This window comes from Heteronotia binoei, chromosome 2 (genome assembly GCF_032191835.1).
Source record: "Heteronotia binoei isolate CCM8104 ecotype False Entrance Well chromosome 2, APGP_CSIRO_Hbin_v1, whole genome shotgun sequence".
In the NCBI taxonomy this organism is placed as follows: domain Eukaryota; kingdom Metazoa; phylum Chordata; class Lepidosauria; order Squamata; family Gekkonidae; genus Heteronotia; species Heteronotia binoei.
The window spans coordinates 147,034,332-147,178,510 of record NC_083224.1 but is presented as its reverse complement, the minus strand read 5'-3'; the positions used below and the strand labels follow the sequence as shown (position 1 = coordinate 147,178,510).

General features: G+C 42.7%; 2 protein-coding genes across 4 annotated transcripts; one reads left to right on the top strand and one right to left on the bottom strand.

The window, feature by feature from the left end:
• Nucleotides 1-49,351: 49,351 nt before the first annotated feature.
• Nucleotides 49,352-85,033, top strand: PALMD (palmdelphin). Its single transcript, XM_060232204.1, has 8 exons — nucleotides 49,352-49,721; nucleotides 59,174-59,254; nucleotides 72,381-72,511; nucleotides 74,088-74,202; nucleotides 77,330-77,363; nucleotides 77,451-77,564; nucleotides 79,133-80,212; nucleotides 84,689-85,033. Exons 1-8 carry the CDS (start codon nucleotides 49,677-49,679, stop codon nucleotides 84,730-84,732), a joined length of 1,644 nt encoding a protein of 547 aa, XP_060088187.1. The 5' UTR covers nucleotides 49,352-49,676; the 3' UTR covers nucleotides 84,733-85,033.
• Nucleotides 85,034-90,778: 5,745 nt separating this feature from the next.
• On the bottom strand, nucleotides 90,779-128,154 carry FRRS1 (ferric chelate reductase 1). 3 transcript variants are annotated; one of them, XM_060232203.1, is made up of 18 exons: nucleotides 127,734-128,154; nucleotides 124,088-124,131; nucleotides 122,089-122,175; nucleotides 113,255-113,450; nucleotides 111,639-111,775; nucleotides 109,907-110,001; nucleotides 107,633-107,777; nucleotides 106,205-106,384; nucleotides 105,447-105,548; nucleotides 104,108-104,255; nucleotides 102,897-103,013; nucleotides 102,279-102,394; nucleotides 101,549-101,635; nucleotides 96,459-96,556; nucleotides 94,838-94,896; nucleotides 93,748-93,891; nucleotides 92,579-92,640; nucleotides 90,779-92,190 (listed from the first exon to the last, which is right to left on the bottom strand). In XM_060232203.1, the coding sequence occupies exons 3-18, from the start codon at nucleotides 122,104-122,106 to the stop codon at nucleotides 92,098-92,100; spliced, it is 1,797 nt and encodes a 598-aa protein (XP_060088186.1). In that variant the 5' UTR covers nucleotides 122,107-122,175; nucleotides 124,088-124,131; nucleotides 127,734-128,154; the 3' UTR covers nucleotides 90,779-92,097. The 3 variants fall into 3 exon arrangements, with proteins under 3 accessions (XP_060088186.1, XP_060088184.1, XP_060088185.1); XM_060232201.1 differs by having other exon boundaries at nucleotides 127,591-127,831; XM_060232202.1 differs by lacking the exon at nucleotides 124,088-124,131 and having other exon boundaries at nucleotides 127,591-127,831.
• Between the last annotated feature and the right edge of the window lie 16,025 nt (nucleotides 128,155-144,179).

Sequence of the window (144,179 nt, the reverse complement as noted above, 5' to 3'; positions counted from 1 at the left end):
TTGCAGGATTGTTTTTCACTGCTTCCCTTTAGAATATCCTAAATTTCACTAAGAGAATATAAAGACAATGGTTTGCATGGAATTAGCCATATATCCAGTACTCAATGAGAGATATCCTTCACTGTTTTCACTAGCTCTCTACTACTATGTGCAAGACATCAGTCCTCCTTTAGGGATAGTTCTCTTCCTCTTTCTTTCTCCCTTTCCTTCTGCATGGTGACCATAGCTCTGTAATACTTTCTTTAAGCAATGGCCAGTTTTCCTCTTTAGAAATAAGGTTACCACTATATGCCTCCCCACTACAAGGCCACATTTGTCACAGTTGATCGATGGTCTACCAGATTCTCCCACCATTGTAAGAGGGACTAGTCTGTCACCAAGACACAAGCCCTGTTCTCATGTATGCACATACAATCCAGGTATACTGCACACTTGATTTTTTTAATTAGTTCAGGAATTCTCATGGTTTTGTACATCTGCTACAACAGTGATTGAATCTATGTCATTTATGCTTCCTCTGGTGAATACAGTGAATTCCAAATGTTGATTATTGTGACTACATAATTTTAAATACAAGGATGTAGCATTACAGCTAAACTTGTTAAGAGTTTGGACTCATTTTCAGTTTGAACATTAATTTAAAACTCATTGAATAGACCTGAGTACAATTCTGAGTAGACCAGCTTAGGAATGTTCTCTGTCACGTAAAGAGCTGGCAGATTGTGTACCCTTGCTTGCTGTAAGGCTGATGATCTTTGATCTGCAATAAAAGCCTTGAAAAAGTGTACTGCAGCATTTCAAATGTGTCTAGAAGAATCACTGCCACAGCAGGCATCTGACAAACCTCTTGGCCAAAGTTCTCATGAGCACAGGTAGAAGAACTCACTAGGAGATCTTGACCCACTTCTGCTGTCAGACTCTTCCCAACTCAGATTCAATCCCATAGTTTTAGGTATCCCTATTCATTAGTTTCAAACTAGTGGTGCTGCAGTTCTTGTGAATACCATGCTCAACAGCTGAACTCACCCTGCCTACAGTAATGGTCTCTCCTCAACCATTTCATATTTTCCATTTTCATGATTTAAAATGCAGTGTTTTGAGTGTATTTGCATTTAAGAAGTTCAGTGGCATTCACCACCGTGTAAGTAGTAGGCCAGTCGCCACTTCAGGTTAGCCAGGAATTTCCCTGGCCAGAGTCAGCAACCTCAGCAGGAAGTAGGCTTCCCAATCCCCAGGTCCCAGCGGGGGATCCCCCGGTTTTACAGGCTTCCCCCCTCCCCCAGCCAGATGGCTGGCGGGGGAAGCCCCTCCCCCACAGCCATTATGCACCTCCATGAACAATTCCCATAGGGAATGATGGGGAATTGATCTGCGGGTATCGGGGGCTCTGGGGGGGATTTTTTTTGAGGTAGAGGTGCCAAATTTTCAGTATAGCATCTAGTGCCTCTCCCCAAAATACCCCCCAAGTTTCAAAAGGATTGGACCAGGGGGTCCAATTCTACGAGCCCCAAAAGAAGGTGCCCCTATCCGTCATTATTTTCTATGGAAGGAAGGCATTTTAAAAGGTGTGCTGTCCCTTTAAATGTGATGGCCAGAACTCCCTTGGAGTTCAATTCTGTTTATCACACCCTTGCTCCTGGCTCCGCCTCAATGTCTCCTGGCTCCACCCCCAAAGTCTCCTGGCTCCACCCCCAAAGTCCCCAGATATTTCTTGAATTGGACTTGGCAACCCTAGCAGGAAGTCATGCAGGGGAAGAGTGCACAGAGCACTTTGTAGGGGGAACCGACACTTTTACTTAAAGATCCATGGCAGGTTATTCTCCCTTTTGCAAAAGAAAAGCTGTGGCTTGGAGAGGAGAGAACTGGTGGGGAAAGGAAACTGGTGATGAAGGAGCAGTCATCTGTATGTGCAGAACATATTTTGTGAATGTAGTACTGTTAAACACTCACAAATGCCCATAAAGCATTGCTGAGTTTTGACAGGGATGCTTGAGAAAAGCAAGCAAATTCACGATAAGCACAGCAACTTTTACCTATCATTATTTCAAATAGTTTCATCAAGTAACAAAAAAAAATCAAAACATTACACTGTAGAATGCAAACAGAAAAGCTGCTAAAATGCAAAATGTGTTTAAAAGCTGATGAAGACAAATTCTCTTTGTTCCTATGCATATATGATCTGCCTTGGGTTTTGCAAGAAAGGCAGACTACAAAAAAATGAATAAAACGCTGAAAAATGTTAAAAGGCAAAACTTAATACATGCTTCTTCTTTTTTTGCTAGAAGTACAAAAAACAAAAAGATGGCTCACAAACACTTAGAATGCTGCCATACATTCTTAGAACATCCATGGCCCAATAGCCACATGAGAGAGAGCCCCAAACAATGCTGTTTAACTTCACTTCAGGCTCCAAGGTTATATATCACAGTAACTGTGCCATCCTAAACACAGTTACACCCTTCTAAGGCCTGGTGTTAGAAGAAGGTAACCCTGTTTAGCACTAACACCAAAGCCCAGAGTCATGCTAGGATCTTCTCAGGTGCTCTTTTATGTCTTTAACTGCTGCCGCCTATCCCATTCAACAGACAGCTTTGTGTTAATTTTGGGGCAGGTGCCTCACTGCACTATATAATCACCACTTATTTGATTCTTTTAGATGCAAGCATGCAACCATGTGTATAATTACTGCTTGAATCCACCAAGGATTAAAATGAGCAGAGCTCCAAAGGCTTCAGTGAGAGTCCACCAGTTTATTCCACCAAAGGGACAGTAGTTACTCATCAGAACAGAAGCAATAAATGCAGTAATGTGTTCATGGGTATATGGGCAAAATGCTGACATATAACTTTCCTAATCTACCGTATTGTAGACCAGCTGGACTTAAGACTGAATAAGAGCAGCCCCCTGGGGCCTTATCCCTAAAGCAAATACTGCTCATGGAAGCAAAAGGAGAAGATCACTCTTTCCCAGAAATGCAGTTTTCTTATTCACATCCAAATACCCAGAATTCTCTGCTAGCTTGCAGCAGTTTCAGAGGATTACTGTGTCCTAATTTCAAGAGCAAGCTGTATGCTGACCTTTTGTTTTATTTTCTATGAAAAATGTAATTATGTGTTTTTCCCATATAACAGACGGTAGCACAAGAGCTGTCATTCAGTGGAAAGCTTTCCATTAGGGTGTGAACAGGGCATTGGGGGCCAAGGAAACAGTGAGTCAGAATATATAGCAGAAGCTATTACGTAAGACAGAGAGACTTGAAAAAAGCCAAGAGTGTGTTACTGTCAGTCTCAGAAAATGAGAGTTTTCATGTCAACTGGATATCAGGTGCAATGGCTCCTTGGTAGCTCATTCTGTGTTTGCCAATAAATATTTGCACAGTGCACCAATGGTATTCCAAGAATTTGACTTGCATGTACAGCTTGCCCAGTATATAAGCTGCCTGAGCTCATGTTTGATTGAAAAAACATGCTCAGCTAATGAGATCATACTGGAATGTAACTTAAGACCAGCAGATATAAAAATGGAAAACTACCCATTCTTCTTAGAAATAGAGCAGCCATTAGAAAAGGCTAAAAGATATATGACCCTTGTTGGGCTCCAGTGATCTATGGATGCAAACAGTATTCTTTATCAGTGTGTTCTGCTCAGGCAAGTGGCAAAATCCAATCAGACCGTTCAGGTTAGAGTATTTGAGCTATTGTGACTGATCTGAGATAAGGAATGATGTGGCCAGCACTTAGTTTATTAAACTCAGTCTTCAGTTGGGTGGGTGGGGTGAGACTGAGAAAGTATTTCAAAAACTAGTCAATGTCAAGACCCACCCCCTCCCCCCAACCAGTAGTTCAGGAAATCACACAGTCCATTCATAAAGGCAGGTTTATTTCACAGACAGATCTGGAGGCAAAACGTGGTTTTGCTAGGACTGACATCTTTTCTTAGGGGCCTCCTTATATAAGGTAACATCATATAACCATTATACTTTGAAGCAAAAGCGGGAACGTAAAGCAAGAACTTTTTGGTGGCTATAGTCCTGGGAACTTTTTGGTCCCCCCTAGTCCTGGGAATGCAGGTGCTTTCTAATCAGCACCTAGTTCAGCAACTGGCCTTGAGACTATGCTCTGGCTGGTGGAAAGTGCTTGAATAATACTTTAAACGGATAAGTGAGGCCTAGTGAGGGGAAAGAAGTGGTGGTGATAAGCAATGAAAAGATACATTACAGTATTCAGAAATTCATGGCATGGTTCTTGACACTCAACAGTTGCCGCCACCCCAGCTACGTGGACCCTGTGTGTTTGAAAGGTGCATTAACAGATCCTTGAATAACCCTTGGCTATCAAGCCACTTTTCCAGTGATCTGATAATGTCTTCATTTAATAAGTTCTCTACACTGATTCTTTACAATTAAACACTGACACCAGTGAGATCAAGAAAGAAGGGAGTTTTCTTAACATCAGCAGGGACTGGATCATTATGAGCATAAACATTCAGTTCCTTCCCGGAATTAAAGCAAAACTATCTTGTAATGATATCACCCCAGAGAAGCATGTAGAGATTGGTGTGATTTCATACATTCTTTAAATACAATAATACATTCTTGATAAAATTGCATGTGTCCAAAATAGCCTTTCTCTCTTTCTCTTTATAAAAACAATAGTACATTGATTGCTTAGCCACAAACTGGTCTGGCTTCGTTTAATTTAGGTTGTTCTGAATTACAGTGAAAAGAATAGAATGTCACATAAAAACAGCTAATCAGACTTACAGGCATTCACATGCTAAATAATAAGAGGACATACATTTTTAAAAGCCCTTTATATCAGAAGTCTTAAAACCTCCTTGTGATTACATTTACCCATGCAATTACCTCCCAGAGAAACCACCATGGAAAGGTCTGTTTCTTCTTTCCTAGAATCCTATTATAAAACAGAACCACTGATTTAGAAGATGAAGCCTATTTTGATGCAGCATCCATTTTATAGAAAGCTCTCTGTGTATGTGTACATACGTATGTATAAAGGTAAAGGTAATCCCCTGTGCAAGCACCAGTCGTTTCTGATTCTGGGGAGATGTTGCTTTCACGTTTTCACGGCAGACTTTTTACGGGGTGGTTTGCCATTGCCTTCCCTGAGCATTTACACTTTCCCCCCAGCAAGCTGGGTCCTCATTTTACCCATTGAAGAATGGAAGGCTGAGTCAACCTCAAGCCAGCTACCAGAACCCAGCTTCCACTGGGATCGAACTCAGGTCATGAGCAGAGCTTAGGACTGCAGTACTGCAGCTTTACCACTCTGTGCCATGGGGCTCTTTATACATATGTATAATATGTATAAATATTATACATACATAATATACATACATAATATACATATTATATACGTATAATATACATACGTATGTATATGTATGAACATATATAGAGACAGATTTACTTTATTTATATTCCATTTTTCTCGCCTGTGGAGATCCAAAGTGGCTTACATTATTCTCCTCTTCTCCATTTCATCCTCACAATAACCTTGTGAGATAGGTTTGAATGAGAGGGTGTGACTGGCCCAGGGTCACCCAGCAAGGTTCCATGTCATATGTGGGGATTCAAACCTGGATCTCCCAGATCTTAGTCCAATAGTTTAACCCCTACACTGTGTGTGTGTGTGCATATTCTTATAGAGTAGTAATTATCAGAAATAAAGGATAGAAATTAAATCAAAAGAGTTTTCAGCTAAACATTAGGAAGAACTTCCTGACAGAGTAGTTCCTCAGTGGAAAAACTTCCTCAGGAGGTGGTGGGCCGTCCTTCTTTTGGAGGTTTTTAAGCAGAAGCTAAATGACCATCTGACAGCAATGCTGATTCTGTGAACTTAGGCAGATCATGATAGGGAGGGCAGAAAGGGAGGAGCCAGTGCTCGGCTCTCGTGACTCTTTCTTACTTGCCCAGGGTAATGCCAATCACCACTTTGGAGTCAGGAAGGATTTCCCTCCAGGCTGGATTGGCCAGGGATCCTAGAGCTTTTTTTGCTTTCCTCTGGGTATAGAGAAGAGATCACTGGGGGGAGTAGGTAGATGTGAATTTTCTGCACTGTGCAGGGGGTTGATGACCCTTGAGTTCCCTTCCAGGTCTATGTTCCTATATTACACAAATAAGCAACTGGAGCCCAGTGCCAAATCTGACCCACTCTTTGAAAGTCCACAATCTCCACCTCCAGAGGCAAGAGATATGTGCAGCCATGGCAACAAAACCTAGGGGTAGTGCCTTGGCCTGTCAGCTCTCATCTTCCATCCACCTTCATGAAACTAGCTTCTGGTCTGGGAGAACTACATGCTAATTCTTCCAAGGAAAGCAAGGATTTGGAACAAGTGAAGCAGCCTTGCTGAAGTTCATTTAAGTAATGGCTATGAACAGTAAAAATGGGGATAGCTTTAGGATCATGCCGGTTTTAGATTAATTATACTGCCTCTAATTGTTCCTCGATTGTGAGTGCTGCACAGCCTAGTTTCTGTATTCTCCAGGGAATCTGCCCTCCCTTCTCCTTTTGCCTGACACTTAACAATTGGGAAATTCTGGCCGCTCTGCTTCTGCAATTCTGCCTTGGTGAGTTCTGCTTTTAGAAGCTCTCGCTTTGTCTCTATCTGCATTGGCAATGGTGTGTTCACAGTCAATCATCTTTTCCATTCCCTCATTGCTGCTTCAGGCAAGGGCTTAACAACAGCCGTAGCCTGTCAGTCCCTTGCTTTTATTGCACCTGATTCCATTTTCACTCCTCCTTATTGCCTGTCCTGAGAATCACTTTATTTGGCAGAGTAAGATGTTCATCTAAGCTAGCTGCCAATGTAGTCAGTTCTGCAAGTAATACTGAAAGTGCTCCCCCCTGCAGAAGTGCAACTCTAGACATCTTGTTCTTCGCCAGCATTCATTACTCTGACCCTATATAATTGGAGCCCACAATCTCCCTCTTAGCATCTCCTTCCTTTTGCAACTCCACATCCCAAGTGAACTTATCCCCCAGGACTCATCAATTACTGCTAACATCCCTCTGTCCTATTTCATAAGATGGTACCACAGATCCAGTTACAGCTGTGGGAAATTGTCCCAGCTCTCAAATATATTTTTGTATGAAGGCATGCCGTGTGTGACACAGTGTGTCAGAAATTTTTATATATACCCAACCCTGTGTGATCAATCACAGAGGCAGCCATCAAAAGGACTTTCAAAGGAGGCCACCATTTTGTGTCCTAATTATGTTATTTTCCTGTCATTGTGTGGCCTCTTAACACTGTTTTTTTCCTAAGCCAGCTATTTTCCCATCACCAGACAGTTCCCATCTGTCAGTATTATCATCTCCGCCAAATCTGTGTTGAGCAAGACAGCCCAGCTATGAGATGGCTTCACCTGCCACCTATTTACAGGCACTAAGTAAAGTGGGCTGTTTTTGAAGGGAATTCAGATGTTTCATTTTCCAAGACTACAACTACATGTTTATCCCCCTCTCCATGCTTTTGTTTCTGTTTAGCTCTATAGCATCCAGGTCTGCTCTGAGGAGGTTATGAAGTGGGAATGCCCTTCCCTCTTCCCACAAAGCATAGACACTTAAGCAGAGCCTGCTAGAACAGATACAACATCTATCTAATCCAGTATTAAAGTTTCTAGCCAGATGCTTCTGGGAAGCTTATTAGGCGGGTATGAGGGTACTACTACTACTATAATTATTAATTGAATTTATAAACCACCCTCCCCCGAAGGGCTCAGGGTGGTGTACATAGTAATAATCATAGTAACAATTAAAACAGTGAATAAAATGAGCATAATAAAGCAAAATAAAACAATATACAATAAAATATACAGTACATAGTTGATGGCATACAGATCACTTCACTCCCCCATGGGTGGATTGCCTATAGCAGGGGTGGCCAAACTTGCTTAAAATAAGAGCCACAAAGAATAAACATCACATATTTGAGAGCTGCAAGACATGAACAACAGATGTTTGAGAGCTGGAAAACAAGGAGGGAAGGAAAGAAGGAAAATAGATGTGGGAGGGAATGAGGGTGAGGTGGAAAGAACACAACTTTAACTTTAAATACATTCTCCAAGCCACTGGCTGGCTTGGCTTGGAGAAATGATTTAAAGAGAGAAATGCCTTCTCCAAGCCAGCTGATGGGGGCTTCAAGAGCCATACAGTAGGTATGAAAGAGCCACATGTGGCTCCTGAGCTGCATTTGGCCACCCCTACTCTATAGGGAGGTTGATAAGGTAGGTAGATTGAGCAAGGTCCCACAGGGTGTGGATCCTACTAAGCAGAGAGAGCCACCAAGCTGGGGCCAGAGCAAAAAAAGTTCTGGCCCTGGTTGAGGACAGCCAGACTTCTTTTGGGCCAGGAATCACCAGTAAATTTTGATCACCTGAGCATAAAGCTCTTTAGGGAGGGCATACTGGGTAAGGCAATCCAGCAGGTACCTCGGCCCCAGAAAATTAAGGGCTTTGAAGGTCAAAACCAGAACCATTACCTTTGAAAGATGAGTGGAGATTTGTGATCTTCACTACAGCTCTTTGTGTCCTAAACCAAGCCTTCTCCCAGAGAACCCCCTGATGACTTCTCCCTATCAAATGCTTCATGCACTGTCCGCCCCCCCCCCCCAATCCCTGATTCCCAGATGTCATTCTTCTCAAGCAACATTCCATCACTCCTCTGCATTTGCTTCAGAAGAAGGCAAGAGTTCCTGCAGTTTATGCTAAAAAAAGAATACAAACAATTGCTGGAAATCTGTGGGGACAACACAGCAGCCAATTTAAACAAATGTCCAGGGTCTGATTTGACTGAAAGCCATTTTAGTCTAAGTGAAATATCACTACATATTTGTAACAAAATGCTGTCTTATATCACTAGCAAATGCCTGTCATTATGGGGGTGCAGTTTCTTTGAAAGGTTTCCTCACAATGAGGATTTTGGCACCCTCTTATGGAGAGGACTTCACTAGGGCCCATAGTCATGAGTGGCAACTCATATGGGAGAGAATTAAGCATTAATCCCAAGGATGCCATAGTTGGATGGCAGTTACTAAAATTCATGTGTGCTCTAATCTGCATAGTCCCATCTGGGTTATATTTCATGGTCCCTCTAGAGCAGGTGTTGAATTCATTTGTTATGAGGGCTGAATTTGACATAAATGTCACATTTTTGGGCTGGACTGTGTGTGCCATAAAATGTAATGCCAGGCACCAGAGATACAAACTTTCTAAAGGACAGCAGTTAGTAAACTCTGAATTTGTGTGTCCTCACTGTAAGTTTCCATGGGCTGGGGGAGTACAGAGGAAAACCCACATGGGAAGACTGAAAAGCCAGTGGTACAGCTCTGGGCAGATGCTACTATGCAGCCTGGAAGGGGGAAAACTATTTCCCAGCCTGCTCCCACCACCAATGAAAGCCTGGGCCCCAGGGTAAAAACATGAAGCAGCTGGGTGTTGTGAACTCACACACACACACATCTCTGAGCCACAGTGGAAGGGGACTGGGAAAATGCTGAACTAATCCCCTCACCTGTGGGACCCAGGTCAAGGAAAGCCTGATAAACTGGAGATGTCCTTAAGGCAGCAGTCACCTCTGGCCAAGACTATCAGGTGATCCACGGTGGAGTGATGCTGAGGGTTCAAGCTAGAGATTGTTGGCAAGCCATGCCACCAATATGTGGTGGCAGCCGCCCCAGGTCAAAGGCCACCAATTGTCTGATGCGGGAACAGGCACACAAGGTGATCGTGTGGCAGAGGCCTCAGGCCACCCAGTGACCAGTACAGTTGGAGATCACTGACACCAGCCCCTATGAGGTGGCAGCCGCCTATGGCTGGAGGTCACTGGGAGAGAGAGGCCTTGCCACAGAGTTGCATGCTCAATGGCAGGATGAGGCCCCCAGTGTGTGGAAGAAACTGCTGAAGACTTCCCCCCATGGGCCAAAGCACAGCCATCACATGGGGGACACAAATATGGCAGCAGCAATGACCACCAGCAGGTCCAAGCAGAGTATCATCTGTGCCCCACCATGTGCAAACATCAATTCCCATGGTCATCTGGGTCAGCATCCCCAGAGCTGCAGGTTGAGCAGAGAGGTGTACAACCTCTCCTTAGAACCCTGAGCCCTCATGAATGTGGCTGTGGCAGCTCCAACCTTACCAGTGAGGCTGCCACTTAAGCAAAGGGGTTCTGCTTGACTGCTGCAAATGAGGTTGTTCCACCATGCTGAAGCCACAATTGGAGTGGCTCTGCCTACTCACCACCCCCTGAGCAGCTTCCTGTTTTCTCCAGTTGTTCTTAGACCAGATAAGAGTCCTAGATACATCCAGGGCTATCCCTTTTGGAATTCTTTAAATATTCCACTAACCTCCCACCTTTCACTCCAGCATTAATGCCTCCAAATTGGGAATCAGCAGGAACTTCGAAAGGAAACCACACTATCCATTTTTGAAGTGAAAAATCACTAAAACGGGGCATAAAATCCTAACCAGTGGTTTGAATAGTGTTGCCAAGTCTAATTCAGAAAATATCTGGGGACTTTGGGGGTGGAGCCAGGAGACTTTGGGTGGAGCCAGACTTTCCCATTCCCAAAATAAATACATAAAAATACAGCAGTGCAGTTCACCTGAATAGTCATCATTTCCTCATCCCTCAATAGCTGCAACTCTAGTAAATGAAAGTGTAAACTCAAAAAAGGAGGCAAAAAGCACAGAGTTTGGAGGCTTCTGGTTTGGGAATCATGCTGAGCTGACCTGTCCTCTGAATGAGGACAGTCTTAAGCCTCTGTTCAGGGTAGAAAAAGGCTTTCTTTGGCCTTCTGCCTACATTTCTCAGTTAGAGATTTGTCCAGGATACGCACAGAAACTCAGAGGAGGTTAACCTTGGCTGATAGGGAACTCCGTTGGGGGCTCTTTAGAGGCTTTGAGGGACCCCCAGAGAAGAGTGGCGTTTTTCATCATCTACAGAGGCTTATAGAGCCATTCGATTGGCATAAGCTTGACAAGATCCTAAGCTCTTTTGGGACTGATGAACATCTGATATTTGAAGAGACCGAAGCTAAGCTGGATATCAGCGGAGAGGTAACTGATTACAATCTTTTGCTCCGGGACTTTTTTAAGGCAAACTAAATAATTTTGGAAGGTGGGAAGGAGTGATCTAGAAAGAGGGGAAGACAAAGAAAAGAAAGATTGAACCTTGGACTTTGTTAAAATAAGGACAATGCTAAAAATTGGGAAAGAAGTATTTATTTGAAATACCTGTGGTCATCAACGAAAGCATCAGCGTCACAGCTCTGCATTCTCTACAATCAACACAGGAAGTACGTCAAAGATCGTGAGACTTGGATAACATTGAGGACAAGACTTGGTGCCTAACAAAGCAGGAAGTAACAAGGGAAGTGAGACTAACAAAGACTGTGAGATTTGGATACCATTGAGAATGGGATTTGCTGCCTAGCAAAGCAGAAAGTAATAAGATAAGAGAGATGAACAAGAAGGCCTACTCTAGGATTTTTTACTATAGAGAAATTGCAATCGCCATTTTGAAAAAAATAAAACTTTTAAAAATTAATATCTAAGCTCAGGAAGGTCGTAGAATGGCGAAATTAGGCTTATTTAAAAGGGCAAGTTCTAAGTTATTGAATCTGCTGTTTGGATTTTGATTTTGAGACATTAAAATTTTCGTAGGCTTTCTTTGATGTCAGAGTCAAAAACAACACGTGCAAGAGCTCTCTCTTTGGAAAAAATGCAAGACCAACTAGAAGCGATGGAAGCTAGAATAATGAAAGGAGTTGACAAGATGTTAACAGCCTGTAAAAAAGAACTTTAAAAAGATATTGGAGATTTTTTAAAAAAGTGGAAGATTTTAAAAATGATGTTGTGGTAGTCACAAAAAAAGTCCAGGATGTAGAGGAGAAAGTTAAAGTACATGATTCCACCTTGCTAAAGCTGCAAGAGAAGGTGACAATACATGACTGCAGAATGATGGAAACTCAAATTCATCTGAGAGGAGTACCTGAAGGGGAGGGAACTGACTTAAGGGGAGGGAACTGGAGAGCCAGTTTGGTGTAGTGGTTAAGTGTGTGGACTCTTATCTGGGAGAACCGGGTTTGATTCCCCACTCCTCCACTTGCACCTGCTAGCATGGCCTTGGGTCAGCCATAGCTCTGGCAGAGGTTGTCCTTGAAAGGGCAGCTGCTGTGAGAGCCCTCTCCAGCCCCACCCACCTCACAGGGTGTCTGTTGTGGGGGGGGAGGTAAAGGAGATTGTGAGCCGCTCTGAGACTCTTCTGAGTGAAGGGCGGGATATAAATCCAATATCTTCTTCTTCTTCTTCTTAAAGGTATATATGGTGAAAATAATTGCTGACTTTTTGGAGGAAGATCCTGAAGGGACTAGAAATATGTATGATAACATGTACAGAGTTAACTCATCATATGCCAAGAACAAAAATTTGCCAAGATATATAGTTATAAAATTTATGACAAAAGACATGGCAGGGAAAATTTTGAATAAAAATTTCCAAAAGACTCTTATAGTAGGAGGGAGCAGAGTCATAATAATGAAAGAGTTGCCAAGACAAGTGATAAATGATAGGAAAACGTACAAGAAACTGACAGAGAAATTGTGTGCTAATGAAATAGATGGATAATACCTGAAGGCTTGAGTTTTGAGCTACATGGAAGGAGAATTACAATCACAAACGCACATGAGTTGTCTAGTTTTTGCAAACAAAATAAAGACTTTGCACCATGATGGATTATGAAGTATTATCTTGGGATGTAAATGGACTAAATTCACCACAAAAAAAGAAAAGCAACATTTCATTGGATTAAAAAACAAAATTGTAACATAATTTGTTTACAGGAAGTTCATATACAACAAAAGGATTACAAATTTTTTATGGAATAAACAATTAGGACTGGAATTTTTTTCATTGGCTAAACAAAAGAAAAGGGGCGTGGTTTTTTATATTAATCAGCAATTAGAGCCAAAATTGGTATTTAAAGATAAAGATGGAAGATATATAGCAGTAGAGATAATGATTAATGGGAAAAACGTTGTTATTAGGACTGTATGCACCAAATGGTGCAAAAGATGCTTTTTTAAAAGACATTATCAGACAGTTGGATGAAGTGACTTATGACCAGATCTTGATGATGGGAGATTTTAATGGAACAATACAGAATAAAATAGATAGATCTGGCCAAAAGAGTAATAATAAGGAAGGAAAATTGCCAAAATCGTTTTTTGAACTGGTTAAACAAGAAAATTTGGAAGATATTTGGAGAAAATTTAACCCTGAAGTAAGAGACTATACTTTTTTTTCAGCAAGACATAATACTTCTTCCAGAATTGACATGTTATGGGGTACTAAGGATTTGGGCCTCATAACTAAAAAAGTAGAGATTCTTCCAAAGATAAGTGCAGATCATAATCCAATATTATGGGCTACAAAATTGCAAAGAAAAACAAGAAGATGGAGAATAAATGAAGATTTGTTACAAGATAAAGAAATTGTAACATTTTTAGAAAATGAAACTAAAGCTTTTTTCCAAATAAATGACAAAGATGATATAGTTTCGGATGGTATGGGATGCTTACAAAGCTGTAATGAGAGGAATATTGATTACATTAAACAATAAGGATAAAAGAGCGAAAGAAAAACAGAGATTGGACATTCAAAATGAGATAAAGAAAAAAGAAGGGGAACTGAGAAAAAGACCAGGGAAAAAGAAAATTATAAGGAAGATTACTATATTACAAACCCAAATGAGACATTTGTTGAATAAAGAAGTAGAATGGAATTTGAAAAAACTGCAGTAGAAATCTTTTGAGGGTGCGAATAAACCTGGAAAGTATTTAGCCTGGCAATTGAAGAAAAAGAGAGAAAGTAAAATTATTAATAAAATTGCGGCTGATGGAAGAGAGAGAGTAGATCAAGAAGGAATAAAAAGACAATTTTTTAAGTATTATGCTAATTATTTTAAGGGTGTGAAGATAAAAAAAGAAAAGATTGAAGCGTATTTGCAAAATATTAAAATAGCACCCTTAACTGAATATATGAAGAAAATTTTGAATGATCCAATTGAAAAAATTGAAACTGAAGCAGCAATTAATGCAATGACAATGGGAAAGGCACCTGGGCCAGATGGATATACGGCTGAATTTTTCAAAACCTTTAAAGAAGAATTAGTACCAAAACTGCAAAAATTGATGAATATGATAAGAGTAAAAGGAAAAATACCAAACACTTGGAAAGAAGCTGTAATTTCATTGATCCCCAAGGAAGATAGAGATGTTATGAACGTACAGAACTCCAGACCAATTTCATTATTAAATAATGATTATGAGATATACACAAGAATCTTGGCAGAACGACTTGATTAATTTCATAAAGGAAGATCAAGCAGGATTTTTTCCTAAAAGACAAATAATAGACAATATAAGAACAGTTGTAAATATTGTAGAATATTATGAAAAACATCCAGAAAAAGAAGTCGCATTATTTTTTGCGGATGCAGAGAAAGCCTTTGATAATTTGAACTGGGACTTTATGTTTGCAGTAATGGAAAAGACAGAACTTGGAGAACACTTCATAAGAATGATAAAAGCAATATATATGGAACAGCAAGCAAAGTTGTGTATAAATGGAGACCTCACAGAGGATATGATGATCAGTAAAAGTACAAGATAAGGTTGTCCGCTTTCACCATTGTTGTTTATAATGACTCTTGAAATTTTGCTGATGCAAATATTAGATTATAAAAAAATAGAAGGGCTGAAAATTAGAGGATCTACTTATAAATATAGAGCGTTTGCTGATGATATAATGTTTATAGCTAAAAATCCTATACAAGTAATACCTTTGCTATTAGCCAAGATACAAGAATATGGAGAGTTGGCGGGACTTTATGTTAATAAAGAAAAATCGAAATTTTTATGTAAAAACATGCAAGTAAATAAGCAAAAGGAATTGCAGAGATTGACGGGATGTGAAGTTACTTCTAAAGTAAAGTATTTGGGCTTGGAGATAACAATGAGGAATATTGATTTGTTCAAAAATAACTATGAAAAGCTATGCATAAAATGGGTGAAGATATGGTGAAATGGAATAAACTTAATATGTCATTGCTGGGCAGAATAGCTGCAATTAAGATGAATATTCTACCGAGAATAATTTATTTGTTTCAAACCATTCCGATTGTGAAAGATAGCAAACAATTTAATAAATGGCAAAGGAAGATTTCAGAATTTGTATGGGCTGGGAAGAAACTAAGGATTAAAATGAAAATTTTAACAGATGCTAGAGAGGAGGATTTCAGCTACCAGATTTAAGACTATATCATGATGCAGTTTGCTTAGTATGGATAAAAGACTGGATGACGCTGTTGAATAAAAAACTTTTAATGTTGGAAGCTCATGGAAATAAATTCGGCTGGCATGCTTATATGTACTATGGGAAGAAAAAGATGGATGGTTTTTTTCTCACCATTATATCAGAAATAATTTGTTAAATACATGGATGAAGTACAAGAAATATGGTGATGAGAGAAAGCCATTGTGGATAGTGCCAGCAGAAGTAATAAAAATAACAGCTGAAACCAGTGAAGAGAGAGGGTTGTCATACAATCAATTACTAAAAATACAAAGTGGCAAAATAGAATTGAAAACTGCTGAGAAGTTGAATAAAAATATGATTGGTTTCAAATGCAACAAATAAAAAGCCTGGTGGAGAATGATATCAAAACTGAAGGAATAAGACGTGAGCAAACAGAAATGGAAAAAGTTCTGCTTGGAGATAATGAAAAATTAATTTCAAAAATATATAAGTTTCTGTTAAAATGGTCTACGGAAGATGAGGTAGTAAAATCTCAAATGATTAAGTGGGCAATCAATGTAAATAAAGAAATACAGATGGATACACGGGAGTATCTTTGGAAGAACTCTATGAAATCATCAGCATGTCAGAGTATAAAAGAAAATTGTTTTAAGATGATGTCCTGCATCTTCTCCAGTGAAGCAGCCCTTGTACGTATTGGCTTATGGTATGATATGTAAAAATGCTGAAAAAGTTGACCTCACCAAATTAAAATCCAACTATCAGGTTTTAAAGAATGAATTTTGCTTTTTTCAATAAGCCCAAAATTGCCGTCCCTGGAGCCTCCTAAGCTCAGATATAAATTTTTAAAGTTTATAATTTTTCAAAAATGACAGTCGCTACTTTTAAGTCCCCTTTTTAAACTTTTTTCCACTTTTTTTCTGGAGGCTTCCAAAATAGTTTTTAACAATAATGTCCGATAGTATTTACCTTACAATGTTCAAATTCTCCAGCTCCACTAATTTTCAATGTCTCAAATCCTTTTAAATAACTTAAATTTTGACCTTCTTATAATGGCCGCCGATGTTTTTCTATGATTTCTCAGTCCTAGAGTAGGCTGGCTCACAATTTTCCCTTCTTCACTGATTACTTCCTGCTTTACTTGCCACCAAATCCCATTCTCGCTGGTAGAGAGATCTCGCAATATTTGTGACATACTTCCTGTGTCATCTGTTAGATCTGCAGCTCTGTGACGATGGGGCTTCTCAAACAAAACCGCAGGTATTCCAAACAATAATTTTCTTTTCTCTTTTTAACACTGTCTTTTAGTATTTTACAGTCCCAATTTCGCCCCCTTCTTTATCAATAGCTTCTATATTCAATCTTCCACTTTTTGAATTTTAATTTTTACAGTTCTTATTAGTCCCAGAATGATAGATAACGATCTGTACCTTTTGCTGTGGTTATCCAAAACGGCTCCGGTCTTGCATGAATTTAGATGTTCAGTAGTATCAAAGAAGGTTTGGATCATGATGAGCTTAAGTCACTTGAATGACTCTGGAAACCTCTGGAAACGCTGAAAAGCAACTTGTCTCCAGATACCCTTCAAAGCCTCAAAGGAGCCTTCAGAGAAGCAGTTCAGCTCACCATTCTTCAACCCCCAAAAGTAAAAAAAAAATCATTCTATACACTCCTGAACCCATGCCTGTCATTTCCCAAGCAGGTTCATTTAGCCCCATAAAATTCATAACAGCCTGGTTCATCATCATGATTTGGCATAGGGGCTTTACATAAGGATTGAGGACCATGAGGGATAGGATTGAGGACCATGTGGGACACCACAGGATAGGTCCCACACTGATGACAACCGGTCTCTGGTGGCAATTCTTTGGATCCAGTCCATGAGGAATGATTTGAACCAGTCCAACATTCAACCCCTGAGAACCTCAACAAGATGGTGCAATCCACTATAAGGGAGAACAGTTTAAACGTATGCTTAACTTCAGGACCTGTTCTATTGGCATGAAACAAAATAGCAAAACAACATTTTTGTAAACACAGGATTCTATCATAAAGCCCAGAAATAAACAAAGTGTTTGACTTTCCTTAGTAATTCTTTATAATGAATGTAGGTTTTTCCTTCAACTAATAATCCTCTGCTAATACTATTTACTCAAGCCATTACAAAGGTAATGATATCCATAGTTTTGTTGTGGCTACATGAAAAACGCTAGTCTTAATTAAATTTTGTCAAGGAGCAGCTAGCCCTTTATCACCACACACTCCCTGTGAATGTCAGGCACCAGACAGCTGTTTCCTCAAAGGAAGACAGGGGGAAATGTCTCATTAAATCCAGAAATTGACATTTAAGACTCTGGGGAGAGCTAGGAGCTGCACTATCTCCTCTCAAAAACATTGCACAAGCAAACGTGGAAATAAATCTTACAGGCAGTTGAGAAATGACAGCCTGCCATTCAAGGGTCAGGGTGCGAGGTGTTATTTATACGAACAAATGGTATATGTTTTGTCAGAATGCCCTACTTCTTCTGGCCATGGCAATTAAAGGATGCCAGGGGCTCTGGAAATCAAGGCAACTATGCAGAGGTTTTGTTCTTCCATGCAGAAATGTAGGCCATTATCCAGAAGGCCGAGATTAAGGTCATTTGGCACTGGAAGACAAAGACTTTTTTAAAAAAACAAACAAACTATATAGACATAACAATTTTGCTTTTCATATAAAATACACTGGCACCCGACATTTCCTATCTGCCTTTACAAAAGCAAGAGAGTAAAGGTATAAAAGCCAGAGAAAACAGAGAGAAATAAAACAAAGGAAAGATATATGCACAAAACTGGATAGCTGTGTGTGTTTAGATTTTTGAGGTTCAGGGATACAACACGGGTACCACAGGAAAAAAGCCACTATCTGGTTTTATAAGATGACAGGGAAAAGCCAAGGCTAAATTCCAATAGCAGTAACAACTCTTTCCTCCCAGAGCCAGTTTGGTGTAGTGGTTAAGTGTGCGGACTCTTATCTGGGAGAGCCGGGTTTGATTCCGCACTCCTCCACTTGCACCTGCTAGCATGGCCTTGGGTCAGCCATAGCTCTGGTAGCAGTTGTCCTTGAAAGGGCAGCTGCTGTGAGAGCCCTCTCCAGCCCCACCCACCTCACAGGGTGTCTTGTTGTGGGGGAAGAAGGTAAAGGAGATTGTGAGCCGCTCTGAGACTCTTCGGAGTGGAGGGCGGGATATAAATCCAATATCCTCCTCCTCTTCCTCCTCCTCTTCCTCCTCCTCTTCCTCCTCTTCCCTGTGCAATAGGAAAAAGTCACAGTTGCAAAGGGAAGTGTATGGGAAGGCTATGAATGGCATGTAACAAGGAAATGTTTACCATACACATCTATGTATGGTTTGCATGTTGTTGTGTATCGTGCTGAATGAAGCACCGCATGGCACAGGCGACCAGGGGAAGTCCCAGGTCGCTGGGCCAAGCGCGCAAAGGCTCTCCACCAATCACCATCAGTGGCGGGAAGTTTGACTGGCCAGGATTGGGCTGGCCAGTCTGGGGGGCCGTTCCGGGATGAAGCATATATTAAGCGGGTCCCGGCCCACGTCAGCCATTCTTGTGATGTACCAACTAATAAAGTACATTGCCTTCAACACGTCTAATCTCTGAGTACATTACACTGGCGAAGGTGGGATCTAGCTAGGAAGGCATCCCCGAGGGGAACCTGACCTGGCTGGAGATGAGGAAGGCACAGCACCGCAGAAACAGAGAAGCCCGCCGCCACCATGGCGAACTCTAGTGTAACGACGGGCCATCTGGCGGAATTCAACCCAGACCATCCCGAGCGGTGGGAAACGTATACCGAACGGGTCGACTGCTACCTGCGGGCTAACCTTATAACAGATGACAACAGAATGAGGGACGTCCTGTTGAGCGTCTGTGGCGAGGCAACCTTTGAGATCGCACGCGGTCTCTCTGCCCCCACAAAGCTCACCGAGAGGACCTACGGGGAGGTCGTCAGACTCCTCACAGGGCATTTCTCGCCCCAACCATCCATCGTAGCCCGCAGATTCCTGTTCCACAAGAGGGATCAGAAGCCCGGGGAAACAGCGGCAGTCTACCTGGCCGCACTCCGCCAGATCGCCGGGAACTGCGAGTTCGACAAACGGGAGGAGGCCCTGAGGGACCGATTCGTCTGGGGCCTCCGAGACGAGCGGCTGCAGCAGAAGCTCTTCGCCAAGGAAGAGCTTACCCTCCAACAAGCCTTCAACGAGGCGACGGCCTTCGAGAGGGCCATGAGAACCTACAGCCACCCCAGAGGAGAGACAGTCCACTCGGAAGAAATGGCTCCGGAAGATCGAGAGGAGGAAGAGGCTTTCCAAATTCGGCGGCCACAAGGAACGGACTCAAGACCCCCCGCAAGGCACAGAGCAATGGAGAGAGCCCCCACCGTCAAGTGCGCACGTTGCGGCGACCCCCACGAGAGAAGGGACTGCCCGTACCGCAACATGGACTGCCGAAGTTGCAGGAAGACCAGCCACATCGCTCGGGCATGCCAGGCCAAGAACAGCCGGCGGCGACAGTCAGCACATCAGGACTCCACCGAGGCTCACACGACGGCGTCTACCTGCCTGCAGGTACTGAACTTGCCCCTCTCCACCCCTGACAAGGTCAAGTTGACGGTCCTCATCGAGGGCAGCCCATGCATGATGGAAGTGGACTCGGGTTCCTCCATCTCAATAATATCGGAGGAAACCCTAAAGAAACTGTGCCCCCACCGAAGCCTCCAAACGAGGCCGGTCAATTTTGTTCTGAGGGTCTTCCAGAAAAACCCGGTGCACATCGTGGGCTGGGCCCGGGTACGGGTGGAGAGAGGGATGTTCAGGGGGTCCCTGGACGTCTTGGTGGTCAAGCGGCAGCTCACTACCTTGTTGGGACTGGCCTGGTTCCAACCCCTAGGGATCCAGCTAGTGGGGGTGGATCAAGTGCAGGCGGGTAGTTTTGAAGATGTCTGCCGGGAATTCCCAGCCATTTTCGATGGGTCCCTAGGGAGTTACAAGGGACCACCCATCACCCTGCCGCTCGACCCCACGGTCAGGCCGATCTGGCTTAAGGCGAGGCGCGTCCCATTCACCTTAAAGCCAAAGATCGAGGCGGAGCTGGACCGCCTCACAGCTCAGGGGGTCCTTGAACCGGTGTCATACGCAGCCTGGGAAACCCCCATAGTAATGCCAGTCAAACCGAATGGGGATGTGAGGATATGTGCAGATTACAAGTGCACAATCAATAAGTCCCTCCAAGACAACCCCTACCCCGTTCCGGTGGTCAGCCATGTGCTGGCGGCCCTGGCCGGGTCCAAGATTTTCGGCAAGCTGGATCTAGCACAGGCGTACCAGCAGTTGCCGGTCGACACCAAGACCGCCGAAGCCCAGACCATCGTGACCCACAGGGGGGCGTTCAGGGTGCGGAAGCTCCAGTTTGGGGTTAGCGTGGCTCCGGGGATCTTCCAGAGTATAATGGACTCTCTCCTTAAAGGGATCCTCGGAGTGCAGCCGTTCTTTGATGATGTTTTAATCGCCGCCCCGGACGCCCAGCAGTTCAGCAGCTGCCTGAGAGAAATACTCCATCGTTTCCAAGCGGCGGGGCTTAAAGTCAAAAAGGAAAAGTGCCTACTGGGCGTGCCGAGGGTAGAGTTCCTGGGTTTCGCCGTAGATGCAGCAGGGATTCATCCGACGGAAGACAAGACCAGAGCTATTGTCCAAGCCCCGGCCCCCACGTGCAAGGCAGAGCTCCAAAGTTTTTTGGGGTTACTCAATTTCTACCATTCATTCTTGCCCCACAAGGCGGCCATAGCGGAGCCACTCCACAGGTTGTTAGACAAACAGGCACCGTGGGTTTGGGGGAAGAGACAAGCAGCGGCGTTTCAGGCGGTAAAAGACCTCCTTGTCTCTAACGCAGTCCTCCACCATTTCGATGAGGCTCTACCGCTAGTCCTGGCCTGCGACGCTTCGCCATACGGGGTGGGCGCAGTCCTGGGGCACCAACTCCCGGACGGGAGGGAGGTACCGGTAGTGTATTATTCTAGAACCCTGTCACCGGCTGAGCGCAACTATGTGCAAATAGATAAGGAGGCTTTGGCTATTGTGGCGGGGGTACACAAATTCAATGATTATCTCTACGGTAGGCGCTTCACCATCGCCACTGACCACAAGCCACTCCTGGGTCTCCTTGCTCCGGACAGACAGACCCCACAAATCGTCTCACAGCGGGTCCTGAGGTGGAACCAATTTTTAAATTCATACACCTACACCTTGGTACACCGGCCCGGGAAAGCCATGGGCCACGCAGACGCGCTCAGCCGCCTACCCCTTCCCTCAACAGAACCCAACCCTGCGCCGGCCCACATGATAATGCTCCTGGAGTCCTTGCCCGAGCAGCCCCTCCACGCCGCGGAGGTAGCTCGGGCCACGAGCAGGGACTGCACACTCGCACGGGTTCTGGACTGGGTGGATAAGGGGTGGCCAGCGGGCAAGCTGGATAGCGTGTTCCGGCCCTTTGCATCTCGCAGAGATGAGCTGTCCTCGCATAAGGGGTGCCTGCTGTGGGGAAGTAGAGTGGTGATCCCTCCCCCGCTGCGCAAACAGGTCTTAGATGCATTACACGAAACCCACCCAGGGATCATAAGGATGAAAGCCCTGGCCCGCAGCTACGTGTGGTGGCCAGGCATGGACGAGGAAATAGAGGGGTGGGTGAGACGGTGCCAACCGTGCCAGGAGTCTAGACCCGATCCGCCCAGCGCACCAGTCCACCGCTGGGAATCCAACTGCCGGCCGTGGTCCTGCCTCCACCTAGATTTCGCCGGGCCGTACCAGGGGCAGATATTCTTTATCCTGGTCGATGCCTACATGAAGTGGCTGGAGGTAATTCCCGTAGCATCCACCTCCACAGCAGCCGCGGTCAGAGCCTTGAGGAGGGCTTTTTGCACCCACGGGATCCCCGACACCCTGGTCATGGACAACAGGACCGCATTCACCTCTAGGGAATTTAGGGAGTTTCTCAGCCGGTACCTTATACACCACATTAGGTCCTCCCCCTTTCATCCGGCAACCAACGACCAGGCCGAACGCATGGTGCGGACCACCAAAGAGGCATTGAGTCGCATCATACAGGGGGACTGGGACCACCAACTGGCCGCCTTCTTGTTCCTCAATAGGGTCACTCCCAACACCGTAACAGGGTCAAGCCCCGCAGAGCTCCTGATGGGACGAAAGCTAATAACCCGGTTGGATAGGCTCCATCCGGACCGGGCCACGGACATCCGCAGCTCACCTGAAATCAGGGAAGCCACGCGGGGGTTCTTTCCGGGGGACCCAGTGTTCGCAAAGAACTTCGCGAGCGGCCCTGAGTGGGTAGCGGGCAGGGTACTGAGAGTCACAGGGTCTAGGTCATACGAGGTAGCGACCGAGGGGGGGCAGATCCTGCGAAGGCACATTGATCAGATGCGCCGCCGCACCTTGCCCGAGGAACCCCCCTGCTCGGGGGAAGCGGAGACGGGCCAGAAACGGACACCCCAGCCACAGCATCACTGACCCTGCCAACATATGATGCCCCAAGACCGGCCGATCCCGATCTGCCAGCCGAACCGGCCAGTACACTGGCTGAAATGGAACTACAGGGGGAAACCCCCTCCACGGGGGCCGCCCCGACACCGCAAGCGGCCCCAAGACGATTGACGCGAGAGCGCAGAGCCCTGCCTACCTACAAGACTATGTACATTAACTAGGAGGGGAGGAGTGTTGTGTATCGTGCTGAATGAAGCACCGCGTGGCACAGGAGACCAGGGGAAGTCCCAGGTTGCCGGGCCAAGCGCGCAAAGGCTCTTCGCCAATCACCATCAGTGGCGGGAAGTTTGACTGGCCAGGATTGGGCTGGCCAGTCTGGGGGGCCGTTCCGGGATGAAGCATATATTAAGCGGGTCCCGGCCCGCATCAGCCATTCTTGTGATGTACCAACTAATAAAGTACATTGCCTTCAACACGTCTCGTCTCCGAGTACATTACACATGTGCTATAATGAGCTAGGGTTGCCAAGTCCAATTAAAGACTTTGGGGGCAGAGCTAGGAGACTTTGGGGGTGGAGCCAGGAGACATTGGGGGTGGAGCCAGGAACAAGGGTGTGACAAGCATAATTGAACTCCAAGGGAGTTCTGGCCATCACATTTAAAGGGACAGCACACCTTTTTAAATGCCTTTCTTCCATAGGAAATAATTAAGGATAGGGGCACGATCTTTTGGGGCTCATAGAATTGGACCCTCTGGTCCAATCGTTTTGAAACTTGGGGGTATTTTTGAAACTTGGGGAGAGGCACTAGATGCTATACTAAAAATTTGGTGCCTCTACCTCAAAAAATAGCCCCCCAGAGCCCCCAATACCCGCAGATCAATTCCCCATTATTCCCTATGGGAATTGTTCTCCATAGGGAATAATAGAATGCCCAGTAAACATTTCCCTCCCCCCCCCACGCTTTCTAAAGGGGGGGAAGGCCTCCAAACTAGTAAATCACCTGCCCCCTCCCTCTCACACACAAATACTTACTAGATCTTCTTCCTGCAGAACTTTACTTGCTGTGAAAACGAAAGCAAAAGAAAGGGAGGGGCTGTTCTCCATGGAAACTATTACTGACCCTTTCCAATGAAGCCCTTCCTGTTTCCTGCTCAGCTTTAAATGCACACATTTTACAAACAGATCAGTTTGCAGGTTTCTAAACCTGCAGGAGCTCTAAAACTACATGATGACTGTGGGGGTGGGGCTTCCCCCGCTGGCCAGCTGGCTGGGGGCGGGGAGAAGCCTGTAAAAACAGGGGATCCCTTGCTGGGACCTGGGGATTGGGAAGCCTATAATGAGCCATGAGTGTAACTGTAAATGTTCAAACATAATAGTAGCTGTTTTGGATCAGATCAATGGTCTGTGTCTAGTTTAGCATCCTGTTTCAGAGAAGGGCCAACCAGATTTCCCAACAGGCCCACTCACAATGTCCTCTGAATATCAGTGCTGGAGGGGCAGACAAAGCCTCTCCCCACACACATTGTTGCCCCTCAGCATTGGCATCCAGGGGTTATTACCTCTGAATATGAAAGTTCCATTTATTTATCAGGGTAAATAACTACTGATGTACAATGAGTTCGTCTGATCCCTTGTATTTTCAACTAAAGCAGAATTCCATAAGTTCTTCATCGCTCTTTGATGAAGAGCTACTTCTTTTTGCTTGTTATGAATCTACTGCTCATCAACTTCATTGGATGCCTGTCAGTTCTATTATTATGGAAAAGGGAGAAACATTTTTCTATCTACTTTTTTTCACCTTATATGTAATTGTATAGACTTCTGCCATGTTCTGAATCTCTTTTTCGCTACACTAACCCCCTCCCAACTCCTCCATTGTGAGACTGCCCATTTACTTCTACTTTACAGCAATCCCGCTGCAACAAAGCCACTTGTAAAAAATCCACTGCAAGAACTGTCCAACTCTCTGCTTCCTGTGGTTTAGCCCCTTTCTGATACATATAAGAGATCATTCTTATCCCATGACTGACATATTGATTAAGAACTCCTTGGTGAGAGACTGTCAAAAGCTTTTTGGAAGTCCAGCTATACATATTGTCTACTGTATGACCCTTGTCCATGTGTTTGTTAACCTACTTATAGACATCCAAAAGATTGATGAGAGGACACAAGTCATTTTACATGACGCATGATTATGTCCTAGAAGCAAATGTAATCAAAGCAAGCCAGCAAATGAATTAATCAGAGACTGTGTAGCCAGCTGCCATGCTAAACTGCCAGTTCCAGGTTGGGAAGTTCCTGCAGGTTTGGGGCAGAGCCTAGATGGGGACACTACCATTTTCTCTAGGGAACTATTCTTTGTAGTCTGGAGATCACTGGAGTTCCAAGAGAACTCCAGGCCCCATCTGGAGGCTGGCAACACTACTTACTCATTTTACATCAAACCACTAATTGGTACAATCATATGGAGTGCTCAGTTCAACAGAAAAGAGGTATTAGGAGCGAAACCATTATAATTTCCATTCATCCCACTTGTGAAAATTGAATCATCATTACTTGTAAAAAGTAATCATTATGCTAATGTTCCTACATGCATCAGTAGTGTATTAAACTTGCTGGGTTTTCATACCTCATAAATACAAGCACATGATCAAAGATGGCAATTTTCTGTGACTTCCAATGACAGCTTCAGCAGCTGAACTTCATGAAAATGCAGACTATCTGTAAAACAAAACACTCATTCTTTATCCTCAAATGCACATGAACATATATGAGAGGCAGGCTAGTATCTTTTCTCAGAGTTCTGTCAATCCTAAAGCCCTTAACTTTAAACATGAAAAGAAAAACTGAACAGCAGGAAGTTCACTTCCTGATCATACTGGTGGACATGAGGTGAATGTCATTTCCTTGCCATCAGTTTTCAAGTTTATTCACAATAAAGTATTTCATAAAGCACAACAGCTTGTTGGACTTAGTAGGGTTGCCAGGTCTGTTGAAAAATACCTGGAGACATTGGGGGTGGATCCAGGAGAGGGCAGGGTTTGGGGAGGGGCCTCGGCATGTTACAATGCCATAGAGTCCATCTTTCAAAGCAGCCATTTTCTCCATGGGAGCTGATCTCTACCAGCTGGATATCAGCTGTAAAAGCAGGAGATTCCCAGACCCTTCCTGGAGACTGGCAACTCTAGAACTTTCTCAGGCTGGTAAAGGTAGTCCCTTATGCAAGCACCAATCATTTCCGACTCCAGGGTGATGTTTTCACAATGTTTTCTTGGCCGACTTTTTACGGGGTAGTTTGCCATTGCCTTCCCCACTCATCTACACTTCCCCCCCAACAAGCTGGGCACTCAGGCTGAGCTCAGTACAAATGTTCCATTAACATGCAATGCAAATATAAACACAATTCAAAACAAAAACGTTCACACAATAAAAGGATAAAAATAATACTTTTTAAAAGTAAGCTAAAATATCAGTATGCCTAGTACAAGAATTAGACCAAAGTCTTCAGGACCCAGTCAATTGAGCTAGTTTCAAGATCTGGTTACAGTGTATATTAGTTTTCCATGAGACAAATTTTGTCTGTGTTTCTGTGGTCCTCTTGTTAGACTCTGACAGGAGATTTAATTGATGATAATCCTAAAAGTGGGTTCAAAGGCAGCCTTAAGTGGACCTAACATATTAGCTATTTGCTCAGCATACATCTTACAGGAAAACAGAAAATGTGCAATACACTCAACAACCTGAGCTTCACAGGGACAACCTCTGCTCACATGGAATTCCCCTACTATTGACCACTTAACTGTGCTAAAGGGAGCATGTTAAAATAAGCTTAGGAGAACAATTTACAATAAGCAGGAACCTAAGGTAGCATAAATATTTATTGTAAGAAAAGGCACAAAACCTGGATAAATAGGTGAGCAGACTCGCTTGGCATTAGCCAGGAGCAGGGCTTTTTTTTGTAGAAAAAGCCCAGCAGGAACTCATTTGCATATTAGGCCACACCACCTGCCACCAAGCCAGCTGGAACTGTGTTCCTGTGCTCTGCTGCTCAAAAAAAGCCCTGGCCAGGACCATTTGTCTGTCAGCTTCTTCAAGCTTTTCTATTACTACTCCAAAGGCCTTGTTTAACCCCAACATCACTAAATAACTCATAGAGAAATCCAGTTCAGCTATTTTCTTGTCTCTCCTATGGCTCCAAGAGCTGGAATAAGAATCAGCACACCACTGGTGGGAGGGAGTCAGTGGACTATAAATACAGTAAATAAATCAATAAACTCTATCTGTTTTCTTGTAAATAAATGAGTTCTAACATCATTACTTACCACTGAGGCAGATAAACATTCATTATCATGTATGTGAAGGATAGAGGAGAGGAATAAGTGCTTGCATGCTTTTTACATACTCTGCCTTCCCCACACCCCTTGAAGCTAGAACTGCATTAAAGGTAAGCACCAGTTGTTTCCGACTCTGGGGTGACGTCACATTACGATGTTTTCACAGCAGACTTTTTATGGGGTGGTTTGTCATTGCCTTCCCCAGACATCTACACTTTCCCCCCAGCAAGCTGGGTACTCATTTTACCGACCTCGGAAGGATGGAAGGCTGAGTCAACCTTGAGCCGGCTACCTGAACCCAGCTTCCACCGGGATCGAACTCAGGTCGTGAGCAGAGCGCTTGGACTGCAACACTGCAGCTTTACCACTCTGTGCCATGGGGCTCTTAGAACTGCATAAGAATTGTTAAAAATGTTTGTGAATAAAGCATGACCCTGGCTTCAGGGCTCTACAGCTGACTTGAGTTGGCCCTCTTAAATTTGTCCCCCACAGTATCCCTCTGTTGGTGGCCCTGCTAGGTCAGCACTTACTCAAGAAAAATGAACATTAAGGGTTCTGCTAAAAAGAATAAGGATAAATTAATACACTAGGGTTGAATCTTAATTACCATAGGGTTGCCAGCCTCCAGGTGAGGCCTGGAGATCTCCCACTTTTTCAATTAATCTCCAGCTGGCAGAGATCAGCTCCCCTGGAGAAAATGGCTCATTTGAAAGGTGGACTCTATGGCACTGTACCATGCTGTGGCTCCTCCCCAAACCCCACCCTCTGCCAGATCCACCCCCAAAGTCTCCAGGTATTTTCCAACACAGCCCTGGCAACCAAAAAATAGCAGCCTCAATCACAGATGAATGAATGGCAGTCATTTTTTGGTTGTACCCCTCCACCTTGACAGCCCTTTTGTCCAAGTTCCAAATGTGTCTACAGACATCGACTGGGGATGTCTGTTCTAACCACTATACCACATTGACTCGATTAATTTGTCCTCACCAGGTGACTTTTTAAGGTTACTTTTTCTGAATTTCTGTTTTACATTTATACAAACAACACAGAATTGTAAGGATGAACAAGGTATTTTTAAAATGTATGTTGAGCAGGAAAATGTTTTCATGATCCCTGTGGTTCAAGATTATATTGTATTATATCTTAAAAAAAGAGTATATCATGAAGCAACAGTTATCCACCATATATAAAAACATCCTAGATTTAAAATGCAGGAATGAGACTGCAGCATAATACAGCTATTTTTGAAATTATGTCATAGTTTATAAAGCAAAACAAAGCACCGCTAAGCAATTCATTTGTAGCCTTAAAAATTTAATAGGGTGGTAAAGAATAGCAATAGGAAGGGTGTACCAGCTAGAGGAACACAGCTACGGAAAGGACTTTCTTCCAGAGGTACAGGGCGTGGAACTTCTTGTACAAGGAGAAAGACAAACAAACCATGCACTTTTTAAACTGCTACTTTCAATCTGAGCCCCAGCAAATGGTGGAGTTAAAAGATATATTTAGCTAGAAATAGTAATTCTTTAGACCAAGGTCTTTAGAGTCTGAGGAAACATTAAGAAAATTTGCAACACACTCCTACTGTCAGCGTTGCCTAACTAACACTTTAATTAATATCCCACACACATACCCCAAAGTCATGGCTGGATCTACACCCCTCTCCATTCCTTTTATCTACTAATCACAGGTTGACTTCACCCATGGGCTTTCCATCAAAGTCAAAATTAGTTCCTTTATAGCAAATATAGGTTGTATCCTGTGCAGCTTTAAATTGCTTTAGTCCCATTTAATTCAATTGGGATTGAAGCAGCACAGAATTATGTCCATAGCATTCCAGACTCATTAGCCTTGTTCAGACAAATGGGCGTAAGAACTAAATCAGCTTTGGGTTGCCAGCTCAGGTTTCTAAAAATTTTATGTTAAGCAGTGGTTTGTATTTTAACTCAGTCACTTGTTGATTCTTTTAAATTTTATTATTTCTTTATATTATGTTCACTTGACTGAACACATAAGGGTTTTTTTATGCAGAGAAAACAGTGCTGGGATCATGGATTATTAAAATGCCAGTTTTGGTGGGGAAGGATCATGTTCTGTGCCTTTAGCACAGGTTGATATACAGAGATCAATAGCTAATATTCATGCCGTGAAATGTTTCACCTAAGAATTCCTGCACGTAAAACTGTGTTTGAAAATTCTGCAGAGGAAGGCAATAGCAAATCATCTCTGCTTCTCACTTGCCTCAAAACCCCTTTTCTGGGGTTTCCATAAACTGGTTGTGAATTAAAGGTATTTACATACATAAAGCTGCTGTTAATTGGCATAATAACAAGCCAGTCCATGGAATTCTGGTTTCTGATACTTCTATTAGTTACTGGAGATTTCTACATAAAACCAGGGGTCATTTTGTAGAAAAATAGGTGGTGGAGCTCATCCAGGGATTTTATGCAGCTGCACCTCCTGTTCGATGGACAAAGTGGGAAGGAGGAGGCGAAACGCTCAGAAAGGTTCAGAATCCGCTGAATCCAAGGCCTGCATAAAACAGAGGAACATATACCCAGCAAGAATCAACATAATGTAAATAGCAGAACAAGCTGACCAATAGAATTTATTTCTTACCTTTACCTTAGTGCATCAAGGTATCATTGGTGCTGTAGGAAAAACCAGTCATAATGAGGTGGGGGGGGGAGACTAATAGAAATGTTCTGTTTAGATAGGTGTTTCTATGAAACATTTCCCCTGTAGCATTACTTAAAAAAAAAAAAAGGTAGTCCCTTGTGCAAGCACCAGTCATTTTCGACTCTGGGCTGACATCACATCGCGACGTTTTCACAGCAGACTTTTTAGGGGTGGTTTGCCATTGCCTTCCCCAGTCATCTACACTTTTTCCCCAGCAAGCTGGGTACTCATTTTACTGACCTCAGAAGGATGGAAGGCTGAGTCAACCTAGAGCCGGCTACCTGAACCCAGCTTCTGCCGGGATCAAACTCAGGTCATGAGCAGAGAGTTTGGACTGCAGTACTGCAGCTTTACCACTCTGCACCACGGGGCTCTTTGTAGCATTACTACCATAGAATCATAGAGTTGGAAGGGACCTCTATGGTCATCTAGTCCAACCCCCTGCACAATGCAGTAAACTCACAAACACTTCCCCCTAAATTCACAGGATCTTCATTGCTGTCAGATGGCTATCTAGCCTCTGTTTAAAAACCTCCAAGGAAGGAGAGCCCACCACCTCCCAAGGAAGCCTTTTCCACTGAGGAATTGCTCTGTCAGGAAGTTCTTCCTAATGTTGAGCAGGAAACTCTTTTGATTTAATTTCAACTCATTGGTTCTGGTCCTGCCTTCCGGGGCCACAGAAAACAATTCCACACCATCCTCTATATGACAGCCCTTCAAGTACTTGAAGATGGTGATCATATCACCTCTCTAATTCACCATTGTCTAATCCTGGGCCAGCAATACAGGCCAAATGTAACAGAATGGGATGTTTCTTAGTTCCAAATTAGAGCTATCTAAAGGTCTTGATTCAGGCTTTATCCCGAGAAGCATTCACAGCTCTAATTAAAACATTTAGCTATTGTTTACTTAGCTATTATAGGGCAGAAATTTAAAACTGATAACTTCTGAACAGTTTCTTATAGGTCAGAATATTACTTAGCTATTAATCCAAACAAAATACTCTTGGGAAAGGTATTAATGCAATAAAATCTGTAGTTACTTAAATTCAGGACTGGAGCCATGAACAGACAAGACAGTTTTTCTAGAAACCTGAAAAAAATCACCCCACCCCCAATAGAAGTTCCACCTGTACCTTTGAGAAACAGATTACTTCTGAGATTTCAGTGGCTATTGGAACGGTTGCTAACAATATTGCCAACCTTCATAAGCTGGTTTCTGTCCTGGCAGGAATGAGGGGGCTCAGCCCTTTCTGGAATTATTTTGGTCTTTTAAGGAGGATTCATCAGGGCCAGGCCTAGCAGCAACCACCAGCCAGTGCACTACCTCACAACTTGAATGTCTTTGCCAGGCTCGGCTGCTTGCTCCTGTTCAAAAGCAGCCACTCCATGAGGTATAGTGGTTACAGTTTCAGAAAAGCCCCAGGCTTGAATTCCTACTATATCATGGAATCTTGCTGGGTGACCTTGGCCAGTTACACATTAGGAACATGCATCTCAAGCAACCGGAGAAGGGAGGTTTCTTGGACCTGTCCACAAGCTGTAGTGAACACATGTGCAGTCCTTGTACAGTGCACACGTGATTGTTCTTTGTATGTGTGTTGAATAATTCTCACTTTATAGTCAGTGCATGTACTACTGAACAGATGATACAGCCCCCATATTTATCAAGGTGCTCGTGCCCCCATTTCATTTGTAAAACGAATGTGCATTAACTCTTACAAACAGATGTACACAGGCAGGAAGTACTTGTGTTCACCATAATGTGAATAGGGCTTTAGTGACCAACTTTAAGCAAGTCTACTCAGAATCCTCCTCACATCTATTCAGTGGGGCTTACTGCCAGGAAACCATTTTTAGAATTATCCTATTAATGATTGGCCCACTGTAAATATCTCTTTGATGCATCTTGAATGTCATGAAAAGGTTTTGCTCAAGTGCCCTTCAGAAGAGGTTAGTGCCTTGCCTTGCAAAAAGGAGGGAGCAGGAGAAAAGGAAGCAGTTTTAGATACTGAAAATGGAAGAGAATGAAGTGAGAGTCACTGCTGTAAATTGGCTGGGTTATCTTAGAGGTGCAGGATCTCCTTCTGTGTGTCTGACATATGGCAGCAGATCTATTGCTCTGTAGTAGTATCTCTGTGCCTCCTAGGGTTGCCAAGCCCCCAGACCGGGCTGAGGTTCCCCCACCTGGGAGGTTCCCAAACAGCCAGCCCACATTTTTTTTTCAAAACATTTTTTTTTATTTTTTGCAACATATTGAAATATATTCAAACATATACTTTAAAATGTTTACCAAAACATTACAAATTTCCTCCTCCCCCCCAACCTCAATTTCTTGACCTCCGACAGTGCTTAAAGTAATTAAAAAAGAAAAAAGGTAAAATTCACAATTATAGAATCTATAAAATTGCATATCAGATCAGAAAACCATATTAACAACTTTATCTTTCCGTTAAAAGTTCATGTAATATTATCAAAGACCACTAAGTGTCTCTTAACTTTCCATTGTTTTTCAACATATTCTTGAAATTTCTTCCAATCATCCTTAATTTTTTCTGAATTAGAGTATTTTAAGATTCTAATAAGTTTATCCATTTCACTCCAGTGTAACACTTTTAAGATCCAGTCCCATTTCTCTGGTATTTTATCTTGCTTCCACATTTGCGCATATAATGTCCTTGCAGCTGAAAGCAAGTACCACAACAAAGTTCTATCTTATTTCCGAAAACTTTCCATTTGTAATCCTACCAGAAAGATATCTGGTGCTCTTTTGATGTCATAACCCCAAATTTTTGTTGAATCATTTGCCAAAACTGTTTCACTTTCACATATGGTAGAAAGAACCTTCATGTTTTTTACACTTCCAACACCTATCTGAGATTTAATTGTTCATTTTTGCTAATTTCTTAGGTGTCATATATCATCTATACATCATTTTGAAACAGTTCTCTTTTATGTTGTAACATGTTGATATTTTCATAGAGTTCTTCCATAGGTGTTCCCATGTCTCCATTTGTATTTCTTTGTTCATATTTATTGCCCATTTTATCATTTGAGGTTTCACTACTTTCTCTTCTGAAGACCATTTCAATAGTAACTTATAAGTCCTTGAAATCAATTTTTCATTCTCACCCAACAGCATTTTTTCCATTTCTGTTTGATCTTGTCTTATTCCTGTATTCCTAATATCCTGCTCCACCAAGCTTTTGATTTGTTGCAGTTGGTACCAATTAAATTTGTCCTGCAATTCTTCCACCAATTTTAGTTCCACCTTGCCTCCCTGTATTTTTAGCAGTTGTTTATATGATAACCATTTATCTTCCTGTGGATCTGACGATAACTTTATGACTTCTGTTGGCACAATCCATAGTGGTTTTCTCTCATCACCATATTTATTATATTTTTTCCAAGTATTCAACAAGTTTCTTCTTATTTAATGATGTGAGAAAAAACCATCCATCTTCTCCTTCCCATAATACATATAAGCATGCCAACCAAAAACGTTCCCATGGCCTTCTAATGCCAAAAATTTCCTGTTAAGTAAAGTTATCCAGTCCTTAATCCATACCAAACAAACAGTATCATGGTATAACTTAAAATCGGGTAGCTAGAAGCCACCCCTTTCTTTTGCATCCATCAGAATTTTCATTTTAATTCTTGTTTTTTTACCCGCCCATACAAATTCTGAAATCTTTTTTTGCCAATGATTAAATTGTTTAATGTCTTTCACTATTGGAATTGTTTGAAAGAAAAACATCATTCTTGGTAGAACATTCATTTTGATTGCAGAGATCCTACCCAGCATAGACAAATTCAACTTATTCCACTTTAACAAATCTCCTTCAATTTTACGCCAAAGCTTTTCATAATTGTTTGTATACAGATAAATATTTCTCATCGTAATCTCTCCACCTAGATATTTTACTTTCGAGGTAACTTCACATCCAGTTACGCTTTGTAGTTCTTTCTGTTTGCTTAATGACAGATTCTTGCTTAAAATTTTTGATTTTTCTTTATTTATATAGAAGCCTGCCAACTCTCCATACTCTTTAATTTTACTTAACAACAATGGCATCACCTGTAATGGATTTTCATTAATAAACATCACATCATCTGCAAAAGCCCTATATTTGTAAGAAAAACCTTTCAATTTTAGCCCCTCTATTTCTTTATCCTCTTTGATTTGCATCAGCAAAATCTCCAAAGTCATTATAAATAGCAACGGAGATAGAGGGCAACCTTGCCTTGTACCTTTACTAATTATCATTTGTTCTGTGAGATCTGCATTCACACAAAGTTTAGCTTTTTGTTCTGTATAAATTGCCATAACCATTCTTATAAAATCATTTCCCAATTTCAATTTCTCCATCACCGCAAACATAAAGTCCCAGTTGAGATTGTCAAAAGCTTTCTCTGCATCAGCAAAAAATAATGCCACCTCTTTTTCTGGATGCTTTTCGTAATATTCTACAATATATAGTACTGTTCTGATATTGTGTCTTATTTGCCTTCTGGGGAGAAAACCTGCTTCTCCTCCTGAATAAAAGTGTTTAAATGCTGTTTGAGTCGTTCTGCTAGTATCCTAGCAAATATTTTATAATCATTATTGAGTAATGAAATCGGTCTGTAATTTTTAACACATGTGGCATCTCTGTCTTCCTTTGGTATCAATGAAACAACTGCTTCCTTCCATGTGTTTGGCACTTTCCCTTCTTGTCTAATAATATTCATCAACTTTTGTAGCTTCGGTACTATTGCATCTGCCAGGATTTGTAAAATTTTGCTGAAAAACCATCAGGATCCAGTGCTTTACCTAATTTCATTGAACTAATTGCTGCTTCTATTTCAACTTTTTCAATTGGTTCATTCAAGGCTTTTTCCATAGTTTCTGTTAAAGGCTTTACTTTTACTTTCTGCAAGTACGCTTCTATTTTCTCTTTATCTACTTGTTGGCCTTTAAATAGTTTAGCATAGTATTTGTAAAATTCCCTTTTAATTCCTGCTTGATCCACAATCTCTTTACCTTCAACTATAATTTTGTTTATAAATTTGTTCTCCCTTTTTTTCTTCATTTGCCATGCCAAATGTTTCCCAGGTTTGTTAGCTCCCTCAAAGGATTTCTGCTGCAGTCTTTTTAGGTTCCATTCCATCTCCTTATTCAATAGGTGCTTCAATTGACTCTGTAAAATTGTAATCTCCCGCAAAATTTTCTTTTCCCTGGTCTCTTTCCTAATTCTCTTTCTTATTTGCCTATTTCTTTTTGTAAATCCACCATTTGTTTTTCCTTGTCTCTTCTGTCTTTATTGTTCAATGTAATTAAGATTCCTCTCATTACAGCTTTATACGCATCCCACACAGTCTGGTATTAAACGTCCTGATTTTCATTCATTTGGAAGAAAGCTTTAGTTTCTTTTTCAAGAGATGCCACTATTTCTGCATTTTTCAATAAGTCCTCATTTAATCTCCATCTCCTCACCTTTTTCCTGTCTTTTGCCAACCACAATAATGGATTATGGTCTGCACCTGTTTTTGGAAGAATCTCTATTTTATTTGTAATAAGTCCCAAGTCTTTGGTGGTCCATAACATGTCAATTCTTGAGAAGGAGTTGTGCCTTGCTGAAAAGAAGGTATAGTCACGCACATTAGGATTGAACTTTCTCCATACATCTTCCAAACCTTCTTGTTTTATTAGTTCAAAAAATGACTTTGGTAACTTGCCATCAGTATTTTTTTTCCCGAATCTGTCCAAAGAATTTTAATGGTTCCATTAAAATCTCCCATTAACATTATCTGATCATATGTCACTTGGTCTAACTGTTGTATAATGTCTTTGAAAAAAACATTCTTTGCTCCATTTGGGGCATATAGTCCCAATAACAACGTTTTTTTCTCATTTAACAACACCTCCACTGCAACATATCTACCGTCACTGTCCTTAAAAATCAACTTTGGCTCCAATTCTTTTTTAATGTAAAAAAATCACTCCTTTTTTTTTCTTAGCCAATGAAAAAAATTCTTCACCTAAAAATTTATTCCTTAAAAATTTATAATCCATTTGCTTGATGTGTTCTTCTTGTAAACAAGTTATATTACATTTTTGTTTTTTAATCCAATGAAACGTTGTTTTTTCTTTTTTGTGGTGAATTTAGTCCATTTACATTCTATGAAATTAATTTGTAATCCATAGTGATTCTTCAATTATTCTGTATCTCCAAATTCCTTGTTGTCCGCAAAAAACCTTTCCATGCCTTGAATATCTATTATTGTATTTCTCAGTCTTTTATACTCAAAGCTAAGACCTTCTGGTAAAATCCATCTATATCTTATTCCTTTAGCCCTTAGCTTTTCTGTCAATTTTTTGAAATGTCTTCTATCACTTATAACTTTCCTTGGCAGCTCCTTCGTTATTCTTATTCTGCTTTCTTCCACCACCATTGCTTTTTCAAATTGTTGACTTAAAATCCTTCCCACCATGTCTCTTGTAGTAAATTTTACTACCACATCCCTTGGTAGCTTCTTCTTTCTAGCAAATTCAGAGTTAACCCTGTAAGCATAGTCATACAGATGTTCCATCACATCAGGGTCCTCTCCCATATACTTAGCAATGATTGTTGAAATATACTTCTTTAAGTCCTCTTGGTCATTTTCAGGTACACCTCTTAGACGAATCTTGTAGTGTTGCTTTCGCCTGCATTTTCTTGATGGTAGCATCTTGGTCTAACTTTATTTTCTATTTCCTGTGTCTTCTGAGCAGTAGCTTGTGATTCTTTCCTGAGCCCATCAATCTCTTTTTTAATTTCTTTCTTGACTTCTTCAGTACTGGAGTTTATTTCCTTCGTTAGTTTCTTCTCAGTTCCAGTTGCTAAATCTTTCATCGCCTTCAGCAGTCTTGTCTCTGTTGCCTCCAATTGCTCTTGAACTTTAGCCATTTTTTCACCTCCCAGTGAACCTGATCTTAATCATGTAAGCCTTGGTTCCAACTTTTGATCAGACATCACTGTCCTCCCATTGCACAGAATGAGCTTATAGGTTGACCTCATCAATCAGCAAACCAATGGCATATTTCAATAGATTAGGGCATGCCCTTTTCAACAAGCCCAAAATCGCTGTCCTCTGAGTTTCCTAGCTCAAGATATTAATTTTTAAAGTTCTAAAAAAACTCCAAAATGGCGGCCGTGATTTTTCCAAGCCCTTTTTTCAAAAAGTTTTCCTTTTTCTAATAAGCCTTAAATTTTATTTTTAAACATATAGTCCAAAATATTTCTGCTTTTTAAGACGATTGCTGTCGGTTTTATAAACTTTTAAAGTCCCATTCTGTTTTAAAAATATAAAATCTTTGACCCTTCTTTAATGGCTGCCGATGTTTCTCTATGATTTCTGGCTCTAGAGATGTCCCTGGAGGTTTAAAACAAAGCTCTTCTTTCAATGTTCACTTCCTGACTTTCTGGCCATGAAGTCTTGTTCTCTATGGTTAATAGTCTCTCGATAGTTGTAGCACGTCACTTCCTGTTTCGTCTTGAAGCTCAGCACTGTTATGTTGGGGTATTTTTTTTCAAAGCCACAGGTTTGTCAAACATCAGTTATTTTTCTGTACTTTCCTGCTTATTTTAAGTTTCAAAAAGTCCAAATTTACCCCCTTTACTTCTTCTTAGCTTTATGCTCTTACAGTTCTTTCCAGATCTTAAATATTTAATTTTAAAAACCTTATTTTAATCCTGGAGTGGTAGATAACAATCTTTACCTTAACAAAAAGTCTCTGCTTTTTCACACTGATCTTTTCTCCTTCAGCTGTTATTGTAATCCATAGAAAGTTGGAATCTTGATGAGCTTAAGTCAGTTTAATGACCCAGGAGATCCTTTGTAGACGATGGAATGCAATTCTTCACCAGGGGCTCTTCAAAGCCGGAAAGGAATCCCTCTGGGACTCCTTGTCAGCCAAAGTAAACCCCCTCAAAATTCTTCAAGTATGTCATAGACAATTCCCTCACTGGAAAAGGTAGACAGCAGGCATTGGAGTTGCCTTTTATGTCCAAAACAAAGGTTCCTGTACGCTCCTCTTGCAAGAAGCAGGTCAGCTCTCCATTTTCCCAACCCCGAAAGTCCCCAAACAGCCAGCCCACATTGAGCCAGAGAGGGGAACCTCCCCCTGCATCACCGGTACAATGATGTCACCCAGAAGTGATGTCAACATGCCGGTGATGTTGCACGTGTCCACTGTAGGCGTTTCTGGGAAAATGCTATGGTTTTCCTGGATGCTCTAGCCATTTGGGAGGGCAAAACTCTATGGTATCTATTGGAGCGCAGGGGACTTGGCAACCCTAGTGCTTCTCCTAGTATTTGTAAACAAAGTATTACAATTTGTAAATAATTGTTTACAATATTTTTATTATTATAAAATAATAAATAATATAAATAAAGTATTACAAAAACACCATATATATAGATCCAGGCAGCCATGTTGGTCTGAAGCAATAGAACAAAGTAGGAGTCCAGCATCACCTTTATGACCAACAAAGTTTCATAAGTGTAAAAAGACAAAATGTGATGAGTCACTACAAATGTTCCTAATGCACCAGACTTGTTGCCATTGTTAAGAGCTAAGGTAGATTCTTGACTTCAGACAACAGAATAAAATTTTGTTGGTCTTAATGGACTCCTACTTTGTTCTAAAAACACCATATGACTCCAATACTTTCTCTCCTCCAAAGGCAACCAACTCAGGTAATCATTTGTCTCTGGAACGTATAATCACTCTGGGAAATAGTTGGGGGCCATGCAGCAATAGTAATTACATAGTCACAGAACAGCTCACATTTATTATGAGCTATTTGCCTGAATGTTCATCGGGGTCTGTATTATACTTCTGTTCATCCAAGGTTTGTGTCTCAGCTGTCATATAGTAACTGTCCTCCATCAAGTGCCAGTCTTCTGGTACAGATCTGGTCCTTCATATGTTATTCACAAAATATTATGCAGCTCACATGGCAATATAAGACCCTCATACTTGGAGTTATCCCATTGAACCATAGACCACATTTTTAGTGAACCAGAGGTTCTTACTTGAGCAAAACATCTGGGAGCTGTTGAGGAAAGCAAAACTTGCTTCATTTCCCAGAGGGGATCATATACATCTCTACTCCCATACAAATGTGCCTGAACTCACTTCCATCACACATCAATTAATGATAGGTATTTATGCCAATTTAACCCTCATGAAGTCAAGGGAATACAAATGGCACAGCTCCAAATATTTAATTTAAGGTAAGGCTTTGAAAAGTGTGTATAGGCAGCAATACAAACATGTCAATGAAAGTATACATGACTTGTTTTATTGCTCAATGAAGATATTGCATTGTCTTTTCTCCATTCAAGTATAGGCAAGCCATAAAATAGAAAAATGGAGCAATTTCATCATTGTAAAGAGACAAAATGTAATGAGTCACTACAAATGTTCCAATGCACCAGACAAGTTGCCATTGTTAAGAGCTAAGGTATATTCTTGACTTCAGGCAACAGAACTGTTTACTCACCAAGGGTGGGTTGCCAGTTCATATTGGTGGGAAAACCAGCCACTGAAGGTTAGTCATACTGCTTTTCCCTTAACAGAGGGGATCGGACTCCTATTCTGCAGGAAAAATTTTCTTCTTTGTAAATGTTCTTGCTGTAGGAATAACAAAGACTTCTCTGTCACAGAAATACATGTTTTGGTATAAAAGTCATATTTCAGTTTCCATTGTTCAAAGCCTGATTATCTAGAATAGTCTAAATAATTTTAGTTCCTTAATCATGTGCCTTTTAATTAATTAATCAGTTAAAATGAATTAAATTTAAATTGTTTGCATATTACCACTTGGCTGAAAAAATTAGAGCCCTGTATTGGAGCCCTGAAGAGCCCCGTGGCGCAGAGTGATAAAGCTGCAGTACTGCAGTCGGAGCCCTATGCTCACAATCTGAGTTCAATCCAGCTTGCTGGGGTGAAAGAGTAAATGACTGGGAAAGGCAATGGCAAACCACCCCGTAAAAAGTCTGCCGTGAAAACGTTGTGAAAGCAACATCACCCCAGAGTCGAAAAAGACTGGTGCTTGCACAGGGGACTACCTTTATGTTTTTATTAGAGCCCTGTATCTATGAGTTAGCTTGTAGGTCAGGCTGGGATAGTTTCAAATTTGCTCTCAACAAGCATTTTTCATTAATCTGTACGATGAATTACACACACTTGCCCTGAAGTTGGGGTCAGTTGTGATACCAACAACAGAACAGACCCCGACTTCAGTGCAGGTGTGGTGCAGTTGGGGTAACTTCAATGAGAAGGTCATCATATGATCTATATATAAACAAGAATCATTTGTTCCTTCTGCTTCACCAGAATGGCCCACAGGCCTCTTGCTGACATGATCTAATTATGCATACTACCTGCTGAATCTCTGCAAAATTGCCTTGCCTCCTTTCAATCAGTTCTACCTAGCAATCACTCTCAATGCCAAGAGATGTAGTAGAGGTACCAGACTCCAATGGAGGCTTCCTGCTGTTTGTGTGTCTCAGCATCAGTCACTGCATGGTTCTTACCTCTTTCCAATCAGCTTCTTCTATCAACAGACAATTCTGCTGGGACTCTTTAGTGGGTGTATTGATAACTGTCAATGCAGAGATACACAAAATGGATCTGTCCTCATAAGAGTCTATACACTGATACTCAGCTTGGATCACTCTTCTGGATGTGCCTCCTTTCACTTAAAAGGAATGCCTAGAACACTCTGAAAGTTAAGTATGAGGATGAAGAGTGCTTTCAGCAAAAATTCATCCCAGTAATTCAGCAAGAATTCATCCCAACTATAAAAATGTTAGAAAGCACTCAAAAATATAAAAAGAGGTGAGTGAATGAACAGCTGGTGCAGTTCTCATGTACTAAGATTATTCTGTGCTGCTATTTAAAATTGGCTCTAGGAGCAGAATTCCCAAAGCAAGAGGATCCATATTCATTTCCAGCTGCTACTGTTACTGCAACAAACCCACTCACAATTTTTTTTCCAAAACAAACCCAGGATTATCTATCTTCTAAATTCCATCCCACTTCCCAATTTGGTTGTTTCAATATTTACTCTGCTAATGCCCTGTGAAAGAAGACTCCTATGATGAAATCCACTGCAAAATGAAAATGAATATTTTAAGTGTGGGAGGAATCAAAAAGAATTCCATCCACAGGCTGGATCAAATAACTACAAACAATTTATTCATAAGTCAGTGTTCGTTGGGTCAAGAGAAATGTTTGCTCACAATTTGCCGTAAGAACTGTAGGCTGGATAGATTTTTTTTTTAAAGGCTTCATTAAGCCACATAAAGGAAAGCATTTTAATTTTGAAATCTCACATACCCTCTTCCAGGAAACTTGCAGAGAGCATGTCTGTTGAAGTGTCTATATGTTATCAGTAGGTGATATCTTGCTAACAGCACCCTCATGGACAAAGCAGGCTTAAGGCCAGACGAAATGACAGCTGGTTCATTTCTTCTTTTACCATGCAGATCTAGTTCAGAGTAGGCTTAACATAAATGTGGAAAAAAATAACCTATTGGTAGAAGGAAAAATTCCACCCAGCAACAAGTTAAAGGAGGAAAATATTAAAGAGATTTCTGTAACAGTGGTCACTTAGTGCTCAGCTCATATAGTTTTAAAAGATGTGATCTTAATGCAGTGAATATCACTCCCTGCTTAAATATGTACAGTGTCATTCACTGCACAGACAGAATGTACAGGCTGCTGGAGCAGTACGAAACAACTTGCCATAGTATGCAAGCATCACTCCATGTGCACATTTTGACATAGCCAAGCTATCATCAAATGATTTTAACCTTGTCAAGTTTCATATAGGACCATTTCTTATTACTTTTGTCCTTCCCATTGGTGATACCTTGAACTTACTATATCAAGGAGCCTGTTGGTTCTCAAGCTACCTTACTACTCACCCCCAATTTGGTTAATAAATAGAAGCTGTCACACACACACCCAATGCAATTGATAATGACTAGTCCATGGAAATGATGGGAGTAAATACATTCTGCTTCTAGAGTGTGGTAACATCCTCATCCTAGACAGATGATTGACCAAATTGGGGGGTGGAGTGTCATTCCAAGGGTGGACTGGTCTTCTGCAGGAGCTACATGTCTAAAATGAACCCTGGAACTGACTAGGCAAGTAGACATAAGAACATAAGAGAAGCCATGTTAGATCAGGCCAATGGCCCATCCAGTCCAACACTCTGTGTCACACAGTGGCAATATTTATTATGGACCTCTGCTCCATATTTTTATCTAAACCCCTCTTGAAGGTGGCTATGCTTGTGGCCGCCCGCCACCACCTCCTGTGGCTGTGAATTCCACATGTTAATCACCCTTTGGGTGAAGAAGTACTTCTTTTTATCCGTTTTAACCTGTCTGCTCAGCAATTTCATCGAATGCCCACAAGTTCTTGTATTGTGAGAAAGGGAGAAAAGTACTTCTTTCTCCCATCCCATGCATTATGTTGTAAACCTCTATCATGTAACCCCGCAGTCAACATTTCTCCAAGCTAAAGAGTCCCAAGCGTTTCAACCTTTCTTCATAGGGAAAGTGTTCCAGCCCTTTAATCATTCTAGTTGCCCTTTTCTGGACTTTCTCCAATGCTATAATATCCTTTTTGAGGTGCGGAGAGCAGAACTGCACACAGTACTCCAAATGAGACTGCACCATCAATTTATACAGGGGCATTATGATACTGGCTGATTTGTTTTCAATTCCCTTCCTAATAATTCCCAGCATGGCGTTGGCCTTTTTTATTGCAAACGCACACTGTCTTGACATTTTCAGTGAGTTATCTACCACGACCCCAAGATCTCTCTCTTGGTCAGTCTCTGCCAGTTCACACCCCATCAACTTGTATTTGTAGCTGGGATTCTTGGCCCCAATGTGCATTAGACATGGTTACCTGCATCCTTAATTCTGAACAGTATACTGTATTTACAATAACTATATTCTCTAGTCCAGTTCATCAGGCTCCAATCTACATTTTTTTTGCCACCCATTACAAATGAAGATGTTACCATAAAAATGCAAGCACCAAGAGACATAATGTGTTGGATCCCACCAGCAGTGTTGTTAAAAATAAATATTCAAGACCCCAACTCATAAACTCATCAATGGACATCTGCAAAGCACACATAACCATCTAAAGGGCACACCTGTAAACCCACTGAATCCAGAGTCTGGTAGTCCATATTCTGATCCTTACAAAGGGCCAGCCACACAACATGAGTCTGTGGGCCACATATTCTGCACCCCAGACCTTCGTGCACATTCTGGGGGACCAAACCAGTAATTTTAAAGGAAAATTTGTGGGAAATCTGTGTTTCCTCAGAAGAATTTCACAAAGCTACTTCAATACTACTCTAAACTTTCAAAATCCCAATACTGAATGGGGCTTTGAAAGCCAATTTATATGGATGAGGATTAGATCTATTCTTTGCCTGTGGCAGTTAGTCTCAATTAATTCAGTCAGAATAAATGGACTATACTGTACATACTATTTGTTTTTGTCTTCCTTCCTTGGTCATGGTCTAGGCAACAAAAATCAGCAGACTGCTTACCCCCATTAACTCCATCCTGTCCCTAAAATATTTTACTATGTAGTCAGTGTTTTACTCCTTCTACTGGTTAGGTTCCTAATATTCTAAGAGCTGGTTCATCCATACATGTTTATTACCTAACACCAAGAGATGATCTGTCTATCTGATAGTGGAATCCTTAGCAGGATTGACCAACTCTGCTTAGGATGGCACTTTGAATGACCCATCACACTTCACTTAATGCTAAATACAGTCCTGAAATCCACAGTTAAGTTCTGCCATTTACTTGCATTTTAGCTGGTCAACAGATGCAACAGGTCAGTCAGATATAGCTATCCTTTGCATAAGTCTCAATGGAATGATAGTTGGCCAAAAGCTAAAAGCAAGATGCAATAGAAAAGATATTAGCTTTGTTGACCAGAGATTTATTGTTCTCCAAGGGGGAAAAAACAAGCTGGTGATCTGATTGTGATCTAGAATGCTATGCAATTCATCCACTATACAATCAGCCAAGGAGTCAAAACCAAAACTTTCTGAACTACATGCAGCAATTGAAAGTACCTATCCAAACAGATAATTGAAACACTCCCTCCCCAGTGAGGCAAAATCAAAGCATATCCATTGGGAGAGGTTCACAGTTGTTTGATTTGTTGTTGTTGTTGTTTGAACATCTCTGAATCTGAGGTATTCTGAAATATAGTTTAGGCTCAGCCAGGGAAGCCTGGGGGAGGATAAAGCAGGAGTTCTCAAATACCTTTAAAGTTCTTTGGCAGATTAAACACCAGCTGTTCAGGATGGCCAATGATGAATAGGGCAAAAGCTTGGGTATCACCTTACAGAGAAGACAAGTGTGGTCAATTATTGGGAAATTCTTTGTGGGTGACTTTGCAGCAGGACTTTAATTTAGGTAATAGATGGTTAATAAACAACGTTCTTTTAAAACAAATATAGTGATCAAATAGTTCTGCTTTTTAAAGGCTCTTTTGAAACAACTGATAAATAGTGTTAGCTATAACTTGTTTTCTTTGTTTAATCAGCTCTTTACCAGTTAAATACTGGTATGTCTCTAAAGACAGATAACCATAAAGAGCCATAAAGAGCAATCCTAAACTCAACTACTTACACTCCTGCTCAGCTTTATCCAATGGGAGTTTGTACCCTTTAGTCTGTGTAATGGAACATTATTTAAATTCATGCTGGGTCCAAACTGCAATGCTTCTAGAAGAAACATTTAGTGTTGACCTTTAAACTGGTCACTCAAGTTGTCCCTTTCAATATCAGTTAGATCTGCAGCAGTTATCAGGTGATGTTCCATGGCTCTATGTCATGAAAAGCTTCAACTGTCTATTTCTGCACAGTCAACCCGCAATAAAAGGATAGGACATTTTCACTGGCTAGCTGGCAATCTCATTCAGGGTACCAGTTCTGATAGAGAGGGGTTCTGTGTGATTAAACAGCTGAAGTACAGGCAAAAAAATCAGCCATCCAGTGTTGGTTAACTTCTGCCTGTAAATATGTATGTTAAGAACATACATTCTTTAGTGCCATGGTCTAAATGTACATATTTTAGCAACCTTACTGACATTTAATAGAACTATGCAGGGCTTTTTTTGTATAAAAAACCTAGCAGGTACTATTTGCATTTTAGGCCACACCCCTTGACACCAAGCCAGCCAGAACTGCATTCCTGTGCATCCCTGCTCAAAAAAAAGCCCTGGAACTATGTATGGTCAATACCTTGACAGCTGATGAAACCATTCAGGAACTCTTAAGAACACTGCTTTGAACCCCAGAGGGAAATGTAAATATTACAAATCCATTTAACAAAATGAAATTGCCTCTAGAATCTCTACAAATTTTGCAGAACAAATAGGATATTGGCTAATTGTCATGCATATATACAGTATATACCTGCAGACATTGTTTACATGATGTTGAAGGTGAGAAACAATTCCAAATTCTTAATGATACCCAGATTCAACTTTTTCAGAAAGAAGTTAGTCATTGTCCCACAAGCATACATTATTTTTGGCAGTTCTTCCTGTTTTGCAAATGTAGAGTTTGCCCTTTTAACCAGATAGAAGAAAAAAACTTGCTCAATCTGTTAGCAATGTGAAATCACTTTCAACTTTGACATAAACCTGCAGAGAAAAGGACACTCTTGCTTTCAGAGTAGAAAAACTAATCTTTCAATAGGGAAAAAACCCTTGATTTTTTTTGTTTATATTAATTAACAAGTCTGAATTAAAACATGTTTGATAGGCATGGAAATGGAGGCTGCCAGAAGGAAGGAAAGAGTGGAGGGAGAGGTATTGAGGGGGAAGTGAGGTGCCCTCCACAAGCCCTTGCAGGTTGCTCACCATGCAGCTGGATCAGGCAGCCATCATTGCACATCTGTTTATTAGTTACAGTCCACTCCATTTGGTTACAGTCAGAAAATTCAGAGTTGTTGTGTAGATATTGCATGAGAAAGAGATGGGATTGCAGTTAATGTGCATCCTTTTATTGGTCTTCAGAATGGATTTTTTATTGCTATGTGTATTTTATGTGCCGTCAAGTGGCTTTCAACTTATGGCAACTCTATGAGTCAATGGCAACTAAATTCAAGTCCAGTAGCACCTTAGAGACCAACAAGATTTTCAGGGCATATGCTTTCAAACTCAAAACTTTATACCCTGAAAATCTTGTTCTCTAAGGTGCCACTGGACTCAAATCTAGTTGTTTTACTGCAGGCCAACATGGCAATCCTCCAATGAATCAATCAGGGGCGTAGCTAGGGCTTTGGGGGCCTGGGGCCCAAGATTTATGTGAGGCCCCCTATGTGTGTGCACGCCGCCAGAAACAGGATATGATGTCACTTCCGGTGATGTCACTTCCGCAGGATGGCCACCACTTGCGAGGGAGCCCTGCTGGAAACAGGAAGTGATGGAGGTGGAGGTGGAAAGAAAGCAACTTCAACTTTAAATGTGTTCTCCGAGCTGGCCGATGGGGGGTGGGGCTTTAAGAGCCACGCAATGTGTGCGAAAGAGCCAACATATCATATATATGTTTTAAACACCTGCAACGATGAAGGTTCCAGACCAAAATCCCGGCAGACTTGCGCAATGGCAGATCTACCGGCTGGCTGCGCCGGCGGGGACAGAGAGACCGGCTCCGTGGTCGGGAGGCACCGGCGCCACGGCCACCCCCGCCCCGGCTCCTACTCTATGACCTCGGCGGCCGGCAGCAGCTCAGGCCTCTTGCGCGCCGCATGGAGCGCAGCAGCGCGCTCCCCAGGCTGCCTCGCCGGAGGCAAGGACCAGCTCGCCCTAGCAACTGGCGGCGCCTCCTCGTGGCGCGCAGGGCAGGGAGGCCCTTGGGCTCGCAGGCGGGCGGAGAGAGCCCCCCTGTTGGAGCGGCACAGCATGGCCCCGGCAGCCGCCCGCCTCGGCCCCGGCTGCCTCCGGCGCTAGGCGGCGGCGGCGGCGGCGCCCAGCTCCTCTCCTCTCCTATGATCGCCAGCATGACCGTGGCGCTCCAGTGCTTTACACAATGTCCCATTATCTATCTATCTGTCTCTCTCACTCTCTCTATCACTCACTCTCTCACTCACACGCACACATCTAAACTGAAAAGACCAAAATGGTGCAGTCTTTTCTAGTAGGGAAAACTCTTTGGCTTAGGTGGGAAAAATGGACCTAGTACTGGGTTCTTTTTGAAAGGGAAACAATCTTCCTTTTTTGCAATGGCCAGGACTTCCTTCCGTCCAGAACATTTGATGTGGCTAAGGAAAGCTGACCCACCCTTCCCTCTAACTCCATTCCAGCCTCTCTTTGGCTTCCTCTTCCCCCATTTTTCCCGTCCGGGGTGAAGGGGGAATTGACCCTGTCACTGCCGGGTAGGCATGAATCAAAGAGATTCAAAGAGCCGGTGGGAAGGGTAGCCTGACCCTTCCTACTGGGCGGCGTGCCCTGCCCCCCACTCGGTTGCCCCTGCTAAAGCTCAGCCATGTAATAGGCTTCTAATGAAGCGGGCGAGAGGGGGGTGGGAAGGAGGGCTAGAAGCGCAATCTGTTTGGTTTAAAGTCACACCTCCGGGAGGTTTCCTTCACTACCGGGTTGGGAGAGGTAAAGGGAGAATACGAGCATACGGTTTGTGTGTGTGTGTGTGCAGGGGACTAATGTTTCGATCGGTTCACAGGGAGAGAGGAGTCACAGATCATCTCGGTAGCAACGTGAGTGGCGGCGGCGGGGACGCCAGGCAGCCGGCTTCTGAGGGGCCCCTTGGCATTGCCAAGGGGCCCCCCAGACCTGGGGCGACCCGCCCCCACCTGCCCCCCCCCCTACACCACTGGAATCAATGAACCAATGTCCTCCAAAACAGCCTTGCTCAGGACTTGCAAACGGAGTGGCCCTGGCTTTGTGGACTGACTCAGTCCATCACATGTTGGGTCTTCTTCTTTTCCTGCTGCCTTTAACTTTTCCTAGCACTATGGTCTTTTCACAGCGAGTCTTGTCTTCTTCTCAGCACCAAGAAAAACCTGAAGAGGATTTTCAATTTTGTTTCTTAGGTTGAGTGGAACATAGCTGGATAGCAGCCAGTTATCCCCAAAAAGATATTTAGGATCAAAAACTTAGTATGTCATGCAGAATACATGCATACCAAACCCTACAAGTGAAATAAGGTATGGTGGAAGGAGGGAGGGGAATGATATGAGATGAAAAAAATGAAATTTTAAAAGATTTGAAGAAGCGGCCTCACAGGAAAGGAGAAGTTGGAAGAACAGACCACTGACCTGGTTGTGACATCTTCACTGAATTCCATCCCCTCCCCAATCTTTGTCTTCCCCTGGTATTCCTTGAAAGTCACCCTACTAGGCAGGCTAACCCTGTTTAGCTTTCAAGATCTTATGAGAGCAAGTTAGCCTGGGCTATACAGGTCAGGGCATGACACAGAGACAGGCAATGGCAAACCATCTCTGAAATGTCTTTGCCTAAAAACAAAATCTAGCTCACCACCTAGTGAAACAGAACACTAAAAGAATTATAACTTCCAGTGCCCGACAATCTTAAGATCTCCTTAGACTACACACCAGGGCTTTTTTAGGGCTGCCAAGCCCCCAGGCCGGGCAGAGGTTCTCCCGCCTTAGAGGTTCCCAACCCATCAGTCCACATTGGGCCAGCGGGGGGAACCTCCCCTGACATCGGCAGCACAATGATGTCACCCAGAAGTGACATCATCATGCCGGCAATGCCACACACCGGCCGTTCTAGGCTTTTCTGGGAAAACTCTATGGTTTCCCAGATACTCTAGCAATTTGGGAGGGAAAACTCTATGGTACAACTTGGGTCTCAAGATTCTTGTTCGGTATTCTATTATATCACACTAGGTTTCATTTTGGCTAATTTTGAATGCCAAAACAAGGGATAAAATGTTTTAATAAATAACCTATAAATAAATATAAAATTCTCTCTCCATTGTAAAATAATAAAAAATGTTGCATGAGTGTTTACATCAGGTATAACATAGTAACTATAACTGTGAGGTAAGAGCCAGTTCAGATCTCTCCTAAAAAAGGAGCACAATTATCTAGCTCTACCTTATAGGTCTGCTTTGAGGATTACTAAGGTACATGAGGTGCTCTGAAATGGGCTAAATGCTAAATTATTACTGTTATCATATCTCAGTGAACATTCAAGAACAGCGAGGGTTAAAATGTTTTGTGTTTTACATTTTACTTATATGTATATATTTATTTTTTAAAAAAGCATTACTGCATTCAGTAAGGCACCCAAATACAAACGGCATTCTCCTGATTGGAGAGGGAAAATATGACTAGGGCACTTAAAGGTTAATCTACGGTATGCCAAATGAGCATATTACAGCAAGAAGTTGGCAGCTAGAGAAGGAAAAAGGCTTGTGCTCCCTGCCGTTCAAACTTGTCAGTCAACCCGTGCCAGTATTCTGGCCGTCTGCCTCTTCCAGCACACCCTCATTACATGTGTCTGTCTGTTCATCTGTTCAGAGGGTCTGAAGAAGTCAGGAATTCTTCCTCCTCTCTGCTCCTCTGTGGAATTAGATCACAACTCTTTGGAAGCGTCTGTTCCGTAGCCCTCCTCCTCCTCACAGGGCGCCTGCTTGCCTATGTGGGATCACTTTACAGCTTTCACAACCTGTGTGTGTGGCATTTTGTATTTCTAGAATGGAAGAAGCTGAGCTGCTGAAGAAAAGATTTCAGGCCATAACAGTAAGTGCTTATAGTTATTATGTTTTGTTTTGTTTTGAAGCTACCTAGTGGCAGCCATATCATATCCTTTGTTATTTAAAGAAAGAACTATTATTTTGCTTTGCTTTGTCAGCTCCACACGGGTGGGGGGCAGGTACAGTATAATTCTGTGCATGAAGTGCCTTTCCCAAGCATGTTTGTGATTAGACCAAGTCCCAGGCAGTGAATGCAACAGCACTCAGAGGAAAAGGTGTCCTGCTTTATTTTCGACATTCACAATGCTGTCATTAAGCCTGAGTAGCTGAATAATATGCATGCAAGCATCTGAAGGACACCAGGTCAAAAAGCCAAGGAACCACTGAAATGGAGCACTTCCACAGCTTCGAAGGGAAAGAAGGCAGGAAATCATGAGGGAGCTGAATGGGAAACTTGGGTTTGTGTCAACTGTTAATGTGAACACCACACAACACTGAAGAAAAGAGAGTTATAGGTAACACTCAAATGGCTTACATGGTGTCATTTTGCTCATAAAGAACATGATGAATACCAAGCACTTAGAGGAAGTGACTGTACTTTTCTTCAGGAGGAGGAGTGCACATGTCAGGGAGTAGGGAAGCCTGTGTACTAATAACAAAAATCTTCCAGCTCCCTACTGGCCTGAGGTAACCCATATGTAGGAGTGTTGTCAACTCATTACAAGGTTTGATACCTTTGAGAGAAGATCTTGCCCATTTTTTAAAAAAATCAACAGACCTGTTGATATAATGATGTAGTAACGGTCACTGACCAAGAGAACTCACTGGGCTTGACACAATCCTCTTCAAAGAAAAGCATCTTTCTGATGACTTTATTTCTTAGGAATTTCAATTACATTTAAGGCACATGCAGTCAAAGAACAGAAATAGGGAACTCCACAAATGTAAGGAGTTTCCAATTCTGTCCATCATAAAGGCTTGCCAACCTCCAGGTTGCGGCTGGAGATCTGCTATTACAACTGATCTCCAGGTGACAGACATCAGTTCACCTGGAGAAAATTCCCACTTTGTTAGGTGAACACTATTGCATTATACCCTGTTGAAGTCCTTCCCTTCCCCAAACCTTTGCTTCCTCAGAGTCCACCCCAAAATCTCCAGGAATTTCCAACCCAAAGCTGGCAACCCTCCTGTCATCCCAGGCCCATCACCTAAGGGGTTTTTTTTCCCCCAAGTGGTGAATCAACATCACAAAGAATGCAGATTCCACAGTTGGCTGGAAAATATAGATCATCACCAAGTCTCAAAACAGGAGAACTTAAATTAAAACAAGTAGAGCCTTTCTTTGTGTTCCCTCTCCAGCTCAGCTGCCGTCGTGTCACAAATGATTCTCAAAGGTATGATCTGGGAGACTACTCATTTTTGTAGACTTACTTGCAAAGCTGCCATATTCCCACAAACATTGGCCCATGACTAGCAAAGGGTTACTGTGACCACAATAAGGAGGTGGAGAAGGAACTTTTCCATAAGGGATGGTATTTCTTCACAACACATGCCTTGGACCAGTAGCAATAGGACAATTGTGGACAAGCTATTAAAAGTTGCATTTGAAGGAAAAGTTAAGGCTGGAGAGAAAAATTAAGCACCTCAGAAAAAGTTGCAAACACTTTTTAAAGCAAAGATTGTTCATGTGTCTTGGGCCGTATGGTACTGGGGATGAAAAATCACCTGTTGATTTCAACAGGCTCTTTATTATCAAAATTTATTATTAAATGCTGTGCTTTGAGATGCTCAGTGGGGTGTTTTGGAGCCATCAATTCACACATGCTCATGCTGAGAGATTTCTTCTAGGATGTTTCTTTAATTATAAGAAATACAACATTCATGTAAAATATCTTCTTCGTATCAGAACTCACCAATACAGAAGTGCCCTATAGAGGCAAAGGCTTTTCCCACAGGAAACATGACTTGTGTAGCATTTTTACTAGACATGAGCATCGTAGCTCTCAGCAAAGCAAAACAAATTGCTAAGAAATGCAGTTTTAAAATGAGTGCAGCTGACAAACTGAAAAGAGTTGTGATGATGAAGCCTTATGATTTAGTGGCAATGACAGCTGTATGCTGAGCTTGTTTTGTAAAAAAAGTCCAGCAGAAAGTCATTTGCATATTAGGCCACACACCCCAATGCCACCATTGTTCCACACAGGGCTTTTTTTAGAAAAAGCCCAGTTGCGACTCATTTACATATTAGGCCACACACCCCTGACATCAGGCCAGCCGGAACTGCGTTCCTGTGCGTTCCTGCTCCCCAAAAAAAAAGCCCTGGCTGTATGATAACTGTTTCATTTTTACAAACCTGATTCTTTTTTTTCTTCTTCCAAGGTAAGAAGAACCACTTTTTAGATTTTATTAAAAGCACAGCCCTCTAAGATATCATTTTGGTTCTTGGACAGCTCTTAAAAAGAAGGGCTGATTTTGTTTTCTGCTATATTCTCTGAATTTTGCCATTGATTAAAGTGATTTGGAGTTGTTGCTTTACACCCCTCAAAACACATTGGTTTCATTAAATTGTCTTCATTTGTCTCTAGGGTTGCAGGTGAGTAGCCTGATCCTGTAGGGAACTGCATTAGGTAATGCTGCAAAATTCAGATGCTGTGACACTGCGGCTGAAATGACATCCAAACCTAGTTCCAATAGCCATGAAGTACCTGTATGAATCTCAGCAAAGTAGCACTTACTTAAAATATGTGGGGGGGGCATTCCAACAACATTCCTGCTGCCTGAAACGTGTGTAGTAGTCCCTCTAATAGATTCAAGCCTTTTTTAAAAAAAACAAAACCTCCATCACACAGATCTTGGTGGTCTGGTTTTTTTAATTTCCCCACTATGCAATATATTCTGGTATGATCCTCCACTGTGCAATTTACATTTCACAAAATTTACATTTCACTATTCTAATTGCCTCTCAAATGTCCTGTGATCATTCAAGGGAGAAGGGGGCTCTTGAAAGGTGCTGAACATGTTTGTGTACAATCCTACATACAGGGCAGTCACACTACTCAGCATCAGCCTCCCCTCCACCCCCAAAAAAGAAAAATCACTCCAATCCAACCTTCTGGGGAGCCACATGAGTAGCTTCCTCCGCTAAGGTTTTGTCCATCTAAAATAAAGCCACTTTGCAGCCCTGATCAGCTGTTGCTTTGGTGCCATTTGTTTTTGAAATCGTTCTCCTATGTTGTTGCTGCCTGTGGAACTGCCATATAATTAATGAGGTCTCTCTACTTGTTCTATTGCTGAGAATGTATAAAGGCAGAGCTTTTTTGGTAGAAAAAGCCTAGCAGGAACACATTTGCATATTAGACCACACCCCCTTGACATCACCATTGTTTCACATAGGGCTTTTTGTAAAAAAAACCCAGCAGAAACTCATTTGCATATTAGGTCACACACCCTGAAGCCAAGCCAGCCAGAATTGTGTTCCTGTGCATTCCTCCTCAAAAAAGCCCTGTATAAAAATGCAAAGGGAATCCTATTTTGCATTAACTTCTTTTTCCTCAGTGACATCAGCACTAAATCTTAAAGCCCATTGGCTCTGATATCTTCATAAATAGCAGCAACAGAAAGGAACAATTTTAAAAGAAGCAAAGGGGGTCATGGCAACTATCAATCAGGACTGCAAACTTAGGCAAATATAAGTGAAAGAGGGAAATGCTAAGAGGGGAGAAAAGGCCCCCTTTTCTAATAAAGTTGTTCATTGTCAAATATTTGGTTCAGCCCTGTTTTAAATACAGACTCATTTGATGACCTAAACTGATGACTGGATGATTTCAAGGCCATTTATTTAGTGACACCAGGAGAAAAGGGGTGATATTCAGAGATTGGTAGCAGGATGTTCCTAAAATCAGGATTAAGTGAACCTCTACAAACTGCTACTGTGGGATACCTTGCAAACAATCTTTAAAAATAGAACTCTCTGAAGAACAGCACCAGCTAACATTCTTCTCACAAAGATGTCAGCTGTTTGCTTAGGGGACACAAGAGACACTGGAAAGGGTCCACCTATGACAGGGAAACATTATGCAGACTGACGCATTATTTTTGTCTCCTCACGTAGTGTAAATTTGATGTATGAGATGCATGCCAGAAATGCTAGTGTGCTCTAAGGAGACACATCTAAAATGACAATTCTTCAAAATATTTAAATAAGAATTGAATGAGAACTCTGTCCACTCTCTAACTCCTTCATAATTGAAATTGCCTGCAACTGACTTAACCTCGTTAATGTCCTCCTTGTAGTGTGAGACTATCAATAACAGAAAGGAAACTGAAATGTTTTTGAGAAGTTCCTTTTCTAAATCACATCAAATAGATTTGGATTGGGTTGGGCCTTGAAAATGTGTCCTTGAAGTGGCGGCAGCAGGCAGGATGGGAATGGGCAAGAACAGTGTTGGTGCACAAACCTGTTCCAATCTGCTTGCTGCTGCTGCTGCCATCAACACCTCCCATCTCTTCTTTTTCCTCTGCTTGCACAAAAGTGCAGGTGCAATGGAGATGGCAGTGGTCTCTCAAGGCCCAGGGGCACACCCTATTTTACTGAGCTTCACTATAATGCCAAGCTAGGAAAGACAAGGGAAAGACCTTTCATAGGCTAGAAATGGGAGGAATGGTTGAAAGCGTAGCTTAGTTCTACCCCTCCCCTTAGTGGCTACAATAGATGCTCTACCTGCAGCCACTCTACAGTTTCCCCTGAATCTGAAGAAAATTCTATGTGCTCTAAATTAAAGAGGTTTTTTAAAAAGCAGCTTTATGACATGCCAAGATTTGGCATGATGTAATCTGGATGCTTCCATTTATGGTGCAAGATTTCCACTGCCCCTGTGAGGGGAAATCCTTGTGTGGAAGGTTGGTTGTGTGTGCATATGGTGCTGCCAAATTACAGTCAATTTATGGCAATCTCAGCAAGGGGCTTTCAAGGCCTGTAAGAAGCAGAGGTGGTTTTGCATTGCCTTCCTCTATAGGGTCCTCCACGGTAGTCTCCCTTCCAAATACCGCTCCGTCATCACTTCCAAATTCAACAAGATTCAGCAATACCATGCAACCTGTCCTCTAGAAGGCTGCTTAGTGCTTGCAAATGAAGCAAAATAATCAGGATTGGTTTTTGATGAAAATTATAAACAGTATGTGAACATACAAGAGGGAAGGCAGCATAGCATAGCCCAATCTCATCAGATCTCAGAAACTAAGTAGGATCGGAAAGGAGACCTCCAAGGAAGGCTCTGCAGAGGAAGGCAACAGCAAAGCACCTCTGCTTAATCACTTGCCTTGAAAGCCCCTTGCGGGGGTTGCCATAAATTGGCTGTGATTTAACAGCACATATAACTCACTTTCATATAACACACAGTGAAATCCTTGGTGTATTCATTTTCTGACTCTGAATGATCTTGGGTCAGTCATAGTTCTCTCAGAGCTGTTCTCTCAACAGAGCTCTCACAGCTCCACCTACCTCACATGGTGTCTGTAGTGGGGAGAAGAAGGCATGGCAATTGTAAACTGCTCTGAGACTCTGAATTAAGGGCAGGATATAAACCTAACTACTACTACTACTACTACTACTCTTCCTCTCACTTCTCTGAGCAGTAAGATGTTCTAGGGTTAGCACTTATTCTGGTGGGCTCTGTTTTAGGGACAGACCCATGGAGAAGTTTGATAATTTTATACTATATGGCCGTTTTCCCACTCACCTTTTACTGGCGCCACGACCATCCTGACGCCGGCGAATCTGCCTGGATTTCGCATCAGAAGCTCCGGCGCTCCCAGAAGCGCCGGCTACTTCCGTCGCTAAGCCAGCGCAAACGGAAATCGCAAAGATGCAGGAAAACGTTTGCGCTGGCTTAGCGACGGAAAGCGCCGGCGCTTCTGGGAGCGCCGGCGCTTCTGTTGCGAAATCCAGGCAGATTCGCCGGCGTCAGGATGGTCGTGGCGCCAGTAAAACGTGAGTGGGAAAACGGCCTATGTTTCCTTACAAGAGTACAAGCAGAGCACAGGTACAAGAAAACTCACACTCCTACAGGATCAGATCACCAGAGAGATCTCAAGGTGTTTCAGCCAACATAGCAATGTTAGTCTGCTTCTCTCTCTCTTCCAGTATTGAAAATTACGCTTTTGTTTTACAAACATCCAACTATCTCCTCCCTTCAGCCAAAAGGTCCAGCCCTGATGAATGCTTGGACTTTGTCACTGCTTAACATTTAAGGCCCCTTGAGGAGAGAGCCACAATTATCAAGAAACATTTCCATTTATTTATTTGCATCATAGGTTCCAGTTCCAGTTCCCCCGAGGCTGCTTTATGCCAAGCCTATCAGACAGAACCATTCACAAATCCCGCTCATGTAACACTTCTGTACTATTATGTAAGATGCCAGCCTCCAGGTGGGATCTTGGGATCCCCTGGAATTACAGTTCATCTCCAAACTACAGAGATCAGCTCACCTGGGGAAAATTGATACTTTGGAGGGTGAACTGTATGGCATTGTACCCACTGAGGTCCCTGTCTTTTCCAGGTTCCTTTCCCAAATCTCCAGGAGTTTCCCAGCCTAGGGTTGACAATCCTATCCCCCAGTTCTGCTAGTCACTGGGGGGACCTGGCAACCCTGGTAATACTTTGGCTCTGCCATATACATCAACTATCAGTTTCAAGTATAAATATGCCTAAACACTTTATTCTGCTCTGCGTCATCTTTTCCTACTCTGGGACAGGTATGTTGCTTTTTGCAGCAGCTGAAAGTAGGGAAAGGCAAGCAGCTCTCTCTCACACTCATTTCTATTCAAAAAGCTTTTAATGCCTAACACCTCTTTTCTTCCAGCAAAGGGCTTAATTATGTTCTGAGTCACAGAGATATGAGATTAGAGGGGGGAGAGAGAGCAACAAATAGCTCTATTTTAGTTAGCCTTTCAACAGGTACATACTAACTATTTTTAAAAGTTTGGCAGTTTCTCTGTGGCATTGCTTTCTGTTTCTACAACTGTAGCAGGAAATTGGAAAGCAGACTGTCTTTTCCGTGAGCACACGCTTCCAAGACAAATGTTTCTACCTCCCATGATGACAAAGTGCTGGGAGGTAGTGGGTCTGCAGTGTGTGATTCATATCTTTTTTGAAATACTGTACATGTTATTTACACACACTTTTGTTCTCTCTCCTGGTCCATGAAACTTTTTAGTTGCACACTCACAACCAGGGCACGTGACAACCTGACTTTGTTTATTTCTGTCCTTTGTGCTTGCTCCCTGGGTCATCTGACTCATTGGCCACAAGCAGAGGTTGAAATTTTGCACTCCTCCACACTACCCACACTGTACCAGAGGCAAATTTATACCTACTACTTATAGCAGTAGACTGACAAATGGTTTACCATGAACAGAGACGGGAAAGAGAAACAGATGCCATTGCTTCTAGGAGAAAATGCCTACCAAAAACAGGGCAATTGGATGTGCTGGCCCTTAAAGGAGACAATATTATCATAAAATAAACAGTGATTCTTGCAACTGAGGGTGATGATGTTTAAACTTCTGTAGAAAACTAGAGTCCTTTAGCCAAAGATTCCACTAGTTATTTCCAAGCACTGTATATGGTACAGCCTTCCTCGCCCCTGCAGTTCCTGGTCTGTCACTTCCTGGTCTGTCCTTTCTCTTTTCTTCCTTTCCCTCTTCAGTTCCTCCTTTTGGCCTTGTGTGTATCTCATTCTTAAAGGCCTGGGCCACTATCTGAAAACCAGGCAGCCTTCCTTGCCTGGGCCCTGCTTCCTTTTGGTAGGATTAGTGCACTTCAGCCAATGTAAGAGTGTGACTCTTGTGATCAGAACAGCTCAGCCAATGACAAGTCTGCAACCCACTGGATCATATCTCAATGGCAATCAGAAGTGAGTATCTAATCCTCTCTGCAATTACCAGGCAACTGAGCCAATCAGAGTTAAACTTTAATCACAATTTCTTAGCATATTACATAGGGTTGCCATCTCTGGGTTGAGAAATACCTGGAGATTTAGGAGGTGGAGCCTGAGGACAGTGGGGTTAGGGGAGGGACCTCACTGGTATATAATACCACATCATTTGCACTCTGCAGCTGCCATTTTCTCCAGGGAAACTGATCTGTGTCATTTGAATATCACTTGTAATTCCGAGATATCTCCAGGCCCCACCTGGAGCACAGCAATCCTAAAGAATCTTAAATGCTGGAGAAATTACAAAGATTTTTGCTCAATGTAATTACTTTTAAACCAGTATGTAGGGTTGCCAAGTATATGTATGGAACCCCCAGGGGACTTGGTGGGAAGGCGTAAGTAAAAGAATTTTACCATAGAGATTAGTGAAACCCTAGAGCAGGAGTCCCCAAACTTTTTGAACCTGCAGGCATCTTTGGAATTCTGACACAGAGTGGTGGGCACAACTTCAAAATGGCTGACCCTGGAGGCAGAGCTAAGCTCAAAATGCAAGAGAGTGGAGTTGTGCAAAAATCTAGTAGGAATTCTTCAACACTTCAGACAAAAGCTCTAATTTAAAGGATGCTTTTTCATATGAATATATTATAGAAAAATAATTTCTGGCACTCACAGAGTGAACACTTTTTTGCTGTTGTGATGACAGCTTCAGAAACATTTTTTTTTTTACTCTGCACAACTAATCAGAAGTCCCGCTGGGTAAAAGCCCTCTGGCCCCACCCAGTGCATACAAGCCCTTGGTGGGCACCAGAAAAGGTGTTGCATACACTGTGGGACCCACAGGCACCACATTGGGGACCCCTGTTCTATAGAATCTGTACCACTGCTTCTGGGTTTTCGCCAGTAATGACACTGACACATTTCCTCTCCTCCCCTTCCCCTACCCCTGCTGCTCAGAGGTGACAATGGGAGATTGCCCACCAGAGTGTGACATTGTTGACAGATAACTCTATCATATGGAATGGTTTGATCCAGGCAGCATTGCCTAAGAGCATTATGGTCCTGTGTCAACTGAAGTGAATTTTTATTTAATTGTCTAGAACATTTTTATGTGACCTCTCCGGGGAACCTGCCCAAGGCAGCTTACAAAATAAAACATAATAAAAATACAAAACATTAAAGGTGTTAATTAAAATCCAATATTAAAAAACAGAGCATAAATGCAAATGAGCTTGTGTTGCTTCTTGGTTCTGTTGGTTCAACTACATGGCCTCTAGAGATGACTGGATGCAATCTCCATCACCCAGATCCACATGCTCAGAAGTGCTGTGTTTTTATCTATAGCAGCAGGTGATAGAGCATTAATTCACATAACTCAGTGGTCCTAAGTTTTAGCACAGAGACAACACTCATTCAAGATCTTAATTTTGCACATACTGAAACAAAAGTCCAATCTCTTATTGATTTAAGGCTATAGGGATGACATCCATTTTCATTCTAAGTCCATTTCAAAAATTACTCTTGGGGATATATTTTTTTTAAAAAAAAAACTTTTTGTAATTTTCAGGACAAGAGAAAACTACAAGAAGAAATCACTCAGAAACGCCTTAAAGTAGAAGAAGAAAAACTAAAACACCAGCACTTGAAGGTAATACAGAGACAGAGAGAGACTGATTCCCCACTAAGCTTGTTCCAGCATCGGAGCTCTTTTCCTCCGATGCTTCCGTCCGATTTCGCACAAGCTGCTCTGGCACTGCAGCTTGCCCCATCTCTTTCCTGCAGCAAGCAGAAACCGGTTTTAGAGGATCTTGCTTGCCGTGGGAAAGAGACAGGGCAAGTCGCAGCCCCAGGGCAGCTTGTGCAAAATCAGACAGAAGCATTGGGGGGGGGGGGGGGGAAGAGCTCCAACACCGGAACAAGCCTAGTGGGGAATCGGTCAGAGTGTCAAAACACATTCATCTGAAATTAGGAGCATCACTTCTGATTCATTGGACATCCTACCTGTGGTACCATATTATTTGCATATGTCAATAATCAATTCCACACTTATAAAACAATGAATATCCATGTGCTAGCCCGGGGGTGTAAAACATAAGGCCCAAGGGCCGGTTCAGAGCTCTTATCCAGCCCATAAGCAACTGATGTGAGGGAGTTTGGGGGGCTGCTTGGGGGGGGTTAACAGATGAGCAGGCACACATTGTGAGGTGTGTGTGTGTGGTGGAAGCTGTCAAGAAGTAGAAAGGAAATGCTAGGGGTGGGGTTAAGAAGCTGAGGTAAATAATGGGGGGCTGAAAGCCAAGGCAGAGAAAGAGAAGGGTTTTTTTTCCCTCCTGCCTCCTCCAACCACAGCTCAGCAAGGATTAGAGAAGCCACTATGGGGGGCGGCACTAAGTGGCCAGTGCTGCCTCTACTGCACAAACCAACTTTGCGTTTTTTCAAATGGTGACAATGAAGGGGATTGGCAAGAGTGGTCATGAGGAGCACCAGTTAGCCAACTAAATAGACAGGACCGACAAGGAAGAGAGGAGGAGGAGGGCCAGCATGTGGATTTGGAGGCAACTGGACTGTCTGGTACATGCGCTCTAAGGGGAAAGACCTCCTGATCTCAGAAGCAAGTGGAGAAGCAATGGGAAAAGGGGGCACTGATGTTGCCACTGCACATTTAAACAGTCACAGAGCCAGGAGGCAAATTGAGTGTTGGGGCGGGTGGGGGACAATGACCTCCCTTCTCCCCCTTACCTGTTCTCAGCCTGTGAGGAAAAGGTGATTGTGGCAGGACAAAATGCTCCCCTCTCCCTTAGACCTTCCCTCAGCCCCACCACTTATGTGGGAAATGCAGGAGGAATGAGGACTGGGAGTCAGGGGATCTGGGAAAACCTGGTTTAGACTCCCCCACCCTGAGCCAGGACCCTGTCATCTGTGTCATCTGCAGCTGGTTGTTCAGTTTGTCCCACCTTACAGGGTTGGGGGGAATGGGGTAGTGGAGGGGGAGTCTGGTGTGCCCCCTCCAGATCCTCAGAGGTAGGACAGGGGAAGAGAGGAAACAAAGGGCAAGAGATGGATTGTAGTCATGGTCAGTTGCTCAGGCTGGGTGTACCTTATTTACTTACTACTACTTTATTTACTTGTAAGGATGATGATTTATCTCCTAAAAGTGCTATATATACAAAACATAGCTAATTTGTGTGGAAATATAAGATACCTTCCCCTTTTATGGTATCCCTTGGAGAAAAACTAGTCTTGCATATGATTAAATACATTTATTGCGGCCTTTGTGGGTTCCCCAGTAAATCAGTTCCTTTCACAGCTAGGAATTAATTGTTTTGGTTTGTATGTTAAGAATATAATATTAATTGAACTTGCCTGTGTCCTTTATAAAGTTTACATTTCCAGTTCCTGCTATTACATTTTATGGCACATGGCCTGACCCCACAAAGTAACATTTGTGTCAGATCCAGCCCTTGTAACAAATGAGTTGGACACCTCTGTGCTAGCTTGTGCAAATCCACTTCAGAAGCATTACATTCCAAGCTACAGTGAGTTATAATTTTCTGGTTTTTCCTTAGGCAAAACAGGAAAGATGTCTCTATAATCAAAAAACTATGCTGCAGATCAGGAGACCTTGCATAGATAAAAGGCACATGGGACAGGCTGCAGCTAATCAAATTAGTTTGAATGATTTCATGAATGATACAAGGGCTTAATTCAAATTTCAAAAACAAACCACAATTTGTTTGTGATATGAACAAGCCTCTGACCCTTGAGACTGTAAGTAAATTCCTTCCCTCCGTTCTCCTTCCTTGCGCAAAAAGCCACACTGGAGGAGTCTCTGGTTTGATCTAACTGTTGTCAATTCAGCAGCCTTAAAAATTGGTGGATTGTTTCTTTCTTACAAAGAAACAGCACTAGTTTTGACATAACAACAAAGTGGAATTAAAAGAAAGACTTCCTAAACAAGGAAGATTCCAGTCATGACTTAGGGCATGAAGGGAAGAGGGGGAGTAAGAGTGCCACACAGACTAAAACCTGGTGTGAAACAAACTAGAATGGCTGTGATATCTGAATGGAGCCAAAACATCCTTAACAGTAACTGGTTAAACTCTGTCATTTCTTAAATTTGTGGGTGTACAGCTCTCCCCAGTTGATTAACTATTGATTTTATTAATACATTATGAGTTATCAAAGGTCACTTCATGATATTATGTTGTCTTGTTTTGTAGTTTAAAAAGAGATCATGCTTAGAAATAATCCCTAGATGAATATGTGACTGAATTTTGATGATGGTACTTTGCGTTATATACCATAGAAATGGAATTCAACAAAACATCAAATAGCAGCTCCTGCTGAAATCCTCATGCAATAACTTATTCTGTCTGGCAAGTCTTCGGTCAATTCAGCTAATGGGCTAAAGTGAAAAGATGTTCAAGCTCTGCTTCCTGTGCATGGGAGAAGTGTCTACAGCTCATGCACTAGTGTCCAACCTTAGTAGGAAAAACAAATTATTGATGAGTCAGATGACTAGCCTTAGATAAACAAGCCAAGAAAATGGTTCCGTGTGTTCTCAAGCTTTGTTTTGCAAGGACAGTTTGACATTCTATATATTACATATGAAGAAAAATAAAAGCCTACAATGCCCATTTCTTGAAAACAGTCAGTCATTATGTTCTCCTAAAAATCTCAACGCAAAATGTGCCCTGTCCCAAGACTGGTTGAGTATACTGGGTTGCCACGGCCAGTTCAAAATTGCAAAAATTGCAAAAGTCACAGAGGTAATCTTCAGATATTCCATCTCTTAACAAGGAAGAGCAGCAAATAGTCAACAAGCTGATGCAGGTAACAAACCCATGTGAGGCACTGTGTCTACCTGACTGCTTTGAAGATCAAATTGTTAAATCCCAATAATGTATTTTCTTTGGTATCAGGTACTCAACCCAAAGGAAAGAACTTATTTCAAAGTAGCAGCAAGTGGTGTTCCATACCACAACGGGAACAAAGAGTGGACTGGTCCTCATAAAAGGTCCAGTGTGAGATTTAATGCATCTGTAGTATGCTAAGTTCTTTATTTTTCTTTATAATACTTAGTTTGTCCCTTGGCTTAGCCCACTCCTGAATCATTGAGATTATTATTTAGCAACAGGTACTGCCTGAAAGTAGCAAGTGCACAGCAGAATGCAGAATGAAGGCAGTAGTACTGGTGTGAATAATTCTACCACAAAGCAAACTGCTGAGATATGTGGAAGAAACAAACTTCAGACAAATTGCTTATTGTCAGCATGCAGACTTCATATTTAATTTCATCTTCCGCTACTTTGGTCTGCTTTCTCACAGGTTTTATTGCACTGTATGACTGAATCCAGATTTCATATACGTATTTCATCAAACTTTACTATTTGCTTTCTGTTGGAAATAACTACTATATTAATTTTACTATAAACTGGTGAGCCATCTCAATATTACTAATATTGTTTAATTGTTCCAAAGATACTATGCTGTGTAGACAGACTTAGGACACTGACAGTTTTTAATGTGCTCCACCCTCTGAAGTGCTTTTATGTTGCTACCCATGATTTCGTGCTTGATCCTGTCCAACAGAGAATATTATTAGTGTCATTGCTGGTGGTGATGATTATACAAATTATTATTATGCAGGGGGTTTAGATTCATTGCACTTTAGAAAAATTGTAATAAAAGAAGTAGGCAGCAATATATAAGAAAGGTATAATTAAAAGCTCTTAGGAACTAGTATTTTAGCGAATAGCTGCTCCTTATAATAAAGAAAAGTCAAATCTACTCTTGCTTGTACACTGGAAAGCTGGAGACAAGAATGTAGTATTGGATGTCCTACTGCCATTAATGTACATCTCGCAGTCAGGTTCCTGTTTACCGCTTTGAAGATTAATCTCCAAGCACATGAAAATATGCTTAGTTTTGCAGACTAATTCCCATAGCATCCATAATGAATGCAGCATTGATTTAGCAGTTGTAGATAACTCAGCCTTCCTTCAGTGGAAAAATTGTACTTCTTAATTCTTTGTAAGTACAAGAGCATGAAGACATTAGAAACAGTCACAGCTCTGGAGGTAGGGCATTATTTTTTAAAAGTGAACCATTTGAGCAAGAAAGAAGAGCAACCATCATTGTATCTAATATTGAACTGTGCTCCCCATGTGAGCCTCCCCATCTGCGAATATCTAAATCTTCAGACTGGGGCCACACTGACACTAAACAAATTTTCCTGCAAACTTCAGTGACCCTTGAAGGTAGCAGAAAAATTGGAAATATTTAAAAAATACATTAGGGGTTTACATCACACACACACACACACACAAAAATAATTGTTGTCTTCACATGTGCAGACAATGCACTTTCCTCCTCCTCTTCCTGTGCTAAGACACATTGGTAGCTATGATGTGGCAGAGGAGAAGGCTCAGTGAACTGGCAGCAGAGGCTAGGAGCCATGTGGAGCTTCCCAACATCATTTGTGATGATGTGGAGGCTCAGTAGACCCAGTGGGAGAGGTCAGGAGCTGCAAATGGATCAGCAGCAACAACAAGGAGGGGAAGAAGCTTCAGAAGCTGTGAGCCATGTGGATCTTGGCTTCTGTTGATGGCATCCATGGAGGGGCAGAAAGTCTCAGCAAGCCCCATGAGGCTCACCAGGAAGGTCAGAATCAGTGGGGAGGAGGAAAGCCTGGGAGGTCCGAAGCTATGTGGCTCTCAGTCTCCAATTTCAGGCAAGGATGCTTTGGAGGTCGTGGAGATCTTGGGGTCGTGGTAGATAATTCACTGAAAATGTCAAGACAGTGTGCGTTTGCAATAAAAAAAGGCCAACGCCATGCTGGGAATTATTAAGAAGGGAATTGAAAACAAATCAGCCAGTATCATAATGCCCCTGTATAAATCGATGGTGTGGTCTCATTTGGAGTACTGTGTGCAGTTCTGGTAGCCGCACCTCAAAAAGGATATTATAGCATTGGAGAAAGTTCAGAAAAGGGCAACTAGAATGATTAAAGGGCTGGAACACCTTCCCTATGAAGAAAGGTTGAAACGCTTAGGGCTCTTTAGCTTGGAGAAACGTCGACTGCGGGGTGACATGATAGAGGTTTACAAGATAATGCATGGGATGGAGAAAGTAGAGAAAGAAGTACTTTTCTCCCTTTCTCACAATACAAGAACTCATGGGCATTCGATGAAATTGCTGAGCAGACAGGTTAAAACGGATAAAAGGAAGTACTTCTTCACCCAAAGGGTGATTAACATGTGGAATTCACTGCCACAGGAGGTGGTGGCGGCCACAAGCATGGCCACCTTCAAGAGGGGGTTAGATAAAAATATGGAGCAGAGGTCCATCAGTGGCTATTAGCCACAGTGTGTGTGTGTGTGTGTGTGTGTGTGTGTATACACATATCTATATCTATATCTATATATATATATTTTGCCGCTGTGTGACACAGAATGTTGGACTGGATGGGCCATTGGCCTGATCTAATATGGCTTCTCTTATGTTCTTATGAGGTCAGGAGCCATGCGATTCTCAGTGTCTTGTGCCAAGGGGGAGCTTCAGAGGTTGGGAGCCACATGGAGTTCTGTAGCTGGAGTTCATGGAAAGTTCATGCCAGTTGACTTGCCACAAACTTCATTCTATGAATCAGCAAAAAACTGACACGAACTTTCGTTTGTGAGCTGGTTCATGCCGATTCCTAGCCAAAGACGTCCAATGCTAGAAATCAGAGAAGTTCTAAATATAAACTACAGTCTGTACTTGGGATACACCATAGTACTCCTAGTCCTATGACTAAGTAATATGGTGGTCAGAAAATGGTTTGGATGTGAGGATCCCAGTTCAACTTCCATTTCCTCTCAGCTTTCAGACACAACCTCTCCTGCCAATCTCAGGAGTAAGTTGGGAGGAGGAGGTGGATGGATAGACAAAGTGGCAGAGATGTATTACGTTATTATAAAGGCTATTAAAGCAGGAAAACCTTTCAGTGCCTGTATTTCCAGATGACACACTAAAGGTCCAGAAGAAGTTGGCACAAGGAGGTCCTTTTCTCATTCAATTTCATGCAATTTAACAATCTTTTGTGACATCTTTAACATTAACCTGTTCCATATTGAAGAGAGCTTAAAGGTCAGCTGGTATTCCTATTCTATTGTTTTCGTCAAGAGGACCCAACTTATCCATTCTATATTGGTTAGCCTACCTTCTCAGAAAGGGTGCACAGGTTCTCCTCCATTCTTTTTACACACACACCCCACAAGTATAATGAGAAAATTGATGCTGTTCTAGTGTTGCCACTAAACCACCAGGTTACCTGCTCACCATTGCCGTCTCTCACTGTGGCAAGCAGCAGGGAGGTGTGCAGGGGCTGGAATATTGTCCTGCAATATTGCAACAGTATATCGAGCTGCATTAATGGAAGTGATGTCACCACATTGCAGGATGTTATAGGATTCCCAAAAACTTTATGGTTCTTACCATTCAAGCCATAGAACATCCCATGACATTATGATGTCACTTCAGGTTATACAGCAGGAAATGATGTTTTGAGCCACGATTCCCTGCGCCTCCACCATCACGCCAAGTCACCCTATGCTGTGAATCTAGTTTCTTATACCTAAAATGTGAATCTTAAGAGGGATAAATAAGGGTGTACAGGTTATGCATCATTTGGAATTGTATATTAATTCATATTATGATTATGTAGGAAGAGTTTTAGTATCTTCTATGTACCTTTTGATTCAGCTTGTTGTGATTTTTATTGCCTGTTCTACCATATTTATAACTTGCTCATTTAGAAAGGTTAAAGTATTATTCTTTACCTTGAGGAGATTATTATTGACAGATTAACACAAGAACTTGCTTTATATCCTATACCTTTTACTCATCAGATGTTCTCTCTGTTTTCTATAAATCAGCATGCATAAATGTCAACTCTCAAGCAAAATTTACTTCAGATTATGGAATGCCTGGCTTCCACAAAAATATTGTGGGAATTTTTATCTTCTGGCTAGTTCACAGGCCTTTGTGTATCCCAAGCATGCAGTTGGGACTTGATGACAGACAGTCTGCTACTGCCTCAGTACCGGAAATGTGGTACAATGTGAGCCACAAGAGACAAATGTTGCATTCCATTGGTCAAGCCATTCTGAAAGTCTTATCACATCATAGTATATCCTGGTAGCACTCCTTGTGTGTAATATATCACAAGCCATTAAGGCTGCACTGGAAGTACATCTGCTAGCAAGTATGGATGGCATCTATAGCCAGAGCTCCCAGATTTTACATTTTTAAAATAGCCAATATGCAAGACCCCAGTTTGGATTGAGATGTGATTTGACAGAACCAGGTTTAACCTGTTGTTCCATTTTCCCTAACAAAACAATTCATTCAACAAACGTAAGGGGCCTGCTGTTTAAAAAAAAAAAAAGAATGTCCTGGGATCTCCTTCTACAGAAGAAAGAGCATTTTATGTGGATTGCACATAATGTCAGCTATTTTAAGCATGTGGAATACTGATTTCAAAACACAAGAAGGTTATATTGTGGCCCTTCAAATACCTTGTTCCGCAACTGTTTAGGTTCTTAAGGGTAACATCAGCGCTTTGAATTAGGCCCAGAAATAAATTGGTAACCAAAGAAGGTGGCTCCAGATTGGCATTATAGTTTCCACGGTGCACTTTTGTTTTAATTGTAGTAGTTGTCTTATCCTCCCACTTTGGTGTGTTTTACCTACAGCTTCCCCATGACTTGCTAGAATATTGTCCCATGATAAAATGGTACTTTTTAACACATGAAAAGCAAAAGTGCATGGAGAACCAGAACCAATAGGGTTGTGAAGTCCAATTCAAGAAATATCTGGAGACTTTGGGAGTGGAGCCAGGGGACTTTGGGGATGGAGCCAGGAGACATTGGGGGTGGAACCAGGAGCAAGATTGTGACAAGCATGACTGAACTCCAAAGGGAGTTCTGGCCATCACATTTAAAGGGACTGCCCACTTTTTAAATGCCTTCCCTCCCATTGGAATAATGAAGGATAGGAGCACCTTCTTTTGGGTCTGATAGAATTGGATCCCCTGATCCAATCGTTTTGAAATTTGGAAGGTATTTTGGGGAGAGGCACTGGATGCTATGCTGAAATGTTGGTGCCTCTACCTCAAAAAATAGCCTCTCCCCCCCCCCTCGAGCCCTAGATACCCACAAATCCACCTGAAATCCAATAGCAGCCTGCCTGCCGCGTTCTGCACTAGCTGGAGTTTCTGGGTTCAAGACAAGGGCAGCCCCAAGTAGAGGGCATTACAGTAGTCCAACCTCGAGGTGACCATTGCATGGATCACAGTTGCCAAGTTGTCATGCTCATGGAAGGGGGCCAGCTGCCTCACCCACCTAAGATGAAAAAAATGCAGATTTAGCAGTGGCTGCTATCTGGGCCTCTATTGTCAAGGCAGGCTCCAGCAGCACCCCCAAGCTTCTGACCTTGTGTGCCATTGTCAGTGGCTCACCATCAAAAGCTGGTAAGTGGATTCCCCTGCCCAGACTGCCACAACTCAGGCAGAGGACCTCTGTCTTCGTCGGATTTAGCTTCAGTCAGCTCAGCCTAAGCTGTCCAGCCACGGCTTGCAGCGCCAGGTCCAGATTTTCTGGGACACAGTCAGACCAGCCATCCATCAGTAAATAGAGCTGGGTGTCATCAGCATACTGATGGCAACCCAGCCCATACCTCCGGGCTATCTGGACAAGGGGGCGCATAAAGATGTTGAACAACATTGGGGAGAGCACTGCCCCCTGTGGCACACCACAATTAAGCACATGCCTCTGGGATGACTCTCCCCCAATCACCACCCTTTGTCCCTGAGCCTCCAGGAAAGCCATTGTAAGGCCAATCCCTGAATCCCTGCATCAGTGAGGCGTTGGGACAGCAACCGATGGTCGACCATATCAAACACAGCCGATAGGTCTAACAACATCAGCACCACCGAGCCGCCTTGATCCAGTGTCGCTGGAGTTCATCCACTAGAGCAACCAGTACTGTCTCGGTCCCATGACCTGGGTGGAAGCTGGACTGGTGGGGATCTAGGATGACACTGAAGCAGGAGAAGGGTCTCCAAAATGAAGGATCCCCTGCCCCCACCTGGGGATTGGCAACCCTATCTAGAAATATTTGTGAGAAATATTGCTAATATAGTATGGTAGTCAGATATTTTGAGTTGTAGCTGTAAGGGTGGGAACCTTCTCATGATCATACTCGTGGAAGATGTTTTTTTCAAGGAAAAAAACCTGATCCTTTTGCTAGGGCATGTATTCCAATGAATTATCCACAAAAGACTTTGTCCAGAGGTTACTTACGAATAAAGAAACAGTCACATCCAGGATCCAGCTTCCTTGAAAATTGTTCACATAGCCATTTCTCAGACAGACATACAAGAGCTTTTAGCACCTAGTTTATTGATTGCAACAAGAACGGCTATAAAATAATTGACTTAGTAAGGGGAAAGAGATTTGCAGGCACAGAGTGGAATATTGTTGCTAGTTTGAACCAGACAGTCCAGTATTTGTGTTTTGTATCTAGGTGATAAATTGATGAAAAAAATGGACATATAAATATCTGGTGTTCCCTAATTAAGAGCTCCTTAAAGCAGACAATTCCAAAGGATGGGGTGGGGGAGCTCAAGGTTACAACAGAAAGCAAGTAAGAAAATAAAGATTTTTAAAAAAAAAAAAAAAAGAAATCAAACCATAGGGCTTTGCTGGGGGGAGGCGGACTGCAGTTGGTTCATCATTCCCCACCTGGGAGGAAGAGAAAATGAAGGTCCCCTTCCTCAATCAACAGAGTGGTTCTCCCCCAACCCTAAAAGTTTTATTGTACATATGTTGAGAAGGACTAGTTTTCTGGCTCTCCCTTGAACTGCAAGATGGGAGTTAATATTTGCTCATAAATTTCCACTGTGTTTTCTTCTTTCCCCTTTTCACTTGGAAAGCTGCTATGCCTGTCCTGACCACCCCACAACATCCCCGCCCCCCCACCCCCACAATTGGCTGTCTCTTCCAAGCTCCCACCTGGGAAAAAGCAGACAGCCTCTCACTCACTGTCAAGGCAGCTGGAACAAAGAATGTGGTGGTTACAATCTCGGCAAGTGCTGGAAGAGGACATGATGAAGAATTTAAATTCCTATCATACCCTATAACCATCAGCCCAATTGTGGTGACATTCCTTGCTGTCTGGACAGGCAGAGAGGAATTGTCACTGTTCCAAAATCAGTGCAAAAATTTACTTCAGAGGACATTTTTGCCCCTGAGAAATAGATTTTACCATTCTTCTCCCTGCCTTCTTCATTCCCTTGGCAATCAGCAACAGCAGCTTTTTCCCTGAAGCCACTACCACCCTGACTGCAGAAGCAATGAGAGAGGGATTGAGGGGAGGTTGCTTTGGTGCATGTGTCTTAATAGTGTAAATATTTATTTACTTCTTTCTACATCAGTTTTGTGCTAATGAGGACATAGAGTGGCTAATGTTCTCCTTTAATCCTTTGAATCCTCACAATAACCCTATGAACTAGATTAAAATCATTGACTTTGGTGGGAATGGCAGAAGAGAGGGCATCCTTGGCTTTTTGTCCAGGGACCCAGAATCACTAAACTGCCCCATCTAAGTGGGGGAATCTGCCCACCAGCGTTGATGCAGCAAAAACTGCACAGAGCGGCAGTGACTCTTTGGGGCTTGCCTCTTTCTCTGCTTCCTACATGGTGGGCCACCTTGAGAAGCCACCTGGTCCCTGCATGGTTAACAGGTTTTTGTATCAAGTGTGCCCAGTAATTGTGTTGAAACCATCTGGCAACCCTAGCGGGGAAGAGGGCTGTGCACCTCCTTCAAAGGTATAGGTGCATATCACAGTATATCTCAGGGATTGACATGGTTGGGCACCTGTGGGCTGACCACTGATTGGAACTGCTCAATCAGAACTTTCTTTTTCTAATGGCTGCTACAGCACTGCAATAATTGTTTCCTATACTTTTTAGCCTCTATCCACCATTGCTAATGCAGCTAAAAGGAAAGGCATTCCCTGGTCCTTGTAGCATCATTGCAAGTGGGAAAGGGAGACTTGATGGGGAAGAAAGGAGCCCACAACCATAAGGGAAAGGGAAGAGAATAGAACCAAAATGTGAGGGAGGGGAACATACTTGTGATGGAAGAAGCCCATGGTTGCCCTGTGTCCACGTGCCAGCAGAGAAAGAAACATGCAACTGGACTTGACTAAATTTTCTCCCTTTTATTATTATAAAATCAGAAGTATACAACAAATATCCATGCTAAAGCAACTACTCAGATTTAATTATCATTACACTAATAAAGCAGTCAAGTACATATCATGTAAAACTATTTAAAACAATGTAATAAATAATTCTCCTCCAGGATTGTTTTACCAACTGTCAAAGAAAAAGAGATTTTAAAAAGAGTATCTACATGCTGAACATGGCATTTTTCATGTTCTCCTGAGGGAGATTTTTGTGGTTCCTTAACCTTATGACATATTGGTTCCCTAAGAGTCTAAAAACCACTTTCCAAGCAATACCCGGAGGTGGGGGGGGTGTATATTAAGGGAAAAGTAGGTGTTACAATTATCTTGGTATTTTCTACTGTGTGGGATAGAACCACAGCAATTCAGATACTAAACTGAACTATTTACAGACCACAAGATATGAAAGAAAGGAATGCTTCAGTATCTAGATTAAAGGTTGTAAAAGTTAGTATTGTAATATGTACTACAGTTCCACTATCTTCAATAACTGAATACTACTCACATCCTAAGTCAGACTTTCCAGTTCCTTGGCTGCAGGGCTTTTTTTTAGCAGGAACTCACCGGAATGCAATTCCAGCTGGCTTGGCATCAGGGGTGTGACCTAATATATAAATGAGTTTCTACAAAAAAAGCCCTATATGAAGCAATGGTGATATCAGGGGGTGTGGCCTAATATGCAAAAAGGTTCCTGCTGGGCCTTTTCTACAAAAAAAAAAAAATAAAGCCCTGCTTGGCTGTATTTACTCAAAGGACCAAATCCCTTGAAGCTCTAAGGTGAACCACCCAGAATCTTCCCAGTTACTGCTTAAGAGAAAAGGGCCATGGTGCCGCTATTGGCTATGCTACAATATGATGAATGTTCTGAGGTTTGTCTTACAATATATCCAACCTCCTTTTTTCCCAGACACTTGAATCCCTGGTGTGACACTGAACTGGGAGAAATTCCCACAGAGACATGCCATTAAGATGGTGTCTATTTAGGGTTGCCAGCTTTGGGTTGGGAAATAACTGGAGATTGGGGGGGGGGTGGAGCCTGAGGAGGGCAGAGCTTGGAGGAGAAGGGAGGGACTTTAATGTAATGTCACAGAGTCCACCTTCCAAAGTGGCCATTTTCTCCAGGTGAAAATGGCCTGTCACCTGGAGATTAGTTGCAGTTTCCAGGAGATCTCCAGCCACCACCTGGAGGCTGGTATCTTTATGTCGGTGTCAACAGCTTCTACTACTAGAAGGGGAAGGAAAAATAAAGGCTGTCTAAAATTTGTTCGTAAGCCATAAATGCCAAAATGCTTTCAATCAAGATGATTTAGAATGGACTCCTTTAGACTTGCAGAAAGCATAATCAATCTGCACAATAGTGCAGAGCCTGCAAGTTGGTGTAAGACTAGGATACAGCTAGTACAGGTCTAATAAAGGCAGATAAATGTATGGCAGATAAATCAAATTCCTAATGGGAAATTTTTAAAATATTTATGCATAGAAAAAGGCCCTACGTGAGAAATGGCTCTGGGATGGATTAAACACTCTCACTGCAAAAGAGCTAGAGGAAATGCAAAACCAGAACCGAGAGGATCAACAACGGATGAATGAGCTGGAACAAAATATCCTCAGGTACTGCTCATATTCTTAATTTTACCCTTCTACTATTAAAAGCTTTGTGTGTAGATCAAATTTTCTATTCTGAACAGGGAGATTAATGCCTCTAAGCTATCTATTGGTATTCTGCTGTTTGAATAATTACAGATGAGTTGTAGGTTTGCTTGCTTTTAAAAAAACAATATTATTAAGATCAAGTTCTGAATGCCCTCTAGCTGGCTGGGATTTCATCATGCTTTCTAAATCCAAATAGCAGAAAGTGAAGCCTTTGACATTTAAAATGTCACCACTTGGAACAGTGAGATATTGACTTTTTAAAAAAAAAACTTCTGACATTCAGGTGACAGTGATAACGCCAAGGAAGTGACATCTCCTGAAATGTTGCAATGTATTAGAGATCTCCTTTGTGACTATTTATGAAGGCCACTCTTTTAAAGAGATTTTAGGTTAGCAGATATGTAAACTTTTGAGCAGGTTGGATTCTAAACTTCGTTTCATTCATGCAAGAGGCATTTCTGCTGATCCCCTTGTACAGTGAAGGTCCTCATGTTGTTCCCAAGGGTCCAAGAGATGCATTTCAGAGAGCACATTAAACTTCAGGGGACAGGCATGGTGAGAAATTTCCATTACACAAATGCAGCTCTGCCTAGGGCCCCTTTTCTGAAATTCTTTTTAAAAAATAGGATTTGCTTTGCTCTGCAGAATGTGGCAAGTGTTGACTTCAAAATAGTTACTTTCTATGTCCTCTTCAACCATCATTTTAAACAGCAAGTTCCATCGTAACCTTTCTCTGTATCTGAGCTTTCATAATCTACACAGGTCTCTCTGCAACTGTAGACACAGGCTTCCCACATCCTGTGAGAAGGAAAGATTTGGAGGTAGGAATTGGCATCAAAATAACTTCCCTGCCATGTTACCAGGGAGCACATGGCAACACCTGCTTAAATCCCCTTACTCTGAATTCACATTAAAAGCCATTCTCCGTAATCTTTAGAAGAGGCTTAACTAGTACACTTTAAGCTCCAAACCCTATAAGAGGCACATAACAGTGTTTTAAAAAATATTCAAGAGCAGGGCTACTTCCCACTTTAAAAAAAAAAATGGTGTACCATTCCATGTATGTGTGTGAGAGAAGTGTTCTCTGAAATGCATCTCTCAGTACAGCTAGTGGAAAATGCACATTTGTTGTGCAAACATACTGCTTGCACACATTTTTCCCCTTCACCATATAATGCTGCTGCTGCCTCCTGCCACATACATTTATCTATTACACATAGCCCAAATATCACAATATTGCTTTTTTAATTTACCCTTGTAGGGTTACCTTAAATGCAGATAGACTGTTTAGTTTTATTTCTCTGCAATTTCATTCCTTTCTTTTGCCCTTTCACTTACAGGCCTGCTCCAAATCATTGTCTCTTCCAGAAATACTCAATTTAAATTGCCCAGCACACATTTTGAAGATCACTCATCCAACCAAATGGGGCTCAAATCAGACCCACTGCAGGATGAATGTGGCACCTCTTCTGCATTCCATTCATTCCTAGTAGGACTGTTAAACATTCTTCCTTTGAATATCTTACATTTGCAGACTTGAGAAAGAAATAGAGGATCTTGAGAAAGAAGAGCTGACAATCTCAGCTAAAGAAAAGGCCATACTAAAGAAGCTTAAATCAGTTGAAAGGACAGCAGAAGATATCATAAAGGTCAGAGTCTAATTTTCAAACCCTGCTATGGATATCATTTATGTCACTTTGTAAAAATGATCTCTTGAAGAGAAGGCAGGGATTAGGCTAGGAATTGGGATAAGACCTCCAACTTGGCACATACAGTGGAAATTAAAAGTGATTAAACCTCAATATAGTCAAGCTGCTCAGAACCAAATAAATAATCAAGGATATTATAACTCCCAGTGATTCCAAGCTGGAATGTTTCATTCACTATATTTATACTTTGCACTTTGGTGCTGTGAATTGCAATGTTATTTTAGCATAAAATACTGTAATCAGTGTTAGCCATCAACTGTGTACATAAGCACAGTAAAAAAGGCATATATTTTTTTAAAAAGCTGTGTCCTGCCTCCCTTAGCTAAGAAAAATATTCTCCACATTTTATTCCCCCTTCAGCAAAAGCCTGAACAAACATATGCACTGAAAGTCAAACAAGCCTGTAGAAACATTATGCAATTGCTGTGGGGAGGACACTGCACTGTACTTACGGCTCCAAGCAGCCTCATTGATTTTTCATAGGGAGATGGGAGATATGACTGGGCAGGGAAAACCACAGACAAAGAGCCCTCTCAAGAATGCTGACTCATATACAACAAACCAAAAGCAGTGCAAAACTCACGGAACAGGACTTTCCTACTTGCCCCCTCTCACAGCAATGCACTGAGCTCCTGGAATCCTATTCTTGGGGGATCAGACCCAGGCAGACTTTCACAAACAACATGGAAGTGTCGATAGGATGAGGGGATGGCAAAAAAATTTCCCCATTCCTTCAGCTCCTATCAGTTGAAACCATCCTTAAGATACAAGCCATTGCCTTCACACTCTGGAATTGCAAATCTTTTGAAACACCATCTTTGAGTTCATGAAGTGCCTTTTGCCTAAGTTAAACCACTAGTCTGTCAAGGTCAGGATTATTATCTACTCTGACAAGCAGTGGATCTCCATTTACAGATATCTTTCAAATATCTCCTGAGCCTTTTTCAACTGGAGAGCCAGGATCAGACCTTCTACATGCAAAGCAGATGCAGCCCCAGCAGCAGCCCTTCATATATGCCATGTAACAGAAGGTTAAATAGTCAAACAGAAAGGGAAAGGTAGACATTTGTTTCCTTTGCATTCACCCACGACTTTTTTTGTTGTTAGAAAAAGCCCAGCAGGAATTCATTTGCATATTAGGCCACACCCCCTGGTTCCAAGCCAGCATTTCTGCTCAAAAAAGCCCTGTTATCACCTATTCTGTAACTATTATCTAGAGCAGGCCTTTTGTACCCTACAGGTTAGTCACAAAGGAATCTTATGGTGGGGTTGCCAGTTTGCTTGCATTCATGTAGAAATAAATGGTAGGCCCTTTTTGAAAGGTAAGGCAATGGGAGCATTTGCCCTGGCCTTAATATATGTGGGGGGATCCATATCAACATTGACATAGTGCTATGTTACAGTGTTTAAAATGGTCTTTTTTTCCCTTTCCCTGGTGGTGACACTGATCAGTGAAAATGTAACACTGACACCAACAGTAATTTCAGGAGGAGAGCCCTAGTGCAATCCTAAACAGAGTTATACCCTTCTAAATTCATTATATAACTCTGTTTAGGATTGCACTGTGTGTTTTATTCTGAGCTATATTTTTTGTACCATTGACTTCAGGGATTTGCTGTTATTGGCCTGTTTAACCTGCAGACATAATCAATATGTAGCTAATTAACTCCCTTCCTGCTGGTGTCCCTCAGTCTCACAATCAGAACAATATCTAAGCTGACAATCTGGCTGGAAGGCAGGATGAAATTATCACCCAACCAATAGCAGCAAGGAATTCTCATTGACACACACTCAAGCTCCTGAACGGCAGTTTTGCCAGTTTCTTTTCAGACCTCACTAAGTCCAAATACCTACACACAAAAAAACCCTATAAAAATGGGAGGATCATAGTTAGGGTTGCCAGGTTCCCCCAGATCCATGTTAGGAAACTCCTGGAGATGTGGGGATGGAGTCTGAGGAGATTAAAGACCTAAGTGGGGTATAATACCATATAACCCACCATCCAGAGCATCCATTTTCTCTAGGGGAACTGAGCTCTGTAGTCTTTAGATGAGGTGTAATTCCAGGGGATCCCTGGAGGCTGGCATCCCTAAATATTTGAAGAAGGAGTACTTCACTTCAATAATATTTTTTTCAGTATTTCTGAATACACTTTCTGGCACTAAATCATTACATTCAAGTAACTGTGTCTAAAACTGAGCCTGAGGAGGAACAGTGGCTCAGTGGTAGAGCATCTGCTTGGAAAGCAGAAGGTCCCAGGTTCAATCCCCAGCATCTCCAACTAAAAAGGGTCTAGGTGTGAAATACCTCAGCTTGAGACCCTGGAGAGCCACTGCCAGTCTGAGTAGACAATACTGACTTTGATGGACCGAGGGTCTGATTCAGTATAAGGCAGCTTCATATGTTCATATATGTTCATATGACACTGACCTGGATAGCTCAAGCTAGCTTTCATCAGATCTTGGAAGCCAATTAGGGTCAGCCCTGATTGTTGCTTGGTTGGGGGACCACCAAGAAAATCCAAGGTTGTTACACAGAGGCAGACAATGGCAAACAACCTGTTTGTCTCTTGCATTGGAAATACTACAGGGTCACCATAAATCAGCTGTGACTTGATGGCACTTCAGATTCATAGAGCTGAACCTGAACATCATAGAACTCAAAAGGTTTCATAGTGACTGCTCCACAATTAAATGCCTATTTATGAGAGGACTTTCCTCCAGAGATTCAGCCTGAGTCTGTGCAACTTTCTAAAATGATACAAACTATATATGGGTTGGCCTGCATTGATGGAAAAATAGACTTGTATTCATAATCTGGGTATTAGCATTCTATACTTTAGATATGGCTTTAATATATTTTGGTCCAAACATTTTAAAGCTTATCACATGTACTTGGAAGTAAATGCCAATTAATACAGAGGGATTTATTTCCAAGGAACAGTGCAAAACATTGAGCTTCATAGTTATCAATTATTTTATGCCCAACATTGAAAAGATGACAGTAGTCTGTTTTCTGTATCAGTTTTTTATAACTATAAACATCAGCTTTTTCTGTTTCTTACTAGTCTGTGAAGGTGGAAAAAGTAGAAGCTAGAGAAGGTATGTTTGACCAAAACATAACGCTTTAAAATTTATGCACATCTCCAGCAGACAAAGGTATGGATTAATTACTGTTTCTTTTCATAGATTCAGCTGACTATATATATGCCAACATACCTGACCTCCCAAAATCTTTTAGACCTTCCACGTTTAAAAGAACAGGACATCTAAAAACAGTGGATGATGAAGAAAGTCGAAAAGGTACAGTTCTACCATGAAATTTAAAAGATTTCTAGACTTGTTGAGTACTATGAATAACTGATGGTCTGAAGTCTACCAAATTAGTTGAGTCTACCAAATTAGTTGAGTGTTCAAGGAGAATATTCACTTCGTCAGATGGGAAGCCAGTTCACCCAGGAGGACACCTCTCAAAGCCAGTTGCCCTGATCCACCTAGATAGTCACATTAAAAAAAAAAAAAAACTAGTCACATTGGCCTAGAAAATAAATAGTTGGAGAAGCAAGACTCAAGTCCAGTAGTATCTTAAAGACAAACAAGATTTCCAGGAGATAAGCTTTCAAGAGTCCAAGCTCCTTTCATCAGATACTATCAAAAAGCTTATATCCTGGAATTCTTGTTCATCCAACAGACTCACCTGGCCTTTTAATGCTGGGGAAATGGTAAGCCAGCAATACAGCAGCTATACATACATACTTTAATCCAGCTCCTGGCTTTAAAAAGCAAGAGACTCAGATGCTGTTGTGTGCCAAGGGGACTGTCCCAGTACAGTGGCATCCTCAAGACCATCAAATGTCTCCCTCTCTGGGCTCTAAGGGGCTGGGGAAGGCAGCTGGAGGAGCAAGGAGATGACAGACTTGTGAACAGGAAAGTTTCCTTTGTTTACACCCTGATACGTACTCAGCTAAAGGTTTTAAATGGCACATGAGTACCAGTGGTTTTTACAACATAAAAGGCGGTTGGGACAATATATCAAATGTAGGATCCTAAGGAAAAGAAGGTCTTATTACAGTGATATTGCTAGAATGCAGACTGCACTCAGTTCATATGGAGAGGGGTGGACTGGCCATTTAACCTACAGGGAAAGTTCCCTGGGGTACCACTGGCAGTCAGGAGCAAACAGAATCAAGCCCCTGTAGCTCTGCTTAGCACTGCTTACACCAGGGCCATTTTGACTTCCCACACCTGCATATGAAGCTGAGTGGGGTAATTTCAACTGGAGAAGAGATAGATGGGATCAGTGTTGAAGCTTTCCCCTTCTGCACCTGTACTTCCAATTTAAAAATAGTGAAAAGTAGGAAGCAAATGGAGAGTTCAACCTATACCCATTCTCACAACCATTTCAAATCATATAAATATATGAATTCATTAGCAGTAGTGCATGGGCTGCCCTGGAGGATGGCAGCCAGAAGCAAGCTAGCAGTATCAAAATGCTTCTCAGGTTGGGCAAACCCAGAAGCAGTGTACATAGGCTTGCCGCTCACATTCCTCCCACAATGTTGCCAGCTGAATCTCAGCTCAGCATTTCAGAGACAGTAGCAGTCCCCTCAGGTGTTGCTCAGCTCAGTTTGTTCCTGGACCATGTGACTTACGTTCTACCACACAGTAGAGTTACATGCTGTCACATGTAACTAGTTCTTAAGACCAACCAGGGCTTTTTTGTAGCAGGAACTAAGAGCCCTGTAAGTTCCTGGAGGATTGGCTACATCAGGGGTGTGTGGCCTAATATGCAAAGGAGTTTCTGCTACAAAACACCCCCCATATCTTTAGCTCTTTAACCCATTTTTAAGGGACTCTGTTTCTTCCAACAGAACTGTTTGCAATGGAAATTAAAGTTGAAAAAGACATGAAGACAGGGGAAAGCACAGTTTTATCTACAATTCCTCTTCCTTCAGAAGAATTCAAAGGTGCAGGAGTGAAAGTGTACGATGATGGCAGGAAGTCAGTCTATGCCGTGTGCACCAACGGAGGCATAACAAACAATGAAGTAGATGATCTTGCACCTGTTGAGGTAGAGGACCTCTTAAGACAAGCCACTGAAAAACAATCAAAGTCTCCCACCGAATATCATGAACCTGTGTATGCAAACCAGTTCTGCAGACCAACAACTCCCCAGCAGGAGAAGTTAACTCAGGGACCAAATGGTGAAGATACTAGTCAAAATAAGACTAATAGACTTTACTATTGTAATGAGCCCTTCTATAATAACGCCAAAGAGCAAAAACTGGAAGACAGCAGTCTTTCAAAGAGCAGCCAAAATAATTCTCATTCTCCAGTCCCTCAACAAACAGAAAGACTTGTACAAATTAGCCCCCCAAACAACATGGTGCCTAATAATGTCCCAAAAGAAATTATACAAGATGCTTTTGAACCAACTCAGAAAACAAGAGAGAATCAACATGATGTGACATTCAGAAATGCCACAAGCACTAATGAAATGTCTGTCCCTACAACGCAAAGTAATGAAGATTCTAGCTACACAGTGGTCCATGCTATGCCATGTTATGTGGATGATAGTGAACCTGTTACAATGATTTTCATGGGTTACCAGCATGTGGAGGATGAAGAACTGAATAAAACTGTCTGTGGATATGATGGGCTTATACATGCAGAACTTGTAGTCATAGACGATGATGAGGAAGAAGAGGACAGTAAACCTGAGAAGCCTTTGTATCACCCAGTGGGCCCTTCCAGCCAAGTGTATCAACCATCCAACCCAGAAATTCCACAGAGGAACTGCAGCCAAACTGTTAGTGACAACGTGAACAAATCTCCTCACAAAAATTCCATGTCACTCAAAGAACAAGAAGAAAGTTTGAGCAGTTCTACCTACAGTGTTCAACTGGATGGCCAGTTACCAGGAGATGGAACTGAAGATCCTTCCTTAACAGGTAAAAAACCAGGAAAGTCACATCGCTGCTGTATTGTCATGTAAAAGACTTGATTACTTTTCTCACACTCTTCTTTCCTACTAACAATTCTGTTGCTTTCCCTTTGTCAGACTAATATGTAATTTCTGCTCAGCTTCTTCCTTGCTTTTTATGTCATAAAGCTTTTAGTTAACCTCTAATGATGCACTAGCAGCCATAGAATTTTCAAATCCATAAATACACAAACCTTAATCTGGGACTTCCTGCTTCTAGCATATTTGAAAACACTCATTAAAATATTATATCTTTGTTTCTCTGGCATGAGAAAAAATATCCAGTTGCATTTTGGAGGTAAATAATAGCTTTACTGTCTCTTTTATGTATCTCCCTTTTTGGAGTTTGTGCCTCTCTTTGTTCTCCTGACTTTGTATTATGTAATGTACCTCGCACCTTAATCTTGAAAGACTGAACAAGTTTGCTCTGCATTGATTCTTGACTTCATTCTTGACTCCCTGTCAAATGAAATGTCTGTAAGCAAGTTTGATATTTTTTAGCCTGAATGTTTTAAAATTTTATATGTCTATGACTGAAATCAAATTCTTTTGTCTATTCACTAATCTCAGGCCTTCCATCCATTTACCTTGAATTAAAATGTCTTTCATTTTCTTATCTGTTTTGCATGATTTTTACATTCTGCTTCTCACAACAAATGTCATATTATGGAAGTTTTTTGAGGGCATTCTAGAGAACAATAACTTCATTTCAAATGGCTTAATATATTTATGCTATATCTTAGTGCAATCTCTTTGCTGGGTAAACCAGTAGAAACAAACCACAGCCGCTGGTTAATTGCTGGACTTCTTCACTCCTTCCTGCTCAACTCACACAACATATCAAGAATGAAGCCTTTAGCTAACTCCAGTTGTCATGACATCTGACAACAAATGATTTGTTGAATCACCTGCACTTTCACACTCACTGAACAATGCACTTTCAATATGCCTTGCTCCTGGATCTTACTGTATTACACCACACAATCCACTTGCATGATTGCGAAAGTGGATTGAAAGTGCATTTTTCAGTGTGTGTAAATATCTAGAATAGTGGTAGGGAAAGCCAGCATGGTGTAGTGCAGGGGTGGCCAATGGTAGCTCTCCAGATGTTGGCCATGCTGTCTGGGGCTGATGGGAGTTGTAGGCAAAAACATCTGGAGAGCTACCGTTGGCCACCCCTGGTATAGTGGTTAAGAGTGGCAGCCTCTAATCTGGGGAACTGGATTTGAGTCCCCACTCCTCCACATGAAGCATGCTGGGTGATCTTGGGTCAGTCACAATTCTCTCAGAAGTCTCTCACCCCCATCTACCTCACAAGTTGACCATTGGGAGCAGAGGAAGGAAAGTAAACTGCTTTGAGAACCCTTCAGGTAGAGAAAAGGGGTGTGTGTGTGTTAAGAAGGAGCACAAAAGGCAATGAACTAAAGCTAGGCTAAAACAGGCATTAACTTTTTGTAACATGCCCTGGGACTGAGGTCCTTAGTCCTACTCTGCTGCCAGAAACAAATAGGAGAGCAAAGTAGGTAAACATTTTCTTTAGGTGAAATGACTTAGAGTGCTTCAGAGGAAGAAATAGGGCTATGCTAGGATTAGCACTTCTTGTATGCCATGTGCCTGTACAAACGTTTTGATTAAAGACCTTTGAAAATATGATGCATGAGCTCCAAATTGATGATCTGGCTCTACTGAGCTGCAGGTACAGATTGGACCTTATCACTATCTCTGCAGTGAGATATGCAAACCCATCACTACCATATTGCAATCTGTTCATTATTTGCAGGTGAGCTGCTTGTCTTTTCACACAGTACTCCAAAAAGATGAAGAACCTTTACCCCCAGGGAAGTGCATCAAGTGATGCTACTCCAATAACTAGTTAAGTACAAATTGTTGGCTTAGGGCTGTCTGAAGCATTTGGGTTAAAATGGCTTAAATCCCAAATCCAGAACTCTTTGTTCATACTATTACCACATGTTGAGGGGAAAGGCAACATAAAATGTTAAAGAAAAAAATTAAAATATTAACACTGAATCCACATTCAGTGCTGTCCCGTAATACTGGAGAAGGATGCATCTAAGAACAAGTGCACAAAATTAGTCGGGTTTTCCCCTCCATATTTTAATTATGGGCTACAACCAAAATGCTGATTGCTTATTCTGTACTGTTAATTTAAGAGCTGCTTTTCATGGCCCTTATCAGTTGCTAGAATGGCTTTGGAAATTCAAGCCTACATATTGATATTACCACTTAAATGGAAACTTGGAAGCACTAGTTTAGCGAGTTCATTTTTCTGCCATGCCTATCAGTCTCTGTTTTGGCCTCACCTCCAACCAGGGCATTGGAAGGGCAGGGGCACCAAATTCAGCCCTCCCCCCCACTTGGCAAATCCCTGTTTGCCTCACCAGCCATCTCCTCCCTCCCTTCCTCACAATTTCAATGCCTGATCAGTGTGGGGTTGAGGGGGCAGCAGTGGCAGAAAGGACAAGCGAGCCACTGAATGAGTGGCCACCGCCACTGCCTCCTCCTCCTCCTCCCCTTCCTTTTCCCACAATCCAGGAAAGAAGGGGGGGGAGGCAGCAGTGACAGCTGCTCTTTCAGTGGCTCGCTCATCCTTCCCACTACTACTGCCCTCTCAACCCCACGCTAATAGGGATCGTGCTGGAGGGCCAGCATAGGAGCCACAAGCCTCTGGCACTGTTTTACTTGCCGATCAGCTGATCAGTGGGGGTTGGCTTTTAAAGAGCCCAGGGAGTGCAGCGCTTCACCGCCCCTTCTCAGGCATTGAAATTGTGAGGAAGGGAGGGAGGAGGAGGTACCACGGAGAGGGGGGTGGAGGAGCACTGTGGAAGGGGGCAGGAGTGGTGAGGCTGCCTGGAGCACCATGAACCCTAGGGCCAACACTGCCTACAACCTCACAGGGGTGTTGCAAAGTTAAATTCTATTTACTTCATTTATACCTCATCTTTCTCCCTAACAGGGACCCAAAGTGGTTTATATCATTTGCCTCTCCTGCTGAGGACCCAACTAAATTTTATGGTAGCTACAGGTTCCTACCCATGGCTGCTGATGCTGTTTTACAAACAAATTCAGCCATTTGAAAAATGCTGTGTGAGGGGCTGTTTTGGTATCTGAAAATGCAAGGGGGAGGATTGCCTGTTCCTGAAGCACTGTGGGATCAGGATGTCTCTCAGATTTCATTGGTGGCAATGGACTGCCATAATTTTCAGTTTGGCCCTGAGACAATGACTGGCCTAAGATCATCCAGCAAGCTTCCATGGCAGAAGAGGGATTTCAACCTGGATTTCATATTCTAGTCCAACACTAATTATTACTACACCACAATGGAGAAGAGAATGATGCATGCCACCCTGAGCTCCTTGGAGGAAGGGCAGGATAAAAGTGCACTAAATAAGATTTAAGTTTTGCTTTGGTGCTCCTCTAGCATCTCTTTAAAATGGGAAAGTTTAACCCTGAACCACTGAAAGAAACTCCGCATAAAAGGGTGCTTGGAAAAACATTTCCTTCATTTATTAACCACAAATAGTCATAACAGATCAGAAATCAGAAAGTGGCCTTCTAGAACAAAGGGAGGCATTTCCAGACAGAACTGATCCTCTGTTTTTCTAGGTCAACATTATACATTATTCTAGATCAACACTATTCTACCAAGTATGCAACCTATGCCCACCCACCTACATACCCCCAGCCTCTCCCTTGCATTGTTAACTGTGTTTCACTGCTTAATAATCAAGAGAATGCTAGGAAATGAGTAATTTTCCCAAACAGTCTCATAATGATCATGCTACCTCTAAAAAGGAAATTAAGTCAGGAAGACTTGCCACAGTCAAGGAAACACAATGCTAACTCCGTGCTGTTTTTGAGGAGGCTAAATCTGTTTTCATAGACACCCTTGAAAATCTCATCATTTCAAATCACCAAAATTAGTACCATTGAGCACTAGAGAGAAGAAAGTCTAAAGATTTAAAGGAGAGGGAGAGTCCAGGGAAACCAGAGGTACATCCAGTCCAATGACATTATGTGGGGGCAGAACAAGCCAGACTCAGTACTGGATCATATTTACAACACAGTTTAGTTAGTGCTCTATTTATTTACAAATTTTCTATAGGGCTTACATCCACAGATAGGGCTGTACTGCCTGCCAACAACCTGATAGGTGTGCATCATAATTGTTGCGGGGGTTTATTCTCATACCAAAAAATCAAAATGTAGAACCCATTATTTTGATATCTGCATGTTTTCTGAGTGATACAATTTCAACAAATTGTAATCATTTTTGCATTTTTTAATGCTACTACAAGAATGTTTTGTCTCTGAGGCCTAGTCATTGGAGGTAAGTTTTATTTTTTCTCTGCAGCATTAGGCTTAGAAATAGAAGTGGAACAATGCTTTTGATATTCATTGTCCTATTTACTGCTTCTTTCTGCAGCACTAAGACTGAGAATGGCAAAGCTTGGGAAAAAAGTCATTTAACATCCACAGCAGCTTCTCACTAAATGCCTGGATGTGAGCAACAGAATGGAGTAAAAGAAACAGAAGAATTTTCTACCCTTTTTGGACCTCAAAGCTTTTGCTTGTACAAACGAATGTACATAGGAGTAGCAGCACTTTAGGGACAATGAACCACCAGTGAGAAACAGCAACATTTGCTTTAACTTAGCTTTGTCCATATAAACATAATTTTTAAAACATTTTATAGTTTTCTAGTCCCTTTAAGAAATCCTAAGAGCTTTTTTTAAAAAAAAAAATTAAATCTCTCAGTGTTATTCTATGACCACTTTGTAAGAGCCACTGTCTTCAACAGGACTACAGCCATACAGCAGAATGTTGTTAAATAAAAATACATGTGTGCTAGTGACAGCTTAGAACACTGCTCAGGAACCAACCACGCCACAGCAAGGTATGCCAACAAGACTTGCATGTTCTTAGCAGGCCAATCTGGGGCAGGGCCCTGGAGATAACTCTCCTAAAGCTAGTTACCTTAGCCTGGAATCAGGAACTCTGCTCAAGTATGGCAAGGTTGAGGACCAATTATTGTGGACAAAAATTGGTTCTGGCACAAACATAGTCACCACCACTTCCCTTTCCTTTAAAGCTGATGACATAATAAATGTTCCTTTGGCTCTTTGTTTTCTCGTATGATCCAAAAGAATGTAAAAGCATTTTCCTACCAGTAGGTGAAGCATGTACTAATTTCTAGGCAACCACAGATTAGACTGAGCTATATTCACACACTGACAGATGAAGCTGCCCATACACCAAATCAGACTATTGGTCCATCAAGGTCAGTATTGTGTACCAGGCTGGCAGTAGAGGTCTTTCACATAACCTGCTCCCTGACTCCTTTAACTAACGATGCCAAGGAATGAACCTGGGACCTTCTGCATGCCAGGCATCCTTTTCATATATACCAGGGGTGGCCAACGGTAGCTCTCCAGATGTTTTTTGCCTACAACTCCCTTCAGCCCCAGCCAGCATGTCCAATGGCTGGGACTGATGGGAGTTGTAGGTAAAAAACATCTGGAGAGCTACCGTTGGCCACCCCTGATATATACCATTATTAAAACATCTTCCCTTTTGATTTTCCAGTCACCGCCCATTTGTAGATATGCTACACATGAAATTACACACAGGTCTCCCTACTACCACCACCTTTCTCCTTCACAGCCATTACTGAATGTGAAAAGAGATGGGAAAATATTAGGCTACAGAAGAGGCTGAGTGCTGGGATTTGCTGGAAATCAGGCTATTAAGTCTTAGATGTCTACATAGAAGCTGGATCCATCCTCAGCTCTGAACGTAACATGCCCCCCCCCGCCACCCCCACAGCAGCCAAGTTTCTACTAATTTGGAGCCTTTCTTTAAAGCACAGCTGACAGGGTCACACCAGCATCCAAATGAGGTCTGGAGTTCTTCCATAATGACAACTGATCAGTTCCCCCGGAGGAAATGGCAGCTTTGGAGGGTGGACTCTGTGTGGCATCGCATTCCTGCTGAGCTCCCTCCCCAGGCTCTGCCACCAAATGCCCAGGCATTTCCCAACCTGGAAGTCACAACCATTGTAGCGGTTAACAGTTCTCACAATAGCATTTTAGAGGACAAATGAGGATGGAGGCCTCCATGGGACATAGCACCTTGCTAAGTAAATTTCATAAGGGACAGTCCAGCATGTAACAGGTTACCAAGGAAGGGGATAGTTTAAGCTGTGGGACAGAAAAATAAAATTACAAGCAAATGTTGCTAAACTTTGAGAACTGTTGGCCTACTTGTACATTCACAAAGCAGGTAGACAAAATGCCAATGTAAGTATGGGGAGATAAATTTGACTAGGCTTTTTAGCATGTAAATGGGCTTCACTTTAAAAGTCCCATTTTCTATTTGCCTGATTTTGTAAAGGCAGACTGTTGTGCATGGAATTGGCAACTGTCTGATTTAACTGAAATGAGATTCCCTGAGCTCAGCTGCACACCCAAGAGGTTTATCTGAAAACATTCATGACACTCTTCTCTGGAAGTACATTATTGATAACAAAAGGCAGTGAGAAAAAATAATATGAAACATCTACTTGCAGCCTGAACAGATGCAAGGCAGGAAGAGTTTTACCACTAGTTTCTGCCAATAGTATGAACTGATCAACTAAATCCTCCATAGCATATATAGGATAAGACTCAACGCTCAGCTCTCAAATAGTTGTTGCCTCTGCAGTGTCACAGGTCTACCAAGGATATCCAGCTTAGGCAGTCAGGTGATCAACAGCTGAAGCTGTCTTTATACTGAAGCAGGCCATTAGTCCATCAAAGTCAGCTTTCTCTACACTGACTGACAGCAACTCTCAAGTAGAGGTCTTTCACATCACCTCCAATTTAATATTTTCAACTGGAGATGCCAGGGATTGAAGTAGTATCTAGTACATGGCTTTTGTCAAAATCAAGATTTGATGAGGAGATAAGTCCCGCCTTCCTGGCTCCCTCCTGGCTTCCCACTCCCACCCACCAGGGACTGTCAGGGGTGGTGGAGCCATATCCCCAGGGCCTGGACTTCTGGGAACAAGAAGAAGTGGCAAAATGGCTGCAGTGGGGTTTTTTTTATTATTAGGTAAAAAATTAGCTTGGAGAAACGTTGACTTATAAAAGATTATAAGATTATGCATGGGATAGAGAAAGTAGAGAAAGAAGTACTTTTCTCCCTTTCTCACAATACAAGAACTCGTGGGCATTCGATGAAATTGCTGAGCAGTCAGGTTAGAACGGATAAAAGGAAGTACTTCTTCACCCAAAGGGAGGTGGTAGCAGCTACAATATATATAAATTGGCCACTGTGTGACACACAGTGTTGGACTGGATGGGCCATTGGCCTGATCCAACATGGCTTCTCTTATGTTCTTATGTTGCAAAGAGTCTTGGAATATCTATGTTGAATAATTTCAGGCCTTCAAAATGTCTTACAACTAAGAAATTATTTTGAAGCACAATTGGGATACACCAGGTACACTGCATTATGCAATTAGCATCAACTCACAACTGTGTGAAAATCCAACAGAACCATTCTGTTTGGAGAGCCAGTTTGGTGTAGTGGTTAAGTGTGCAGACTCTTATCTGGGAGAACCGGGTTTGATTCCCCACTCCTCCACTTGTACCTGCTAGCATGGCCTTGGGTCAGCCATAGCTCTGGCAGAGGTTGTCCTTGAAAGGGCAGCTGCTGTGAGAGCCCTCTCCAGCCCCACCCACCTCACAGGGTGTCTGTTGTGGGGGAGGAAGGTAAAGGAGATTGTGAGCCGCTCTGAGACTCTTCGGAGTGGAGGGCGGGATATAAATCCAATATCTTCTTCTTCTTCCATGCTTCAGTTTTCTCTTTGGCAGTTGACAATAATTCCTGTCACACAGATTATGGACTTCACATTATTTGTTAAAATATCTCATCACTAGCCCTCTGTTAGGGGACACAGGAGGAAATTTTAACATCACCGTTGCTATACAAGTCTTTTTAGGCATGGGTTATTCACAAACTCTTTTACATACCCACCTGCAGACCACAAAATGGGCGGGGGACTCACACTTTTGCAAGGCGGTCCCCGGGGACACACACTGCGGGGGGAGACATAAGAGAAGCCATGTTAGATCAGGCCAATAGCCCATCCTGTCCAACACTCTGTGTCACACAGTGGCAAAAAAAAAAATTATATATATATATAGATGGGGGCTTATGACATTAAATCGCTCCAATGAGAGACGGAGGGCCTGACCTAGCTTCTCCTTAAAAATGGGAGAGCCCTTACCTTTCACCACATGCATCTGTTGATGGTTTTTACCTTGCACCATGGAACAGCCAATTTATGAAGAAACGAACCCCTTGGAACCCATTTATGAAGAAATGATGCCCCAGGATGGGCAAGAGGAAAGGCATCGGTGTGTTCAGAATATAGTAGAGGATGTAAGTAGTAGGGGGAAAAGGTGTCAGGGGGTGGGGGAGGGTGTCCTGGAAAAATGTGTGTTTTTTCTGTTGCAGTTAAAGCGTGAAGGAATGTATTGGCAGCTGATTGATGCTATTTTGGAAATGGCGTACAAGAAATTGTCTTCTAGCTGCTGTAAATTTTGTCGAGAAATAAATGTTCTCCAGGGTGGGAACTGGAGCAAACCTTCTCCAGGGTGGGAACTGGAGATTTCCAGGAATTTGTAATTTCAGCTCTCTCTCCTTTTCAAATACAGTTTTCAAAGCACACCAAACATTTTTCCCACAATGTACAAAAGCACTTTCCAAAAATAAGCTGCAAAAGCACAAGTTTAAACTCACTTCAATTTCCATTGTACTAATGCACAGCTCCCCCCAAAAATAAAGCTTGCACCAAATAATTTTTCACCTAATAAAAAACAAACACTGTAGCCATTTTGCCACTTCTTCTTCCCAGAAGTCCAGACCCCAAGGGGATGGCTCCACCCACCCCTGACAGTCCCTGGTGGGTGGGAGGGCGGAGCCAGGAGGGAAGGGGAGCCAGGAGGGAGCCAGGAAGGCGGGACTTATCTCCTCATCAAATCTTGATTTTCACAAAAGCCATGTACTAGATACTACTGATTGAATTTGGGATTTTCTACATACAAATCACATATTTGACCAAGAAGTCATGACCCCCTTGATGTTTGCCTTCATTCTGTGATCCCTGGGTTTTCTATCCACTATTGTCACACCCAGCCTCTATACAAAAGGTTGATGCTAGCACCTTCAATAGTTCCTAAAAGGCATCCTTGCAACAGGCAGAGGGTATATGATTTTGTCAAGGTGACCCACTGGAGTATTGTTTTTTTCCTCAGCTACCTTGTCTGATTTTTTTTTTTGAGGGAGCCTCACAAAATGCCCAGAGGCTTCTTTTTCACTGGCTGATGCTCACTGCAAGGACTTGAGACTATATGAGAATTCCACTTCAGAATAGTAAAGGCCTAGGAAGAACTAGGCCATCCTGCTTCATGGCTGCCACTGAATTATCTAGAACAGGGGTGGCCAACGGTAGCTCTCCAGATGTTTTTTGCCTACAACTCCCATCAGCCCCAGTCATTGGCCATGCTGGCTGGGGCTGATGGGAGTTGTAGGCAAAAAACATCTGGAGAGCTACCATTGGCCACCCCTGATCTAGAAGCAGACCCAGATCTAGTAGCACCTCAAAAAACTATAGGATTTGGGAAGGAAAGATATCCCATCTACAACCAAACAGATTCCTTCTCTCCGAGCTTTCACCATCAGATCTATTTACACCTTCACTGATATTACTGTTACTCCAAGATCAGAGATAAGAAGATAGCGACAAGAGTTAACTCTGGGTAACCTCCTCCAGTAGTTTTATGCACATATTAAGCCATGGCAACTTGAATCCTCTTGGCATTATACCATGAATGTTTAAGTTTTTACAGTCTTTGCCCAAACTAACTCTTCATGTGTCTGGATTCAAGACTACCTACCAATAGTAGTTAGATTCAGATGGGGTAGCTGTGTTGGTCTGAATCAGCAAAACAAATTTTGAGTCCAGAGGCACCCTTAAGACCAACAAAGTTTCCTTCACGGTATAAGCTCTTGTGTGCAAGCACACTTTGTCAGATACAAATGAAAGAGTATTTCCTTAAATTTTATATTATTCTGGTTTTGCTTGGACCAGAACCAAGCTAACATCCTACTGAGCAGCAGGGTTATCCAGAACTGGAGGGAGAAAAAGCCTAGATCTCTCCAATAGGAACCACTCACAAAATTCTTCACCCCCTATAAGTTAAGTGTTGAGGAAATTGTTTCATCTATATCTGACGAAGCATGCTTGAACATGAAAGCTTGTATCATGAATAAACATTTGTTGATCTTAAAGGTGCCACTGGACTCCAACTTTGTTCTTCCAATGTCAGTAGCAGACATGCAAATATTTAGCTGTTCTTCAGCCACCTACTGAGAGGGCCAGCTTATGTACTCCATTAGGCTGCCATATGTTTTTGAGCAATCAGATTTTCCAAGCCATTCTGTTCCTGTATCAATCTGAAAGTCCATGTTATATACAAATGCTTTAATTTAGACAACTCACACTGTTATAACATAATTTTAAAACATTTGACACACTGGAATCCAACACAACGAGTAAACCAGTATTAATAATGGTCATGTACTTGGGCTATAAAAATTGGGTGAACTATGAAAGCAAGCCAGCCATCATAGGCAGCTCACATAAATACAATATCATTTTTTTCTTCAGAAGAAAAGATGAAGAAATCCATAGTCTAAATCTGGTAGAGCTTGCAAAGTCAATGCAAAGTTTTACAGGAACAATTTTTACTGTAACACCAGTTATCTTTTGAGAAACTTATGGTGAAGATCAACTAAGCATCACAGAAATGGAAGACATTTCAGGAAACTGAGTGTATGCTCAGTTTCCATTACACTTGGAATTCATTACACTCATCATTCTTTGGTCTTTTCAGTCTGAAAATTGTTAAGAAATCCGAATACAATTGATTCTATACAAAACATTAGTTCTCCAATTGCAAAAATAAAATAGACTTATAATTGAGCACCTGCAAAGTTTCGATCTATGTTATTCTCTCTCACTTTGGTAAAGTGCACAGCCATTTATTACAAGTGTAATTATTTCTGCATATCAAAGGCATATTTATAGCAAGTGTCACTCTTGAACTCTTCTCTGTTCTTTCTCAGAGCTACAGTGAAAAGGAACTTCTCATGGAAGCTTTTATTTTTTAAGTCTGCTTTCATGACAAAATAGGTACCTGCACCCCAATTTGGGGGAGAGAGGGAGTGGAAATGTGTGGACAATGTATCATCTCCTAAAGCACAGGCCAAAATTAAGAATGCATCCCATATCCTTCTACAGTACCACAGAGAGGGCTGCAAGTGAAGAGAGAGTGTGAATAGCATGTGGACTTCCGATGGGGAACATGCAGTTTAAACCTGACAAGGCTAAAACCTGAACAACCAAGAGGTAGACTACACGCAGTCCAGTTCATTGAGTAAATGGCCCTGAAACAAAGAACACACAATTGGTCACAAGTGAAGATCCTCTTTCTGGAGCCCTGCGCCACTAGAAGAGGCCACATAGTGGGAGCACAGATTGTTGAAACAACATGTCCATCTATGGATATTCAGGCAGAACCTAATCAGGGCTAGAAAAACACACTTGTAGAAAATTTTTAGATTTGCCATTAGACCACTGTGTGGAAAAGAGGACTATATTCACATAATGGTTTTTGAAATCCTGGATGGAAATGTGAAAGTTTTGTGTGTGGTCTGTTTGCTGTGCAAGTTCAAGGTGGCAGTCCTCCACTGGATAATTCTTTCACGCTCTAGTTGGCCTTGCTGTCATACTTGTCCAATTCGTGTCAGGAAGGTGACGAGAAATGCTATATTCCCACAAATATAGATGATTAACACTGTCTTTTTAAATGTATGGCCCTAGAAAGAAACAAGAGAAAAAGTTTGAATGTACCTGCTTATGGGGGAAAAGGTCCAAGAAGATATGGAATACTCAAAAAAATTAACTAACACTCCTGTTGGGACAATGCCACTTCAAGATGCAGGGAAGGAAGGAGAGGACAGCATGCTTGAATAATAAAACAGATCTCCCCACTCAAGGACAACTAGTGCTTCAAGGGGTAGAGTACCAGGCTACCCACATGCCTGATACAGTCACATTCTACATGCTGTTTTTAAAATGGGAGATGCATTCAAAGAGGCAATTCCCCCACATACACATAACATACACTCACACTGAAATGGTGCACTTGGAAGTACATCCCATGCACTTTTTCTGAACATAATTTTATTCACACATTTAACTTACCTGTGCCTCCACTGAGGTAAGAGACTGCAAAATTTGTACCCTGTCATCTTCTAATACTTCAACTGCAACATAATAAAATGCCATTAGAACTATACTCAAAAGGACAAACACCATCATTGTTGTATACCACTTCAGCTTTAAAAAAAACAGCAGTCACAATCCAACATTGTTAAGGGGGGTCTTTAAATCCCTGAGTTTAAACACACCTACATCTGCTCAGCAGTGTGGTCAATCTATTTTATCCACAAATTCACATCTTGTTGTCTCTCCTTTGATTTCTGCACACTGTTCAGATTAAATTCATTTTATAGACAAACCTTTCCTCTTATCTCTATTTAGTGATGTACATGTCTTAAGACCTCATGCCAAAACATAATTTACTGTAACTATATCTGGTATAAAATGTCTTTGGCCTTTAGGGAAGGGGAGGCAATTAGCTTGGTAGTAACTGAGATTTCATCTGTTAATAATTTATCTAAACATATCTGGCCCACCCACAATAAAGGGCAGGGGCAAATCCCCTCAGAGTATGAGATCTTCTTATATCTCCCTTCCAATACCATGGCTGGCATGACATCACATCTGGCCAGAGTAAAAGCCCTCCTGTAAGGGGGGAAATCTAGAGTTTTAAGATATTTGGCCACTGCTCAGGGGCCCTGAAGCCAGGTGCTTTCACTTAAAAAATTGTAGCAGACCAGTTTAACCATGCATCCCACCAGCAACTTCTACCATGATTGCACACAAAACTGCCAGCACAACTGCTGCAAGAACTTGCTTACTAAACATTGCTGCATCCACACATCACTGGATACTGCATTGCTGCTGCATTACAGCAATCATGACTGTCTTGACCACATCAGGATATCCAGTTATGCATGACTTGCAAGAGCACAGTGATAGCAGTATTAATCACCCAATATGTTTCTCCACTGAACCAGGTGCTTGGGACATGAAAGGGTAGAAAGCAGATGGGGAGAACTAGGTGTGAACTGCTCATAATAGTGGAAGCCAATATAAAGATGTGCATGTTTGTTAGCAGCCACAAAGAGCTCATTGCTTGTAACTGCATTGTTCTTGATGCAAATGTTAAGATCTATCTGTACCTGAGCCCGCCTTGGTGGGGAGGGCAGGATATAAATCACATAAATAATAATAGTAATAATAATAACCTCTGTGAATGAGACAATAGCCATGAATCTCCAGAAGAACATCAACGCCAACATGCCAAGCCACAAATCCAATCATGGTATAGATGTCCCAGGGATTTGGAAGATTGAGAGCTGCCAAATCCATGCCCAGGAACATTGTTACCACTGTTTAAAAACAAGGCCATTAAAAATTAAAATGTATACACTTACATAACCTTCTCTTCAGATAAATAAGCACAAATCCACAGCTCATTCAACTGTTTGATACAAAATCATGGTTATTTAATTCCAAGTAATGAAGAAAAGAGTAGTGGGAACCAAACCTCAAAGTATACAGGGGATTCATGCTCAGTTCTATAGAACGGACATGGCTCTACACCTAACCCATATATCAAGCAGTACTCACACTTAAAAAGATGTAACACACACAGCTACTGAATCAGACAAAATATTCAATAATTATGTTGAATGCGGGGTGACATGATAGAGGTTTACAAGATAATGCGTGGGATGGAGAAAGTAGAGAAAGAAGTACTTTTCTCCCTTTCTCACAAGAACTCATGGGCATTCAATGAAATTGCTGAGCAGACAGGTTAAAATGGATAAAAGGAAGTACTTCTTCACCCAAAGGGTGATTAACATGTGGAATTCACTGCCACAGGAGGTAGTGGCGGCCACAAGCATAGCCACCTTCAAGAGGGGTTTAGATAAAAATATGGAGCAGAGGTCCATCAGTGGCTATTAGCCACAGTGTGTGTATATATATATATAATTTTTTTTGGCCACTGTGTGACACAGAGTGTTGGACTGGATGGGCCATTGGCCTGATCTAACATGGCTTCTCTTATGTTCTTATGTAGAAAGATCATAGATGACAGCCATAGAAGACATCCCAAAGTCGTACTTAAATTATATTTTAAAAATATGTGTGTATTTTCTCTTGATATGTTATTTCATAACATATGTAATTTTAAGGGGAAGGGAATCTGGTGAAGTGTGCTAGCTACAGTTTGCTTAAACACATCGCTTTTCCAGCTGCTGTGCACAAAGTTCATGACACAGCCTACTAGAGACACAGCCATTTTGGATATGGCTAGAAAGTATTACTCACCAGCTAATATTCTAGCTGTTGTACCAGTGCTCCAATGTAGCCAGTTAAAAACTTGCCTTCTGTTTCCACAAAAAGAGGAGAGGGAAAATATGTCATTGCATAATTTTAGATAGTGAGAACAATGAAGGAAAGCACAGAAAATTAAACCAGTGGAACAAAAGAAAAAAATTTAGATAGTGACATGATTTTTTTAGAACAGATCAGGGGATCCATAACACACCAATATATCTTTATTAGGATTGCTGACTTGGGATTTCCAACTCAGGATTGGGGAAATCCTGAGGATTTCAGGGTGGTCTATGAATGGCAGGAGATAGCGCCATATAGTCCACCCAAAAAAGCAGCCAATTTCTGCAAGGGAACTGATTTCTGTAATCTGGAGATCAATTGTAATTTTGGGAGACTTCCAAGCCCCAACTGGAAGTTTACTATCCTAATTAAATAACTGAATATATTACTAATTGTTTGCAATATACAACAACATCAGTTATACCAAATATTCATAGAACATAAAAATACAATCTCAAGACCGTATAGAAGCACTAAGTACGATTTCATTGAAAGGACAATAGTCTATGTAACAATTTTCTTACAGCAGTTTCCCAGGTAAATTTTCATTTCCGTGCTTCCTCAGTCATGCAAAAAGTTGAAACTGGAGCCAAAATATAACAACAATTGATTAATCCAGTCTAAATAAGATGAGGAGCAATTGCTCCAAACTCACTCTTGAGAACTTCCACCATCTTGGATGAGTTTGAAGCAGTTGCTCCATGCATTATTTAGACTAGATAAACAACTGTCGTTATATTTTGGCTTCACTTTCAACTTTTTGTGTGACTTAACATCACCTAACATCACTCTGAGGAAGCACAAAAACAAGAACTTACTTAGGAAACTCGTCAGGAGATTGTGCACACAAATGGCAAATCAACAGAAATTTCAATACTGTTTTGCTCACAAGCCACAAGTCAGCTGGATTGTGCATCTTTCCTGCCCATTATTACTGTTGTACAGACATTTCTTGGACTTTGATGCTGTAAAGAAATAGTTACATAGACTATTGTCCTTTCAATATGGTGTTTGAAATTGTGCTTAAGTGTTTCTATATGGTCTTGACATTGTATTTTCATGTTCTATGAATACTGGCTTCATGATTATGGTATAACATACGTTATTGTATATAGTATATTGTATATGGTGTTTTGCTGTGTACTCTACTAGTGTTTACCCAGCTGGAAGTTGACTGTACTTTTTTTAAAATTTGAGGATTCCACTTTAGCTGAAATGAGGGCAGGATTCAAACAAGACATGAATCCATGTTGCTTGCATCACATTCGAGCTGGTCCCCTTTTAAATGACTTTTTTCATCACTCAGACAGGCCTCACATATGTGTATGACAACATCCTAGGTCTCTTTAAAATAGCAAGGAAAGCAGTGAAATGGGAGATAAGTGGATATTTCATGGAAATCCATTGGCTAATAAATAAGCAGAGGGGAGGAGAGTGCCCTCTTCCCCCACTCTCACAAGTTTCTTTAAATGTTCTAAAGAAGCCAGTAAACATCTGCACAGGCTTATTAAGAAACACATTTAGGGCACTTTATTATCCAAAATCTGCATACCTTGGTGCTTGGGGAAGTGGTCTGAATGCTGCCATAAGGGGCTGGATGAGTGCCAAAGCCATCACTGTACAACCAAGATAGGGATGGAAGCTGGCTTGCTGTACAAAACACCATTTTCATTATCAGAAGCCTTTAACAATACAATCATTTTTCTTTCACAACCATTCCAACTGGCCACAGTAAGAGCTATTTTGATGTATTCAGACTCTCAAGTGCTTACCAGAATGATGGTGTCCTGAAAGCCAGCTTTAGGTTACCTGGTTACTCCAACTGTCTTTGGTGTAATTAAATAACAAAAATTTAGGCAATGCGGCAGATCACCAAATGTGGGCAAAGTTTCCTGAACACACTGTCTCAGCCAGTGAAAACTACTTTCAGCCCCCTGCCCCCAATTTTGTGCTCATTGGTCTACACAGATCTGCTTCCTAGTGGTATTTGGAAATAGATAGGACCAACTGCTCAGACAACCAGAAGAGCAATTCCTTATCAGGCAGGACATTCTCACTTCCCTGACCATAGCAAGAGTATCTCTAATCCTACTCTTTTTATTGCTCAGTTGTGGTTGGCTAAACAGAAGCAATGTATTCCTGTGCTATAGAGTCAGGTTGCTCCCACCAATGACATTATTCACTAGTGAGCTGCACTTGGCTCTTTGCCTGCAGCCTTATAAAGCTCACTTATTTGGGAGTTAGCCCCAATGAAGACATCCCAACTTCCATCAAAGTTAACTGAGCCTACTTTGCCCTCTGGTGGATGATTCAGATCCTTCCATTGCCATCTACACTTAAAAGATTTTTTAGATTAGAATACTGTAGTTATTCTTTATAGAATTCTCCTTGAAATCGATTGGGATACTTTTGCTGGTATCAGCAGACTTTTCTTAGATATTAGTTTCCAAAACCATGTCATACTTCTGACTATCTAGATCATTCCTGGCCAAATTCAAAGCAGCCATAAGCAGAAAAGAAGGTAAGCCAGGAGACAACGCTGTATCTTGCTAATATTTTATTACTGAATGGCCAAATATTATTGAAGTCAAATTTAGTTTTCCTGGTCATTTCTTCCATATTTTTGTTGTTGTTCAGTCGCACAGTTGAGTCCGACTCTCTGTGACCCCATAGATAAAGTCACGCCAGGCCATCCTGTCTTCCACCATCCTCCAAAGTCTGCTCAAATTCATGTTTGTTACATCAGTAATGCTGTCCAGCCATCTCATCTTTTGCCATCCCCTTCTTCTTTTGCCTTCTGTCTTTCCCAGCATCAAGCTCTTCTCCAGGGAGTGCTCCCTTCTCATTTGGTGGCCACTGGTGTTATGTAATGCCAGGTCCATTAATAACAAGACCGCTGTCCTCCGGGATTTCATATTGGAACAGGAGGCGGACCTGGCATGCGTGACCGAGACCTGGGTGCGCGATGGGGAGACCGTAGCTCTCTCTCAAATGCCCCCCCCCCGGATACTCGGTCTTTCACCAGTCCCAGACTAGTGGGCGGGGGGAGGAGTGGCACTACTCATACAAGAGGCTTACTCCTTTAGGGCTCTCCCGGCCCTGGAGATCAGGGGTATTGAATGTGTCGGCCTGATGTGGGACGTTGGGGAGGGGTTGGCGATCTGGCTGGTGTACCGTCCGCCTAACGCACCGGTCGGCGCCTTATCATCCCTGATGGAGGCCGCAGCAGGCTGGGCATTGGAGTACCCAAGGCTATTGGTCTTGGGTGACTTCAATGTTCACGCCAATGACGCGGCCTCCAGTCAGGCGATGGACCTGGTTTCATCCATGGCGACACTGGGACTCTCCCAAGTTGTTACAACGCCCACTCATCAGATGGGGCACATGTTAGACCTGGTCTTCGCGGCGGGAGTTTTAGTGAACGATATTACTGCTAGAGCAGTGCCATGGTCGGATCACTATGCCCTTAAGGCTCGGGTGGATGTGCCACCCCAAACCTGTTTAGGCGGAGAGCGTATTTTAGCTCACCCGCGGAGCCTGATGGACCCGGAACGGTTCCTGACAGCTCTGCAGGATGCCGGGCCCCCTGGCGATTCCTTGGATGATCTGGTGGAGTCCTGGAATGATAGACTCTCCAGAGCCATCGAAGAAATCGCACCTAGGCGTCCTCTGCACCCCCGTTTGAAGTCGACACCCTGGTATAACCAGGGGCTGCGACAACTAAAACGGGAACTCAGACAACTAGAGAGGCAATGGCAGCGTACTCGAGACGAAGCGACTCGAACATCTTATAGAGAGATTATGAAGTCCTATGAGGTGGCAATCAAAACCGCAAAGAGAACATACTTTGCGGCTGAGATTGCGTCCGCAACATCGCGCCCGGCACAACTATTTAATATAATTCGGAGTTTAACAATGCTGCCTCAGGGCAGAGCAAATTTTAAAGAATTGGAGATTGGCTGTGAGGCTTTTGCGAATTTCTTTGCGGACAAGATCGCGTCGCTCCGCCTCGACCTCCCTGCCACATTGGAGGCAGTTAGTGAAACCGAGGCTCTGTGCCTGTCTTCGGATTGTGTTCTGGATGGTTTCAGCCCTCTCAGCCTGGAGGAAGTTGACAGGATTCTCTTATCTGCACACCCAACAACCTGTAAATTGGACCCGTGCCCCTCCTAGCTTATTAAATCCTGCCAGAAGGAGCTTAGATATCCTGTACGGGATATCATAAATAGATCCCTGACGGAAGGGCAATTTCCAACACCGCTTAAAGAGGCGGTGGTCTGTCCCCTCTTGAAAAAAACATCATTAGACCCAACCCAATTGGCACATTATCGGCCAGTCTCAAATTTGCCCTTTTTGGGCAAACTTATCGAGAGGGCAGTGGCGATGCAGCTACAGACCTTCCTGGATGATGCTTCCGTCCTTGATCCCCTTCAGTCCGGCTTCCGCCCAGGCCATGGGACGGAGACGGTGCTGGTCGCCCTAGTAGATGACCTGCAACTGCATCTGGATCGGGGCGGCTCGGCGGTACTGATGTTGTTGGACCTATCGGCAGCGTTCGATACGGTCGACCATCGGCTACTGGCCCGCCACCTCGCCGACACAGGGATTCAGAGGTTGGCCTTGCAATGGCTTTCCTCTTTCCTTGAAGGTCGGGGACAGAGGGTCACTATTGGGGATGAGCTGTCCTGGAGGCACACGCTTGATTACGGGGTGCCTCAGGGTGCGGTTCTCTCCCCGATGTTATTTAACATCTATATACGTCCCCTCGCCCAGATTGCCCGAAGGTACGGGCTGGGTTGTCACCAGTATGCTGATGACACCCAGCTCTATCTCCTTATGGACGACCGGCCAGTCTGCGCCCCACAAAATCTGGACCGGGCGTTACAGGCTGTGGCTGGGTGGCTCAGGCTGAGCGGGGTGAGGCTAAATCCGGCGAAGACAGAGGTCCTTTGCTTGGGCCATCGGGGTCCAGGAAGGGAAATCCCCCTTCTGGTTTTTGACGGTGCGCCGCTGATTGAGACGCATAGGGTCAAGAGCTTGGGGGTGCTACTGGAGCCTTCCTTAACAATGGAGGCCCAGATAGCAGCCACTGCCAAGTCCTCATTTTTCCATCTTAGGCGGGCAAGAAAGCTGGCTCCCTTCCTGGAGCACGATGATCTAGCAATGGTGATCCATGCAACGGTCACCTCGAGGTTGGACTACTGCAATGCCCTCTACATGGGGCTGCCCCTGTGCCGAACCCGGAAATTGCAGCTGGTGCAGAACGCCACCGCCCGGTTGTTATTGGGGCTCCCAAGATGGGAGCACATCCAGCCGGGACTCCGGGCTCTGTGCTGGCTGCCAATACTCTACCGAGTTCAGTACAAGGTGCTGGTCATTACCTTTAAAGCCCTATATGGCCTAGGACCTGCCTACCTGAGGGACCGTCTCTTCCCACGCGTTCCCCAGAGAGTACTGAGATCGGGAACTCAAAATCTCCTTGTTGTCCCTGGGCCAAAGGAAGCCCGTTTGAAAACTACAAGGGATAGAGCCTTCTCCGTAATGGCCCCTTCCTGGTGGAACCAGCTGCCGGAAGAGGTAAGGGCCCTGCGGGACCTTCCGCAGGGCCTGTAAGACAGTCCTCTTCCAGCCGGCCCACAACTAACCGGCATTGAAACTTGAACTGAGTGTAGCTGTAAGATCGCTGTATGGTTTTAATGTTTTAAGTATATAACCGTGACAAATGTCTAGATTTTAACTATGTAAATTATGAAATGTTAACCTTTTATGCTTAATTTTATATTCTTATAGTTTCTATATGTTTTTATATGTTGTAAGCCGCCCTGAGCCACCTGGTGGGAAGGGCGGGATATAAATTACAAATAAATAAATAAATAATAGTATTTGAGCTTCAGCTTCAGCATCTGACTTTCCAGGGAACAGTCTGGGTTGATTTCCCTTAGGACTGACTGATTTGATCTTCTTGCAGTCCAAGGGACTCTCAAGATTCTTCTCCAGCACCACAACTCAAAAGCATCTATTCTTCTGTGCTCGGCCTTCCTTATTATCTTGTTGCAAATATTTGTGTTACCTGACACAGACTGGTTTCTAAATGTTTATTGTTTTTATTATTAATGTGTGCTACTCCAGAACTTGTTGGAAAGTGGCCTGTAAATCTCACTAAATAAAGAAATAAAATCTTTTTAAAAATTAAAGTTAACTGAGCCTACTAAGACCAGGCTGAAATTTACAGTTGAGGAAGTTTCAACTGACAGTATAGGTTTGAAAAACATCACCCACATTCCAAGACATGCTGCTATGTAAGCATTAACACAACAGAACAATTTATCTGAGCTATCATGTTGACCAGGGGAGGACATACCACATTGACAGCAGTTATGCTGCAAGGGAGTAAGTGGCACACCCTCACATAGGTCAGGCACACAGGGGCTTTCAAGATGAAACAGGGCTCTCAACTTGGCAATTGTGCATCCAAAATCAAAACACAATACACTGATGAGAGAAAGGAAGAATCGAAGAGCCCATCCCAGTGTATTGGATAATTAATAAAGCTATTCAGGTGCAGATGTTACTTGGCACTTATTGTATTCAACAATCCTGTTTCAGCCCAAACACAGATTGAATTTCACAAAAGTTACTCACCTGACTCCAACCTCCACGGTATACAAAAGGAAGAACAAAAGATATACTTGTAAGTAAAACGGTTGTCATCATTAGCATACGATGAACCTATTGGAAAATTAATTTTTAAAAATGAGTTTTACATGAAAGTCATTCTGCAGCTTCTGCTGAAGTCCCCACATGTTCCCCAGAGAGTGCTTAGATCTGGTTCTGAAAATCTGCTAGTAATCCCTGGGCCAAAGGAGGCCCGTCTGAAGTCAACCAGGGATAGGGCCTTTTCGATTACAGCCCCCTGCTGGTGGAACCAGCTACTGGAAGAGGTGAGGGCCTTGCGGAACCTTGGGCAGTTCCACAAGGCCTGTAAGCCAGTCTTCTTCCGGTTGGCATATAACTGACTGGTACCTAAAAACTGTGAAGGAAGGTTGTAGAATAGCACCACACTGTTAGATTGTTTTCTTGTTTTAACTGCTGTAAATTATTTAATGTATTCTAATATTTATTAACCTTATTGTTTGAATTTCATGTTGTAAGCCGCCCTGAGCCTGCCTCGGTGGGGAGGGCAGGATATAAATCAAATAAATAAATAAATACTAAGAGCAGCATATGGCAGAAAAGTTTCATTAAAGAGGAAATGTTCATGTTCCACTTCTAATTATGAGCAGCATTGTAAGTAATTGCATAAAGTTGGGGGAGGAGGCTTCCACTAGAATGCAATGCTTGCTAAGATCATATTTTGTTTTTTCTTCCCTACCTGAAACCAGATCTCTTCTCCAAACCACAATGAATGAGACCAAGCTGTCTTGAAGAATCGAGCAATAATGACACCAATGTTAACTGTGGTCATCCATGCAACAAACATCAGTGCACCTGAAAGGAGAGAAAATAAGATATATCCAAGTGCTTTAATGGTACGGGTTTGGAGCCACCATAATAACAATAAAAGGCTTTAATAGAAAACCTTTACTGAAAAGGGAAAAAAAGGAGTAGAGGAGAGCACATTCAAACTTGAGGGATCTTCTACTAGTTTAGGAAAATGAAATCCACATCTGCACATTTTGGTAGATGTATGCTTGGTCTCCCTTTCTCAAATAAAAAAGAAGGCATGCACAATAAGATCAGGAGAATCCTGGACCATCTGAAAGAGAGGGAGGAGGATTACTGGAAGCCTTCCTTAACCACTTTCCAGCTTTTCTGTAGTTCAGAAATTAAAACTTTCCCCTGAGGAAACTGAGTACACAACAGATGTACAAAGCAAGAAAATGTCATGAAATATCTATGGCCATTTGCCCATTATGGAATATAGTATCACCAAACTGGTCAACAGAAGCCAAACCCAATCCTACATGGAAAACTAGAGTGGTTTTCTTACCATGTGCCTTGATGATTGATGGAGAGCGGGATCCCCCAATATCTTCTGGTGGGTATGTTACATTGTATTTCCTGTTGGTAATGAGGGGCTGTCTGTGGTGCTTATGGATGGTACCATCTGTTAAAAAATATACTGTGCAGATTATGTAAGCAGTGGTGACTGACAGGTAGTAGGAGTCACCTTGCATTAATCTTCCTGAACTATGTACCTAGAGCATAGGAATGATATCTTTTCCATGTTTGCCCACTGGCTTCTCTGTGGCAATATTTAAGTTAAAAAAAAAAAAGCATAAACCCCTGACAGAAGCAACACTCTTTCCTCTATACAATACACATCAACAAGAAAATATTTTGTTGATGCTAAAAAAAAAAACCCTTCACAAATGTTAATAACCTCCTGTAAAGTATAAAAAATAAAACGTTTCATTATATTTCAGCTTAGGCAACACTCACTTGTGTCCCACACTCAGAAACAAAGACATCACTAGAAAAGGACTTCCATGGATATGCAGGAGAAAGGAAAAAAGGCTGCCTAGGGAAGCTGGCTCCTCACAAAAAACTGTAATTTCATACATAATATCATAGATAAGAAACATAATAGTGTTCATATGATCCCTGTTCTTATGCTAAAGGCCACAGAGAACGTCTTTAGGTAGTACTCCTTGACGATGAGGAAGCTGGAGGAGAGGAGAAAATGGTTTCATATTGTTTTATCTACATGATGAACATCCTGAATTGCAGTCCATAAGCAAAATGGATCTATAGGGAAGATTTTTGTTTGGTTGGTTTTTCCCTACCCAAGCAAAAAGCAAATTCACCTTCTGAGTATCAGTCATTACTTACTGATCCCAGGACAAGAGACACATTCCTTTGCTAAGTAGCAACCAGAATCTACCTAGCCTTGCAATCCATTTCCAATTATTACTAACAGGATTCTTTTGAAATGAAGCCAGCAGCCACCAGCAGCATACAGCTTTCATGGGCATCTAGATTTGCATTCTACACTTCTCCACATTTATACTAAGATGCTCAAATTATTTTGATGTAAGCCACCCTAAGCCCTGCTTGCAGGGAAAGGCAGTCCAAAAGTCTATATAATAAATAAATATATATATATATTAAACTTCTTTAGATATTGAGACTCAACAATGTATAGTGACACTTTATTAAGGATAAGCATTTGGCTAGAGACTCACTCAGTTCCAAACGTACCTTCACTAACGTCACCATCTGCCAGAAATATGTAGTAGTCTGCATCCAAATTAAACCTTCCTTGCAAAGCAGAAAGATGAATTTTCCTTTGGAAAGAACATTGAATAAGACCATCAGCCAGCCTCCATGACATTTCTTCAAGGGCATTCTGAAAAATAGTGAAAATTTAGCTTTGTACGACCTCAACTTTAAAAGAACTGAAATGGAAGCTAGGGGGTCAGTGGTGGAGGATCTGATTTGCATACAGAAGGTCCCAGGTTCAGTCCCTGACATCTCCAGTTAAAAGAAGGCAGTATGTGATATGAAAGACCTCTGAGAATCAGGAGAGCTCCTACTACCCAAGAGTAGACAGTGCTGACCTTGGTAGATTTGTCGTCAGACTCTGTATACTTCATATAAATGTCATATTTGTGCCACTAAAGCCCCATATACCCCCCACTTCGTATCTGGTGAAGTCCAAGACGCTAGAAAACATGAGTATCCCCAAGCCGTGTGGCTTGCTTAGCTGATTTTTAAGGAAAATCTGTGACATGCCTGACACAATTTAATTGCTATGAAAAAATAGAGTAATTGCAGAACATAGGTTTTTAAGACCTCGCAAAAAGTTGGAGCACAAGCAGAATTCTTCGCCATAAGACAGACCCGTGAGGTAAAGATGCCATGTCACAAAATACGGCAATAAAGATTTTGCACTACAGAAACAACTGAAAGAAAACTATGAAGAACTATGATGACATTCCTAGTTTGTACCTGCCAAATCCCAGATCATGCATGGGAGTCAAGTATGTATTTTTTAAAATAATGCATAAGGTTTATATATGCAGAAGAAACCAGAGAGGGTAAACCTTCCTGCCACCAGGTACACAGCTATAATAAGCATACACTGGTTTCCCATTATGGGTGAAGTAGTTATTGAAATACAGTTTAGTCAAGTATAAAATATAATATGAATGGGGCAAAAGAGGCACCAGAAGCTTAAAGAGCATTTGTAGCAACAAAACTGATTACTGGTATCCATATACAAACATATGAAGCTGCCTTCCACCAAGCCAGACCACTGGGCCATCCAGTATTGTCTAGCCTTCCAAAACAGCTGACATGATCTGGGAACCTTTAACTGGGCAAGGATTGGATCTAGAGTATCTTGCACACAAAAAACATGTGCTGTACTACTGAGTTGTGTCCTCTTCCCTTAAGGAAACCCTGGTTTTCCTTAGAGCATGAAGAAAAAGGTTAGCAAAAGAGGATAGAACTCATCATGGTCTAGCAGCCTCAAGCAGGCCTCTAGAGAGGTGGCATATACATTTTCTAAACAAACAAACAAATGGAATTATAATACCTGAGAGTCAAAGGTTGGATAACCACGCCCAGTTAGAGTGGCTGCACTTATGCCAACTTGATGGTCGTCGCTAATGCAAAGATATGCATCATCGCCACCACCCTGTAAATAAAGTTACAGGATTGCTAAATTGCATTTCCAAGACATATTAACTTCTTGTGAAAATTTACCCAGTTTTTGCATGGATTTACCATAAAAACAAACTGAAGTTCATGTGTGGTACTTCCTGAGCCACCACACATACATTAAAGTTACGGTAGTATAAATTTATCACATGGCTATAATCTCTGGCAGTAACAGAACATAAGAATGCATGTTACTTGGGAGTGCCCTAGATTTCTACCAGTATTTTCACCTGCATAGCATTTTGAGACTAATCTTATTCACTAGGCTCAGGCTAAGGTAAAGGTAGTCCCCTGTGCAAGCACCAGTCGTTTCAGACTCTGGGGTGACATTGCATCATGACGTTTTCATGGCAGATTTTTTAGGCGTGCTTTGCAATTGCCTTCCCCAGTCATCTACACTTTCCTTCCAGCAAGCTGGGTACTCGTTTTACCGACCTTGGAAGGATGGAAGGCTGAGTCCACCTTAAGCCGGCAACCTGAACGCAGCTTCCACCGGGATCGAACTCAGGTTGTGAGCAGAGAGTTTGGACTGCAGTACTGAAGCTTTACCACTCTGCATTACAGGACTCTCTAGTGTCAGGCTACAGAATGGTAATAAGGGCTTCAACTTGCAGAATAAAAGAAGTGACTAACCATCCATTGGTCATGAGACAATGCAAATGCAATATAGCCTTCACTTGGACCACTCATTTCAACCAGCATCACACTAATGTCTTGCTTGAAGGACAGGAAGAAGCAATCTTTGGTTTTAGGATCACAGTCTGAAGGGTTTCTCACACAGAACTTGGTAATGCCACAGTCTGAAGCATTGAACTAGGAAGACAAGAAGCTATGTTAATGGTATCACTTAAAAGGTCACTGCTTGAGAAAAACTGCTTTTTTATGAGTTTCTTGAGTTGTCAAGGGATTTAATGGAAATTCATTTCCCACAGCCACACCTGGCAATTACAGTTCATTTTGCTGGTGGTTATTAAGCTGCAAGCTTCAAATCCACAACCTGATTTTTGACATCATAACATTACAGGTCTATAATTTTGGATGCATGCTGTCAGACACTTACTCTAATTGTTCAAAACTGTACGTTAACAGGAGTATAATTAAAGGCTCTCTGAACCATCCCAAACTAGTCTGCAAAATTACACAAACCCAATAAAAGCTTAAAATGATTAAAGAGGAGGCCCTTGTAGATTTTAAAAATGGGTAGAAGACAGAATTAGATTTTCATTTTTGCAGAAGGTCAAAACATGCCAAGGTTAAAACTAATAACTGGGGGTGGGGGGGGGAGATCCTTATTCCCTGTATCAAAGGCAACAGCAGCCACCTAGAAATTGGAAACTGCAATGGGATTGTTCTCTGGACAAAAGCAAGCGGGGGTCAAGAAAGCTTGAGCTCTAGTCTGTAGTCACTAGCCGAAGGAATCCAAAAGACTGAAAAAAAATATTGCCATACAACTGATACTATATTTTGACCTAAACACCAGAAGTTGGTTATGAGTCACCCAGATCCCAGTTTGTAGTTGACAATCTTGGGATATCTTCATTACATTACCCCCTTTCCTCTACACATGACTGAAAGCAGAACACTTTTTTTTTTTTAATCTGGACAAAATTCTAGCTCTGGGAACATGTGATAAGCACAGCAGTGTAACCATTTTAGTGGTTAATGTGCTGGAATATGGGGATGCCTGGGTTCAAATCTCCATTCTGCCATAAAGCACAAGATGACCTTGCATGAGCACTCTCACCCCACTTAACCTACTTCAGAGATTTATAAGGATGAAATGGAAAACAGAAGAAACATATACTTTGCCGAGTTCCTTGGTAGAAGGAACCGGCTTTTAGAATGCCACCTTAACCATGGGACACAAACATTTGAAATATCATTCTTAGAGCCAATCCACCTATGCATATGGATACCCAGAAAAGACTGATCATTTTTCCAGTACCACCTGGCATTATGTGACTGGGCCTTATTTCTCTTAATACTGCAGTCTTATTATATGGTAGAAGATTACAAATTCCACACCAGAATCAAGACAACATAGCTGCCACTTTTACTTACTGGTTTTGTTAAATGGGAAATTGGTTGAGATGTTGGAATAGACTCATAAGTAAATGTTGTTGTCCAGACAGGTACATGAAACTGGGAAATTACAGGACCAGGGATTTTTACCCAGAAAGTTTTATATTTTTCTACAACTGTGACTCTGAAAACAAGGATAACGTGTATTTAGTATCTCAACCTAAACTGTAATTTAACCTTACTCATACAGCAAGCTCCTCCCACAACCCAGTACAAAAGTTATTTGTTTAAAACATTTCTGTGCTAACTTTCTAACCCAATAGGGTCACCAAAGCAGCAAACATTAAAACATTTCAACAGTATTTTATACAAAGTGTATATAAAATAATTCAATAAAAACATATGAAGATGCAAACATATATAACACCAAAACAAGAAGAAAGGCCAACAGCAGTTACTGGGGGAATGCACCTCCTTCACCCTCCCTTCCCCACCTCAGGCAGGTCAGTGTCATGCTGCACAAAGCACTTCCTCTCCCCCCCTCCCCATCACTCGATTGCTCAGAAATCGGCGTGGAGCTCATGCCACACTGAGCCAAACCAGCGGCAGCTCAAACAGACCACAGTTGAAAAGGATGCTTGGCTCCTCCCTCCCTGGCACTTCCTTCCCATCCAGGAAGTGCTGGGGAGGGAGGAGCCACACACCCTTTTCGGCCGCGGTCTGTTTGAGCTGCCGCCGGCTTGGCCCGGTGCGGAATGAGCTCCACGCCGATTTCCGAGCGATCAGGCCATTGGGCAGGGCAGGGGGGAGGAAGGGCTTTGTGCAGCATGAAAATGACCTGCCAGAGGTGGGGAAGGGAGGGAGAAGGAGGTGCGGAGGCACATGACGGGGGGGGGAGGCGCGATGCAGAGGAAGGCGGGGGGAGGGGCAGCCAGGGGATGGGAGGCCCCACAGACCGGTGTTGAGGGCTCTGTGGCCGGATTTCCCAGCAAGAGTGTTCCTTCTTTCCTGCCTGCCTGCCTTCTTTTGCTAATCTGAGTAGACCTGGGGGGGCAGGGAGACGCTTTAAACACCCTGTCATTTCATGTTTTCCCAGGCTGAGAGCATTTTATATTTTTAGTTTTCTGCTGTGTGGTTCTTGTGCTTTTTCTAAATGTTTTATTTTTACAATTGCATTGCAAAATCCCACTATTCTCCTACCTTTCCTAAACAAAATATTGCAAGAGTTTTAGGCTTGTTTGTACATCATTTCCTGTTTCCCGGCTCCACCCCCAAAGTCTCCTGGTTCCACCCCCAAATTTTAGTGGGCCATGAAGGAGAAGTGTAAAAATAACCAGGTCACGGGGGGGCGGGGAAGTTTGGGAAAACCTGTTTTAGTCCATTGCATGTTGCAGGCATACATACCCCTCTTATCTGCTTGACATACCCCCAGCGCTTTGAAGAACACTACGTCTGACCCAGGTGACACCATGTTTTATTTGGATGTAGTAATCTTCCTGGCTTGTACTTAGAAAGAATGAAGGCTTTTGTGTGCAATTATGGGAGGTTCAAGGAGTTTAGCTGGACATACTTTGATATTTCTCACTTCAGCGACAGGAAAGTGTGTTCAAAACATTCAGAATTTACTGGACTGAAACATCTGTCTGAAAAAATATCTGAAAATGCCCTTTGTATGAAGAGTAACACATCACACTACACTATGTTTGTTGTGTTCATTGTTCATCCAGTTTGCCAAGTCAACAGTATTAAGCACCCTAATTGATCTCTTCATACATACAATGGAGCAGGCCTCAGATTCAGCAGGAGCTCACAGGAGCACAGCTCATGAACCTTTCTGGCAGTTCCACCTCCTCCTTCCCACCTTGTCCATTGAATAGTAGGTGAAGCTGCATAACAATCCCTGGATGAGCTCCTCCAAATTTTCTACAAAACGACCCCTGCAATGGACTCTCCACAAACCAACTGCAGAAATAATTGGGGGGGGGGGGGCGTGTTACATGCTACCCATCTTGAATGTCCAAAGAAGAACAAGAATAAGTCCAAGGCCTGAAACAAGAATAATGAAATCTGAGAGAACAGAGGAATTCAGATGTAATAGAAGCCAAGTACAATAGTAACTTTTTACAGCTTCAAATCCATTTTATTACTTCAAGAGAGTAATCAGATCTTAGAACTAAGAATCTCTGGATTCAGAACAGAAAGACATTTGTGGTTCTGGGGAAAAAATCAATTATCTTGCTATTGACGAACTCAATAACAACAAAAGCACACAAGAGAATCCAATTAATAGTTCAGATGGTTGAATATACTTACAGAAACTGCACTGTTTCTGGTGCATCTCTAGGAGCAATCCAGTAGGCATCTATATGGGTTTTCTTAGATTTACTTGTATGACTAACAGCTGAATTCTGCAACACAGAAGTCCCAGTTCAGTATTCTACAGCAGAATTGAGCCTGCCCATACCAAACCTTTAATGGCATAGCAGTTGCAAATAAAATACACAGAATATAAAAATTTAAACATTGGAGATAAAATCAATGGTCAGATTTAAATTTAAGGATGTCAGGCAAAAAATTTGCCACAGCCTCGCTAACCTCCCTCTCAGTATCGTTCAATAAATAACAACAGGGTGGCAAAATAGACAAATCTGGGGAGAAAGAAAGCTTGCAAAATAAATCTTTACGGAGATTATGATAAAAGGAACAATCAAGCAATATATACTGAATTGAGTCAGGAATATCCGCTCCACAGGAACAGAGTGTCACCTAAAGGAACTCGATGATATCTCCTTTGTAAAACTTTGGAGGGAAATGCATTTAGTCTAGCCAACATAAATGCCCTGCGATGACTTGGAATGGTTAAGTCTGATAGATAATGGGGCATTTTGCCACAGAAAGCATAAAGACCTAAGGAAGCTGGGGAGCAAATATAAGGGTTTGTTGGACGTAGTTTCGTTTCCTCCAACTCCAACAGTCTCAATTTAATACATCTGAAGATATATGACTCGTCAGAAGTAAAAATATCATCAACCTCTATCCCCAACTGGTTAAATTTGGACATAAGAACTGCTGACCAGGATGAAATATATGGGTCTCTTTTCATACAATCAAGAAGGCTGTTAGGATCTGTTCTAAAGTGAATTTTGAGCCAGAATTTAAACACTGCAATCCAGGCTTTTGTCTTCACCTAAGACTGACCTACTTCAGAGCAGAAAGCAAAGTAGGCCACACATTTTGGCATACCAAGAATTTGTCTAAAGAATGAGGCTTGAATGCCCTCCACTTTCCTGGTAAATGCTGAGATACATATAGGGATACCATAGAGAATTTTGGCTAGCATTTTAGCTTTGAACACCTTAATTGCTGCCGGAACTAATTGCTTGCCCCTTGCAAAGAAAAACTGTTTAATTTAATTGCTTGCCCCTTGCAAAGAAAAACTGTTTAATTTGAGCAACCGAACATTTAGCCAAGTTTATTCACTAATTGACATCATTTGCTTATTGACTTCACCGCTTACAGAAAACACTTCCCATGATGTTACCCTAACACCAATTACCTCAAGTGTTGTGCTGATATAGACAGTGCCTTGCTCAAGACCATCAAGAAACATCACAGCTGAGCAAAATTTGAACCTGGTTTTCCCAGACCTCCAGATGCCAGACCATCACTGGAGGGTTACTGATTTTATACAAGTGCGCCTCAAGTAAGCATGCTTCAGGTGGCAGATTTACAAAGCAGTACACACACAAAGAAAGTGCTATCATGGCCCTCTAGGAAAACAGTACAGAAGACTTTAAAAGAAATCCTCCCTGAATATTGTGGTGCTAAACCAAAATGGGCTCTGAAAATTATTATTTTTAAATTGCTAGGAATCAAACAGGAAACTCAGGTTTTTACAGAATCATGTGAACTCCTCCTTCCATCCCCATATCAAGATGAGCCCACAGAAATAGGCTGGGAAATACCTTCTTCTTCTTCTTCTCAAACATTATGTAACAGACAAACATGGCTCCTCAAGGTGTGTGGGAAATGTGGGATTCCTTACCTTCACACGTCCACAGGTGAGGAGCTGAGATTTTGTTTTGTCAGTTAGCCCAAAAGAGCCAATGGCAGGGCTTCTCAGGTTCTTGGCACTACGAGCTTGCAGAAAGAAACCTTCAAATGCAGGCCCTGACAAGCTCACTAGAACCAGGGGAAAGGGGGGGGGGGGAGGGGAGAGATCAGTACTCATCTTTAATTACAATGGCAACAGACAGCAAATTATATGGACACCTTTTAATTTACATATAGGCCTCTACAGATGGGAAAGCTACAAGCAGCCATTTTGAATAGATCACTGATAATCGCTGATGAGGAAGACAGCTCAGGAAATACACAATGCTGTGACACCACAGTATGGCTTGTATTCCACTGGCACCCAGTCTGTTGCAGCCAAACCAAAGAGTCATATGACACCTCAAAGACTAGCAAATTTATGAGATAAACTTTCATAAGCCAGAACCAATTTTGCCAGATGTAGTAAGTGTTACAATCAGTTGGAATATCCAACGCTATCAAAAGAGATTGGAAGAGATTCACTGAAAGAGATTGGAAGCTTAGTTTCCCAGGACAAAGGAATGCAACATTACAGAGCGGAGAAGGAAGCAAGATCCAATGGGAAAAAACCCTCACCCATTCAGAGTAGTCCACCACCCGCTCTCAGTTGTTAATGAGTTTGCAAAGTAGGATGAACTTGAATGACAATTAGCAAACATACATTTATAAGGTGAAACGTTTACTTTTTGTAGTGAGATGGACTCAGTAGGGACTTAGAAAAATACATCTGGTTGTACTTGGGAGGATCATACCCCTATCCTACCACCCCACTAAAGAAAATTAGAAAGCTTCCTCCAGCCTGAAGATTCTTCCTCCAAATTAAGTGGTTCTTCTTAGAGGGCCTTGTCATTAGCTCTTCCATGCTATCTGGCACAAAGATGGACTCCAAGGCATCGCAGATGTCATTCTATTGGAAGGCTCCCTGGATTTTGGCTGGATCTACCCCAAATCCAGCTCAGCAGTTTCTCGGGGGAGTTTCCCTTTGAAACTGAATAACCATACCCTTTAAGACTATTTACTGAATGTCCAGGGAAGTTGAAGTGCTCCTTCCTTGGTCAATAATACATCAGATTCTATTTCTTTCCTCTAGTAATCAGCCTCCCTTCAGAGCCAAATCTTGCTTCCACCCTTTTGAATCTCAAACTTGACTGATATAATTTAAAGATGGAACACAGCCTTGACAAAGTGGCAACAGCAATTAATAGTAACTTGCAGATCCGACTGCCCATAAGATTACCACTTTTTTTAAAAGCAGACTGGAACAGAAATTTAGCAGACTAAACTTCCCCTAGTAAAAAGGTGATGACAACTGTAATTGCTCACTTGTATGATCATCCTCACATTGAAAGGTAGCTAGCCAACACTTCGTTTCAGAAAACTTTTCCTGAAAGAACAACAATACATTTCATGCTGGTCTCTACAAAAGTCATCAATCCCCAAACCAATGGTTGGTCATTACTGTTCTAGATTTCCAAACCAATTCACCGCCCAACTATTAGAAACGGGCAGCAATGAACTGGAAGCAACACTACTCATCAGCGATTGCAAAAATGAAACAGATAGTACCTTTCACATGATCCCCAGGTTTGAATTGTGTCGCGTTCACTTCAATGATGTGCTTTGGAAATAACTGTGAAGAATATCCATGGACGGGTATCATGCTGTCACAGACCTCTTGTACTTTTCCATTGGGATAACTAGCTGTCTGACCAGAAAAGGAGGCAAGCACCCAGACAATAAGACCAATTCCACAAGGTTCCATCTATTAAAAACAAAAGATGAACATCAACAAAGTAAAAGCACTTTCCACACATAGTTATAATAGCAAACTCAGTTCTGCAAACTCAGGACTTCTCTCTAAACATTGTAAAAAAAATTACAGAAGACATGGGACATTCTATCTTTATAGTAATTTCTTTACAGCAATCAGGCAGAAGCAGTGAAACATAAAACTGATTAGATCTGCACCCATAAAAAGCCCTGTCCATATTAGGGTTACCAGATCCTACATGGCTGCCAGTGGGGAAACCATCTTGCACACTTTGCATGTGTGGCATGATGACACAACCTGAAATGATGCCATCATGTTGGGCTCATTGCCCATGCACAATGTGCCTAGTGTGATGCCATCACTTCCAGGTGATGTCATCGTGCCAGCAGAGCTTTTGGGGAGCACAAATCCCTCTGCCGGCCAGCCCCATGCTGGCAGGTTGGAGACCCCCACCCCCAGCAGGAAGCTGGGAACCCTAGTTCAGATAAGCAAAGCTGTCATGGCAGAACACAGAGGGAGAGGTGGTCCCTTTATGTATTATGCTGCGAGATTAGAAGTCTAAAGTCCAGTTTACACATGCTTACCATATTCTGAAAAGCAAAAAAGAGGACATATTTCTCAAATGACTACTTCAAACAAGTGATCACTATGACAAATCTCAGTTTATATACAGTATCTCTACTATTTAAGCAGTGGTAATTGCTACTAACTAGGAATATTCCTAAATTTCTAATCCAAAAAGAGGACATTTCCATCAGTTTTTTTTTTTAAAAAAGACACCTTAAAAGAGGACAGATACCAAGAAAGAAGGACATGTCATCTAAAAAGAGGACATCTGGTAACCCTAGCTTACCATTTCTGACAACCCTGACTAAGGGGACTAACAAAAGATGGAGTAGGAGACATAATCTCTCCTAGCAGACTGGTCACAAATCAGATGCTCTCCATTGGCTGAGCTGCCTGTCGCTGTTTCACAGAGGAAATAAAGCCTCCCTTGATTGACTGAGGGGAGAGGAGGCAGGAAAGAGTGAGAAAGCCTTCCCTTGACTGGCTGGGGGCTCCTCCCTCTCCTCCTCTCGAAGGGAAACAACTCAGAGACAGGAGGGAAAATGGCATCCCGTGGCAACACAGCAGATACAGAGGAAGGGAGGAGGAAAAGCTAGAGACAGACAGAGAATGAACTCCTGTGTTTAAGACTAACAAATGTTATCAGAGAGACTGTGTTGGTCTGAAAGGTTGATACCCAGGAAGACACCCCTGTACTTATTCCCAAGCCATGCACCCCTGGAATGTGATATTGCAATGTAACCCTAGAATATTAATTGGATACAGCAATGCCCATTTGAATTGGAATGGTCTTTCTTGCACATAAGGGAGACAAATCCAGTTCCTTCTTGACCCCAAAGCAGGTCTGTAATGTGATTCTGGTTCACAAGCCAGAACAACATGTGGCCAGCTGAAAGATTGAGAAGCGTCCATCTTTCTGCTCCTGGGAATGAAGAGTTCCGGGCTCAGAGAGACTGGTGGGCAGTGCCATAAAAATTCCTTCACTTTTGGCAACCTTTAAAAGTCCTGTTATCAAAGCATAAGGAAATAAGAATGACCCAAGAAACCTCCAACACAAATAAATGGCTTGTATCTGGTAATCCTCAGGACAAGATGGCAGAAACACGAAGGTTAAAGGTTAGGTACTCCTCTTGTTGTGAATGTGTGGTATAACCTGTAAACTGATCTCACAATTTTGACTTTTAACAAAGTCTCTATTTTTCTTTAATTAATTGCTAAGGCCATCAAAGTCAGCCAGTCCCCTGACCACTTGATGGATGCCCATCCATGGTTGACACTAAGAGAGAAATCTATCACTTTTGGGGAGCTTCAAAGGAACCAGTTTTGGGAAAAACAAGGCCATAAAGTCATTTGGCCAGTGTAATTAAAATGCCTATGTTGGGGTATGGATCTATGATGCAAATGGTCTCTGATTGGATATTACACATATGACACCCCGATTTTCCATTGGTGTGACACTCTTCCCCCTCATTGGGTAGGTTAATTGAGTGATTTGACGTAATTTACCCTAGAAAACAGACAACCCAACCTGTCAGGTTTAGCGCAGCAGGGCGTAGTGCGCGCAGTGCAGCGAAGGAACAGGAAAGCTGGTTGCAGAAGAAGAAAAAGGAAGGGAAAAGGGAATCCCTTCACCCTCTCCTTCCTCCACCCCCTTCCTACCCTCACCCCCCCTTCCTCTCAAGAGAAATCTCCCTCCAGAGGCTTTGCATTCCCTCTGACTGAGTCTACCCTGCAAGATCTAGGTATTGTATCACCTTCCCCCATCCTGCTTATTCAGCTAAACTCTTTGTAATTCCTCTTGTATGCTTGAAATTGTTTGATTGAGATGTAGCTATTTGAAACCCTATGCTATAATAAAATCCATTATTAACCAAAGGATTTTCAGTGGTCTATCTCCGTAGACAAAGACATAGATCCTATACACCTCACCTCTCGTAGGCCTACCATTTTGAGCTAAGAAATATTAATATTCCCCAATAAAAAGTTGTTTGAGGTGTAACAAGGTATCACTAAAGGCCTTTAAGGGAGAACTCATTGGTCCCAGTCCTGACTAGGGCTTCCAGTTCCAGATTGGTGGGAAATTCCTGGAAATTTTGTGGTGGAATTTGAGGAGAGCAGAGTATGGGAGAGGAGAAACCTCAGCTGAATATAATGCCATAGAGTCCACCATCCAAAGCAGTTACTTTCTTCAGAGGGAGAAAGATCTATTGTCTGGAGTTCAGTTGTGATACCAGGTCTTCTGGCTGCACTAGGGTTGCCAGTCACTAGTTGGGGGCAGGGGATCCCCCAGTTTGGAGGCCCTCCCCTCACTTTAGGGTTATCAGAAAGTGGGGGGGAGGGAAATGTCTGCTGAGCACCCCATTATACCCTATGGAGACTGATTCCCATAGGATATAATAAATAATTGATCTGGGGAGACTGTTTTTGAGGTAGAGGCATCAAATTTTCAGCATAGCATCTAGTGCCTCTCCTCAAAACAGACTGGACTTGGAGTCCAGTTATATGAGCCTCAAAAGAAATGGAGGGAAGGCATTTAAAGAGCATGGTCCCTTTAAATGTGATTGTCAGAAGTCCCTTCAGGGTTCAGTTGTGCTTGTCACACCCTTGCTCCTGGCTCCACCCCCAAAGTCCCCAGATATTTCTTTGAGTCAGACTGGGCAAATCTAGGCTCCACCTGGAGGTTAGCTATCCTAGGCCTGGCTGCTTGCTACTGTTCAGCAGCAGTCCCCCTATGACAGCCAGTGTGGCATAGGAGATAGGGCTTCAAAGCAGGGTCTGCCAGACCCAGGTTCTTGCTGTGAAAGCTGACTGAGTGATTTCAGACCAGTCACAGACTTTCAGCCTACGCTACCTCACAGGGTTGTTGTGCATATCAAAAGGCAGAGAGAAGAATGATGTTAGCTTCTTTGGTTCCCCCCCCCCATGGAAAAAGACCATCCTTTTCCTAGGTAGAGGCTGCAGGGAGGCAATGGAAAGCTGAAGTCAAAGAGGTAGATAAAGAGAAGGAGATAGGGTTGCCAAATCCAGGGTGAGAAATTCCTGGAGATATTAGGGATGGAGCCTGGAGAGGATGGGGTTTAAGGAGGGGTGGAACCTTGGACAGGTACAATGATATATATTGAATTTAGTGAAATTACTTGTGATTTATTGATGTTGGCATAGTTTAATTTGTTATATAGAGTTGCCACCTGGAGGTTGGAAACCCTAAGGAGAAATGACACTCAGCTAGATCTTCTTAGAGCTAGGGCTGTAGGGGAAGGAAACTACTTCAGGGTTCCATCTCCTTTTTGCACACAGACCAACCCCTCATTTCTGCACAAAAAAATCTGTTTATTGTAAACCTGTAAAAAAAAACCCAGTGTTTCCTGGGTTTAAGTTTCAAAAAGTTATCGTATTATTCCTATGCAGCATTAGGCATGCTCTTGGCAGTTTAAAAAAACACTGAAGAGAAGCCCCACCCCAACAGCCACTTGCAGGTTTAGAAGATGTTTGCAACTGTTTGTGTTTCTGAATGTGTGCGTGCCTTTAAATCTCATCGAGAGGAAAGCTGCAGGGGGGTGGGGTGAACAGACAGAGCCACTTTGCTCAGTCTTTCTGTTTGGAGGAAAACTCCGCCCCATAGGCTGTTCTTTCATTTTCCTAATAGTCTGAAGAAGTTGGTTAAAATACAACAGATGTTGTATTCAGCAGCATGAGTAAATTGCCACAATGAGATCACAAAAGTGTGCACTTGCTGTGTTTATTTTGGCTGTATTGTGAGAGTGTGTGCATGTTTACTTTCATTTAATGGAAGTGTAGCTGCTGGGGGATGAGGAAATGAAGACTGTATTCAGGGGAACTGCGGTGCTGTATTTTTATTTGGGGGGGATAGGGAAAGTCTCCTGGCTCCACCCTCAAAGTCCCCAGATGTTTTCTGAGTTGGACCTGGCAACCCTAGTGGAGAATCCTGTGAGTCATGTGAAAACACAGCAGAGAGGGCTTCAATGCACATTGGGTATGAAAGGGAAACCACAGTTAGCAACTTGAGAACCAGGGGAAATTACCCTGGTGTGGAGGCAGACAGAAAGAGCATGCATATCATATTTAAACATTGTTTCAATACAGATCCAAATATCAGGCTTAGTTCCATGTTACATTTTTTACAGAATGCTACAGAATGACTTCCTTGTTTTGAGTAACTCGTCTTAAAAGCCATTGCTGCAAGAGAAGTCCACGACATATCATAAAACATTAAGGTGGAAAAACTGACTTGGAAAACTGCTAGAGAACAAGCTATTTCAACACAGATTGTAAACAATTAATTTGGAGAAGGATGTCAAGAAGTACTGCAGAATCGGAAAACAGCAACTTGGACATAGAAAGACAAGCTTGATTTTACTATGTTAAAACTCAAAGTAAATTACAAGCATTGTGCCAAACCAAAGCAATTCTTAGAACACTGTACAGTGTGAAATGGGAAAATCCATGCGAAAATGATTACTAAAAGGTATTGAAAGTGCATTATTCAGCATATGTTAAAGTGACTTTTATAGTCATAATCATTTCAATTATTAAATTGTCTGGATAGTTGCAAGACTCTGCATTAACATATCCCTATTATCAGCTGTTGCCAGCTGCAGTAACATGAGATCACGCATCCAGTATTAGTTGGCACGTTCTTTGGTCCTTGAAGATAAGGAAGCTTAATTGCCACATTATTAGTCCATTACCTACATTCAGGCTGGGGTCACACACAATAATCCAGTTTCAATCCACTTGCAGTGACCTCAGCAATTGGATTTTAATGTGTGAACTGGCAAAATCCAGCTGGAAAGCACATTGAAAGTGAATTGAAAGTTGATTATTTAGTGTGTGTGACAGCAGCCATATCTGCCTAACACCTAACAAAGGCTGCAATGAGTATCTCACAGGGCCCAAGGGAGCTGTTTTGCCACAAACATTCTTACATCAAAAGCACAGGTAGTATTTTCAAGTAAAAGGCTCCTTCCTGAGTCTACCTGGGAAACTTCTACAAGAGCTGCCCTAGCTTTATATTACAAATATTAAGAGAGCACAGGGCTAGCTTTGCCTCCTGCCTGTAGATAGCCTGACCAAGGCAGGAAAATTATTTTTTTTTAATGGAGAGGAGGAAAAACACACTATCTGCCAGGGTTTTTTTTAAAGCGCACAGAGACATAAACACTTTCTGCTGAGCTCAAAGATATCTGCTAACAGTTGCTTACAAAGCTACTAGTAGCATCCTTCCCATACCAAATGACCTATAGCTGTCAGTAGTTGAGAGGAGGAATCAGTGTTTAGCAGGAACTTTAAATTAAGCTACACTTCCTGTTGAACACCAGGCACAAACTAGGAGCACTTGCTAGACCACATTGTTTGGCTACTCTCCTCCGGGGAAAAAGGACCTTAAAGTCTTCTGTGCCGTTCATTTGGAGGTGGGGCAAGGAGTGCTGACAAGAAGCCAATGAAGCTATAGAGCATGGATATCAAACTCATTTGTTATGAGGGCTAGATCTGACATAAATGGGACTTTGTCAAGCCAGGCCATGTGTGTCATAAAATGTAGACCAATTTTGCACTAGAGCTTTAATCCTGGTTTGTCCCCAAACTGACTTTCTACACTAAAACCATAGAATCATAGAGTCATAAAGTTGGTTTCTCTGATTCTAGTGTAGAAAGTCAATTTGGGGATAGAGTTAAACCAGGATTAAAGCTCTAGTGCAAAATTGGCCGTAATGTCAGGTAGAGAATATACAAACTTTATAAAGGATGCAGACAAACACAATTAAAGATACTATTTTTAAACTTAAAATACAAACATGCTTAAAACAGTAACACTCTTGCAATATTATATTTAACAGTCTTTGATATCTGACACCTCCCAAACCATCCCCTGACCCTTAAAAGATGCCTGCCTTAATACGATGCCATCCTCCAGGTAAGACCTGGGGATCTCCAGGAATTACAGCTCATCTCCAGACTGCAGAGATCCGTTCCTCTGGAGAAAATGGATGCTTTGGAGTATGACTGTATGGCATTGTACCCACTCAAGTCCCTGTCCTCTCCAAGCTTCATCTCCAAATCTCCAGAATTTTTCAAACCTAGATCTGGCAACCCTACTCTCCCATCCCCTGCTGATGGCTAGAAGGGACCTGGCAACCCTACTGCCTAAAATGGAGGGAGGGGGAATAGTGAGATTTGCCAATGCAATTTTAAAGAATAAAACATCAAGAAAAAGCACAAAAATAATATCAGAAACTAAAAATATAAACTAAAAAATATGTTCTAAGCCTAGGAAAATATGAAATGGTTGGGCATTTCAAGCTTCTCCCCCACCACCCGCATCTACTCATAGTGGCAGTGGCTCTCCAAGCAGGGTCTCAGGTTGTTTTTTTGCAAAGTAGTTTGAGATGGGAGAGGCTTGAAGGCCCTTTGGAAATAATGAGAGCCAAGAATGCAAACTGACTTGCACAGGCTCCACTGAAATACATTGCAACACAAAAAAAATTAAAAAGAAAATGTGGAATGGATTTTCTATTAAGGTCTTTAAGACCAGATGGACTAGTCTGGAAATCCATTCTGGAAATCCAACCTTTTTGTGTTCCATTGTATTTTAAAGGAACCCAGAGGAGCTTCTGCCTGCAAAGAGGAACTGGGAAATCTGACAGTCCTGCCCTCTGCTTCCTCTGCTCAGTGGCAGCTTGAGCTCAGAAGGGTAAGAACAGGCAGGGAAGTGGCAGCAGGGAAAAGACAGCTGTGGGCCAGATTAAAGCCCTGGGTGGCTAGTTCTGGCCTACAGACCCTTGCTATAGAGTGTGGAAGAAATAGGCTTCCCAAATCCCCCGCCTTGCCTGGGGACCCCCGATTTGGAGCCTTCTTCCCCCGCTAGCCAAAAATCTGGAAAGCGGGGGGGAATGGCGGCCCTTCCCACCCAGCCCCGATCTCAGCAGCTTTTCCTTGCCCTGCCCTTCCCACCCAGCCCCGATCGCAGCAGCCTTTCTTCAGTTTTCCCAGGCTGCTTCCGGTCCTAATCAGCTGGCTGGCGGGGGAGGGGGGGAGAGAGGGAGCCCCGCCCGCAAAGGACCATGTGCCTTTGCACCTCCAGAGGCTTGACTTGAAAGGCTTCAATTTAGGATGGTGTGTCTGTGTGTGTTTCTGTGAAGAAGCTGGCAGCAAATGGTGAGTAGAGGGGCTGATCCGCTGCTTCAGACTGGCCAGAAAGGGGTGGGGGGAGAGAGAGGGAAAAGTCTTCATTATTTCCTATGTGATCGATTCTCATAGGGTATAATGGGGAATTGTTCTGGAGGTTTCGGGGACTCTGGGGGAGCTGTTTTTGGAGGTAGAGGCACCAAATTTTCAATATAGTATCTAGTGCCTCTCCCCAAAGTACCCCCCAAGTTTCAAAATGATTGGACCAGCCCCAAAAGAAGGTGCCCCTATCCTTCATTATTTCCTATGGAAGGAAGACATTTAAAAAGGTGTGCTGTCCCTTTAAATGTGATGGCCAGAACTCTCTTGGAGTTCAATTATGCTTGTCACACCCTTGTTCCTGGCTCCACCCCCAGTGTCTCCTGGCTCCGCCCCCAAAGTCCCCAGATATTTCTTGAATTGGACTTGGCAACCCTAGAAAGAAACTCAAGTATTGCCTACATAGTCTCAGTAATGTATTAATGCTTGAAATGCTACAAATATATATAGACAGCACAGAGAATATAGATAATATACAATATGAAAAATATAGATATAAAATTTTACATTAGGAAATTATACCATTAAGTGCCACAGACAAAAATTTTGCAACTGCTAGAGTCACATTTGGATCAATATCTGCTAATAATATTACTTCAACCATTTGTTTTGTGACAAAACTCCATTTTTAGATATAGATTGCAATCCATTTATTGCAAGCCAAATTATACTTATTACAATCTATACAGAAGTGCCAAATAGTGTCCATGTCACCAGATTTACAGTCACATAGCCGCTCACAGAAAGGAATTTGAGATGCTGCAATCTGAGATGTGCATACTAGGAAGTTACTGATGTTGAGTTCAGCATGACTTACTTTCCCATGAATGTGCATCAGATATTCACAGACATACTTTCACATACACTGCTCCACTGAATTACTTATGTACTTCAGTATTATTGCCTGAAGAATAGAAAAGGGAAGGGGGAGAAGAGAATCCAGTATTAAAGAGCAGTAAGATTATTTTTGCACAAATGTCAGAAACATGAGAGCACCTTTATAATTAACCATTTCATTCTGACACAGAAAACAAGAGTGAGGTGATTATACAGAACACTATCTATTGAAGAGCTAGAAAAATAGCCAAAGGCAATCTATTAAGGAGTAATAGTGCTGTTATTTGCCTTAGATTACATCAAGAAGAATAAACTGGATTTGGCTGGTAGAGTACCATATAAACCGTGAGACATCTAGTGTTAAACTCCTCTAGAGAAAAATCAACTAGAAATCAACAAGAAACAGCCTTAGAAGATGACTGGATACAGCCTTAGAGGAAGACTGAACTGCCCTGGGCCAGAATGTCTAAAACAGAGATGCACTCAGCACCACAGACAATGAGTCAGTTTGTGTTCATGCTCAGCCTCCAAGTAATAATTTATTCAGATCTGAAAACACTGAGAACAACTAAATTTTGTCAATTATAACCCCTAAGGTTACTATAGAAAGCTGCTCTTCTGCTTATCTGTCCTTCTGACTCACACCCTGCCCTTCCCACCAAGGAGCTCAGAACAGCATACTTTAGAGTCAACCCATTTTATTGTCAGACCTTGCCTGAGAAAGCAGATTAAGGTGAGACAAAGAAAAAGATTTAACCAAAACCATGTAGGCTGCAAGCCTGGAACTCAGCCATATTAATTCAGTGGGACTTTCTTACAATGATATATGCTTAGCGTTGCACAGCAGACAAGTACCATGGCAAAGCAATGATTTGACCCCAGGCCATTGCAAGAGAAATCCAATACTCTGTACATCACGGCACACTTAGCTTTAGGTAAATAAACTACCCAGCTACATCAGAGGAAAGAGTGTCCCTCATACTAACATATTTTAAAGAGAAAAGTATGGAGCTGCAGCATTAGTTGAAGGTATGCCCAGGGCTTTTTTTGTAGAAAAAGCCCAGAAGGAACTTATTTGCATATTAGGCCTGCATTCCTGTATGTTCCTGCTTAAAAAAAGCCCTGGGTATGCCTATGATATTTAGTGGAACCATTATGACAAACTGATGACCCTTCAAAAGGACCATTTTTCATTTAAATCATTTTATACTCTTAAGGCAATTTTCAACAATAAAATCACAGTCTCTGTGAGCTTACCAGCAAAGCTTGTAATACATATCAGCTCAATAAAACCATAAGATAAGGGCAGATAACGGGCCAATTCACCTTTGCTCTGCTATTCTGACCACAAAATTAAGTTTCATAAAGCCTAGGAAAGGACAGCTTCAGGATTTAAAGTGTTTGTAAGCTTCATTTTTTGAGTTATTAAACTAATCTAACACAAACTGCCTCAAACTGAATACACAGACAGAATTAGAGCCAGTTTGGTGTAGTGGTTAAGTGTACAGACTCTTATCTGGGAGAACCGGATTTGATTCCCCACTCCTCCACTTGCAGCTGCTGGAATGGCCTTGGGTCAGCCATAGCTCTCGTAGGAGTTGTCCTTGAAAGGGCAGCTGCTGTAAGAGCTCTCTCAGCCCTACTTACCTCAGAGTGTCTGTTGTGGGGTAGGGGGGAGGTAAAAGAGATTGTGACCACTCTGAGACTCTGAGATTCAGAGTAATAGGGTGAGATATAAATCCAATATCATCATCAATGGCCATTTTGTTCCAGAAGTAAGTTTAAGGCTGTTGGGAGTAGGATTCTGCAGCCCTTGACTGTATCTACACATCATAAGATATTGCACTAGAATAGCCATTCCTAAATGGATTTTCCTGTGCAATCCAGTTGCAAAAGATCATTATTGTGCAATGACAGTGAAATACCCAACCCTATGTAGGGCTATTGCAATAAGCTGCATTATCTATTCCAGTGCTCACCTTTTCAATGCCTCATTACAGCGGGGATGCAGGAGAGAAGATAACTGAAAAAAAATTAGGATAACTTTCAGACACTGAGCAGCCACCCAGAGGCTCTTTAGGTAAACTATTTGCAACTGGGTTGGTAGAAGATTATCCACTTGGTCCTTGATCCCTTGTCAAGAGGGCTAGTCTTATTTACAAATACATGATTAAGCTCACAAAGCAACTTTCATGGAAGTCCCATGTCTTTTTACAGAGCTTGTGTAGAACACCAACCCTATATCTTCATCCATCTGCACAAGCACTATACGCAATTGTGGAGGTCTCACTGTAGTTGTCAGACCAGGTTATGAATTCCTCTTTTGAAATCTAACCTGTGAAACAGGTTGTTTCAGTGACCACTGTGTCATGATTCATTTTTCTGTTTTCTTCTGGTTAAGAAGCTTCCTGCATTTCAGATGCTGTTCTTGGAAGCACATGAAATTGTCATGACCCCTCTGACCAGTCCAGTGAGTCAGAATCTTCATGGGAGGAGCCTAGGGAGCCAAGGCCAGGGGCTAGGAGGACAAGAGGGATCAGGAAGGGCCCAGCAACACAGAGGCACCTCCTGACAATGGTCCAGCAGCATCAGCGGCCATCTGGCCAGAGCCTGCAAGGGAGGCTTCAATACCAGTACCTAAAATTGTCACCCTGCCACCACCCCCTCTGGGCAGGATGCAAGCTCAATCCTATAGCTCCCCAGGGAAGCTCTCATTCTGGAAGGATGGCATCAGTAGAAGGCCCCAGCCAAAGCAGCCCAAAGGAGGTGAAGTGCTTGACTGGCTGGATGCAACACCTTCCCACAGCCGGATAATGGAAACAACAGTTCTTCTGGTCTGGATCTTCACAGGATCCAGGCCAAAGCAAAGTGCAGCCTTAGAAGTTCAACACCTGCAAGTAAGGCAGCTGAATACTTCCCAGCCTATTTAGGCTAAGGGTTGGGAAAGCTGCCTTGCTAGATCAACCAGACCACTAGGTACAAGCCTGTGTACCAGCTCCATGTCATCAGTGGCAGCTCCTGCTTGCCAGCACCTATCGATGCTCCCAATCTTTGCTCTCTGGACCTGAGGGCACTGCTCCAGAGGAGACCTGACTAGGCCAGCCTGCAGAGTGCAGGAGAGAAACAGTCACCACACAGTTGAGCTGCACCCTTTTTTTACAGATTTAACCAAAATAACTAAAAGCGAGGGGGTGCTGTTTTGTTTTATAGGAGAGTTTGGGGGGGGGGGGAAGAATGAGTATATGGGGGTGGGGGAGTGTCACTTTAAATGCATTTGTATACTGGAAGTTCAGGATAAATATAGTACTGCATATCAACATGTACTTTATAAAATTAATTGACAGAGATGACACAATGGTTACAAACCAATTCCTTTTAAAAACAAATTAGACAATTTAGAAACAACAGCCAGTTTGGTGTAGTGGTTAAGTGCGCGGACTCTTATCTGGGAGAACAGGGTTTGATTCCCCACTCCTCCACTTGCACCTGCTAGCATGGCCTTGGGTCAGCCATAGCTCTGGCAGAGGTTGTCCTTGAAAGGGCAGCTGCTGTGAGAGCCCTCTCCAGCCCCACCCATCTCACAGGGTGTCTGTTGTGGGGGAGGAAGGTAAAGGAGATTGTGAGCCGCTCTGAGACTCTTCGGAGTGGAGGGCGGGATATAAATCCAATATCTTCATCTTCTACAACTTAGACAAATTACTAGCCACCACCATTATCCCGCTAAAAAAAAAAATCCCCCAATTACTGCATACAAGGACAAATGGGAAAGCTGCTTCTATAGCTCAGCACCCAAAACTTGTAACTGAATTCTGGTGGAGATGGTGCACTGGGTTAGATGGATTTTTATGGATCATGATACAGGATCAGTCCGATGTGCTCCAACAGAGGACCAGCTTTCTAAAATTGCCCTAAGTGTAAGAACAGCTAAGCAGTAGGGCTATAAACAGTTCAGGAATCTGAAATCTCACCATTGGGAATCCTTATGAAGTACACATGAAGCTGCCTTATTTCAAATTAAACTATTGGTCTGTTAAGGGCAATATTGTAGATGCAGACTGGCAGGGCCTTTCATCTTCTACCTGATCAGCTGGAAGTAGTGGGGATCAAACCAGGGACTTTCTACATACAAAGCAGATGCACTACCAGGCTGTTTTCAGATGAGCTTTGCATATAGACTATTCTGACTTATGACAATGATCAATTTGGATGGTCCCTTAGATGCCTCCTAAATCTATAATGGTGTAATCCCCTACCCCACATCACAAATTAGCAGGAAAGAGACTAGAAAAGACTACTAAGCACAAGTTATGGCCCCAACACATGCTCTCCTCCCCCTGGACAGTGAGTCAGGCTGCATCAGAAAACATGTATAAGAAACCAACCCTGGCAGGAATAGAACAACTGCCAAGGAAAAATTAAGTAATAACAGGAACTAGGGCAACAAACGAGAAGCAGAAGAGCTTTTTGTCTTATGTTTGCCACCTGAAGATTTTAATACATTATTCCATCCCATGTACAATATCCCAACTCAAAATAAAAGATTATTATAGATTTCTCTCAACTTTGGTGGGCTTGGCTAAGAAAAACTTTTTGCCATCATGTTTAGGATCAGTATTACAGAAAAATATGGTAGTTAAGATTAGCAAAAGCATAACAGCTGATTACAGACCACACAGAGCCACAAAAGCCTTATCTGTGCAACAAGCAACTTTCACCCCTAAGAACTCAAAGTATCCTGCCACGCTCTTCACAAGTTGATGCAACTGAGTGGTTTCAAACCACTTTTGAGAAGGGGTTTGTGCATTCTAAAGGGCACTTCTGACTCACGGAGAGCTATAGCAAGCTGGTATCCTGTATAAACTAAGCAAGCACCTGAGAATGCAGCCCACAGAGCCAGGGTCAGATCTAGGGGGGAGCAGAGGGGGCACTTAACCCGGGGCTGTCGGGGGGGGGGGACCAAATTGGGTATGGAGTCCATTCTATTATATGGGCTCATAATATAGAATGGGCCCATAAGAAGGCATCTTTTTTTTTTCATTTTGCCCCCCCCCAAAAAAAAAAAAACATGTAGATTTGGTCCTGCACAGACCTGAGTGGTCCAGCACCAGCATTTCTTGAAGACACTCCCCAGGGGTTCTGGGACAAGAGAAAAAGATTTGCGTACCTTCCGCTATCTGTCCTTCTGAAAGGTAAAGGAGACGTCACTCACCAATTTGGATCTCTGTAGTGCTAATGGCAAAGTCTATAAACACTGAAGCAAGTTTAGAAAGGGCTTCTGCATTTATGCTAGCAATGTTCCAAACAAGTCATCGTTTAAGAAACCAGCTTAGCATGTCTTATGATGCAGAAAACTCAGGAATTAATTTGCTTCACTAAACCTTTTTCCAATTTTTTAAGCATCACAGTCTACAGACGAAATTGATGCCATGCAAAATATACTCAACCCATCTTAATGCCAAGCTTAAATGACACCGATCTTTACCTGGCTTAGCATAATCTACGCCACGCAAAGTCCTCACTACTAAACATTCCTCGTCGTTACGCAAATGCAATTAAGATCCCCAGGGAAGAAGCCCATTCAGAGCTTGCAGGAGCCCGTGAAACGCACAGAACAGCAGCTCTTACCTCGCAGCTGAAAGCACACGAGGCTCTGGAAAGACTTCCTTCTTTCTGACAAGCCCTATCATATCTCAGATCTGGGTGGAGCCAAGCAGACTTAACGAGAAAGCAACCAAAAAAAAGTTTCTGTGGGAAACAAGGGGGTGAATTACCGTTCTTTAAAAACAGCTGGCTCCTGGCACCGTTTGCTGTAAAATATAAAGCCAACTACAATGAATGTGGTTTAGAGACTGCAACTCTTCTGAAACTCGATGGGGCTTTCTTCCGAGTAAAGCTGCATCGGTTCACGGATGCAATCTCCTATTGAACGCATTGGCACTTGCTTCCGAGTAACCATGCATAAAATCTGGCTGCACATATGAATGCTCGAGTCTCCCTCCTCAATAGGAAAAACCATTGAACTCGATGGGATTTATTTCTGAAGAAACCTGAATATAGTCGTGCTGTAGTGTCTGCTAACTTCCAGATACAATGCATTTTTACTGAAAACTGAATGGCCAGTCTCGTTATAAAATCTATTCTGCTGTTTACTTATGGGTTGTAAAGTGATAATCCTGCACAAACCTATAGCTAATCTAATCTATAAGCAATTGGATCGTTCTAACATATGTTTGCTCAGACCATCTGGTTTATGCCATACCTAGTCTACCATCGCCCAAAAACAAATTTCTTCAAGGAAGCTCTTTCTAAATAGAGTAGCCCTGTTAGCCTAGGGTAACAGAACGAGACTGGAACTTTAAAGACTAACAAAATTATGTATCCCAGCATGAACTTTCGAAAGTCAAAGGTCAGTTATCAGATGCCAGAGATGCGTATCCATTTGGTCAGTTTACATACCCAACAGAAGAGACCCCTTCAAATTAATACCCAATCCAATTATACAAGGAAGAAAATCCAAACGATTTAATGGTATGGTCAGTGGTATAACCCCTTCTTCAAACTCACCCTGTTATACTCTTCTTTGCTGGCTGCATTCACTGCATGCTGGTAAGAACTTACAAAGCAAGGGTTAAGACTACCAGCTTGCTCAATGATTCTTCACTTTAACCCACCCCACAATTATTTTGGTGTCCACAGAAAAGTTAAACATGACACTATCAGCCAGTCCTGTGTAAGTGTATCCACAAAGGCCTAGGGATGGTAGAGTCTTGATATTGCATCTTTCTTATGGACAGTGTGTTATCCAAAACAACCACATGACTGGTCTAGTGAGATCTAGTGGGTAGTTAGCCATACCACATGATTTCCTCTTGTCTCCAGCCTCAATTCAACTGTGATAGCAGGCTAAGCAGATGGTTGATGGAATGTTAGCAGTCACCTGGCTGGCCCATGATATAACATGCCAGTTTGGTATAGTGGTTAAGTGCGTGGACTTAACCACGCACTGGGAGAACCGGGTTTGATTCCCCACTCCCCCACTTGCTCCTGCTGGAATTGCCTTACGTTAGCCATAGCTCTCACAGAGATTGTCCTTGAGAGGGCAGCTGCTGTGAGAGCCCTCTCAGCCCCACCCACCTTACAGGGTGTCTGTTATGGGGGGGGGGGAGAAGATACAGGAAATTGTAAACTGCTCTGAGTCTCTGATTCAGAGAGAAAGGCGGAGTATAAATCTGCAATTCTTCTAATGCTAATAGATTACTTATTTGCTAATATTAAGTAGCATGTTTTATTAACCACCGTTTGGTTAATAAATTGGGATGTGCTTACATATTGGAATGCATTGGGAACTGCAACGTTAGAATAACACTTCTACAATTCCTTTCTCTAAGCTAAAAACATTCTTGGGCCAGGACAACTGACTTTAGTTGTGTTGTGGATTAGAAAGAGACTGATTAATTGCGAATACTTTTTGTAATATGTCAATTTGCAAAAATGCAATGTGAGCAGGAAAGCAGCCATTACAAAAGAATTGCCAGTCTGTAAATAACACAAAACTACAAACCACAAAGTCTCCTTTTGCACTGGCATCTGAAGGCTTAAACTACACACAATGAGGTAAGCATGAAGATTCCAATCCTGTATCTGCCTTGCTACACTAATGCAGGGATGTGAGTTTTCAAAGCAGAACTGGTAGATAGGATACCTTAGCCTTTTTCTTAGCCACACCTTCCCCCTGCAATCCTTCCCACAGCTTGGCTTTAAGACCAGCAATAAGCCAAAGTGCAATAAAAATTGCTTACAGGTTACAGGGGAAGAATTAAACACGTACGTACCTTTTGTTCCCCCTCATAAATGCTCTCTCACCTTGCATCAGCATTACTTCAGCAAATACTCCTTGGGTACACATTAGCCCAGATTATACCTAAGTTCTCAGAAGAACCCTTTCTTTCTCTCCAGTTCAAAACTTATAGACAGCTTTCATGCACTTTTGAGTGCCTCTTCTATTGTTGGCTGGGGTTTCTTAGAAAAAAGTCCTTTTGCAGGAGAGTGTGGGGCAGCATCAGAGTAGGCAGGTGAGGATGTCTTCTTCACCAGCTGGAAAGAGTGTTGAGATATTTTTTTCTTCTGTTATTTTTCAGGGGGGTTTTGTAGAAAAAGCCCAGCAGGAACTCATTTGCATATTAAGCCACACACCCCTGACACCAAGCCAGCTGGAATTACGTTCCTGCTCAAAAAAAACCCTGGTGTTTTTGCATTTGTGTGTGCATGTTTGTACCCCATGTCTGAAAATCATAGTGATTTCTGGCAACTTCTGGTGGGGCACAGATAGGCTTGCCAGTCCCCAGGTCCCAGCGGAGGATCCCCTGGTTTTGCAAGCTCTTACTCACCAGCCACAATCTTGGCAGGCTTAGAAAATGCTTGCAACTGTTTGTGCTTTGGAATGTGTGTGTGTTTTTGAATCTCAATAGCAGGAAAGCAGGGGTGGGGTGAGCAGGCAGAGCCACGAATGTGTGAAGTTTTAAGAAAAACAGAGACCCTCTATTTTGCATTTGCTTCAAAAGTCATTTCTATAGTAAAATGGATAGGAAGCTAGAACCTGATTATGGGATGGAGGAAAACTCCACTCCATAGGTTGCTCTCCTTTCCTGTAGCTGGCTGAAATACAGCAGATGGTTACATTCAGCAGCTCATGTGAGTACATTGCCCCAGTGAGATCACAAAAGTGTGGACTTGCAAACTCTGTTTATTTTGGCTGCTTTGTATGTGCATCCCTTTAAAAAGCCATACTTGGCAATGCTTCCAAAGCCTGACAAGGGGACTTGTGGAGGTATGGCAAATTTCACTTTTATTTAGTGAAAGTGCAGCTGCCAAGACAGGCACAAAAAAGAAAGGATGAGGAAATGAAGTCTGTATTCAGGGGAACTACACTGCTGTGTTTTTATTTATTTAGGAAATGGGAAAGTCTCCTGGCTCTACTTTCAAAGTTTCCCAGTATTTTCTGAGTTGGAAACCCTAGGCATAGAAGACATATAGAGAAGTGGCTTCATAGCCTGCCTCTCCACTCTGGCATTCTTTGGAGGTCTCTCATCTAAATACTTGTCAGGCTATGCTTAGCTTTGGAGATCTGATATTATTGGGTTTGCCAGGGCTATCTAGGTCAGGGCAGAGTGTGGTGATATTTAAACTGGGGCAAAGAGGGTAAATAGTGGGGATATATTTGGGGAGGTAGATCCCTCCTCCTCCCAAATTACTAAAATACTTTGAAGAGTACTTGTGATTTGGCCATATTTAAAAATAAACTGGAGGAAAGATTATGTAAATACTGGTCATAATTAAACTATTCTGACTCTTTAGCCAGGGCTGCCAAGAAGGGGTAACTGGGGCACAAAATTCATAGAATCAAAGAGTTGGAAGGGATCTCCAGGGTCACCTAGTCCAAATTTGTGGGGCTTAAGTCAGTTGGAGGACATCATACTACATTCATGGAATACATTTATTTTCTTTTTACTTCTAATGGAATTCTGCACTGCAGGCACTAGGGGTGAAGGGAAGCAGTCATTCTGACTCTGCTGGCTTGGCCTTTCTGCAAATTTATTATGAGTCTGAGGGGAACCTGGAGGTTGGCAATTCTGCCTCCAAAACAGGCATTAGTTGATTTCATTTTATTTTCACTGCCTTGAATGCAGTAACAAAACGTTAAAGCTATGCTCAGATATTTGTGGGTTTGGATGCTGTTTGGACATGATGTTGAGTCAACCATCATCACTCAAACATGACTTCATTGCTGCTGGATATCAGTTCACTAGCAGAAACTTTGGAGAATGCCTTTATAATAATGCAGAGTAGACACCATTGAATTTCATTCCAATCCTGTTAACTATGATTAAATCAACCAGAAGCTCAACACTTAAGCAGCACAAAGAACAATAATTATCCTTTGTAATGACCTCCTACAATAAAATGATCTCTTGTAGGTATTAGACATCTGTACTGTAACTCCAAATAGGGTTTCCAATGGCCCAGAGAAGGCTTAATAGAATGTTATTTACCAGGTGACGTTATTTACCTCTGTGCCATGAAAAGCTTGGCTCTCTATTTGTATGTATTGAAAGTCTATAAAACGAGCAGGACATTTTTCTCCAGGCCTGCTGATTACCTTACAAACTGCTTCAAGTTCCTGATAGGGAACTCAGTTTACTTCCATCAAGACAGATCCTATTCAGCAAATAACTTCTACTTAATGTAATACAAGTTCTAACTTTTCTTATTATTGTTGGTTGGATGCAAAAGCATGGCTCCAGTCTATGAGATAACAGTTGGTGCAATGTAGTAACAAAGATAATGTGCTCTTATTTATTTACTTTATCTATAGTCTGCCTTTCTTGCTGAAACTCAAGGAGGAGTCCACCGTTAACAACTATGTAATGGGAACAATGCAGGGCTTTTTTTCTGGGGAAATGCAGTGGAATGGAGTTCTGGAAACTCTTTGTGGAAACAAAATTCTCAAAGAATGTTCAAAAGTTCATAAGGGACACCCGTGTGTTTCTCCTTCATTTCCCTCTTCAGACTTCCAGCACCAATTTTCCAGGGAAAAAAGCCCTGGAGCAATATAAAATATAAAACAAACAATATAATAAAACTGCATTACAAAATTAGAAAATGCACAGGAGTAAACTGTTTAACTGAATGAATCCAATTTAAAAAACAGTAAAATACACACAATGATCAATACAGCAAAAATTGCCTAAAATTTTGCAGACAGATGCAGTCATAGAAGAACAGCAGCCTCACAGTCAGAGCCCCATAGGGTTACCAATTCCCAGTTGTCAGCAGGGGGTCCCCCAGTTTGGAGGCCCTCCCCCTGCTTCAGGGTCATCAGAAACCGGGGGGGGGGGGGGGTGGAGGGAAATGTCTGCTGGGAACTCCATTATACTCTATGGAGACTCCGATAGGGGTATAATGGAGAATTGATCTGTGGGTACCTGGGGCTCTGGGGGGGAGACTGTTTTTGAAGTAGAGGCACCAAATTTTCAGCATAGCATCTAATGCCTTTCCTCAAAACACACTCACCCCAGTTTCAAAAAGATTGGACCAGGGGGTCCAATTCTATGAGCCCCAGAAGAAGATGCCCATATCCTTCATTATTTCCAAATGGAAATAAGGTTTTTAAAAGGCATGAGGTCCCTTTAAAAATGATTGCTAGAACTCCCTTTGGAGCTCAGTTGTGCTTGTCACACACTTGCTCCTGGCTCCACCCACAAAGTCCCCAGATATTTCTTGAGTCAGACCTGGCAACTCTACATGTTTATGTTTAATTTGATTTATACCCCGCCCTCCCCACCAAGGACAATATCTACAATATAGCTATATCTACAATATAGGAATAATAGTTATGCAGACAATTGTTACAAGACCATTGTAAGAATTATTGTGAAGTGCTAGGAACTCTGAAAATACTATATACATGGCAAGTATTATTATACATTTAAAAAAAAAAAAAAACCTCAGAAAGTAGCATTTATAAGGGGGCAGCAAGGCTTTTTTTGCATATTAATAGGAACTCATTTGCATATTAAGCCACACCCCCTGACACCAAGCCAACCAGAACGCATTCCTATTTGTTCCTGCTCAAAAAAAAAAAAGCACTGGGGGGCAGCGAATAAGAAACCAAACATGTTTAAAACTAAAATAAACTATTATAGAAATCTGGTTTTAAAATTAAATTCAAAAATAAGGCAGTATGGCTGCTGAACAAGGAATTTATATTTTTCCAGTTAAGGAAACAGAGACTTATAGTGCAGTTGTAAATCCCATTTATTCCCTCCTTGAGTGCATTTAGGATTGTAGTTGTAATCTTGGTGACATGCTACTCACATGAATAGACGCCTCTGATGAAGAGTAACTTTCACATGACTTCCCTTTTGAACAAAAGTTTTCCAAGGGTTCTCAGAATCATCACTTACTAAAATTGGATGTCCAAGAACACTGAATGCCATCCTAAATCATACAGAATAAGCACCAAATTGTTTAAACTTTTTAAAATTGTTTATTTTAATGTTTAATCTAACTGTTTTAATTGTTATTCTATTATGTTGTGAGTCGCCCTGAGTCTGCTTCGGCGGGGAGGATGGAATATAAATTAAATAAACTAAATTAAACTAAACTAAACATGAAGAATGAATACAAAACAGGTAACCCAGAAAGAAACTTGGTATTTATCTGTTTATTTACACTAGTAACATTTTTAAATTAACAGGAAACTATAGCCAATAGTCGATTTTTTTTCTTTCCTGTGGTATTCTATCATTTCCCCTATGTTTCTTGTGTTATGTTGTGAGCCTCTCACAGCAAACACATTTAATGATAAGAGTCCTTGGACTGGTACAATGTACAAAATAATGTCATGTACCTGTAACAGATCTGGGCAGCTTTCACACAGAGATAATTCTCTGTGTAGCTCTTACTGCTGCAATGGAGCATCCACACAGCAGTTTTTCCCCATACTTTCCTTGCATCAGATCTCTGCAGCCACCATTTCCTCCCCTACACCAGAAGTGTTTGTTTTTAAATTTAAAAATGGAATTGCTAGATCCCTAAGGCATTAGAAAAATCTTTTGTAACAATGTCATAGTTCCCAGCTTTCATTTTTTAAAAAAATTAAATAGTAAGCATCTAGCCCTTTGTGTTGCAGTTATAAGATGTACAATGAGATTTCCAGTTGATATTTTTTTTCAATCAGTGTACTGTTGAACTTTTATGCTAATACCAAAGGTTGTCCATTTGCAGTCCTTCATTTAAATAAATGGAGGCACTGTAATGGTTCTCGTAAATAATGCTATAGCAAAATCCACTGAAAACTTTGGACATTGTAGGGTTGTTCAGTGCAACGAGGCACCAGAATTGGAAACACTCAATGAGAAAGGAAGTTTTGGAAACTGTCTTCCTTCATTACAACACAAAGCAGGTATTGTATGTTTTCCTGTCACAGAGCAGTCATTGCTGAAAGGCCACTGTGCGCTTTGTAAAATCATAATTGACCTATTTTATTTAGAGGGGATGGGAACAGAGCTGCATGTCTAGCTTATGGATTTCCTCTTTTCAACTAAACTGAGTGACACACACACACACACACACCCCATATGCAGGGGTTGAACATCCACAAATCCCTGCTACTGGAAAGTGCTTGTTTTTAAAATTCATAGTGAGATCTGCATCTCAGCTCATCATATGTGCAAGTTTTATAAGAAAGAGATGCACACAGGAGCTTCAAAAAGGAAAAACTTGGGACATATAATCCAACGTATTAAGAAGACTATTTGTGCCATCCTAAACAGAGTTACATCCTTCTAAGAACTTGTTAACTTCAGTGGATTTAGAAGTGGGTAACTCTACTTAGAATGGCCCAGTAGTATTCTTAATGCTCCTAATCACACTTACTTAAGAACATAACAAGAGTCCTTCTGGATCAGACCAGTGGTTCATCTACCTTTCATACCCGAACTGTATATGTGTTATGTTCAGCATAACTTGCAGAAGAACACATATTTAGACTGCATTTTCATTAATTCTGCATGTGATTCTCAGTGGTATGGACAGAGTCTGCCATGTGTATGTTTTAATGTGCATTATAACTTCCACATATGCTAAACATGAATAAAGGTAGGGGAGGAGTTAATGGGTGCAAATCCTGCTCTGACCTTTATGGGCCACTGACTGTACAGTAATGTAATAGGGATACAATCCTCTAATCTGGTTCTACCTTAAGAGCAGAATTACACCTTACTTTAGCCCATACATCTTCTGAAACTCCCATTTTCTTAATCTGAACATTTGTGGAGGCCATGTGTAGGGGAGAATTGCAGAAGGTGCTTAATGATTCTCTTGTTTACTGATTCTCCTCTGGAAAAGTACCTCTAGACTAGCCACCTCACATTTCTTTTCTATGGCAAAACCAGATGGAAAACATCCTGGGATATTTTTAGGTTAGTATCAGCAAGCACAGGAAGGTTAAAAGCACTCCCTTCAGAACAAGGAGCTTGGAAGAACTGGTTCCCCCTAGGGGTGTGCATTCGGTTTGACAAAACCGAATAAACCCCCGAGTCACCCCTAATTCAGAAGTATATGGCGCCATATACTTCCGAATTCAATTGGAAGCCATTATACATGAACCATATACGGCTTCCCGTATACTTCCGAATCGATATTCGGAAGTATATGGATCTCCATGGAAAAAATGGGAAAGGAGCTTCTGCAGCCTCAGGGGAGCTGCTTGCCTCCTTTCCCACCTTTGGAAGCCTTTTCCCGCCTCTCCCATAGCCTCCCTGGGATCAGAGAGGGAAAGGGAGGGGGAGAGGAGCCCCAGCAGCCAATCCAAAGCATGCACTTGCAAAATTCATTGCATGCTTTGCAGGGCAGTTGTGTAGCTGATGGCTGGGCTAATCCCCCAGCCATCAGCAACATTGTTGTTCTTTTGTTTACTTGGGTATGCAAGTAAACAGTGTTCTCTGGCCAATCACAGAGCAGTGGTATCTTTTGAAACTGCTCTGTGTAGGGCCAGAGAACCTTTTTAAAGAGTCTGCCTGTCTGGACTCCATTCCATTGCTGTGTTGGTGTGAGAGAGAGATTGTGCTGCACTGGCCCTTGGCCTCAGCTGCTGCTGCTTTCTCTCAGCCTTGCTTGACCTGCCTGGAGAAGAGAAGACATCTAAGGTAAGACAGTCTTGGGGCTCTTGTTTTTATTTTAGTTAGTAAAAGGACTTTTTAAGACTCAGCGTCCCTTTACTTATCCAGATTTGGGTGGATGAGTACTGGGTAGCTTATTTGGGGTTAGAATTAGGGGGTTCTGCTGGGGGTGGGGGCCTAGAGTGGGGGGGTTGTCAATTTGCCCATATCTTACTTTATTGAAAGGACTTTTAAAAGTGCAGCGTCCTTTTACTTTTCCTGATTTGGGTGGCTTGGATTTCTTGGGGTTAGGGTGAAGGTTTTTTTGGGGGGGAGAGGTTGGTAAAGTTCCTGTATTGTTAAAAGCCAAGCTTTTTACTGTTTTAAAAGGATTCTGTGTTTGATTTGTTGCTGCTGTGTTGTGCTGCTGTTGTTCCTTTTCTCTTCTGGTTCTTGTGGGGGGGGGCTGTTTGGCATAATTTTCATTGTTAAAAAGGTCACTTTTTTAACAGCTGAGTTTGTTGGCCTTTTCTCAGTGATCTGTTTCAATCTGTTGCTGTTGGTTTTGCATCGTGTCCTGTTGTTCCTTTTCCTGGTTCTGGTTTTTGGAGGGGGGAAGCTGTTGTTGACTGGTTTGGCCTGAGGTTTTTTATTGTTGAAAAGGTCACTTTTTAAGCAGTTGAGTTTATTGGCCTTTTCTCAGTGATCTGTTTGGATCTATTCTCTGTTGTTGGTTGTTTTGCATCCTGTCCTGTTGTCCCTTTTCCTGGTTCTGTTTTTTTTTTTTTTTGGGGGGGGGGGGGTAGGGTGTTGTTGACTGATTTGGCCTGAGGTTTTTTATTGTTGAAAAGGTCACTTTTTAAACAGTTGAGTTTGTTGGCCTTTTCTCAGTGATCTGTTTGGATCTATTCTCTGTTGTTGTTGGTTTTGCATCCTGTCCTGTTGTCCCTTTTCCTGGTTCAAGTTTTGGGCAGGGGGGGGTTAAAAGTTAAGTTTTTTTCTGTCATGTTTTGTTTTTTTAAAAAATTACCTCTGGTTGGTGTGGGGGTTGGTGTGTGGGCTGTGTGGTGTGGGTGACTTTCATGTTTTTATAGAGTTATTTTTGGAGTCTGAGGTAGGGATGTGCATTCAGTTCGGCCGAACCATATATACAGCCGAATCAACACTGATTTGGCTGTATTCGGAATTGGCCGTAGCCGATTCCCATTGCCGCCTATTATGCGGCAGCCGAATACGGCTCGCCGTATACTGCCGAATAGCTATTCGGAAGTATACGGCTGTCAATGGAAAAGGCGGGAAAGTAGCTTCTGCAGCCTCAGGGGAGCTTTAGTGGCCTCTTCCCGCCTCTTCCATAGCCTTCCTGGGATCGGGAGGGGGGGAGGGGGAAGAGGAGCCCGAGCAGCCAATCCAAAGCATGCATTTGCAAAATGCATTGCAAATGCATGCTTTGCAGGGCTGTTGTGTAGCTGATGGCCCAGCCATCAGCTACATTGTTGTTATTTTGATCTTTTGCTTACTTGGGTATCCAAGTAAGCACTGTTGTCTGGCCAATCAGAGAGCTGTGCTATTTTTTGAAATTCTTCTCTGTAGGGCCAGAGAACCTTTTTAAGGAGTCTTCCTGCTGGACTCCTCCATTGCTGTGTTGGTGTATGTGGGTTGGTGTGAGAGAGATTGTGCTGCTGCTGGTGGCTGGCCCTTGGCTTCAGCTGCTGCCTGCTGCTCTCTCACTCAGCCTTACCAGACCTCCCTGGACTCAGAGAAAACAAGGTAAGACAGTTTTGGGGTTCTTGTTTTAGTTTTTGTTGGTAAAAGGACTAGAGTCCCTTTACTTGTCCAGATTTGTGTGGGTGAGTACTGGGTGGGTAGCCTATTTGGGGTTGGGGTTAGGTTCTGCTGGGGGTGGGGGCCTGGGGTGGGGGCGGTTTGTTAATTTGCCCATATCTTAATTTAGTGAGAGGACTTTTAAAAGTGCAGTGTCCTTTTACTTCTCCTGATTTGGGTGGCTTGGATATCTTGGGGTTAGGGTGAAGGGTTTTTTTGGGGGGAGGGGGAAGTTCCTGTATTGTTAAAAGTTGAGTTTTTTACTGTTTCAATGTTTGATTTGTTGCTGCTGTGTTGTGTTGCTGCTGTGTTACTTTTCTCTTCAGGTTATTGGGGGGGGGGTGCTGTGTGATGAAGAAGAAGGCCCGCCTTGGGCCCTTCATCGAGGCTGGTGCTGGGGCGCCCCCAGCAAAGGTGCCATTAGGTGCTGGCACTGCGCAGGGGTCTGCTGCTCGGGCAGTCTCTCCTCCAGCTGATGTCGCTCAGCCTCAGCAGCCAGAGGAGGGGCAGCAAGAGCAGCCCTCCTTGGAGATAAGCTTTGGGGACAGTTTTCTGTCCAAAATGATCACCCCAAGGAGGGTGGAGAGTGTCGTGCAGGAGCTGGAGGAGAAGCTGGTTGAGGAGGACCAGCCCCCTTCTTTGGTTCCTTTGGGCACCAGCAGAACTTCAGGGGATGGCCAGGAGGGGAGGCCGCATGGGGTGGAGGGGGAAGAGATGGAGACACACGAGGTGCCTCCATCTCCGCCCACTTCCCCCCGGCGGCCAGCTCCTCCTGCCACCCCGAAGCACGATGTGTCTCCCCCAAGCACCTCAAAGGAGGTGGCTCTGGACACCCAACCTGCCAGTCAGTTTGGGCATCCGTTCACCTCTGAAGTATGGAAGCATTTCCAACTTATGGAGGATCCACGTTATGTGCAGTGCAAGCTGTGCAGGGCCCGGATCAGTCGTGGGCGGGACCCTGCCCACCTGACTCCGGGGGGGGGATGCGGAAGCACCTGCGGAAGCACCACCCGGGGGTGCTTCTTAAGGGGGAGAAGCAGGCTGGTGCTGTGTTGTCCAAGCGGACAACACCACCCAGCCAGGGGGTCCGTCCCATCGCAACTACCCCCGCTCTCCAGGAGCGTTCCGTGGGAGAACAGGGACGCCAGGCATCTCTGCCTGAGATGTTTGGTAGGGACACCTCTGTGCCAAGAGGGGGAATCAGGCATGGCAGGAGGGTGATCGCCTGGCACCTTGCCAGGTCGGTCGCCCATGGGCTTCCGTTTTCAGTGATCGAGAATCCTGGGGTGCAGGGGTTGCTGGAGTACCTGGCGCCCTGGTACAAAATTCCTGCTAGAACCACCCTTAGCAGGACCATTGTGCCAGCTCTTTTCAGGGCGACCAGATCTGTGGTGAAGGAGCATTTGTCCCGTGCTGCCGGGGGGACTGTTCATTTCACCTCAGATATCTGGACCTCCAAACATGCGTTCGAGGGGTATCTCTCCCTGACTGCGCATTGGTGGCAACCCAAAGAGGTGGTTGGGGGTGGCAGTAGTGACAGGCAGGGTCAGGGCCGCCGGGCCGGCTATCGCTGTGCCTTGCTGCACGCCAAAGCAGTCGACGCGCCGCACACGGTGGACACTCTCAGAGCCATCCTCTCACGACAGTTAGAGGGCTGGGTAGGCAGCTGGGACATCGCCAAGGGCTTCGTGGTGACTGATGGTGGTTCAACATCAAGGTGGCTGTCCAGCGTGAGGGCCTAAAACGCCTTCCTTGCATGGCCCACCTTCTCCACCTCGTGGTTAAGGACGCATTGGGACAGACGAAAAACCAGGATCGTCTGTATCTAGCCACGACCCATGAGTACCGACTTCTGCTCCAGAAATGTCGGTACATCACGGGTCACTTCTCACGCAGCAATACGGACTCGTATCGGCTGCGTGAGAAACAGACACTGACAGGCGTGCCATGGCACCGCCTGCTCGGTGACGTCAGCACACGCTAGAACTCCACCTGCGCCATGCTGGAGCGCATGGTGGAGCAGAGAGCAGCCCTGGATGCCTTTGTCTCTGAGACTAGGGTCTTTCGGGATGAGAACCGTCTCACCCAAGAGGATTGGGTGGTCATTTCTCAGACTGTGGAGGTTCTTGGGCCCTTCAAAACCTACACAGAAATGCTCTCGTCTGACACGGCAAGCATCGTACTGGTCGTCCCCATGGTCCAGATGGCCCGTGAGGACCTGGCCTCGTTTCTAGTGCCAGCTCAAGGCCGTGCAGACGTTCTTCCAGTGGTGCGCGCCCTGGTTGTTAGGCTGCAGGTTGGGCTAGAGGCCCGCTTTCAGACTTTCACCCAGGATAAGGTCTACATGATGGCGACCATGTTAGACCCGCGCCTTAAGGGCACAGTCGCCGAGCGGGCCAACGAGCTCGATCACTGGCGAGACGAGCTCTCCCAGAAGGTCGAGCGTACCAGAGTCGGGGGGGGCTCAGTGCCGGTAGTTAAGGAGGAGGGGGGTGGAAGCAGCTCATCTGCGACTTCTGCTGCTGTTGTTCATCCCCAGCCTCCCCAGCTAGGCAGTGTTTCCCACCAGACTCACACCACGAGGAGTGCTGAGGTGACATTAATCGGGCGGGTCGTTGGCCCCTCTAGGAGCAGTAGGGCACCGAGAGCGGAGACGGGTGCTGCGATGGTGAGGGACTATCTTTTTGAGCCCCTCGAGCCGCAGGAAGCATCTCCTTTGGACTACTGGGTCACGAAGGAGGGGGTCTGGCTGGCCCTCTCCTCCGTGGCCAAGACATTCCTCTCCTGCCCACCCACGAGTGTGCAGAGCGAGCGGGTCTTTTCACATATGGGCGACATTGTCTGCCCACATCGCAATCGCCTGCAACCCTGGACAGTTCAGCAGTTGATCTTCCTGGAGATCAACTTGCCAATGTTCGGCTCCCCAAACATGGACTTTGAGATTGAATGAAGTGAGCACCTACTTGTGCCTGCATCCTCTCTTGGCCTGTGCTTGGAAGATGGTTGTAAAACACTCCTCCAATAAAAACTGACTAGAGTCCAAAGACAGCCCAAAAACTCACTCACAAATTGATTGGCAGTGCATCCCCCCCCCTCATCCCTCCCCAAACCAAAAGTGAATGCTGGTTTAAAAACTGCAAAGCGATCCAAATCTCTCCAGTCCTCCATCCACACATGCCTAATAATACTGAAAGGGCCATTGCAGCCCCCAACTGTAACCGACAGCACCCACAGGCCCAGCCAGGATAACCCACCCAGTTTTTTTTCAGGGGCAGGAGGAAGAAAGAGGGAGGTGCCAGTGATGATGACAGGCAGCCAGCAGCCATACCAATGCTGAGGTCCCTCTACTGGGACAGTGGTAGCTGGTGTGTTGCTGCTGAGCTGAGAGAGAAGGAATGGTTGCCTTCCTCTCACACAATCTGAGGCCCTCCCAGTGATCTTCCTCATTTGGGGTGCAACTCTGGCTTGCCTCCTCGTGGTGTACCCTGGGTAACACAAAAGAGCCTGGACCAGCCAACCATCCATCACTCAAGGTAAGTCTAAATGTTTCTTGCTTTGTGTCAGATACAGAATGATGTGGAGCTAGGTGTGGTCCAACACTTCTCTTGTTTGAGAGTTGTGTTGTTTGGGGCAGGGCTGGAGAGCTGGCATCTGTAGATTGTGTGTTCTGTGGCAGGGAAGCTGGCATCTGGGTGAGAGACCCAGAACCAGATGCTTGTTGTGCTTGGCCAGCTCTCCCCACATTATTTGGGGCAGGGCTGGAGAGCTGGCATCTGTAGATTGTGTGTTCTGCGGCAGGGAAGCTGGCATCTGGGTGAGAGACCCAGAACCAGCATGTTTGTTGTGCTTGGCCAGCTCTCCTTGCATTGTTTGGGGCAGGGCTGGAGAGCTGGCATCTGTGGATTGTGTGTTCTGTGGCAGGGAAGCTGGCACCTGGGTGAGAGACCCAGAACCAGCATGCTTGTTGTGTTTGGCCAGCTCTCCCTGTGTTGTTTGGGGCAGGGCTGGAGAGCTGGCATCTGGGTTTGCTGCAGCCAGGTCTGCAGAGCAGACCTTGAGCAGATTGTGTTTTGTGTGGCAGTGACGTTGGCAACTGGGTTTATATTGGTTCCAGGCCTGCAGGGTTCATAGAGTAGATAGAAGGATGTAGTGTATTTGGGTCCTATAGAGATTCTCTGGTGTGAAGTTAGGTTTGGCTTTGGGTGCCTCGGGAACTGGACCCCCTGGTCCTCTTTTGGGAACAGTGTTCCTTTTGGGGTGCCCACAGATGGGTGCAGTCTTTTTGGGCCAGGGGAGTTACATGCGGGGGAGTCCCCTGAAGCTTCCCTGCAGTTTTGGGGCCTCTCCCTCAAACCCCCCCTCTGGCCAGAGCCACTTTCCCCACAGCAATTATAGTGGAGGAAGTGGCTAATCGGGGTTTCCCCAGCATTGGTGGCAATGAGCCTTTTGGGGAGCCCAAAGACAGGGACCCACTGGCCCAATCTTTTTGGAACTTGGGGGTTTTGTAGGGGACAGTCCCCTGCGGGTTCCCTGCAGTTTTAGGGGCTCTCCCTCAAACCCCCTGCCCCCCCAGTACCCTCTAATTATGCCCTATGTTGCCATTGATTTAAATGGCCCATAGGGTATAATGGTGGGATAGGGGCACCCTTTTGGGTGCCCCTGGAATGGGACCCCCTGGCCCAATCTTTTTGGGACTTGAGGGGTTTGTAGAGGAGAGTCCCCTTCAGGTCCCCTGCAAATATGGGTACTCTCCCTCCAACCCCCTCCCCTCCAGGCGGCTTCCAATATACCTTATTTTGCCATTGATTTCAATGGCCATAGGGTATAATAGGGCCGTATATTCGGAAATAGCCACGCATCTACCGTATATATGGCTGTTCCAAGTACCGGTATTCGGAAATATACTGTGTTCTGAATTTTTTGGCACCGTATATTTCCAAATCCAATTTTTTCCCAAAAAAATTTTGCACACCCCTAAGTTCCCCCCTAAGAGCTTGCCTTTTACAAGTTATGATTCCTTTGTTGTTTCCATAAAAAACCACAAGATGGCACCACATCCTAAAATAATAAACTCCTTGGTTTTTTGTTTTTGTCTTACTACAAGACCCAAATACATCAGAGAAGAATTTTTTATTGATCAGTTTTATTCCTCCAAGGAACCTGGAGTGGCTATATAATCTCTTCCCCTCAAATATCTTTGTAACAGTTCTGAAATACAGAACAAAAAATGAATCTTAATCTTAAAGGCTAAAGCCTGGTCCATTTATGCTGGATAATGAGACTATAGAGACCTGAGCATGTAACATAGACTTTAGAATGAAATATTCAAGGTGTGAGCTTTCATGCGCATGCACACTTCTTCAGAGACAGTGAATCAAAACATCCTCAATCATTATATATTACTTATGTAATTGATGAGGATGTCTTGTTTCACTGTCTCTGAAGAAGTGTGAATGCACACGAAAGTTTATACCTTGAATAAAACTTTAGTAGTCTTAAAGGGGTCACTGGACTCACACCTTGTTCTACTGCTTCAGAACAACACGGCTACCCACCTGAATTTAGAATGTAATGTAGAATTGTATTTTGG

Coding starts and splice junctions, on each gene's coding strand:
- PALMD (XM_060232204.1), top strand. CDS start 49,677: ATGGAAGAAGCTGAGCTGCTGAAGAAAAGATTTCAGGCCATAACA. Junction 72,512..74,087: donor CTGGAACAAAATATCCTCAG/GTACTGCTCATA, acceptor TTACATTTGCAG/ACTTGAGAAAGAAATAGAGG. Junction 77,565..79,132: donor TGATGAAGAAAGTCGAAAAG/GTACAGTTCTAC, acceptor TTCTTCCAACAG/AACTGTTTGCAATGGAAATT.
- FRRS1 (XM_060232203.1), bottom strand. Junction 94,897..96,458: donor CCACTTCCCCAAGCACCAAG/GTATGCAGATTT, acceptor TTGTGGAAACAG/AAGGCAAGTTTTTAACTGGC. Junction 93,892..94,837: donor AACAGCTAGAATATTAGCTG/GTGAGTAATACT, acceptor GTTTTTAAACAG/TGGTAACAATGTTCCTGGGC.